This window comes from Oryzias latipes, chromosome 19 (assembly GCF_002234675.1).
Source record: "Oryzias latipes chromosome 19, ASM223467v1".
NCBI lineage: Eukaryota > Metazoa > Chordata > Actinopteri > Beloniformes > Adrianichthyidae > Oryzias > Oryzias latipes.
The window spans coordinates 7,980,487-8,102,818 of NC_019877.2; the positions used below are offsets into that span (position 1 = coordinate 7,980,487).

The window sequence follows — 122,332 nt, forward strand, 5'->3', positions numbered from 1 at the left end:
GTTGGTACCCCTCAGTTACAGCAAGAAAGTCCACTATGCTCACTGAAATTACATGAAACGTTCAAAAGTAATAATAAATTAAAATTTATTGAAAATTAAATAATCAAAATCAGCAATTGCTTTTGAGTTGTTGATTAACAGAATTTAAAAAAATGAAATAGGGCTGGACAAAAATTATGGTACCTCCATAAAAGACTGAGAACTGTCCAGGGGGGGTCATGATGAACTCAGGTTTGTCCTCTAATTGGCATCACAGCTGTTTCCAAACCCATAACTCTTTGAATGAGAAGGTGTGTCCAAATTTTTGGTCTGTACTGTAAGTATGTATGGACAGGCCCCGCCCCTTTTGACTAACATTCACACTAGACAGTAACGATGAGATCCACCAGCATCTTTTTGCTTAATGAATGTACGGCACCACCACCACCACCTCTGTAATCCTCCTCAAGATTTCCCCCCTTTCTTCTTTGCCCTTACCCCCCCCCCCCCCTCCTCCAAAATTGAGGAGAAAATGTCTTGGAGCTTGTCCTTTGACCTTCACAAATAGAATTGTAGATTGTAAATAGGGGCTTTTTTGTCATCATGATTGGAGTGTCATGGTGCCTCTGTAAGTTCTCCTCCCCCTCCCCTCTCTGCTCTGCTACCTGACTCTACCAGCTGTGACTACTCACCTCATCAAGCCTCAGCTCTTCATAAGGAGACACAGTTCCAGCATTCTTTGCCAGTTCGTTGCCCCTGATGGTGCCTAGTCTGGTCTTTAGACTCATGTCTGGTTCCTATGTTTTGGTTCCACACTAACTTTGTTCTCCTGCCTCAGAACTTCAAGCCAGGAGTGTCACCTGAGTCAGATGTTCCCACAAGCAGCCGCTACGTTCCTGAAACTCCTGAGAAAACGCCACGCAACGCATCCTGTAAACGCTGGAACTCCAGCCACGCCATGACTCCTTACCACGCCGCATCAAAATAAATCCTATTACTTACCCACTCACTTACCTGTGTCTTCCTTCCGGGTTCCAGCATCTGGGTGTGCCTCGTCCACTGGTCATGTGGAGATTTCCAACAGGTTTAGAATTATGGTTCACATTTTACACATAGTTAGGCAAAAAAAAAACACAATTCATGTTCGCAGAACTGACCGTCCTGGCGATATATAAACGGGTTTATAAATAAACATATTAGGATTCTGAAGTTTTAATTTTAAATATATAAGCAAATACTTTGTTTCCATTGTTTATAATAAAAAAAATGGAAATTGTCTCTACTTTGTTAAATTTGAAACCAATTTCACTAAAGAGAGGCAAATGTTTACATTAATTTTTAATTTTTGGTCATGTGAAGCCACTTTTTCACTTTTGATAAAAGTTTGTAGTTCTTATATGAAAGTTTAAAAAGTGGAAAAAACTTTTTCTTACTTTAAAAACTTGCAAGAAGCTGTTGGTCATCGACCATAAACTAATTTCCTGTAGGTGCAGTATCAACTCTGTTTGCTAAACGCATCCGTTGTGAAAACACTTTGAAATGCACACTTTTTTTAAAGAGTTGATACTTTCAACTTGAGTGGTTATCACTTGAGGCCGGACAGAGCTTCTGTTTTGAACCATGCACTCGTTTGTTACCCTGTGTCCTCTGAAAAACAAACTATTGAAAATGAAAATGTATCAATCCAATTGAAAAAAAAAAGTTTTTTGAGAAAAATGTATTGCAAATATTACATAAGACACTGTTAAAATCTAGAATAATCAAGTTGTTATTTTAGATGTAAAGTATTTTAACTGATATTATTTTAACAGTTGACACAAGAACAGCAGACGGCTGGATCCCACTGCAGCAGGTTTATTAGCTCAGCTAAAAGTCTACAAAGCTAAGGGTGGGTTGCTGGGAGATAAATGGACTTAGAATTCTGGCGACGGGTGATGACCAGAGGAGGAGACAGAGCTCTGACCTTTGACAGCAGTGGTTGGGATAGGCTCCAGCAACCCCAAGACCCGAAAGGGATTATTTAGAAATTAGATGATCAAATTTTAATTTTTAAATATTTTGATGAATTATTGTTAAGTTTAGTTAGATGACTACATAATTGTCCCTCAAAGTTTTTTTTTGTTGCTATAATTAGATTTTTATTTTTACATGTGTTAACTTCTTAATAAACTAAACTAACCCACTTATGCTTTTCTCTCTGTGGTGGATGAAAAAAAAATCTTGATGGTGTCAGTATTGTGACTCCACCTATACATTTAGTTTAAATATGTGCTGTCCTCTGACATTTCTGCATTCTGCTTTCAACATCACCTCCTTCATACTGTCTGAAATAGAAGCCAGATAACTTTGCAGCTTCAAAGCAAAGTTGACCCCAGAGGATTTGTCACACTTCACAGTTACTATCCATGACAGTAACACAATGGACTGGATACTTTTTGCAACTCCTATCTGGTTTGGTAAGACTTTTTCTTTTTTATATTCTACCTGAAAAACTTTAACTACAAGCTTGAAAATTACATTTTACTTTAGTTTTTATCTCCAACATTTGTTCCCGTTATTCAAGAGCATCAATTTTCAATGACAGTTAGTGGTCATTGTGTTATCACAGCTAGAAATTTCAGTTCTTCTTTTCCTAAGTAATCATCTGAGCATTAACCCCCCTGACTGTGTAAGATTCTGCCTTTTTCTTTCAAAATTTTAAAGTCCATTAAATTCAAAATCCCCCAAGGATTAAATGTTACGTCATTTTTTTTTTAAAAGCTGTGGACAATGTATATATTACCAACAGAAAAGGATTTTTATGCACAGCAAAGCACAGTTATGACCCTAAAATGCTAGTAACAATGAAAAATACTATTATTGACCCCTTTACTGGGCTTTTATTTAGTTTAGGCTGTTGAAAAGACGGCGAAAATTGTTTATTCAAAAAGAAAAATGAGGACGAGAGCAGTAATAAAATACGATGGTCTTCCACATGTCCCCATGAAAGTAGGGAGTTGTCATTTTTGCAATCCTTAAACTAAAAATGAACTGAAATTGAAAGAAATTGTAAGATTTTTTATTACTAAAGCTGACAAAATTTTCGTTATTGACAGAATAAGCATTGAGTAAATGAAAAAAAAAAAAAACGATTTGTTTTTCCTTCCTTTTTTTTTTACAATGTTTTTCACCGTGGAAACTCATCCAAGGCTGATAGTTGTTTCTGTCAAACTTTATTACCGAAAAAGACTAACAGAACAGCCATTAATCTAACTGCTGGGGAAATGATGCCGTGCAAAGAAGAAGGGAGAGGGGAAATGATGGGACGCTGAGAAGGAGATTGTGTCAGTCTCACTGACAAATATAGAGAGAATAAATAGCTGAAACCTTCTGAGACAAGAGCAGGAAGCATTTTCTCACACATACAGAAAATAAACAATTGAAGTAATAATAGAAATAAAAAAAACACTTTAATGCTTGAAGCTGTAGTGAGAAAATGAAAATAAATTTAAAGGCCCTCTGCTCCACACCTGCGAGGAATTTGTTCTCTGCATTTAACTGATTTGACCCCTTACTGCTTAATGTCCCAAATACCAGAATGATTTGGATTTGAACTCACAACCTCCTAGTCTCACGATGGACACTGTACCACAAGGCCAGTGAGCTGGTGCCCTGAGCTTTTAGGGATCTGTCCACACCAGTGACCCCCCAGTCAAGATCACAGAGGACATCACCACAGGGTCGACTGTCCCCGACTAAAGAAGGCAGCCAGACCTAAGACCCCCCTGCAAAGACCCTCATTCGCTGGTGTGGAGGAAAACACTGGACTTTAGAAACAAATATAAAACTAAAATTAATATGAATAAATCAAATCAATAATAGTAGACAAAAATTATCTCATAAAAACTATTATCCTGGATAAAACATACTATCATATTACAAAGTATACAAAAAATAGTTGAAATATCACATGAACATATGAATATTTCAACAGCAGGACAAAGAATTGGTTCTCTTTTTATAAACATGGACAAATGAACATGGATTAGTACACTCATATTTTTTAACATCCGATGACCTCAGGATACATCACTGAGGATGCGTCCCAGTGCATCCATGAGATGTTTCATGTATAAGTATATAAATAAGTTAAAGTATTTTATTTTGGCTTTTCAAAGTATTTTTTAAAAGTAAAAGAACAAGAGAAAAGCAAAGAAATGCTAAAAGTTTTACATCTAACAAATGAACAAATATGTATTGGTTACATTTATAGGTGAAATTCCTAATATCTAAAATTCTTCTTTCTTCATTAGTATTAGAAGCTGCACTTTGTTTCAATGTCGATCCTGTGGCTTGGAAGTCCCTGAGTTCAGGAGATGCGGGTTTTGGCCACCAGATGGTGCTAAGGCAATCAGAGTAAGTTCAAATCTTAACATTTATAAGATGTGCTAATTCTGCACTTACAGTCACTATTCCTTCAATTTTGATTCATCAAAAGTTATGATATTTTTTCCAAGTTTGAACTCTTCAGTTCAAAGACAGCAGGTGTATCTGTTGAAGTGGTTATTGCTGCGGTGACAAAGGTTTTGCATCAAGTCTAAGCACAATAAAATACGTTGTATGAGAAACCTTTGTTAAGAAAAAACCCCACATCATCCTAACACCTAAATACTTTCCCTGTTCCCGTAGTTTGCTTGTTGGTGCGCCTCTTCAACAAAACCAGAGAGATCGAAGAGGAAGTATATTGAAATGCTCACACAGTAGATGTGTAACTGAGAACATTTCAGGTACGTAAAAATGCTTTCATCAATAATAGGATAAAGTTTTTACCTTTGGATTTGATTAAAACAGATAAAGTGATCAAAACAAAAACTACAAAGGCAGACCAAAAAGACATAGTTCTAGACATATGTTTATTAAACTTTGGATGATTAATTGTGACTTGTTGGAAAATGAAAGTTTTAAAAATAACAGTATATACATCCACAGACACATGTAAGTAAAAAAAGCCATTATAATTGCTCTTAATTACGCCTTTTATGCTTGTATTATTGATTAATTGCTTGAAATAGAGTGGTAGGAAGCCGACTTATGTAATCTTTACTTTCTTTTAAAGTACATTTTATAATGATTATGTATGTTTTTAATCTTTGCACTGTTATGTATTTTGATTTCTAATGCATTTTTCCAGTTTTGTGAAGCACTCGCTTTGCCTTGCCTTATAACTATTTTTATTTAACAATCATAACCTGCTTTGTAGCTTCTAATTAGAGGTATTTATACTTTGCCAGTCCAAGTACAGATCATTTATGAAATTCATGAGTATAGATAATATGAAAGGTGAACATCTTACACATGAATGTATTTTCTCAAGCATTTGGGACACAATCATTAGCTTAAAGCATAAGAGCAGACATACTATAACCTTTATAGCATGTGCTTCTGCTGAATGGGAAGTTGGGTAAAACGTGCTTCAACTCTGGGAATTGTGGATTAAAATTAGCCAAATATGCTTAAAATTATTCAAAAACTTTTTTTTTTTTTTTTACAGATGGAATGTTGGTAGTTAACATGTCCCTCGGTTTGACAATGACAAGTGATCCGTCTACACAGAACACTTTGGTGATTCATTAAAAGCATTGATTTTTCAAAAAAATATATATTTATTTTTTAAATAACTAAAGAGAAGACTACAGTTAAATTTATTTGTGTGCGTTCTTCCCATTTCAGGTGTGTGGCCCAACCATTCCCACTGCATGCAAACATATTACCATGTATAATGGCGTGTGCATCGAGTTGGACAGATATAACCGAGTGACACGCCGTTTTCCATCTGTTCTTCCGCGTAAGTATTACTTGCAAAGCCAGACACATCACATTCATAATGACAACATCCCAAGTGTAAAACTAAATCAGTTATTCTTTTGATAAACCAAAAAATCAAAAACACACCCTTGACGTAAAGTACAATATAAATCATAAAAGTGTGGAGGACTGTCTAACCATTTTACTTTCTTTCCTTTTTCTCAATAGAATGTAAAAAAGCAAACATTGCATTTCTATTGGATGGCTCAGGCAGTGTTTCTGGAACAGACTTTTCTAAAATGAAGGAATTTGTGACAAAAATAATCAGTTCACTTCAACAAGAAGATGCAAAGGCAAGTCAGAGACACAAAATCTCAGCATTTCAGTTACCTTTATTAGTTTCTTTAATACCAGCATAGGTAATCCAATTTTAAACCTTCACAGAAACATGTCTTCTCAAAACCGTCCACATGCTGTACCCTAAAATACAAAGTTTTGTTAAATTTAAGGTCTCTGATTTTTTGTCTGGAGTAACACTACTTCAGCAGTATTTTGTTGTTCTTTTTGTAGTTTTTCTTTTAAATGCATCTCAGTTTCAGCTTTAAGTAATCTATAGTATTTTTTCTTTGCAGTTTGCAGTTGCCCAGTTTTCTAATTTATATACAATTTACTTTAACTTTACAACATATTCCCCCAAAGACTGGGAGATAAAAGTTGACAATATAAGGCAGCTGGGTGGCAGAACATATACAGCTGAGGCCATCAAGAAAATTGTGTAAGTACCTTTGTAATCTTATTGCAATGCATACCTTTTATTTGAATTGTAACAACAGAAATGGACTTAGCATGCTTGCTTGTATTCAAATTTAAAAGGTAAAAGTACTGTAAAGAGACATAACTGCAATACCAGGCCATTTTTCAGCAGTGAACAATTGAATACCTTTAAATATTTTGAGTAAATATGTTTTATTTTAAAATTATTTATATGATTTTAAAATCATATAAATAAAACAGATAATGTTTTATTGTAGAGTCACTGTTGGCACAGATTCTATGCTAAGGATCTTAGAATTTTTTTTCATTAAAATAAGCCAAAACTGCATTTTCCAAAGTAATCAAAGGAAAAAAAGGGTCACCTTTGGTACAGATGTACTTTTCTGGAAAATCAGATAAGCTCCAAACTGTAACATTTTTCATTTAAGCATCTTTGAAATAAATGTTGCACATTTATTAAGATTTTTCAGAAAACTATAAATGTGGTTTGGAATTGGTTTATTTCAGAATACACTATCACCAAAAGTATTCGCTCACCTTCCTTGACTCGCATATGCCCTGAGGTGCCATCCAATTCTTAAATTCAATGTGATGACAGGCCACCTTTTGCAGCTATTACACATTCAACTCTTGTGGGAAGGCTGTCCACAAGGTTGAGGGGTGTTTTTATGGAAATGTTTTCCAAAGTCGCATTGGTTAGGTCACATATGACGGTGGTGGAGAAGCATTCAGAGTCACTGGAATTAAGGGGCTAAGATCAAGTCCCTCAAGTTAAACTAATACATTGAAAATAAAAACGTAAACATTTTTTCTCTCCAAATGTTCCATTAAAAACGTTTTAACTCTCAAGATCTTTTTTTAACAGGAGGGAAGTTTTCTCTGGCGTGTCTGCATCCAATGTGGATAAAATTTTGATAGTTATTACAGATGGAAAATCGGATTACCCTGAAAATTTGCCATCAGCAATAGACGACGCTAAGACAAAAAATATTGTTCGTTATGCTATTGGGGTAAGTTAACTTCATTTGGTTGGTTTTATTCAAATTTAACAATTTTTTACGTCAAAATTAAATAGAGTTTATTATTATTTAGGCCACTTTTGCATAACAAAATTTGAGTATAGTGACATTTTGAGTATAGTGACATTTAAAAAAAAGTTGATGCCAATCCAAAGGGATTGGCATCAACTTTCTAAAGGGTCTCTACAGAAAAATGTTACACTCATGGATTTCTTTAAAGTTAATTTCAAACATTTTTTTATCTTTCTAGGTGGGCAGTGCATTCAAGTCCTCTACAGGAAAAGACGAGCTTTACTCGATTGCATCTGACCCAAAACAAAAGCATGTGTTTCAAGTAGAGAGCTTTCAGGCACTTGAGAACATAAGAGAAACTTTGCAATCACAGATTTTTCCCATTGAAGGTACTTTTAAGATTTAATATTACAAATCTAAATCTAACTTTATGTATTCTCAGTTTGCCATAGTTCTCACAACAAAACTTGAAATGTAGAATGTCTTAACTTTTCCTTGTACTTATGGAATTTCTCCATTATATTGTGTTGAGAAATCTAAAGTTATGTATTTTGGCTTAACAGGATCTCAGACTGGTGGAAACACACTGAAAATGGAAATGTCCCAGGAGGGCTTTAGTGCTGCTTACGGGCCTATGGTGATCATCGGAACTAGACATTTTAATAAAAGTATGACAGAAGAAATGTCACTAAACACATCTTCATCCACAGGGAATTCAGATGGGAATTGTTGGTGCCAACCAGTGGAAGGGAGGTTATAAGAGATACAACAACAGCGCGAGTGTGTCCTATGGGTCTGAGAAAATGGAGCCTGACAGTTATCTTGGTAAGTTGAACACAAAGTTTTATATCTGCAAAGTTGTTTAAGTTTTTTTTTTTCTTTTGACATTTTTTAAAGTTCCAATTATCTCAAATATTTTCAGTGGAAATGTGTGAGCAGAGAACAAAAAATTAAATGTCAGCAGTTTGTGACTGCAAAACTTTAATGTTTACTAAACTGTTGAATTTTAGGTTACTCCATGGCGGTTGCTACGACTACTAGAGGTGCACTGACAATTTTGGGGGGTCCAAGATATCAGCACAGAGGAGCTGTAGAGGTGGTTTCTGGGGACACATTTAAACAAGTAATCAACCCCAGCACACTACAGGTATGTGTTACAACCAATCCTAATCAAATGTGGACATATCAACCCCCACACACAAGCACATCTGGTCTTAACCTAGAATAGGGTTGGGATTACGTAAACATGATTAATTTGATAAAACTAGATATTTAGTTTACGAAGGAAAAACAAAACAAAACGTATTAAAATTCCTAAACCAAAACCTTTCCTTCTTGTGGTTTCAGGCTGGGGAATATTTTGGCGCAGTGCTTTGTGCCATGGATGTGGATAATGACAGCTTCTCTGATCTGATCCTCATATCTTCTCCGATGTATAAGGAGGCTGACAGAGAAGGACGAGTCTATGTCTGCACAATAGTTCTGTTGGTAAGCAACATTTAAAAATCACATGAATATGCTGATATGGTCATTTTTGTCTTGTCCTCCATGAATGGTTTTATCTGCTCCTACGACCAGAACATAGAGTGTTCCTTTGAAAGACCATCCTCACAAACCATATTAAGAGGACATCCAACAACCAAGGGACGGTTTGGATCTGCTCTCGCTGTTCTGCCTGATCTGAACATGGATACATTTAATGATCTAGCAGTTGGAGCACCTTTAGAGGATGATGGTCAAGGCAGTATTTACATATTCCACGGTTCACGGGACAAAAGTATCAATCCTTCCTATTCACAGGTGAGTCATATCCATGAACTGAAGGTTTCTGAAACTGCGTCCAGCTGACTTGTTCTTTTAACACAGAATCTCCATCTCACAGAGAATCGCTGCTTCTGAAGTGCAGTCAGGACTGAAGTTCTTTGGCGTCTCCTTCACTCAGTGGTCTTCTGATCAGAGTGGTGACAGACTGCCTGACTTAGTGGTGGGTTCTAAGGGCACAGTAGTTTTTCTCAGGTGAGTTCTTCTGTGAGGTGTTGCACCTTTGCTAAAGGTGCAGGCAGAGGAGAAAAAAAGTTGAGACAAGATTATCCACCATATGTCTCCAGTAGAAGCTCACTGTTTAATTTTAACATAAAGTAAAATGTTGATTTACCTCTATCACCTTTTATTCTGCTCAACTGTCATATAATTCCCAACTCTCTGCCTTTTTAGGTCCAGACCTATAGTGACTGTGGAACCTTCTGTTACCTTCAGCCCAGAGAAAATTTCAACACAGGAAGAAAACTGCTCAAAAGATCTGAAAACCACAGCCAGAGTCTGCTTCATCATGAAAACACGAACTGCTGTTGACACAGGTTGTTTTTCCTTCATCTTTTATCATTCATACCCCCCCCCCCCCCCCCCACACACACACACACATTTTGACAGTTGTGAGCGTGCATGGGTAACAGTCACATATTCCTAAGGTGATGAAGCCAACAAATATATTATTATTTAAAGCATAAAAAAAGCAACAACAAAAAAAATCGTTTTTTATTCAACATAATATACAAATATACAGGTCTTCTCATATCTTTTGTCACATAATAAATTAAAGAGGGACTTGAACCCATACAGTGAAATCTATTGCATGTATTAACTTTGTCTACTTACTTCACTTTTTGTGGTAATTTTGTCCACATCATATTTTCTTTATCTATTTAATCTACAAAAATTAGGGAGAGCAGTGAAAAAAACACATTTATTTTATTCTGATAAAGACACAGGCTGAACTAAAGACAAAACACATCACAACACTAAAGTAAACAATGCATTATCTGACACAAGGAAAGTAACTCAGGCACACAATATCATAAATAAAAAAGACATTATATGCATTAATAATGAAATATTTATGCATTTAACTAATTTGATTAATTTTTAGTTTGCCAAAGCTTAGCCTTGTTGTTTTTTTCTGTGACTAAAAAAACCCTATCTGGTTTTTTTTTTAGCTCAAGCAAAAATTACTTACACTTTAACACTGGATGCCACCCGAAAGTTCCCAAACAGCCGAGCTTACATTGCTGAGAAACAACGACATCAGACTAGCTCACTTGAAGTTGGCTTGAGAAAAGATGAGTGCCACATGATTCAATTTTTCATTCAGGTATAACTTTTTAGTATAAAAACAACATTCGGACATAAATAATGCAATGTGGCCAAACTGAATGTGTATTTATTTTCCTTTTTCTTCAGGCTTGTCCAGAAGATGCTCTGAATCCACTTAACAACGAGCTCAGTTTTAAATTTGAAGGTTTGCCTTCCAGCACAAATCTTAGACCAAGTCTTGGTCATCAATCTATGACAACCTTTCACCCGGTCAGTGACCTTAAAAACTCTCATTACATCCACCAAACTTAGTGCTTAGTTTTGATGATCTTCTTCAGATGGAGTTTGAGATCAACTGTGGCGCTGATCAGACATGTATGGATGACCTGAAAGTGGATTTCAACTTCAGCAGGTGAGGCCAAGATACGGAGGAAAAACCTTTATCTGTAGTTTAGGTTGGCAGGAGTTTGCCTTGAACGTTTTAGTTTTTAGTTATGGAAAAGTGCATTTACATGATTGACTGTATATGAGAACTGGACTGAGTGACCCCTCTCCACTCATGTTCCAATCAGGAAGTACCCGCTGGCTCCAAGGAGCCAAAGTCCCATAGACTTCTATTGAGAAATAAACAGCTATTACTCGGTCATTCTATTTTTCTTTATTACAAGTTGTCTACATAAGACCCAGACACTGGAACCCGGCCCACTTACCAGGTTGGTAAGCGGGCCCCAACCACCCTGTGATGATTAGCAATGCGGCATTTGTTCTCCGTGTGTGCAAGACAGCAGCCCTGGTCTGACGTCAAATGCATTGGCACCGTTGGAGATGGTGTTGGACCAAGGGCACTGCCAAATCGAATTCCTGGGACATAAACAGAGGTGGTGAGTGCCCGAAGGAGGTCTCGATTGGAAACATCAACATTTTGTGAAGCAAGGCATTGGAGTGCTGCCTCCAACTCCTTATTCGCCCGCTCCGCATGACCTTTGGACTGTGGATGGTATCCAGGGGTGAGACTGACTGTGGCTCCCAAGGCAGAGCAGAAAGCCTTCCAAACCTGGGATTTGAACCGAGGACCGCGGTCAGATACAATATCCGCAGGAATGCCATGGTGACTGAGGAAACGGAATGAAACGAGCTAATTTAGAAAACCAGTTGATGACAATGAGTACAACTGTGTTGCCTTGAGATGGAGGAAGCCAAGTAATGAAGTATACTGCTGTATGGGACCAAGGTCAACTTGGTATGGGCAGAGGATGAAGTATTCCAAAAGGAGGAGAGCTGGAAGATTTGGAACGGGCGCAGGTGGTGCGGGCACCAAGGTACTCCCTGACATCCTTTTCCATGGATGGCCAGAAGAAACCTTAGTTGCAGAAGACTAAAGGTTCTGTGAAATCCGGCGTGACAGGAGATGCGTGACGTGTGCCCCCAGGTAAGTACATCAGATCTAAGGGAAGATGGCACAAACAAAGGGCAAGGAGGATGATTAGGTTCCCCACCTTAAGCTTGCTGGACCCTGGTTTTGATGCACAGTGCAGGTGGGTGAAATGATGGTGGAAGTGGTAGGAGTCTCACTGGAACTGCCTCCTTGACGTAACTCTCCATAGCTGCTTTCTTGGGACCTGACAAATTAAATAGTCTGACCTTGGGCAGAGTAGCACCGTTGAGCAGTTCTATGGAGCAGTCGTAAGGTCTATGAGGTGGTAGCACCACAGCCTTAACTTCACTGAAATGCTGGAGATGGATCTTCTTAATAAGCCTGGCAGGTGAGGAGATGAATGTCCACAGCTGGGTCCAATCAGGAAGGCAGAGCAGAGAGGGGAAGGGGAGGAGAGACTGCCAGAGGCACCATGACACTGGCCAATCAGATGTCTCAATAAAAGTATGTGGTTCTTATGTTGAATGTTCTAAGTGTTGTACATATTATCTCTTATGCTGCTTTCAAGTGGTAAGGCTGTGGCCTTCCAATAACCTCACTTCTGATTGGTGAAAGTGGTTCCCATTGAAAGTCAGACCGAGTCAGACTAATCATTACTTTCTGGCAATTTCTGGTTCCAACAAAGCAGCGCTCATATTGGGAAAAAATGGCGACTTACTTTGACTTTTTTTTTGGAGCTGGCAGTAAGCAATCTCTAATGTCTGATTGCACGCTCACTCAGTCCAGCTCTCATATACAGACAATGATTCATTTGCAAAGGGTTATTCATGGTTTGCGCTTTTACTTGAGCTGAACTGTCATTTACAGCAAGGACATTGTAAAGTTTTCCTGCAGATTCAAAAGTTCATGAATAATAGTTGGAATTCATTTAGATACTTGATGTCCTTATCTTTACTTTAACTTTAAAGAAACTGAAGGTGAAAGACTTTGACATGTTCAGGTAGTAATGGGCTTTTCTCTACAAAACAAATATCAAAGTGCTTCATGACTGTAAAATATAGACAGATTTTCAAATGTTAATGTTGTGAAATTCATATGTAATTTGTAATGTGTTTAAACTACTTACATCTATTTTAATTAATTAATAAATAACAATTGATGAGTTTAGTGTGTCTTTTTATGATCCTTTGTAAATGATCCCTTTTGATCAGGTCTGTCTTAAAGATAATTGTTGTTGGAACTGAACATTGAAAATGAGAACACAAGCAGAAACTTTATTAATCAAATTAAACTGTGGCAAAACATTTGGAAAAATGCATATGTTTCAAAATAAATCATCCAGCGTTCATATTATGATTATGTTTTTAAAATAGAAATAGATAATTTTTACTTGTTAGATTAAAATCCATTTAAAGAGGATTTTATTTCTCTGCTTAGCAAAATCCACACATCTGCTAGTTAAGCATCCATCTTGCAGCCAGGATTTGAACAAAAATGTTTTCTTGCAATGGTTGAGGATGGCTGTATTGTTCATTTTGTTTTTTCTGTCAGCTCTGCGTTGGTTAAAGTGGGCATCGATGAACTTGTGAATGTAACGGTATCACTGGAGAACAGGGAGGAAAACTCATACAACAGCCATGTTACTCTCACATACCCAGCTGGAATCTCCTACAGGAAGTTCACCATCATTAAGGTAAGACATCAAGATCGCTTTAAGTTTTTCATTTTCCGCTCGATTTAGCTTTGATTGAAGTCTTTTTTTAAACAGGGGAGAATTGAATGCAACTCTTCAGACAGTGAGGATGGTCAAAGTCGGGGAAAAACGCTCTGCACGGTTGATAAACCAATTTTCAGAAGCAAATCTAAGGTTAAGACCATTTCTTTCAATGCAAAGCATGAATTCAAAGGAAGATTCCACCTGATGTTTTATTTGTTTTTGTTTTTTAAGGCAATTTTTATAGTTTCTTATGGGATTGAAACCAACAGTCAAGTTGGCAGACAGATCTCCATCACTGCTAATGCCTCCAGGTATTTATCCTATCATATATTATTAATGTATCCAACATATGTGCTGACATGCTGTTCAATTTCCCAGTGGGAATCAGCAGCAATCCTCTTTGAGTGAACTCTACAAGAAAAAGGAGATTGATGTGAAGTACAGCATTCTGGTTACAATCGAGGGGTTCGTCTTGTCACAGCTCAACTTCACTAGTTTACTGAAAAACTAAAAATTAATCCACAGTTGTAGCAAAAAAAATAAAAACATAACTGTGTAATGTTTGTTAGGTCCCACATCTACAGGAACTTCTCTTTTGGAAAAGACCTGAAGAAACCATTCCAACAATCAGCAGAGGTAAATGGCTTATGTACGGTATTAGGATACGTTCAACTTTGAAGTTAATTTACTGTTAGATATATTTGGTGATCATAGACTAAAGCCTTTAAAATTATTTTTTTCAGGTTACAAACAATTTCAGGGCATTAAATCTGACTGTTGTGATCGAGGTTCCAATAAAACTCGGAGACAAAGACATTTGGGGAGATGGGGAAACTCTGCAGGTGAGCTATTAAAGCCAAAAATGGTAACTATAATAGATTCAAGAGTTCAAGAGTATTTACCCTGATCTTAGGAATAAGTCTTAGACTCCCGTCATGACTTTAGATGAAGCGATTAATCCTGTCTTCCTTCAGATTCCAGATTGTGAAAGTGTCAAAGACGAAACACCGACCATCACTGACTTTATTGATCAAGTAAAGAAGACTAAAATAGTGGTAAGTGATGTACCTGTTATTGTTGTTATTAGACTAAAAATGGATTCCAGTTCAGCTTTCTTTGCCTTTATCACCTACAGGACTGCTCTGTAGCCACGTGCAGGACATTCAAGTGCAGAAGGTTCATGGAGAAGCAGGAGAAAATAACACATACCATCTCTGCTAATCTGACGTCTGGGTGGATAGAACAGGTAAGTAACATGCAAGGATGCCCTGTTATACCGTAAAATATTCTTTCTAAGGTGTAGTCCTGCAAGTATGTATGGTTTTACTTAAATTGAACTAAAAGGTTAACCTGGAATTCTTTTCTTTCTCTCAGATTGGACTTTCTTCCTCCAGATTCCTCCTGATCAGCACAGTCAGTCTTGAATACGACCAAGATCAGTACATCTTTTTCTCCACAACTTCCACCCACAAGCCTCCTGTTCGCAAGGTGACTGAATATTCTCTGTTCTTGATTTAAAAGACACTTGTAAATGATTTTAACATTTTGTTGCTTCCCCTTTCAGCTTGAAGCAGAAGTGGAGATTTACTCTGAGCCAGATTTCACTAAAGAGATTGTTGGAGGATCTCTGGGAGGGTTGGCATTTGTGGCCTTGGTTACTGCTGGCCTTTATAAGGTGAGAGACATTTTAGATAAGGAAAGCTAACAGCAAAACATGATCATTGATATCTTTTCTAGGTGTATTAAGTGCAAAAAGTCTTTTTAGGACATACAGAAATCCTTTTTTTTTCAGGCTGGATTCTTTAAGAGCAAATACAGTCAAATGATTAATGAAAATGCAAATGCAGCGGATCCAGATGCAGATCCAGATACAGGAGCCCCCCCAGAGCCATAAATCCCATTCGTCTCATCTGCTGTGGATGTCAACACCCATTGAACTTTGTATTAATGCTTAGCTTTTATTTATTTTTGAGCAAACTATGCTAAATCACGTATTTTCCTTCTTCAAAGGATGTATCTTTGCTGCAAGTTTTTTTTAATGAAATAAGTATTGTGTCCTTCTACCCACACCTTAAATGCATTATCTTAACTTTGCGAAATATGCAAGTGAATGTGCCTACATTGAGTAAATCAGTAAATAAAAAATATTAAAAATAAGGAAACAAGCACTTCATTTGAAGCCTAGCAGAATGGACATGATGCCAGATGATGCTTGTACGCACTTCATGTCTAGATACACAGACGATGTTTAACTAAAGAAATCAGGAGAGACAGGAAAGAGGGAAAAGCACATGAAAAACAGAACAAGAATAAACAAAACAAGACCAAACAAACCAAACCTCATAAGTAAAATGAAAAAATCCTGCCTTTCATATTACAAAGGTCCATTTCAGTGAGGTGAGGTTCACGGCTGGTGAGCCACTGATGTTATCAGTCAGATTTACAAACATGTGAACCCCCAAAGAGTTACCCATTCACCATTTGATTGGCACCAGTTAAAAGGTGTATTAAATTTGGTTTCAACATTTTTCTTCTGTGTACAAAATGTAGTACAGAAATAAAATCCCCAAATGTGTTATTTTTGACTTACATTTACTTATAAATGAAGTTTGTCCTTCTTAAGAAACACATGAAAAACCTGTTTGTAGAAGTGTTCCTGTTCCTTCTTCAGTTTTAAAAGTCTCTTTGTCTCAATGCAGATCACTGTCAGTGACGTGTCTCCACAAATTCCTTAGTTTAGACACGTAATCCTCCATTTAGAAACTGATGCTAAACAATTTTAAAGAACAATTGGGCAGCTTCACTTGACTTGCAACTACTAATTCTACTATTCTTTAGCCGCAGTGTCACATTCTGTGAGATTACCAGCGCCCTCTGCCTTGAGCAGGCGTACTTCATGACTCACATAGTGCATTTATTAGGAAGATTTTTAGCAAAAATAAATAAATACAAAGACTAAAGGAGTCACAAACTGGCACCTATGTAATAGACTGTGATTTAATGGAAGTACATTAAAAATAAAGTGTTGTTCATGATTTTCATGTCTTTAGGAGCTGGTGGTTTGTAGATCCACTGGTGCAGGGGTGTCAAACTCATTTTCACCGAGGGCCACATCGGCATAGTGGTTGTCCTCAAAGAGCCAAATATAACTTATACATGTAACTAAATGTAATAAAAAAATGTCACTACTCCTTAATGCTAAATAACTCTTTTACTTATTTATTATAAATTTTTAAAGTGACAATTACAGTTGCATAGAAAACATATGTTTGCCTGTTACTCTAACATAAATCCTTTTAAATTTGATTCTGTCAAGTTAGGTAATATGGACCGTGTTTAAAAACTAATGTACAATTGCTCAATCCGATATTTCAAATCAGATTCCCCCTAGATATGAATAAATACACACCCAATCTTTATTTTTTATTTTAAGAAATTAAAAACTTTTATGCTCTCTCGGGCCACATAAATGGCCGGCGTGCCACATTTGCCCCGCGGGCCTTGAGTTTGACACATGTGCACTAGTGCAACTTTCTTTTGACCAAAAAGTGAGGTTTATATAAATTACTGCTGCTCTGACTATGCCCAAAAAACCAAAAAAGATTTCTTTTTGAAAACGACCTAATCAAAAAAATAAAAAACAAGAACAGCCGAACTGCTTTAAAAAAACACCAAGAAGTTCTACAAGGAGCTTAAAAAAAACTAAATCTGAACAATTAAACATGCTACCACTTTTGTAGAGTAGAACAAGTAGCTATACTGAAACAAGTATTTGAACCCCCTGTGAATTTTGCAAGTTCTCCCACTTAGAAATCATGGAGGGGGTCTGACATTTTCATCTTTGGTGCAGATCCACTGTGATTTAAAACTGATTTAAAACTATCTCTGGAAATCATATTGTATGATTTTGTAAAATAATTAATTTGTATGGTACTGCTGCAAATAAGTATTTGATCACCTGAGAAAATCAATGTTAACATTTAGAACAGTAGCCTTTCTTCCTTATTACTCAGACTCTAACTGAGGGAAGGATGTTGTTCCCCAAAATCTAGCAATACATAACCCTGGTTATCCTCTCCTGAAGACAGGACAGTCGTTCTATCCCATGTGCGAAAAAAAAAAAAACATGACATCATGCTACCAGCCTTAAGGCCTGTTCACACCGGGACGAATTTCGCCGGCGATTTTCGCCGACGTTTAACGCCTCGTGACTAAACAAAGGGCACCAACGAGAGTGTGCACACCGACGCGAAAAAACGCCAGGCGTTAAAGCGTCAAAAAAAAAAAACGCCTCGGGTTCGTTTTTTTTTTTCGACGCGTCGCGTCGAAATCTACTCGACCAATGAGAATGGCGCTTTTGCTCACGTGTCTGGAGCTTCTGAAGTTACAGTAAAACACAACTTGGGGGTGCTCAAACACAAAACTGCCTTGCTGAGCACACATACCAGCGAAGAAGATAGACGCCAAGTAGCGTCTACACACAGCCGCGAAGCAATAATGACGGACATTCTAAAATATCCCCGAACCAAGCACCAGTTGGAACTACTGGTGCTTGAAATATTCATGTTTTCTTTGTTTGATTCTGACAAGCGTGTAAATACTTGCTCTCTTCTTCTGAGTGAAAAGCGACTTTCAGAAGCGTAAAGTTGCGCAGCGCCACCTTGTGTACAGGAGTATTTCTGTTTTACATTAAGCGCCATCTAATGTCAGGGAATGAAATTGCATGTTCACTCCACTCATCGTCAGCGAAAATCGCCTGGGTGTGAACACAAAAAACGTGGCGAAAAACGCTGGCGAATAACGCCTGGCGAATATTCGTCCCGGTGTGTACGGGCCTTTAAGGCCTGTTCACACCGGGACGAATTTCGCCGGCGATTTTCGCCGACGTTTAACGCCTCGTGACTAAACAAAGGGCACCAACGAGAGTGTGCACACCGACGCGAAAAAACGCCACGCGTTAAAGCGTCAAAAAAAAAAACGCCTCGGGTTCGTTTTTTTTTTTCGACGCGTCGCGTCGAAATCTACTCGACCAATGAGAATGGCGCTTTTGCACACATGTCTGGAGCTTCTGAAGTTAGAGTAAAACACAACTTGGGGGCGCTCAAACACAAAACTGCCTTGCTGAGCACACATACCAGCGAAGAAGATAGACGCCAAGTAGCGTCTACACAGCCGCGAAGCAATAATGACGGACATTCTAAAACATCCCCGAACCAAACACCAGTTGGAGCTACTGGTGCTTGAAATATTCATGTTTTCTTTGTTTGATTCTGACAAGCGTGTAAGTACTTGCTCTCTTCTTCTGAGTGAAAAGCGACTTTCAGAAGCGTAAAGTTGCGCAGCGCCACCTTGTGTACAGGAGTATTTCTGTTTTACATTAAGCGCCATCTAATGTCAGGGAATGAAATTGCATGTTCACTCCACTCATCGTCAGCGAAAATCGCCTGGGTGTGAACACAAAAAAGGTGGCGAAAAACGCTGGCGAATAACGCCTGGCGAATATTCGTCCCGGTGTGTACGGGCCTTTATACTTCACAGTAGGGATGGTATTCTTGGGATGGTACTTCACGTTCTTCTTCATCCAAACACGGCAAGTGGAATTCAGACTAAAAAGTTTTATTTTGGTCTCATCTGAGCGCATGACTTTCTCCCATGACTCCTCTGGATCATCCAAATGTTCACTGGCAGACTTTAGACGGGCCTGGACATGTGCTGGTTTAAGCAGGGCAACCTTCTGTGCCATCCAAGGTTTTAAACTATGACGTCTTAGAGTATTACCAAAGAAACCAGTGGTCCCAGTTCTTGGATGGAGCCCCAGTCCAAGAGAAATAAACAGTCATGTTTAGCTTCATCCATTTTCTGATTCAATTTAATTCAATGCAATTCAATTTTATTTATATAGCCCAATATCACAACATAATCATCTCAACGGCTTCATACCGGTAAATGTACAAAAACATCAAATCATTCACAAAATACAATAGCTGATTGCTAAACTAAACCCTACAGACTAAGATAACTGGGCATCTTTGACCTTAGACCCTCTTTCTCAGTGATAATAATAATTGCTCCAACATCTTTTTTCATTCATAATTAAAAGATTATTACATAGTAAATTTTGTTGGAATCTTCTGCGAGGACTTCTCCCATAATTCCACATCAATGGACTGTCTTTACCCCTCCTGTTGATGTAAAACATGTTAGATAGATGACAGTGAAGCAGCTCAAACACTTGATCCTAAAGGGTCTATATCATGAAAAATAACAATGTCTTTGGAAGATAACACAATATTTCTAGAAATAATTGTCCCTGCCCAAGTGGGGTTTTTGTGCACACCAGATGGGCAGGTTTTTATCAATCAGTGAACAAGTGGATGCATAGATGAATTGGTTTTGTAATTACCAAGGTTTGACCTGCTTGTAGGACTGGTAACAGGCAAAGCTGTGGCAGTTGGCAGGCCAGGACAGGTGTAATTGCTGTCTGGATCCGGTTCCATGGAGGGGAACTGGACAAAGCCTGGCTCATGAGAGCTTATGTGAGATTTGATCCAAGTCTGGTAACGGGAAACTCTAGAATACACTCCTGGCAGATTGGGCCGAGCACAGCCAATACCAAAACTGACGATTCCAGATTGGATCCAAACAGAACCCAGCTTAGTCAACATGGGACCACCCGAGTCTCCCTGAGGCAAAATAAATAAATATATAAATAATTTAACCCTTATCTTTAAAGAGACTTTTAAAATGAGCAGCATACCTGACACGAGTCTTTGCCCCCATCCAAACGTCCAGCACAGATCATGTTGCTGGTGATGTTGATGACTCCATAGAGACAGTTACACTGTCGGCTTCCAATAACTGGCACAGCCACTTCTTGAATAGTTTGAGGAAACGGCAACAGCTCTAGAAGGAAACACACTTTAGACCATCTCGTGCAAGTATGGAGTATATAGTAAGAGTGAGCTTGCCTCCTTCTTTAATGTGACCCCAGCCGGTGACCCAGCTGCCAGTGCCATTGTTGAACACACTTGCACTCGCTGCTAAACACACAGGCCTGATGTAGTGACTGAAAGGTACAGGTGAAGAGAGTCTGACCAGGGCGATGTCGTTGTTCATAGTTCCTCTGTCAAAGTCCGGGTGAACTATTATAGCGGCTACGCGCCTGGACACCTCATTTGGGTTCTTTCCTTCCAAATTCTGACGGCCAAGAGAAACCAACAATTTCTTTGTGCTTGTTCTGCAATCAGAAAATAAATCATTAACCTGAACATATATTTGCATTTTGCAATATTTCTTATCTAAAATTTTGTTGACTGTTTAAGGAGTTTAAGGAATGTCAGAGATTTCCTTCTTACGTCAAATCAGATATTTGCTTTCTTTCACAAATCAGGGTGAAATCCGAGTCCTGACTATTCACTACAATGAGCAGCTTTTCATTTTCTCACCCAGCAACACAGTGAGCCGCAGTCAGCACCCATTCCTTGTTGATCAGGGAGCCACCACAAAAATGCTTGCCGAAATACTGCAGACTGGCCTGCCAAGGCCAACTTCCTGGCACAGCATCTGCCCCCCCAACAATTTTTGAATTGAGTGGAGCAATGCCGCACACTGAAACACAAAAATATGAGGCAATCCATGAGAAAAGTAGTTTACAAAATAAAATAAAATAGTTTAATTTAGTAAATGTTCTTACCATCGAGCTGGGCAAGGGACCCTAGAAAAGAGATGACAAATGAAAAAAAAGTTTTAAGAAAAACATCAAAAGCAACTGTACAAAACTTACTAATAAAACCAACTAATGTTGGTTTTATTAAAAGCTGATGTTTTAGTGGCAAAAAACAATTTAAAGTTGTAACCTCTAGATGCGTTTTGGCATGAATCAGCGTTTATATTCTTTAAAATTAAGTTGACCAAAGAGAAAAATAAAAACAAATGTACTTTGGTTTTGTACCAGTTATTTATGGGACACTGATGTAGTAACTAGTTTAAAAGAACATTTATCCCATAATAATCCACAATAAACAGGGACATTTATGGTTACTGTTTTTAAAATTGGCAATGACCAGGACTAGTAACAGTACTCTGTACCCATGTGCATTTCCATGAACATTCATCAACATAAAGCCAATTAAAGTTGTTATTCAAAGTTTTTCCAAAACCGCCTAATCTCATTTGGGGTCACTGGGTTGCTGGAGCCTATCCCAGCCACTGCTGGAGGAAGGTGGGGTACATCTTGCACAGGTTTCTGGTCTGTTGTAGGGCAACACAATCATACTCACATCTAGAGGCAATTTAGAGTAATCTTTTAATCTATAAAGCCTTCTCTCTGTGGGAGAAAGATGGAGAAAACCCACACATTCACAGGGAGAACATGCAAACTCAACAGCCCTGGCTGGGATTTGAACCAGAGCCTTTTAGCTGTGATTTATGAGTGCTAACCACTACCCCACAGTGCAGCCGTCTGAAGAATGCCACTAAACAATTTTCAGCAAACAAATAGTTTTAGTTTCTTATCCTGAATAATGTTAAAGAGAAACTAAAAAATAGACGTACCTGTAGGGAGAAGACCAACAAGAACCAGAAAGGAAACCAGCTTCCACAAAGCCATTGTGCTACTGTAGAGACCTTCTCTGAGTGTTAGCACTGATTGTTCTACAGTTTATATACTCCACTTGTACGGTCAACTGTCCCTCCCATCAAAATATTTGCATGAAAGTCATTTTACCTTTTCCATTCCAAAAAGCTTGAATGAGATCCGGAGTTTCAGGGAGTACAGCTTAGAATGATAAAGAATTGCTATCTTAAAACCACAGTCTCACAAGTTTTATTTTTAGGATGAAATACAATGCTATTATCATATGAAAAGATAACAGTCAGCTGATTTTTGTGGAGTGTGTGAATAAATAAAGATAGGGGCGTCAAACATGCTAAGAATTGTGCTGAGTCATTGATAGTTTTTATACTTAAAGTTATAAGTATTGTTTCACTTCCCAATGTAAATTTAAAAAAATGAATTTAAATTTTGATTAAGAATAACATAAGACAAGGTTTCTTTTTTCCAAGAAAATGTTTTATTTAAAAACAGCTGCCGATGAATCCACTTGGATGAGCAGCGAAACGTTTCAAGGAAGAAGATTTTAAGTCCAGTTGCCATGACTCGACTTCAAGGAAACATCATGAATGAATGAGAACCTTTAACTGCTTTTTATTTGAAAAAAAAAAAACCTCATGCATTCCAACCATGAAGAAACCTCACACAACCGAAACCCCACAGATCTCCATCTTCACATGGCCTTCAGACAGTGAGGGAGATACATAGAGGAGCTGCATCCAAGCCTCACATAACACAGTGAAACACAAAGTGCCAGATTAAACGATGACTAGCAGTGAAAACCCGGGAGGATGAATCCCATTTTACCATCTACGGTGCTATGATTCCAGAGCTACTTGACTGACAAATTGGAAGTTTGGTGGAGGGAGGATTATGGTATGGGGTTGTGTTTCAGGAGCTGTCTCCCTTATCTCAATAGAAAAAAGAACTCTAAATCATTCTGCATGGAGCAGGGAGGTTTTGGACGATTTCATGTTCTTAACTTTAACTTTGTGAGACAAGCCATAGTTAGAGCAGTGGTATACAACCTACAACACTTTAAGAGCCATTCAGGTCAATTTTTCACTGACCACAACCCAGTAGGATCTACAAAGTCTTACTTCACCCTTTACAATAAAGAGAAACTGATTTGTATTATATTATTGTTACTCATGTGATAAATATAATTGAACTATAGTTTTCCTCGGCATAAATAAAACCAAAACATAAAGAGAAAAAAGCCCTTTTACAAAATGTGAAATTGTTTATAACTTTTGACAGAGGTTCAAATGACTTCCTTTCAAAATAAAAGACACTCTGTTTTACATAGGATTATCTCTATGCAACATATGTAGTAGTGCATGCCAGCAGTGATTAAAAAAAAAAAGTTTTTATTTACCTTTTGTGGTTCATCTTAGCCAGTCATTAGTAAATCTAAGTAACCAAAATGAAATCAGAGCTAATAGTGAGACGGCTCATAAAAATCTATCAAAAATGCTTTGTTTTGACTTGTGATAGAAACTATCCTTGAACTGTTTGTGAATGAGAAAAGTCTGAGTTGGTTTCATTTACTACTCAATTATTTGACAGTAACTTTTAAAAATTAAAACCATTTTCTTTTTCTTTAACCAGAGAGCCAGACTGAAGGGTAAATGACCCACATGTGGCTCTGGAGCTGCAGGTTGCAGACCCCTGGTTTAGAGGCTCATACGCATGTGAAGTTAGATGAGTGACTTGTTTGCTTTCTGTTTTTGTCTATTGGTAAAGCAAAATATTTTACAGTTTAGCTCCAATAAGTTGAGTTTATCTGACTCTGTCCTTTTTGCCAAATTACAATTTTAATTTCTGAACTCATCGTAGCATGATAGTACTTAGATTTTACAATACTGATAGTCTTTTCTGTGTACATTTTGGTTATTTTTATGACGCAGCCATTGCTTCCTCCTCACTGTCAAACGTTAAAGTCAACATTGTTATATAGGTTAAGTTATGAGAAACCAGTGGCGCTACATTTCTTTTCAAATCTGTTTGTGGACTGTGTTGTTGTGTTACCGCAGCATTTGGATGTGTCTTTGACCTGTTTCCACAGAGTTACCTAAAGTCATTAGTTGATGCTTGTGTATGTCAATTTTCAGAGAATGAAGAGAAAGTTTACATATATTCTTATTTTAATTTATTTTAAGAAGGAAAGTACAGCAGAAGGAGCAAAAGAGATGGTGCAACAGAGGAGTAATGAGGAGGAGGAAGATGAGACTGAGCAGCATGATCCACAGCCAGCATGAATGACAGAAGATAATGAGGAAGACAAACATGAGACAGCATCAGACGAGGGACAGTCAGCATCATTGGTCAGAGAACTCAGCAAAAGGGGCTCTACCTGTTCCTGGACCAACAGGTGAAGTTATTAATGAAACTGTTTCATGTTTCCTCACTGTCAAACGTTAAAGTCAACATTGTTATATAGGGTTCGTAAGAGACATTAGTTTTATTTTCTGACCTGAGACTTAGCAGCATGACTAAAAAACAAACAGTCACATTCAGTTCAAACTATAATTGTGCTAAAACCTTGTTTTCTTACAGTATGGAATGGTTTAGAAAATTTTCTATAAACTTTTGCACTAAAGTTAGTTTACTTTTCTTTCATGGATGCTTCAGACTCTATGGCTTAGTACGCTCTTAAAACAACCCCAACCCCACCCCACACTCTGACCCCCTCCAAACCTGGCAAAAAGAAACAAACTTATAATAAACAAAAATGAGCAAAAGTATCATAACCCCCCCCCCCCCCCCCCTCCGCGGTTTTACCCCCAAAAAGTTATATTTTTAACTCCATTCTTGAGTTTTTCATGTTGAGATATATTTTTGGGTTACTTTTTGGAGCACCTTTTGGGGGTTGTAATAGTTTCATTTTAACACAATTTACGTTTTTTTTTTTTTTACCCTGATTTTTTTTGTTGTTTTTTTAAGTAATCCAAAAAGAAGTTGGTCCCTTTTTAACCTTGGAGTTCAGTTAAGTTATTTTGACCAATGGAGTTTTTAGTGTGTAAGATTCAAACATTCAAATGATTGCAACACTTTACATTTTTAGTCTCAAGATATCCATCTGTGTGACCATGCTATTTATCAGGTGTTACTCAGACTGAATCGCCGGTGACTGACTTAACTCAGCAAAGGAGTCATAACTGCGGAAAAAAGATATTGTAGATTCTATAGAGTCCTATTTGTGCTCTGTAAGTCACTTCCTCCCTGAGACAAACAAGGGTCTGTCAAGTATTCAAACCACATGTCTGTCTGTTTTTCATTTAAGCCTGAGAGTTGAAAAAGGCAGCAAAATCGAAACTATCAGACAGAAGTAAAAGGGTTAAAAGAAGGAAGTGACATGTTTTTTCCTTGTTACTTCATGTAAGTGAGGAAATTGTGAAATGCGCAAGTAAGATCTAACCATAAATCTAACTTTGTTCGACCTTATCGGCTATGTGCCATCGAGGCTCTTTTCTTTGTTTTAATGATCTTAGTCATTTGCTTTAAAAAACGAGCAATACAATTCATACATTTCAATTGGTTGTCTCTCAACGTTTTAAATGTTCCCTTTTTTTCTTTACCTGATGTTCTTTTCTTTATGGAAAATCTGGACCCGGGAATTTCTGATGTTATCAATGTTGTTATTATTTTATCCAAACATTTTATTCATTTATGTAAATGGAAAAATACATGCCCTTTGTTTAGTATTTTTTTAAATTATTTTTCTGATTATTATAAGTGTCTTAAATGGATTCCAAACAAAAACAAGAAAACTACAGTAATTTATCAAAATATATCAAAAATGTTGTTATTTTGTATTGTTTTTTGCTTTGCCTTTTCCCAATTTTTTAAATTTTGTTTTGTTTTTGCTATATGCGCATTTATAACGTTTGTTCACCCTAACTTGATTTGTACATGAGCACTAAAAAAACTTAATGTGAATTTCTGTAAATTGAAAAATGTGCAATAAAGTTTATTGGAAAAAAATTCATACATTTTACTTGATTGAAAGGGTTCTATGAATATTGAACAGGCAGTAAGTTATGAGAAACCAGTGGCGCTACATTTCTTTTCAAATCTGTTTGTGGACTGTGTTGTTGTGTTACCGCAGCATTTGGATGTGTCTTTGACCTGTTTCCACAGAGTTACCTAAAGTCATTAGTTGATGCTTGTGTATGTCAATTTTCAGAGAATGAAGAGAAAGTTTACATATATTCTTATTTTAATTTATTTTAAGAAGGAAAGTACAGCAGAAGGAGCAAAAGAGATGGTGCAACAGAGGAGTAATGAGGAGGAGGAAGATGAGACTGAGCAGCATGATCCACAGCCATCATGAATGACAGAAGATAATGAGGAAGACAAACATGAGACAGCATCAGATGAGGGACAGTCAGGATCATTGGTCAGAGAACTCAGCAAAAGGGGCTCTACCTGTTCCTGGACCAACAGGTGAAGTTATTAATGAAACTGTTTCATGTTTATTAGTCTGAATAGAAATGTCTACAGATATAATGAATTGTTGCCATGGAAGGGTATTATTATTTTTATTTTAGCACAACTGACTTTTTGTTCATTATAGATATCCCCTAGTCAAGAGCCAAACACCCCAAGCAGACACATGTAACCCTTGTGCTATCCTAGGCACTTTAACATTGGGAGTTGGGTCATCTAGACCCACTATACAGTGCTCGGAACCTTTTTTCTTCAATGATTTGTGAACCTCACTTGTGTCCATTGATTACATGAAATCTTTCCACCTTTATCCACCTTTGTCATGGTAGGGAGAACACGTCAATGTAAGGGTGGGGTCATCTAAGATAGCACAAGGGTCAGGCATTAAATATCAACAAAATAAATAAAAAATACATCAGTAGGCTGTTAGTTTTCTAAAAGCTGTTTTACTACGTTTAGTAGAATTAATTTTATAAATATAGCTCATGGTTTTTGTGTGCCAACCCAAGATTTAAAGTGGCCCCCTACCGGCCACCCCCAGGAAAAATTTCTGGAGGCACCACTGTGAGAAACTAGGAGCAACAGATGTTCGTGGTCATTTTGTAGAAGTCAGCAGTTCTCTTACTAAACCTTTTCTATTTCCAAATAACAAGGAAGTTCTGTTTGAAAAACTTAAGAGTTCATTTCTAGGAGATAGCGGCAGGAGTTCATCGGAAATTCGCCTCTGAGTTGTGGGCGGGACTGTTGGCAGGGAGTAAACCTGTGCTCATTCCACATCATCTCTTTGTTTACACACAGTTTTGAACCAGTTCAGATGAAGAAAACAAAGACGTTCATGGATCTAGTCATGGAACGGAGTAGCGAGCTTGTGGCATGCCAGTCGTAGTTTGTACTAACTACAAGCTTTTGACATTTTTCCACAATTTGACTAAAGAAAAACTCAGAAATGCAATTTTAAGCTTAATTTTCTTCATATCTGTCCTCCATAATGAGAATAAATACTACTAGAACATGTTTAAAAACAGGATTTTGAGTCTTTACTGATACGGATCACTAATTGGGAATCACTAATCCCTATTGGTCTAAAATAATTCAATTCAATTCAATTTTATTTGTATAGCCCAAAATCACAACAACCGTCGTCTTGATGGGCTTCGAAGTAAAACATGAACTCAAAAGGATCACGAATACAAAGAGTTCAATAGGAAAATACTAAAATGAACTAAGAAACTGACTAAGCTATACTGGCATCCCTGCCCTTAGACCCCCCTTCGCGGTAAGGAAAAACTCCCAAAAAAACCGGATTCCGGAAAAAACGAAGAAACCTCAGGGGTGCCCACATGAAGGAGGGATCCTCCCCCAGGACGGACAGGCGATACACATTTGGAATAATTTTAATTGAAATTGCTTTTCTATGACGCCTGTTTCTAAATTGTCACAAGTTTATATGGATTTAAAGGAGGGAAATAATATGAAAGTCACCAAAATAAATTCAGGACTTTTACGATGTGTTGGACCGAGAAGGAAATGGCTGAGATGAGGGTCAGCTCCACCACGTCTGAAGTCATGGTTCTGATTAAAGAGAGCGCTGGTTTAGAAAGCAAAGCTCTCAATTTACTAGTCGATCTTTGTTCCAATAGTCACCTATGGTCAGAAAAATCAATGAAAATGAGTTTCCTTCACAGGGTGAGGAGTTCGGTCACTCGAAGAGAGCTTGGAGTAGAGCTGCTACTCCTCCACATCAAGAGGAGCCAAGTAAGTTGGCTTGGTCATCTGGTCCAGATGCCTCTGTTGTGAGGTGTTCTGGGCATGTCCCACTGGGGAGAGACTCAGAGGAAGACCTGGGACATGCTAGAAGTACTCCGTCTCTCAGCTGACCTGGAAACGCCTCTGAATCCCCCAAGTAGAGCCGGAGGAGGTGGCCGGGTATTGGGAAGTCTGGGCTTGGACTGCTGCTCCCACAACCTAGTAACAAGGTTTTTTATTTTTCACATTCACTGTATCTTTTTAAATGTTTGAATTTTGTACAATTTCAAAATGATTTTTTGCACAACTCAAAATATTTGCAGTGAACTACCTCATATAACTGTGTTTTATAGCTTTTTTTTTTTTTTTACAAAACATTATGCTTTGTTCTTTACAAAATCAAAAGGGAGTCATGTCCTTATCTTTGTTTTTTGTTACATCTCATTTACTATTAGCAGTTTGTCAATTAATCAGATCGTTTCGACCTTATTTTGTGATGCATCTTTAAAAAAAAGAATTTATCTTTGTAATCAGAAGCTTTAAAAAAAGTCAATAATGTTGTAAATTTAGGACGGGTGGTTAACCCTTGTGCTATCCTATGACCCCATCCTTACATTGACGTGTTATTCCTACCATGACAAAGGTGGATAAAAGTGAAGATCACAAATCATTGAAGAAAAAAGGTTCAGCGCACTGTCTTGTGGGGTCTAGATGACCCAACTCCCAATGTTACAGTGCCTAGGATAGCACAAGGGTTAACATAAGCTTGGACACATAAGTTAGTAATGTCAGCCATGACCGTTTAAAAAAAAAATGATACCTCTTTTTGAGTTAATTTACAGATGTGACTTGCTGCTTTACAGCGATGGGCACTAAAACAAGAACGAAAAATGAACTAAGAATTAAATACCAACAAATGTCTAATTATTTATTAGAAAACATTGTCTCCAGACATTTCACTGTAAAATAATTCACATCTTGTACATACTATTTGCAGTAATGAAATAATGATTAAATTAAAATTAGGGCATCATTTCCTCTATATTTTACATCTATTTTTGATTGAAAAATGTAAGTGCAATACTACGGATCCATCTTTCTATCTCACTATGTTTGTATTTGGCGCCCCCTTGTGGTTGTTTTCTAGATTTCTTTGTAAAATTTGATGAGTTCAAGACATACTCATGACAGAAAAACAATAAAGGATTGACAATGGTAAAAAAAATTTTAATCACAAATGCAGTGTTGCTAAAAATATGTAACTGTATTGCCTTTTCTGAAAACAAAACAAAACAAATAATAAAATCATTCAGCAAAACCGATACTTCTCATTTTACGCTCACTGCAGATTGGCTTAATCAGGTTTTGAAATTTGATTTTTTCCCATTTTATCCAGCTTTTTTCTTGATTGCCTCCACCGCTCTCCTTCGTTTTAGGTTTGTGTAGAACAGTGCAAAATTGATAACATACGTTGACACACAAACCATGCAGAAATCTCCCAAAACAAAGGCCAAAATAGATGCAAGATAGAGTGAGCCAGCCAGAGACACCCAGGAGGAGAGGACCAAGGCCAGCGCTGCCTTTTTAGACAGAGATAGTCCTGCAAAAAAACAAAAATTTATTTGACTTATCTTAACTTAAACTGTGTTAAACTAAAAGATGTCCACTGTAATTTTACTATGGTTCACTTACCGAGACCCAGCTGCAGAGTGTAAAATATGATGCCAAGGATGCTGTTGGGCTGGTTTAACAGACTATCTGTGCCCACAAAGTACTGGACCAAACCAAAACCACGTCCCCATCTGCCAGGGAGAAATTAAAACATGGAATCCAATTCCGGAAAATGTTACAAAAATCGTAAAAGTTTTCTTTGCATGAAAAAAAATTAAAAATAGTTGTCAAAGTAAAGGGCACGTCATGTTGGAAATATGTGAAATAACTTTGTGAGACATGCTATGGAGTCCATGCCATGGAGTCAGGGACACAACAAAATATTTACTTAAAATAATAGTTTTATGACCACGAATTAATATTTGATGACCAAGACTAAGGATTTTATGGGCACAGATGACTCATTAGTACCCACAAATTACTAGTGTGGGCACAAAACTGGCTAATCTGTGCCCTTTAAAATATTCACGTCTAAACAAAATATTATTTTGTGTCCACAACATGCTAATAAAATACCAACTTTTGGCCACAAAAAACAATTTTTAGCCACAAAATGCTAATCTGTGCCCATACAATGATAATTAATGGACACAAAATGCAAATGAAATGCTAATTCGTGCACACAAAATACTAAATTGTGGCCACAAAATGCTTATATGTGTGCACAGATATATGCCCACAAACGGCTAATAAAATACAAATTTGTAACCACAAAATACAAATTTATGTGGACAAAAAAATTTATGTGTTTTAAACAAAACACTAATTTGTACCACAAACTACTAATTTGTGTCCAAAAATACTAAACTGTTTTTTGCAAAATGCTAATTTGTGCACACAAAAAGTGTGAATCAATTTACTTTTTATTTTATTGTATGTCACATCCAGGCTTCCATACCCTCAATGGGAATTTCTAACACGTGGCAATGCTGGGGGGTGGAGAGAATCCACTGAAGTTAATGCAGGTTTTCAGCTTGTTAGGGGAAAAAGTTTGGAGTTGGCGCAGTTACTGCCGCTACCAGAAGGAAGAATGAAGTCATACCTAGAGGTGAAAACTTTGGAGCAGCTGACAGCCTCCCCCAGGTCGCACATCGCCCTGTAATCTGGGTCTCTCTCACGGGACAGCTCGACGTGGAGGGCATACACGGATAAAACCAAGCCGAAGAAACACAGAAAAACGCGCGCCTTCCTCTCCCATGCCGGCATAGCCTGATTTGCAGCCATGTGGACAAGTCTGGACAAATATGGATCACTATGAAAGTTTAGGAAATAAATGCCAAGATCAGCTTTAACAGTCTTTCCTCTCTTGTCCTTTGCATGGAGGCTCTGTTAGGAAACAGTCTCTTCTGATTGGACTCGGGAACTTTTTAAGGTTTCCTGTCATTGGATGTTTGGGTCCAGATGTTGAACCTCACATATGGTCGTTAAAGTTTGTTTACTACGGCCTTCAGCCTGTGCAGCTTTCTGGAAAAAAAGAAAGAGAAAAAAAGTTGCTGTGCGCATGCAAGCTGTACAGCTTTATAGAGAGATGTATAATAATAATTACAAATGAATAAAATAAATCTTTTTTTTAAAATAAAACTTCGTTCCATGATTTGCGTAAGTCTGTATATATGCATTTATATTTACTTTAATATTGTTTTTTTCCTTTTAGTAAATAATACTTAAAAAATCAAAAAAACAGCTAATTGCTGCTTTGTGAACGTGTTATAAAAACACAACATTTTAGCATGTTTTTTTCTTTGTAAATGACTAAACGAATAAAAATACAGTAAATACGTCATGTTTCGTTTTCTAAACTCAGTTCGTGGAAATAATAAAGATATAAACAAAGACAATCTTTGTCTTCTTAAACCCCGCCCTAAATTTTCTACGCAATTTCATTGGACAATTTCTTCAACGTTCTCTCATCTCATTGGTTCTTCGCTTTGCACTCAAAAGGAATAAGGAAGCGATTGAGGAAGCTCCACACAAGGTATTTTGAGGCTTCTCCGACTTTAAACATAATTATTATTGTAAAAACGTCTTAGAATATACAAATATGACATGCATTTTAGAAACGCTCGCGTGTAGTTTACATTCAAGCTTCATTACAACAAGAAAAAAGACCGTTTCGAGGCATTAATCAAAAGAAAAGACAGGTTCAGGTAGCAGTTAGGTTACGCCCCTGCGTCACAAAAAGTGGGTAAGGCTACGGTCATATATCTTTGTTTGTTGTTGGCAACACAGAATGTCAATTGCTGTGTTTTGAAGCTACCGTTAGGCCGATTTGATCGCTAACTAATCTGTCTCAGGACCTTTCACTAAAGGTAGGGGGTTCGTCCAGTTTACTGCTGGGCCTCACGGTCTGTTAGCACTGTTTGGATTCTTTATGTTCATGACATTCGTTTGCTTTGTGTCAAACAATATTGTTCTATTTACGCAGAAAACAAGGCTTCTTTCTGTAATTGGTCAGGGACAGGATATTACATACATTGTGGCTTGATTACTATTGTTGTTTTAACAGTCCGATTTCTCTTTTTAATTGTTCTATTTCAGACTGGGTTACTCTCAGAAAAAATACTTTTGGTGTTTCTTCAAAGTTCTTTTGATTCCATTTATTGATCATTTTGATCAAAACCTGTTTCATTTGCACATAACTATTTATTTAAGATATTTACAACATTTTGATCAAAACATGTTATTTCAAAATAAAGCTTAAATATTACGGTAGAGAATTTTTTGAAGATGTATGATAAAGTTGAATTTTTTTGTGTCTATACTCATTTAGGCCACCCAGTAATCCAAGCTGACATTGTTTTAACAGGTTTCTGGTGTGACATTTCAGCCCTGGGATTTCATGTGGGAAGTATAGATGTCAGTTCTTTGTTAATTCTTGGAAACTAACTTCATGAAAAGCAGTAAAGTGACAGAGAGAAAAACTCACAGTAATGTAGATGAAAGTCTTTTAAAAAGGGCTGCACGATTTAGAAAAAAAAACATGCAATGTGTGATATTAGTGATCAATATTGAAGTGATGATTGAACTTGCGATACATGAACAAAAACAAAACAAAAAATATTTCATTTCTATTGGAATAGTTTCAATAGAAGTCTACATTAAGTGTAAACCAAAGGACCCACATCAACAAAAAAGGGGTCCATCCGATTGGTCAAATGCGTAAAGGTTAAAACCGTCAAGCTGCCATAGGATGGTTTTTGCATGTGTGTTAACATTTAAGGTAACCATAAATTGCATAATTGCTGATATTGTGATGCAGAAAAATATGGGATTTATTGTGCAGGCCCACTTTTAACAGTTTTTTTTCTTTTTCTTCTAATCTTTCCAGAAAATGGCTACAAAAAATGCTGTGGCTGGAAAAATTGAGTCCAACATGGCTTCACCTGAAAGAATGGCCACGGAAAAGGGCAGAGAAGCCCAGAACCAACAAGGAGTGGAAGACGCCGACACCAGCACGACGGCAAAGAACCTGGCGTTGCTGAAAGCACACTCTCTCGATGTGAAGTTTGACGTTGGGGAGGAATATGATATCATAGAAACCATTGGTACCGGGGCATATGGAGTCGTTTCATCTGCCAGAAGACGGGACAATGGTAGTTACTGTCTGCCACACATTCTGAATACATGAAGAAATTGAATACGAGCTGCTCCTCACTCTCACTGCTCATCCCTCCGTGTCTTTCACATACACAGGCCAGCAGGTGGCAATAAAGAAAATCTCCAACGCTTTTGAGGTGGTGACAAATGCCAAACGCACCTTAAGAGAGCTTAAGATTCTCAAACATTTCAAACATGACAACATTATCGCCATCAAAGACATCCTCCAGCCAAATCTTCCTCACTCAGCCTTCAAGTCTGTGTATGTATACGTGTCCTTTTGGCTCATAAAAAACAATTTTCCATTTTAAAATGTTTTCTATGGATGAAATTGCACATAAAATGGGAATCTTTTAAAAACTTACATTTATTGTATGTGTGTGCCTTTAAGTTTTGCTCTAGACAGATTTAACCACTTTTATCTCTATTAGTTAAGTTAGTTAAGAGTATTTCAGTATTTTTAGAGGTCACTTCAAATGCTTTGAGGAGAATCTGTTGTCTTACCTCTTTACTTGCTGTGTGTCCAGGTATGTGGTGCTGGACCTCATGGAGAGTGACCTTCATCAGATCATCCACTCCACCCAAACACTAACCCCCGAGCACACGCGCTACTTTCTCTACCAGCTCCTCCGTGGCCTCAAGTACGTGCACTCTGCCAACGTCATCCACCGCGACCTCAAACCCTCCAACCTGCTGGTGAATGAAAACTGTGAGCTGAAAATCGGGGACTTTGGCATGGCCAGGGGGCTAAGTTCCCACCCCGAGGAGTCGTACTCCTTCATGACCGAGTATGTGGCAACTCGATGGTACCGCGCTCCTGAGCTGCTCCTCTCTCTGAACCATTACAGTCTGGCTATTGACCTGTGGTCTGTGGGCTGCATCTTTGCGGAAATGTTGGGCCGAAAGCAGCTTTTTCCTGGGAAACACTACGTCCACCAGCTTCAGCTCATTTTAAGTGTGTTGGGCACACCTCCTGAGGGTTTAATAAGCGCTATAAGGGCTGAAAGAGTGCGCTCCTATGTTCAGAGCCTTCCATCACGAACTGCTGTGCCTTTGTCCAAACTGTACCCACAAGCTGAACCAGATGCCCTGGACTTGCTGGGGGCCATGTTGCGCTTCGATCCCCGCCAACGAATCGGTGTGACGGAGGCACTCGAGCACCCATACTTGGCGAAATACCACGACCCGGATGACGAGCCTATATGCGTTCCAGCTTTTGACTTTGAATTTGATAAGATTGCAATGAGCAAGGAACAAATCAAAGATGCCATTTTAATGGAAATCCAGGACTTTCATAAAAAGAAACAAAGCTGCCGTCAGAAGCTGCAATTCAAGCCATTGCCGAGAGGGAACAAGGGAGCCGCTGCGCAAAGTAATAACCAGAGTAATGCTCCAACTGCTGACAATCTGACCGAATCCTCACTGCTTCCAATGGTACCAAGAGCACAACAGATACAGCAGCAGCAAAACCATCCAGCAGAAGCAAACCAAGCATTTGCTGATCAGATCAAAGCCTTTGACAAGTCTGCAGCCCTTTTAGATGTCACCAGGACATGCGTGACCCACAATTTATCGCTTCTCAGTAAAACTGAAAGTGGCCCAGTTGACGTGGATATGCCCAGTGCCAACTCTGACAGCGGCCAGCCGGAGACGATAGATTTAACGACCCCAGTGTCTAGTCAGGGTGCTTCATCGGAAGCGATGAGAGACCGTGAAGTTCATGAGTATTTAATGAACACTCAGGCTCAGTCAGCGGCCCAGGCTCCCACCACTGCACCGCCACGGAGGACGGCACCCATACCCGCCTCTGCCCACTCCCTGTCTCTGTCTGTGGCACAGGCCCACTCACTCTCTCAGTCCCTTTCACAGTCACTTGGCAAGAACTCGAGGAGTTCTCAACCTGCAGCAGAGGGAACCAGGAAAGAGGGCGCCATTTCAGAGGACACCAAAAATGCCCTTAAGGCAGTTTTATTAAAGTCTGCCATCAGACAAAAAGCCAGGAGTGGTAAGCTCAATATTTATCATTCCTTGTTTTTTTTGGCTTGCATTTCTGTGCATTCTCTGATCTGTTCTTTGCAGATGGAGGAGCCTCGGCCATCGGTATTGACTGCGGTGCAGGAGGAGGCGCCTCATCCTCCCTGTCCTCTGTTCTAGAGTCCCGTCGGTCTGTCACAGCCCAGGAGCGTCAGCGGGAAAGAGAGGAGAAAAGAAAGAAGAGGCAGGAACGAGCAAGAGAGAGGGAGAAAAAAATGAAAGAAAAGGAAAGACGGGAGGGAAAACAGGGGGACTCTTTGGGTGGGGTGTTGCTGAGTGACAACGACAAGAGCTTGTTGCAGCGCTGGACGAGGATGATGGACAGCCGCTGCGACAAATCTCAAACTCCTAACAACGATGGATGCAAGAACAAGGATTGTAACGAGAGTTCTCACACGGGTGCAGTTACAGAGATCACCGCGGAAACGATGAACAATAAAACCGACGAGGCGAGAACGTTTCAGGCACACAACCAGCTAATCTCTCAAGTAAACCCGAACCAGCATGGCTTGTTTCAGTCGCCCAGCGCTCAACCACCATCATTGCCTTTCTCCATGAACCAGCAGACCCCCTCAGCTGATCTAGTTACTGTGAATGCAGGGATCGACTTAATGGCCATGGCTGGTGGGTTCGTTAAAAACGCCCTGAAGCCTCACCCTGAAAGTGGCGTCCAAAGCAGGTTTGGCTGTTTAGGGAATTGGAGTGGCCAGCAACTGGCGACGAGGCCGCCACACCAACCAAACAGAACGACACAGCCGGCGCCATCCAGCTTCCTGCAGCCCCAAACCAAGGCTGACCCGCAGCCACAGCTGCTCCCTTTAGAGAGTTTTTTGTCAAGAGCGGCAACCCTCAACGCCCAAGAGACCAACGGGAACATGGGCATCGGAGGTCAGAATAACCTCAATACGATGACAGGAAATTCAGGGCAAATAGAGAAGCTATGTTCTACATTAGGAGGGAAACCAACATCAGAGACCAGAAATCCCCTCTGTGGGACAGTAGGGGTCTCCTCTCAGCCTCATCCCAGCCTGGTGTTCACCGATACAGGACAGCAGGGAGCCCCTACTGCTCCTGACATCCACACAGTCACCCTGCAGCTGTCCAAGTCCCAGGTTTGGACTGGGATTCATTTACAGACAAGTCTTAGTTTACCTTTAATGGAAACAAAAGTTTGTGTGTTTTCCTCTGTCAGGTGGAGGACATTTTACCGCCGGTGTTCTCAGTCACCCCTAAAGGCAGCGGTGCTGGGTATGGCGTGGGCTTTGATCTGGATGACCTTCTGAACCAATCTCTGACGGACCTGCAAAACTGTGACCGGGACAGGTGAGATCTGATACTAAAACTTAAGAGTTCAACAGAAACATCAATACTCAACTGGGAATCTACATCATCATCATAATGCAAAATCTTTCACACTTGAGGTCTTTTAGTTCCCTTATATCAAACCAAGTGTCCCTTCTATATGCAATCCAAAATACAAAGAGAGCTGGGTTAAAGTCAAACAGGTTTGACCTTCTAGTCAAAATGTAAAATTCCGGTAGTTACCGACATGCACGCCATGACATGCATTAACCCACGTGCTGCACTTTTACTGAGAGCACACCGTCTTTTTCATTTTCTTTTGTCTTTCAGCTATGACTCAGCCCCCCTCTCCGCCTCCCTCTTATCCGACTGGAGCGAGGTGCACCGCATGACTCCAGCTGACCTGGAGTCGCTGCAGCAGGAGCTACAGCTCGGCTCTCCCATGATCCTCTCTGATGGCATAGCTCCCGACTCCTAAGTTACATTTTAAACATTTGGAAAACGAAATTGCTTTTTTTAGAGAGAGAGAACACAAGACTGATTTCTCTGTAATAAAAGACAAATCTTGGAAATAAATGCATGAATGCTACGTCACTTTAAATAAAAAAAAGGTAAAAGATACCTAAATAAAAGTGTGCACTAAATGCAATTTCCCCTTGATCTCTTACAAAAAAGCCAAAGATATTGTGTATAGTATGATAGAATATACATATACAGGATGGAGTATAAATGATAAAGCTGACTTTTAGGTTAAACAACATTTAATTGAAATGCAAAATGATCACAATTTATGATTTAGTACAAAACTATGAAATCTACTTTTAATCAAAGCTCATCATACAAAGCTGTCATTTAAAAAAACAAAACAAAATCATGATCTCATTTTGTTATGGCTTCTGGTGCACGTCAGATACAAGTAACATAATGTGACTATTAAAGGCCACCGAGGCAGAGATTTAGAGTTACCCTCAGGAATTAAGTTTTGATGGCAAATCATCTTTGAAGTAGAACCTGCAGTGTTAGCACAAAGCTAACCAGCAAAATAATGCTCCCACTCTGGATGTGATGGGCTCCTCCGTAGAGTTGAACCTCTGGTACGTTTTTCTTGATGAAGCTTGAGAAGGTGGTAAGCCTGGCGTACACGCCTGGCTTGTTTTGCTGAGCACAGCCGATCCCAAAGCTCACCACTCCGGCCTGCACCCAGGTCCCATTTGTCATCGGGCAGACCAAAGGCCCCCCTGAGTCACCCTGAGGAGATTACACAAACATTTAGATGCTAAAAAGGGTGCATTTTGGGACAAAATGCTCACAAAAAAAAGAAGAATCTATACAAAACTAAAGAAATTCCAGTTCTGTGATGTAAATAAACATGCAAACAGCTGATCAAATAATACCTGGCAGGAGTCCTTTCCGCCCGTCTGGTATCCAGCACAGATCATGTCACTCAGAATGTCCACCTGCTCTGTTGGATCTGAGAGGTACATCGCCTGACATGAACTCTGGGAGATGATTGGCACCTTCACTTCCTGTAGAGTCCCAGGTCTTGACAGAGGGACTGTGAAAGACACAAAAAATGTGTTTTTCCACCATTACTTGCTCTTAAGACAAAAAAAATTTTTTTTGACAAGATCCTCATAATGTTTGGACTATAAATGGAGACATTAACTTAGAGTTTAATTCTTTTTACTTTTTTTGTTTAAAACACAAAGAATAATAAACATTTGTTTTTAAATAAAGTTATATTTTCACACAAAAAAAAACACACTTTCATTTACTGACTAACAAAACAGACCTTATTAAATATTTGACATAATTTAATGAAAGTTTTACCATCTTCTTTGGTGTTGCCCCAGCCGGTTACGTAGCACTGCATGTCGGTAGAAAACTGGGTGTCAGACGAGGGCAAACACACAGGACTAGCATAATCCGACCAGGTTATGGGGGTGGACAGCTGCACCAGGGCCACATCTTGCCCCTTGTAAGACTCAACGTAGCTGGATGGGATCTCCACCCGGCTCACAGAATGAGACGACTCGTGCGGGTTATTACTTTGGGTCTGGTGCCGGCCAACGTAGACAATGTAGTTGCCCACGTCATATGTTCTTAAACGAAAGAAGAATGGGTTTAGTTCAAAAATGTCAAATCTTTACATGTTTTTGTGATAAAGGTCCCACTCCAATCATCCAATCATTTGATCTATTTTAAAAGTGTTTTCCAGTGCTCTTTTAATTTAAATCAGGCTAAATCCAAAAACCTGTGTCATTTTCTAGGACATAGTTTCTCTAGAGCGGCAGGAGTTCATCAGAATTTCATTCGAGTTGTGACTGTCGGTGCAGAATAAGCCCAACCTCTTCCCATCATCCATCTGTTTACATGCTCTCCTGCAAGCTTACAGCCTCTCCCACCCCCAACCAAACAGAAGTGGTTCAACAAAAATGGCGAGCAATATTGGAGCCATCCAGCCAGATGCCAGCTCGGACGAGCTATTTGTCCACGAGCACCAACAACACAGCTACAATGATATTCCAATGACATTTTTTCCATCTGCAGCTGATTTGCAACAATTTCAATTAGGACAAACTCAGAAATATAGTTTTAATCGGATTTTTATTTTTATAGATGTCCTCTATCATGAGAAAAATGCCACAAAAGCACAGTATTCATTTGGAGTGAGTCATTAAATTACATGACAGCTTAAATATCGATTTAAAAAAGAATATATTTGTCAAGATATCCGTCATAAAACTTGAAATTTGACAAAAGTATGTTCTGAGTAAAGGTATATTTAAGAGTTCTTTGGATAAATGTCTTACTTGGGGAAACAATGTGCTGCTGATAAGACCCAGTTCTGTGTGATGATGGAGCCTCCACAGATATGACCCTCAGTCTTTGTCTGGAGGCCCAAGGGGAGGAAAAAAAAAAACAATGAGTCACCTTATAATAATCACAGACAAACCTCACCTCAGCAGGTCAGCTATATCAACTGAAACCAGGCTTAAAGGGTGGACTATTATGTTAAAAGTGCGTGTTTGTTACCTGTATATCAACCTGCCATGGCCAAGCCCCTTCTTTGGCGTCCATCCCTCCCACAATCCTGTTCTCCATTAATGGAGGTCGACCACATTCTTGCGCGTGAGTAGTAGTCCAAAGTGCTTTAAAGACAACATTTCAAGTCAATCAAGAACCCTCCTTCAAAAGCAATATTTTAATAATATTTTAAAAAAAAAAAAGGTGCATTAAGGTACACAATGTACGGTGTTCAGGTCGAGTAACAAGAGGACAAGCAGGAGGAGACTAACGGTCGACTCGAAACTCACCTGTGACGCAGCAAAAAACCGAGCAAAAAAGGTTCCTCCACATTTTCTGTTACTTAATCTGCCAAAACGATTCCCAATCCCGATTCAAGACATTCGCCAACGAATTTAAATGTCAATTAAAAAAAGCTATAGTTACTCCTCGTTCAACTATTAAAAAAACTCCAGGTAAAGATTTTAGGTTGAAAAAAAATCCGGGTTCTCGCTTGTTTCCGACCTCACTCCAGATTGAAGACCGTCCCCTTCACCCCAAACTTTCAGCCCAAATCAGTTTCGATCAGAGAACTGCTTACCTGTGTGCTTCAGCCAATCAAAATGCACGCCCCGCCTCTTTTTTTTTTGTTTCATCAGCGCGAGCCAATCGAATTCTAGGACTGTACCAAGGACGATCAAATCACTTCTTTTTTTTTTTTTTTTTTTTTTTTTTTTAAATTTTTTTTTTTTTTTTTTTTTTTTTTTTTATTGAACTTTTCAAATACAAAACATACAAACTCCAGCAGAGGATGAATACACCACAAAATACAAATCAAATCACTTCTGCGACGTTAGGGAAATAAAATTATTGCAAATTACCTGACAAAACAGTCTTTGACATTTAAGTTAAAACGATACATAATACATAAGCTAATTTTTGTAAACATTAGATCTGTGTCATGTTTTTTAAACCTTACACTTCAAAAATGTGACTTTGGTCATTTTGCACACAAAGTACTTCTTCTGTAATCTATGTATAAATCTTGCACCTATAATATGCTTTCAAAACAAAACGAAAAATGTTAAATCTGATACAAAATTACATTCTAAAGTAAAATACATTCTTTTTTTTAAACTGTACAGAATTGTATATTTAAATTTTAGTTATTTCTATAATTTTCCAATACATATTTCAAACAAATCCAGCTTGAAAATACATGGCATTCCCTCCAAAGCCTTTCATAGAAGCTGAAGTGACATGTTTGATTTAGAACTATTTAAATCAATGAACAAAATCCATTTTTATTCCCAAGGAAAATAAAGTTTTGAAGTAATACATTTCAAGTATATTCAGCACAGAATTTCAAGCAAAGGTGTCAAGAAGATAAAAGCTAAAAAAAAAAGATGGAAACAGCTCTTACTTTGAAATTCTCTTTTCAAGTCTGTAATGATTTTTGACAAACAGGTGAGGAGTAAGCAATCTCTGCCTGGATTTGAGGGTAAAAGGACGCATACGTTTTTAGATAAAGTCTTAATTAAAGTCATCACAAGGGTAAAAACTGCTACTTTCAGTGTCAACCAACATTTAAATATAAGCAAAAACAAATAGTTATACTGTAATGATGTTTGTTGCTGAAAGTTTCCAGTGTAACCTGAAACTGACCTATTCAGCTGAAGCAAGGAAAAAATACAGGGTTCAAATGTCTTCCAGGAAATGTTAGTTAACTTACTGTAAAGGTCCCACACGGTAGCTCTGTAGCTATCACCATTTCAGTTTGCATTTATGCTAAATAGTATCATAATGATTAATTTTAACAAGACTGGATTCATGTCGTAAAAATTCAGTGTTTCCACACATTGGACTGGAATGTTGGACTAATCATTCTTTGCTGCCATCACATGTGTTGTCTGCTGTGATGTCACTAGGATGTTTTTACGTTTTAGTAATATAAACCTCTATCAGGTCTTTTTCATTGTCGATAAAATCAATTTATTTAATCTTGAAACAATTTTATAATTATTATAGATGGATTTGATTAATAAATGGCCTCAGATAGATTAATCTGGTTGGATTGAAGGAATATGAACCGAGTCGTCGATTAAGTCGATCAATTGCTACACCCCTACTAAAAAGCAAAACTGTATTGCAACAGAAATATACAGGAGAGCAAATGGCTTTCCATTGCCACATTTGCAGACACACAACCAGGTCAAGGGGTCAAAAACAACCCATTTCTGTAGTTGTGGGCACTGTGAGTGGATTTGTTATTAGTGTAAAGGCGGATCGATTATCAGTGTGTGCACACATCCCATTTCTTCTTTCTGTCCACGAATATGTCTGTCCCTCTTTTCCTCTCCTCCTTCCTTTCCTTGCTCTCTGTCTCTACCTCCCCCCCCCCCCCCCCATCCCTCTCTGCCCCAGGCAGTGTGTCTAGTTTCACAGAGCAATTGAAGGTGACAGGGACAGAGAGAGCGGGAGAGGGAGGGAGGGACAGAGGGAGGACACATCACAGTATCGCCCGGGGCTACACAACAGTACAGGAAGAGCAGGAGATGGGGGGGACAAAGAGAAAAGAGAGGAAAGACTCACAAAAGTAGTCATTGGAAAATCCATAAGCAGGTAATGTGACAAAGTTGCACAAAAAGAGTGGAAATGTGTGCTGGAGTGTGTCATTCGTGTGTCTGCTGGTCAGCAGATTATCACTTTTTTTTTGTCACTGGTAGCACTCCTGTGTGCGTGATGCCCCCCCCCCCCCCCCCCTCCATTCTACTCCTCTTCACTCATAATATATGAACACATTATTGGATCCAGTCAGGAGGAGCAATTATAATGCACTCCCGTTTGTTTTTATTTTAACAAGTTGATGAATATTTGCACTGGCATTGTAACCATGGTGACTGCCTCCACCGCCACTGCCTCCTCTCCACCCCTCGTCCACCTCCCCGTCCACATCCCCCCTTCAGCGCTGAAAAAGCAAGGGATGGTGGGAGGGAGAGGCAGAGAGAGGTGACAGGAATGAACTAACAAGATGCACTAAAAAAATGCATGTCCTGGAGCTACATGAATCTTTGCAGTGAAGCACGCGCCTCCTCACACACACTACTGCACTCAGCACGTCGGGATCACATAGGTTGAAGCGCATTCCTACAACTGGAACACAATAAGATGCAACTGCGATTTCTGAAAAACAAAAGTGTTAGCAGCTTGAGAACACAAGAGTGAAGAAGAGGGCGAAGGGATGTAGTAAAACCACCTCTCAAAGTCATGTCTGCAGTTTTATTACTCTAAAAAAGGAATAAAAACTTTCTCTCAGTTACTCTTACAACTCTTCACTAATAGACTTGAAGAAATTCAACAACTTAGATTCATTTCTTTGTTAAATCCTTACAACTAATTAAGAAATAAGAAGCTTAATGGGACAATGCACGGACAATCGTGACTTTATAACGTTGTTTTGGTACCTTGATGCTTTTTTTATTTTTAAAAATTCTTTTGTGCTATTATGTGAATAATTATTATGAATTTAAAATGGAAAGTTTATGCATAAAATGAAGTAAGATTCTACCCATTCCTTTTTTGAAAACCTTAACACTTTCTTACTATCAGGTATATTTAGCATCTATTTGATGCAAATATGCATCAAGTCACTTTGACTCCAAAATTACCTTAATTTAGCTTCTACTTGAAAGCAAAAACAGAGGTGTCATATTTTTTATAGCTGGAAATAAATTCAGGCGTCAATCAAGGAGTTAACTATTTAATTTTGAATTTGAAAATAAAAGGAAACCGATGAAGCCAATAAAAGTTTAAAATCACACTAACCTGTAAAATATGCTACAACATACGGTTTTGGTCCAACAGTAGGGAAAGTAAAAAAACAAGTGACATTCAAGAAGCCATTGTCTGTTAACAGATTCCGATTTAGCCTCTGTAATGCGTAATTTCTCTGGTTTCTCTAATTTGATGCTCTATGAGCTGATGATGTGCATTTTTGGATACCATCTTTTACTTGGAGACGTTTAAAGACCCACTCCTATAAAATTTTTGGTTTTGGCGTTTTTCACCTTATCTCTTGGTATTTTTCTTATGATGGAGGACAAATATAAAAGAATTAAGCTTAAAACTGCATTTGTGAATATTTCTTTATTAAAATTGTTGTGAATCAGGAGCAGATGAAAAAAGGCAGTTGAAAAAGGCCTGTCTGAGCCGGCATCTGGATCCAAACTGTACGGCTGGATAGCTCCAATGTTACTCGCCATTTTTGTTGCACCTGTAATCTTAGGTTGGGGGTGAGGGGGGCCTGTAAGCCAGCTGGAGAGAGTGTAAACAAAAGGGATAATGGGAAATGAAGGAAGGCTTGCTCTGCGCCAAAAATCCCGCCCACAACTCAGAGGTGAATTTTTAAGGAACGCCTGCCGCTCTGCAGAAACTATGTCCTGGAAAATGACAACTTTTTTGATTTTGCCTAAAAACAACTTAAATATATGTATAAAAAAGACCACTGGGAACACTTTGAAAACAGATCAAGAGATGATTGGAATGGAACTAATTTTTACAACTAGTATTTCTGTGATATTCTTTGTCAAATGTTGCAATATTTCATGCAAACATCTGATAATTTAAAGTTGGAACTGAAAGTTTTGGATGTGTTAAATATAAAATCACACAGATTTTAGAGTTTATTTGAATGTATGCTTCCCTTTGAAATCCCACATTCAAATGCCAGACTAAGTAATTATTATACTTAAGTCGGGTGTCTAAATGCATCTTCCGCCCCTGTTCTTTATACTATTTACCTTTGAACTTGTCAAGTCCTTTCCGTTCTCAGAGGCGCATCTCGAAGGAAAGTAACAGAGAAAGGGGGGGTTGGGTGCGGTGGGGGCAGCAGAGAAAGAATAGCAGAGTATGAAAGAGAGAGGGAACGACAGAGAGAAAGGGAGCGCAAAGTCTTGTCAACCGGAAATAAAACAAGCTGGCACCCTCCCCATCCCCAAGCCCCTACACCCACCCCAAAGTCACATACTTCCTCCTAACGCTTTCCTTCTCTCCTGTCTGCCTCCCTGCTTCCATCTTTCATCTCTCTTTTGCTGTAAAGATATATTTAAACTGTGGTTCTACTCCGCTTTTCCCTCTACCAAACATGCTGTCATACCTGCGTCATGGCTTACACCTCACATCAGACCTTTGGTGTAAGCTTTACTGAGATGCTTCAGGCCCAGAGAACGCTTTTGTTCGGTGATGCATCACTTTCAGCAAAAGAAGGAAAATGACACCTGTGTGGAACAATACCTAAAGCTGCTTTAATAAACACACGTTTAAGAACAGCACCGGCTTTGTGAATATGGTGTCAGATTGCTGCTTGTTGTCGTGGGTAAGCTGATTCCCAGCATAAAATGCTAGCTAAGACCCTTCTGTGGGGATTTGTTTGGGTGTAATTTACATTTTGGTAAGTGAAGGGTTTAAATCTTTCATCATCATCATCATCATCATCATCATCGTGAAAAAATTTAAATTCTCAACTGTATAAAACAACAAAAATGGCTTTCTTGAAATTTTTTAATCAGAAAGAACTCCAACTCCATTCAGGGGCCCCAGCTTATCTCTGAAAAAAAAAAGACACACAAAAGGTAAAAAATAAAAATAAAAAAAACACTGCATTTAGTTTCATTATTGTTTTCCAAGTATTTAGTCATAGAATTCACAACAATATATTCATAACCTGCAATTATAGATAACAATTAACTTAAATACAGGAAGGAAAGATGAACTGGAGCTAACATTTTGTAAATTAACAAATTCTTTAGAACAAAGTTTGCTTCATATAAAAAGAAGTAGTCTTAAAATAGGAAAAGAAAAAAAAAACACTGAAAAACACAAATCTTAACAAGAAAATCAGTTGAAAGTAGTAAAATTATCTGTTAATGTAGCAAGTACTTTTTACTTAACAAGAAATCTGGTAATAATATATCAAATCTAGAGACAAGGAGTTCCACACAAGCATTTAAAAGAGAAAAATGAGCTAAAAAAGAATCCCCGCTACTAAAAATTGAATGTTATAAATCCCAATAATAAGAATATTTGCTCATTCTAAGCAAGTGGTTTGCAATTTTTTCAATTTTATGTACTTAATTGTTGCTAATTTTGATTACAGTGAAGAAAACTAGTACAATAAGTGGAAATTAATAATAATAAAAAAGAGAATATGATCTTACTGCAAGTTGGCCTATCTTAATTAATCCTCTTACAATTTAAAACCACCACTTATTCTTAGATCATAAATCTAAATTTTTGTTTTACAAAATAATGACAATAAATGACAGTCAAAGCCTTAAAATAACATACTTAAAATTCAACCCAAAATTATAGAGAAATGTGAGTTTTTTTTAATTCATAAATCAAATTGTCTATTGATGGATCAAAAGGATTTCGACTCATCTTAATAATAATTTCCTTTTTTCTAGATCCCAGCTCTTAACGACACAAAACACTCTCAACTGTGCTGATTTTGAAAAAAGTTTGGAAAGTTGTAGAGCAAACATAATTGATAATAAAAAATCTTTTCATTTTGTACTGAAACTTTTTTGTTTTAAAGAAGTAGCTCCTGGGTAAAAACAGGTCCTTCTCAAGAATCCTGCTATGAAGATTGATTTGTGCTTCTGGTCAATGTCGTTCTAAACAACATGGGATTCATGCCCTTAAACAAGTTTTAGCACTCTATAAAGCAGACTTTTCTCTTTATTGTCTGTGATTTTCTGGTTTCTTCAGCCTCTAACACAGAATGGCAGTGGCCTAATATTTGCAAACATTAGTTTTGCCAATTCACGCCTGAAGCTCTTCACAAGACTTATGTGCTGGTTTGTTTTTCTCAAACATTCACCATTCTCCATTGACTTCTGGTATTTAGCTTTTTGATGATGCCGCATCTGAGAGTTGGCATGGAAACTTTGATTATTCAACTTTTATTTATTATGTGATTTCTGAGAAACATTTTGCATGTCAGCCAATCTAATCGAACAAACGGGAATTTTAGGGACATTTTTTAATTTTTAAAGCAACATAAAATTAAAGTTAGCTTCTTTCCACTTTCTTTCAAGCAATTAATCAAACTCTTTTTTACAATCATTGCATTTAATGGAGTCAATGTGTGAAGTGTGTGTTCTATAAGTGCAAATATATCTATTTATGATTAATAATGTCAAAAAGGTATCATCATTTTATTTATTTCTTTTATAATGAATTTATGAATTAAGAGCTTAAATAAATTTGATATATCGATGTACTTTTTTCACCTCTTTTGTCTCTTTCCTATATTTTATTGCTAAATTTAAACCAATCAGTCAAAATGGAAACAAATCTATACTTTAGAAAAGAATATTTATCATCAATATTTGCCTGGAATATTTAGTTTGAGTGAAAGAAAATAGATTTTTACTGTTCAGGTCATTATACATCAGAGTTGGAGCTCTATAATCTATAATATATAATTATTAATATATAATTAGGTTGAAGGTAGGGGGCAATTAACCACACTTACTTCCAGGGTCAATCTAAAATGATCAACATGCAAGGTTAACAGACAGACAGGAAGCTGAAAAATATTACATTAAAGGATTGAATATCCTTTACTATAATTAGTATGAAAATCTGACATTTAACAAATTCAATAAAAAAAAAAAACTTTGTTAAAAACAAAACTTTTTTTTAATTAGAACAAAGCTGTTTTCAAAAAGTTTAAAAAATTATATTTTAGATAAAAATAAACATAAAAAAATTAGAAATTAATCGGGTTGTAACAATCAATCGACTGAATTGATGCATTGACCATACAGTGTGGTAGAATGTTGTGTAGAAACAGCAGTGGGCTTAACTTCTGGAAATTAAAATGTGAATAGATTTGACATTAATTCTTGTCTACTTGTTTGCTTGTACACATGTTTAAATTACACTTGATTATCTTGCAAGAAAAACAAGAAATCTGGAAAACGTCACCTGCACTGTTCAGTTTCCTGGTGTTTATCTCTGTGTCTCACTGGTTGAATTTTATGTTGAAGATGTCCTGAATCTATTGTAGGTCAGTGAATCGGATCGTTCAAAATGAACCAATATCGACCATTCAAATTATGATATGAATCGAATAGTTGTCAAAATGACTCGTCACACCCTTAATCTGTAATTTATGAATAAAATCAAACTCCATCATCTATTTATCATCCACTTTCTTTCCATTATCTGTGTTTTCTGCTCCACTCTCTCGGCCTTCCCTCCTACTCTCGCTGGCATTAAGTTCAAACTTGACACTGATGTTGACTCACTTTGTCACCCCTCGGTGGCTCCCTCTTCCTTTCTCTCTTTCTCTTTCTCTTTCTCCCTCCCCATCGCTCGGAGGACACGAGCGCCCGCAGACGCATTTCTCTCCAGAGCCACCCCCGACCCCCCCCACCCCCACCCCCCTCTTTCACTCTATCTCACCCTGTCCAACTCTCTTCATCTCTCTCCTACTCTCTCCTTTACACACACAGTATTGTCAACAAAGCTCCAGAACAAGGGACGTTGGGGGAATTAAGGTCCACAGAGGAGGAGAGTAACAAGCGGGGACCCCTGCATCCTTCCACCAGGACTCTCGTAAGTTTTCAAAAATCAGTGTTTTGAGGGTGGTTTTTTTTTGATGATTTTACTCTGAAGGACGGCTGTTTGAGTTCCTATTTTGTGACGTTAAATGTTCTGAATTTAGTCAAAAGTGTTTGTGCCCTATTTAAAACACACAGTTTGACCTTTGACATTGTGCGGCAGCTCTTAGAAATTCAGCTGCCGTCACCTTCCTCGGTAAAGTGTGCCCTTATATGTAGATTTTGATGCCTACATGGAATCCATCAATGCACATTTTCACCTGTATAAGTTTATATTTCTTGGGAAAAAAACACCCAAAGACACTGCATTAAAATGTGTGATCCCGTCTGCAGCAGCAGAGAGGTTCAGTCTAATTTGGGTGCGCGTGCATGCATGCGTGGGTTTAGCGGTAAAAACAAAGCTAAAAAGCGAATAAAATGCTTTTCGAAGTGGCTTCTAATGTTTCTTCACTCCCGGTGGTATACTAGCATGGCAATGTATAACACACACACGTTAGGACAGCGAGCATGTAACTAACTCCATTTATGTCTGTCATCGTGAGGCTAATTCACCACAATGCCAACCATGTGTGAACTCATGCGATATGAACCCCTCCTTCTTTTTCCATTTGCTCCCCTCTTCGAAATGGATTGGAGGATCCAAGGAGGCAGACGGGAGTGGAGGTGACAGTAAACAGGGGGCAAGAACACACGAGACGGGACTCCTTTATCGCTCTTCATGGTGGTTGGGATACCCGTAGTATGTATGAGAAGTTAACCATGCTGAACCTGCAGAGTGGCTCGAACTGGAGTGGGCCTAACAACTGGTACCATGACCCCACCGGCGTTCAAACGCAACATAGCTCAGGTGAGATCATGCCTGCAGCATAATGAGCTGATGAAGATCACACAATTTAAAGGAACAGATTCTGAAGTATCAGTTCTCAAAAGTTGCAGAAATTGTTGTCTCTTTCCTGCTGACAGTGTCTCAAGGCTGTCTGCTGGACACAGAGGGCAGCATGGGAGGTGAAACAGGGGGAGGAGGATCGGGCAGAGGAGGAGGAGGAGTCCCTGTGGAGAGGGACGAGGGCGAGGAGTCTCAGCTGAGGCTGCAGCTCAAGAGGAAGCTGCAGAGGAACAGGACCAGCTTTACACAGGAACAGATCGAGGCTCTGGAGAAAGGTCAGTCCACTCAAGCACGCACACGGCTCTCTCCATCGCTGTTTCAGCCAATCGCTGCCCTCCAAACCAGACAGCGGCGTGTCATGACGCAGCTTGTCCTGCTCCCCCCACTGTGACAACACCTTTATTAACAGGTTAAAGTCTTTACACCTTGTTTGCAGCTTTCTGTCAGACGGCAAACAGACAATTAAGCAGCAAGCAGATTTAGGCTGTTTATATTTCATGAAGCTCGGATGTGTATCAATCCCTTTGGGGTAGATTAAGCACAACTACGATCGCTTCCAGAATATTATTCAATTATCCGCAATCTTGAGTCCGAAAACATTCCCGATCTGCTCCAAAAAAGCCCCGGGCAGCTTGCACAGCAGAGTTTTGATAATGCATCATTATTGTGGCAGCATTATGCAGTAAAGATCTGGCTCTTGTAGTCCTGCATCCACACAGAGGGATCAGAGAGTTACCCTTGACTGGATGTGGCTGCAGAAGGGCCTTGAGCTAAATAAGAACGCAATGTCCACTGTGCAGCCAAGTGGAAACGTATCACTGTGGTCACTCCGTGCAAATGACATTAATGAGGTACACTGACCTCAGTGCACAGCCAAAGCACAATAACAATCATGTGTTGACACACACGCCAATTATAACCAAGCCAATTAGAACAATTTGTCAGACAGATTTATTATAGAAAGCTGTCCTTATTTTTTCATCAACCGCATGTTAGCAGAAGTTTAGAGTCTGGTCAGCAATAAATGCAAATTTATGGACACTTCTGAGGAAATCATGCGCTAGAAATTTGTAGTTTGTTAAAGTGATCGTACAGCTGTGGTGAGTTCTTTTCATTAACATGACTGACTACGATTCGGTGGCTAAGCATGTTCAACTCGACAACAACAGAAATGTCAGCACCATGTCAATTTTAAATGAGCTCCCGATTCTCAGAAAGTACAGGTCTTCCTGGTATGAAGTGACTGCACCTCCACCCGGCATTGTTCCGGCTGTGATGGAGCGGGCGAGGGGCTAACAGTGATAATACCCCCCAACAAAGCTGTAACAAAAGATGAGAAGATTCAAAGCTGAGGAGTTCTCCGCTGTGTGGAAGTTAACCAGCACTCTGGAATAAAGTGCTTAGGCAGCTTTTCAACTCCAATCCTTTCATTTGAACTTTCTGCGTGTTCCCTAACGGTAAATAATTTATACAAAGTGCAACAGATAAATATTTCAAAAAGGGTTGTAAGGATACAGTTCAGCTTTGTGGATTTATGTGCTTCCCAGAGTGATAATTAGTAACTCTGGTATCAAAGGGTAATTACACAAAGGGAAAAATCAGAACATTTGATTAAAAAAATATGTGATATTTGTCAGCTTTTTGTGTTGGTTTGTTCATTGTCAATGTTTGGTTCCTCAGAGTTTGAACGGACACATTACCCAGATGTTTTTGCGAGGGAGAGATTAGCAAACAAGATAGATTTACCTGAGGCCAGGATACAGGTAAAAAAAAAAAACTTTGATCACACATGTTCTCCACACTGTAGATCGGGAAACAATGACCAGGCCTCTGATTGACAGGTGTGGTTTTCCAACCGGAGAGCCAAGTGGAGGAGGGAGGAGAAGCTGCGCAACCAAAGGCGATCAGGTGGTGTAACTTCCTGTTCACAGAGCCAAGCCCCTCTGAGCACCTCCTTCAGCACATCAGTTTATCATCAGCAGCACGGCAGCAGTTCAGGTATCTGTTTACTGAGATTCATCAGCCTTCATTTGCTGAACATTCAGCTCATGTTAATCCAAGCGGCTTCCGTTTGCATAATTTACACATAGAGTGACAAGAATATTTTAGTAGGTTAGAACTATAAATTTGGGAAGTTGAAGGCATCAGAGCATCTCCACTAAAGTGCATCCATATCACAAATCTCTCCTCACATGCGAGGAGACGCATGTGTTTGTGCTCCCTGTCTGACTGCGAGCTGTGTGTCTCTCTCTCTCCAGGGTCCATGTTGAGTCAGGCTGAGTCGCCCCTGCCTAGCTACAGCTCGCTGTCTGTTTTCTCATCCGGAGTCCAGGTTGGACTTTCATTATTCATCATTCATCATCACCTACATAAACTATTTCAAACAAATAACCCCCACAGAGCAAAATCGGAGTGAGATCATCAAGGCTTCTAACATTTACAACAGCAATGAATGGCTTAATATCACTTCTGTTGCACCTTATTGCCATATATTAAACACAACAGTTTTTAGTATTTATATTTTTTATTGCAGCAAAGAGAACAAACAGCATTTTAAGCTTAAATAATGCAGCACCGGTTGTTTCTAGCAAGTTTGCATCAGTAAAAGGTAGATGTCACAGATTGCGGCCTTTGCACACTCATCATCATGTAGAGCTCAAGTCCCATCTTTCAAATTCTAAATAAAAAAATACAGAAATTTCTGAATATTAGCTACGTGCTTTAACTAAAAAAACTATCAGTGAATTTTTTTAAATTGGAGAAATTGGAATAACGTAGGGTTTAGTTGTAAAGAAATATAGAAAAAGTGATCTGTAAATGTAAAATGAGTTGTTTTTAATGATTGACTGAAATGTTTAAAAGTCTGTTTATTTCAACAATATTGTTTATTATTTTAAACTTCTATATATTTTCAAACATTTACAATCTAGTGTTTCTTTTCTATTTAAAATGCAATTTAAAAAAATTATTTAGAACGATGATGTGCAGTTTTCTACACATCACTTAAACAAGTGCAAAAATAAGCATTGAATTAATATTTTTTAAAGTAACTTTAAAATTATGAGACAGAAATCCTATTTCTTGCATTTTGGATTGACACCGTTTCTCATTTTTTTTAACCAAAAGTTATTACTTAATTTGGGATTTTAATTATTTGTCAGATTTAATTTGAAAAGCTGGACTTGTTTGACAATAAATATTTGAAACCAAATTTTTTTTTATATAAAAATGTTTCTGATTGTTTTCTTTTTTGCGGTTTTTCAGTTAAATTGGAAGAGTAAACCAGAGAATCTGCTCTCCAGCAATGTTTTAGCGCCCCCATGTGGTTTGAATTGAAAATCTTCAAAATGCCTTTAGCAGAACACATCTATGTAATCTATGTTAATTTACAAATGGTAATGCAATCATGTTTTGTGATAGTTTAACTTTCATCTTTCTTCTCCTTCCTTTCTACATCTATCAGTCAATTCCTCCTCAGTCGGCCTCCTCTTACTCCTGCATGTTGCCTCCATCCCCCTCTGCACCTCGCAGCTTTGACTCATCGCCGTACTCCTCTCCTCATCTGCAGACTCCGCCCTCAGCCAATCCCAACACAGGTGGGTTCACTAGTAAAAGAGGTGAGAGTTTATCATCCTTGGAAGGTGGAGGATCTCACTGATTCCTTCCTTTTCTCTCTCAGGACTCATATCTCCTGGCGTGTCAGTGCCAGTGCAGGTCCCAGGAACCGAGCCGCAGAGCATGAGTCAGAACCTGGGTCAGTACTGGGCCAGATTACAGTGAGCACTAGACTAAGAAAAGAGGATAGGGAGAGAAGGGGGCGTGTAAAAATCTGTGTCATTAAAACAAACAAAAAATGGACACAAGTGTTCAGACTGAGCTGTGAAAGAGCCTTGATGGGTTGCTCACCAGGAAATGAAATTAATGTTTACAAATTCAATCAAAAGCAGCTTTGGTTGCATTTAGCACCTCTCTGGTCATGCTGGTTCTCCTTCTGAGATGTGTGCAAAGAAAGAGGTTTGGGACAGAAAGAGGGTCAATCTTGAATCAAGCTGTGAGGATGCACAAATACTGTTTTTTTTAGGCTTTAATAATTAAAATGTTTTTAGACTTAATCTTTCTTTAAATTTCCTTGGAAAAGATTCGAGAAAGTTTGAATTCTAAAAGAGATTACATTTGTAATCTAAGATTACATTTGTAATGATGGTGGGGACCAGCAGGTGGCAGGAGTGTTCCTGTTACTTGACCAGCTCTGTGGCATTGAGAAAGCTCGCTTGTTCCCCTTAACAGAAGTGCAAAGGATACTGTGAAGATTTTGGACTTGCTTATGGCAATCACTTGTACAAAAACTAAAAAAAATAAAATAAAATAAAAAAACAACATAAATAGTGGACATCCTGCCAAAAAAAAAAATACACAGACGGCATATTTTTGTACAGACATCTGTGTATGAAGATTACTGTTCTAATAAGAGGGAAGAATGTAGCAATGTTATTGGCTCCACCCTCCAAAACTGTGAATCAAGAAACATTAACCTCTCAAGACCCTAGCTAACCCGCTACACACAAAGTCACAAGACCCCAGTCAAGCAGAATGAACTACTGTGGTAATATAACCCAAAATGTGAAGTACACATGAGGATGCCAGGTCTTTAGAGGTTTATTTAGATCAAATGTTACAAATTTACAGATTTTTTTGTCAAAATCGGGAATAAAATCCATTTATTAACTCTTTTATGACAGGTAATACTCACCAAGATAGGCACAGATTTTCTTTTTTTTTTAACTCTTCTACATTTACATCAATGACAAACAGCAAACAGCACTTTTCCACCTGCCAGTGACAATCAAGAAGCCTTGCACACTGAGAAACAGCCACCGATTGCACTCTTGAGACCGACAATCAAACCGGAGGAGGAGGAAATCAATGTCAGTTAAAACTGTGAAACCACTGTGACACTGTCTTTAAAACAGCAATGATTTTACTAGCGTTGCATGACCAAATGGAAGCCGCTCGCGACAATCAGCTCAACGCAGAAAGATATCAAATATTGTACAGAGGTCTTTATTGTACTTTGCAGCATTTGACGCTTTGCTCACTTTCCTCTAAAATGCAGGTTCTGTTCATGCATCTCCCGCCTGGTGTCTTTCAGCTCTTATTTATTTGTCTTTTAACTCATACACGAGTCATTTGTGTTGTTTCTGTTGTCACGTGTTGTGTTAGTACTGTATAGCTACCAAGAGTCAACCCTTTTTGTGAAGGCCTTGGATCCCTTTAATGAAAATAAAACTCTGTGTAACAAACTCAAATCTGTTTTTGTTGTTGTTCTATACCAGCAGTATTATCCGGCATATGAAAGATAATTATGATGCAAAACCAAAATGCAGTTCATGTAATGTAACTCCCAGTAATATGCTTTTTATTAATTTCAACCTTTTTTGGAGATTCCTCAGCAGGGGCACTGCTAAGAAGTTCAGGGTCTCTAGGCAAACATTCCCAAAAGGCCCCCTACGACAAGGGTATCCTCTTATATAATTAATTAAACAGCAACAGAAAAAATAATTCAAATTAAAAACTTTAATCCTATAGAGAAACCATGGACTATTTATTTTAGGTGGTTAAAATCGGCTGGGAAAAAATGTTGTCATCATAATTTGTATTAATCAAATTTATTTCAAACATGTAAATGATTATAAAACAATCTATATGATGCAAACCGATAGATGATAATAATAATAATAAAACCTACAACAATAATAGCGTAGCAGTAATACAAAACATGTTTGAAAGGAGCAGGCAGAAGCTTGACTTATTGAAGCCTGCCCCTAAAACAAAAAAGAAACAAAATACAAATAATAATAATAGAAAAACGAAAAGAAAAGAAAAGAAAGAAAAATAGATAGTAATGAGGATAAAATACACGAATACATGAAAATAATTAATAATTAATAACCTCTTGGGACTTCAAGGGTTAGAAAACAATAGAAACTTGGAAAAGCATGAAAAATGTGCCAGTTGGAAGCTTGGTAAAGCACACAATTTAAATTTAATGTTGATTGGCCCCCAGGGGCCCAGTTCTGACCAAAGGCCCTCCAAGCACTTGCTTCTTTCACCTTTTGGCAAGCAAAACCTCTAAGAACCTTGAAGCACAATAAGAAAACGTAATAAACAAGTAACATTTTTTGAGTTGATATGATCAATATTTGCTGTGCATTCCTGTGTGGCTCTATACTCTGTTTTCACCCAGCTGTGGCTGGGACAGGCTCCAGCAGCCCAGTGACACCAAGAGGCAATTGGCGAGTTAAGAAAATGAATAGATGGACATTAAATAATAGAAAAGTGTTCATTTTTGCATCAGACTTTTGCTGATCATGTCAGCTTTGTTTAAATTTGTTTTCATTCATCTACAGCTGCTGTTAGAGTCAAAACCATCTATGTTTTTGGGACTTTGAGCATCTGCTGCTGGATCTTGAAAAATGAATGGTGAGAAATAGAGTTTGTGACGTTGAATGCATGTTTATTTTATTTACTTTATTTGCAGAACGTCAAACATTGCATAAAGAAGAATTAGAAAAGGTACAAGAACAACAAACAAAGGAGACATAACACAGAAGGGGATTGTACTCACAGTTACAGAAAGATACAAAGGCGTCGTCAGAAAGCTTAGCTTTAGGGTGAGAGCTTCTGGAAAAAGTCAAAACACGCTTCAATTTACTCAAACAGGGAAATAAGGTTTTGCTGTGCATTAATTTATACCAATAAAGATGATATTTTGTAAGGAGAATGACAATATTTATTACATAAAATGTATTACTCTCTACTTTAGCCATTGACTGCAAGTGTAGACAGCACCATGCTGAAACCAGAGGTCCTCAGGAAGCAGTGTTTGGTCCAAGTCGGCCTGATTCATCATTTTTAATGACAACCACTCTCGCCAATCAGGAGTGAGCTTGTTGGAAATCCCCTCCCCTACCACTAAATCTGTCAAGAAAATGCTTTGAGCGTTCGACGTGGGACCTATATGTGTGCTTTGTTGTACTGCTATCATGGCATGCTGTATGTTATACTGTTTGCACTCTTTGTTTTTCTTATCTGAGATGCACCACCTGCCAACACTAAGTCAAATTCTTCGTTCTGTAAAGTGCGCTCTGCAGAACCTGGCAATAAAGCTTTTCTGATTCTGATTCTAGTTTTACTGAGGCCATCTGATTGGTCAGTTTATAACTTGAATAACTTCTGAAAAACAATATTCCAAAAATTATTAGGACTAGCAAGAACATGTTAAAAAGGTATTGGAGCAAAAATAGTTGTTTTGATGAATGAAAATTCTGAGTAAAAGCTGGTTATTTCTCTATAGAAGTCTAGGGGATTTTGGCTTCTTGGAACCAGTGGACGTACCTCCTATTTGGAACGCGAGGGGGGAGTCTGTTCAGTCCAGTCCTTATATAACGTCACAGTTTTATACCTATTAGTGTATGTCAGAGTAGAGGAGTGTGGTGTTACCTTTTAAGGAGACACTTTTGCCCCCTATAACTAAATTTCACACTTCATCCTCGTGTCAATGACATAGCCTACATTTCCTTTGATAAAACCACAAAGATGCTTTAATTACACCTGGATTGCAGCTTTTTAAAATTTCCCCACCCATGGTCCACTATAAATGCTCAGTAGCGGATGTTTCCAAAAGGTCGCAATGTCTAGCGTACGTGACTGAAACCGGCCAGCCATTAGCGGAGCTGCATTTTGCGCTAATGGCATGACTCACATGGGCCCTAGAGGATGGGTAGAAATTAAAGACCACAGAAGTGGAAGAGGGGGATGGGGCCAGGCAGAAAGATAACACCAGTTATGCTTTGCAGCCTAAATAAAAATGGCGTCCCACCAATATAATGGCTCTCTGAGATGAGATGGAAGATGTCAGAGCGCTCCAGCTTAATGCAGCGTCAACAGGCCTCCTTACATGCTTGATTTGAACATCTTGTTGAAGATTATAACTGCTTTGCATATAAATGATAAATAGCTCCAAGCTGACGTTGCTGTAAAGTTCACTTTGTAAATTTATTTGGCAAAAAAATGGTTCTGATGCTGCAAGCTTCAAACCTGACCCTGCTTTTTAGATGAAAAGCTAAAAAGTGATATACAGCTGTAGAGCTATGACAGAAATAAACAAAAGCCTCTTTATTTAGAGCATTACATCACTGGGACAATGGCGTTTGATTTGCAGGAAAAAGCTCTCACTTCATTTAGACATTTTTTCACATACTGTTCAACGGTTTTTGTGTGTGTGGTTCTTTTTTCCAGAAGACCTTTGACTTTTGACCACAAGATCTAATCAGTTTCTACTAAAGTTCAAATGGAAGTTTATGCCAAACCCCTCAAAGCATTCCTGGACCATTATTTCATTCTGTTCCAGTTTAAAAGACAATTAGGTTAAATAACATTTAAAATGTAAAATCTACATATTTTTTATTTATTTCACAATAAAGGAAAACAGCTAATTATGATGGTTCTACATTTAACGGAAGACTTATTGTCTGACCGATACAGCAGAGCCGTGGTGAGGAGAACTACTTTGTGTTAATATGCTAGGACTCAAAATAAAACTAACTTTTTTTTTCTTTTTTATCTTGGCACCAATTAAAAACGACAGTTAGGTTAAGTAACACCCCTTGTGCTATCTTAGATGACCCCACCCTTACATTGACGTGTTCTTCCTACCATGACAAAGGTGGATAAAGGTGGAACGATTTAATGTAATCCATGGACACCAGTGAGGATCACAAATCATCGAAGAAAAAAGGTTCAGCGCACTGTTTAGTGGGTCTAGATGACCCAACTCCCAATGTTAAAGTGCCTAGGATAGCACAAGGGTTAAATTGTAAAAAGTATAAATTTTTTCATTTATTTCACAATAAAAGACTTCTTCTGTACTAGCTAAAACAGCTAAATATAGGGGTGTAACAATTATTCAACTAAAATAATGAACTGATTTATATTTCAATGATCCAACCAGATCAATCTGTCGGAGGCAAGTTGCTTATCAAATCGATCTACACCATTATAAAATTGTTTCAAAATAAAATAAATCAATTATTTCCATATAAGGAAATGCTACTTGGATTAAGGCACGGTAGATTTTCTTTTTTTTTTTTTACTATGTTCCTTTTGTATTATTTTGATGTGGAAAAACAACTGTGGGCTGAACTTGATGAAACTGAAATGTGAATGGATTTGACGTAATTCTTGGTTACGATGTTTGTTTGTTTGAACACATATTTAATTTACACTTGATTATCAGAAAAACAAGGAATCTGGAAAACTTCACCTGCACTGTTCAGTATCTAGATATTTATCTCTGGGTCACAGTGGTTGAAGTTTTGGCCAAAGATGTCCTGGATTAATTGTAGGTCAGTGAATCTGATCATTCAAAATGAACCAATATTGACTGAATTGTACTTGAAACCACAAGTTATGATATGAATCGAATCATCGTTAAAATGAACCATTACACCTCTAGCTACATAGAAAACCTAAAGATTAAGATATATATATAACAATAATTTCAGTCTTTACAGATTTATGTATATGATAGATTGTTTTAATTTAGCATATTTGCATAAAAACACAGCTTGAGTAATAACAACAGAAAACTTCCTCACATTTTAAGGAATGGCAACTCTTTTTTTAAAGTGTCATGCCTCCGACACTGTTCTCCTTAAACATGAATGAATGTACTTCATGTTAGGTCCTCCTCCTTTTCATGTGGTGGAGGAAGTTTCCTAACACCCCCCTACACACGCACGCACACAAACACACGCACAGCATTGCACGTTAAGCTTCAAAAGTGAAAAGAAGCCGCACAGCTTTCTGGAAGTAGAGACTGCAGCATCGATCAGCCCAGCCTACTCCCGAGAGGCAGAGGAGAGACACTGGTGAGCTTTGTGTGAGTCATCCGAGTTGATCAGAGATGCTGGTGTTGGTAATGAGACTCAAATGGGTTTCCTGTCAGTAACGGAGCGCTTCACCTGCAGTAACGCTGATGGAGATGGTTCTTTTCATCGTGATGGTTCTACATCTAACAGGAGGCATGTCTGCACTGCCTGACCAATACAGCAGAGCCGTGGTGAGTAGAACTATATAGTGTTATTGTGCTATGACTCAAAACAAAACTACTTTATTTTAAGCTTGTTTACCAGTTTAAAAGACAATTAGGTTTAATATCATTTAAAATGTAAAAACTACTTTTTTTAAGTTATACATAACGCAGAAAAAGTATTAAATTACTTCAATCTGGGTGATTTTGTGCAAATACATTTTAATCAACGATACAAAGCTACTTTAATGGTGCATCAATCAAAAAACAAAGTATTGAATACATTTGGCTGCAAAGTGACTCTGATTTGCCTTGAGAAGTGAAGATTCATTCTAAATTCTTGCCAAATGTGGTTTTGAATGCCGCAAGAAAGACGGTTGGTGCACGGGCCAACACCTTTTCCTCCCAGCTGCAGCATGAAAGGTTGAAACAGGGTGGAGGCGGCACATGAGCAGCTTTAAGAATTGGAAGATTACACTTAGAAATTGCAATATGTGCATGGCTGTGGGGCAGAGGTATAGCGATTGACGTCTGATTCCCATGTGTCGAAGTGTCCTTGGGTAACACACTGAATCCCAAATCCACATCCTGGTGGGTATAAATTGGCGCAAGTAAAGCGCTTTGTGCCGTCCAAGAGTAAAGTGGGATAAAAGTACAAGTCATTTACCATCCTCTACTGTTTACTATGACGCTGCTTTTACATACGCTATGAATAAATATAGATTCTTAAGCTCATAAAGGCAACAAAAAAAATAATGTTTAATAATTCAATGCCTTATGGCCAAAACTACTTAGTGCTCAGGTCCTAAAATCATTAGTGAAGCATTTCTTGAGGATGCTGAGTGGGTAGGCAGTTAGCAGCGCTGCTTCACAATGAAAATATTTTATGAATTTATGGTTTGAACCCCAGCTTAGTTCCATCAATCCATCATTGTCGGATTTTTTAGTCATCCCCTCTTCCTCTAACTTGAATAGTGATGTTATCTGGATGGGGGTGTCACTGTGGGTAGTAGTTTGACCCTTGGTGACCTCTTTAGAGGGCAGTAGGTCATCATGAAACGGTAGCGTGAAAAAGTTCTCACTGATCCTGAATTGAAGAAATACAGCAAAGCATAGAATAAATGTCAAAATTGAATAAATACAGGGCTGGCTAACTCTGGCCCTCAAGGGCCTCTCCCTGGACTGCTTGATTCTGACTACCTAAACCAGGTGTGTTCAGTCAGTCAGGATGTGAAATCAGCAGAAAGATGGTGAACGAGAGCTGGAAACCAGGCAGTCTTGAAGACCAGGGTTGGCATACCCTCCATAAATAACATTAAAAGCTTAAGATTCTATTTTTTGCTTTGAAGAAACACATATGGGTTTGTATTTTCACATTCACACACATTCAGTCTGTGAATGTGTGTGTGCATGGGTGAAGGGGATTGTGACTGTAAAGTGCTTTGGGCCTTCGAAAGAAGGTAGAAAGTGCTATATAAGTATACGCCATTTACCATTTATTTTAGGAAATCACTGAAAAATGTGGGATTTCACCATAAAACAAACAGTAACAGCTACAAATACTATTTATTACTATTTCAAACTGATCAAATAAAAAATATATGACAATATGTGAAGTTCCAAATGAGCTTTGGAAGAAGATTTCAAGAAGTTGGAAGAAGTCCAAGCCTTTTTTTTCAATTCAGTCCAAACTTAAATGTATACGAACAGTATTTTTACAGAATTAGAAGAAATAAAGACATAAACAGAAAACAATCACGTAAAAATCACATCAATGAATATTGTTGACTCCCTTATATCACCCTTTATAATTGCTTTGAATTTTTTTAGGGATTGACAATTTTAAATGTCTTCCCTGCAGCTATTTCATCACTGAACCCCTCTAGTGGAGACACAGTGACATTTAGCATTTGATTCATAAACATTTCAAAATCTTGTACTGTTTTTATTATCTCTTAAATGGAAACAGCCAACTGTCAGTAAGAAACCCATTCAATATCTATATCTATAAAGCACTTTTCACAAAGCAGGTAAAACCCAATAAAACATACTCAGACATTTTAAAAAACAGGTAAAAGATAGCCTAAAAAATGAAAAACTAAAGTTAAAATCTTCAAATCTGTTCTAAATTTAACAGGAAGCCAGTGTAGCAATAAAGGCAGAGGGGTGACATGAGTTTGCTTATTGGTTCCAGTTTAATGCCTTGCTGCAGAATTTTGGACAGATTGACAATTAACTGTTTGTTAAAACAAGTAAATGAGAAGAGATAAAAGCATGTATAATCAGCTCAAGGTCAGATTGAGAAAATCAGTTTTAGTATAGCCATGTTCCTCAGGCGATAAAAACGTAAAAAACTTTTTTTACAATAAGCTTGGAATGGGATTCAAGAGATGTAGATTTTTATCGAACCAGACATTACGTTTTGTGAGTCTAGATTGGACGGAGGAACTGAGGTGAACTGAGGTGTTTTTTGATGGAGAGTATTTTACCATCAGGGTTAAAGATTAATGTCTTTTGAGGGTTGCCATGTAACCACACTTTGATGCTGGCCTATATTAGTCTAAAATAGATTTTTGTAATAGTTTTCACCACAGGAGCCATAAAGCTAAATGTCATCAGCATATAAATAATACGAAATCTGACTAAATTTGCTGATGAGTCTCCCAAGAGGTTTCAAATAGAGGATAAGTAAGATGGGGCCCAGAACAGAACCTTGGGGAACACCACTAGACATAATTTTTGTTTCTGAGAATAAGAAGTCAACGGTGACATTATAGGTTCTGCCACTAAAGTATCATTGCATTCTTTAAAAAGTATAGTCAGAAAATTGAGTTATTAAGTAGTATTTGCTGAATGTGAAAGAACGTTTTCATTAAGAACTACTTTTTATTTTAACTTAAAAGCAACCATGCAAACTGTGCTGCCAGAAGAGGGATAGTGTCTTCGCTATCTGATTTTACCCAACAAATGTGCTTTTTCAAACCTCCTTTAAGCCCATTTGCGAGTAGTCTTTCTTATTGTTTTCTTTCTAGGATTGGCTTAGCAGGTATGGTTACCTCCCTCCTCCCGACCCTCGTACCAGCAGGCTGCAGACCAAAGACGGGATTGAAAACGCCATCCGTGTCATGCAGAGATTTGGAGGTCTCCCGGAAACGGGATTGCTGGGTATCATCCGCATAGCTTACATCACTCATGTTGTCATGTCATGTGTGCATTTCATCTGTGGTTGCGATACTTCTGTAAATTGAAATTTCAACATACAAGTGAGTGACCAGCTTCTCCTTCAGACAGGAAAACTCTGAAACTCATGTCTACACCGCGATGCTCCCTTCCTGACATTGTTGAAGGAGAAGATATGAGGAGGAGGAGGAGGCGCAGGAAAAGATACGCCCTGTCAGGCCTTAAGTGGCATAAGACAGACCTCACATGGAGGTGTGTTTCCTGTCATGTTGCATTGTGACTTCCATGTTGTAAGGTTTTTCTAAAATTTCTTCACTTGGAAAAAATGGAAAGGACAATTTCAAAATAACTCATGAGCTAATGTTTTTTTTTTTCTTTTCTCATATCTGACTTAAACAAGTATTTGTTTCTGTAACTGCCCCCAGCGTCCACAGCTACCCCAAACCCTCACAAGGTCTCAGCAACAGTTTGGTGGAAAACCTGCTCTTTCATGCCCTCAAAGCCTGGAGCGATGCCGCCCCACTCAATTTCCAACAGCTACAGGGTGACAGCAGGGGCGCCACAGCCGAGGGGGACATCAAAGTTTCTTTTTCTCGCTTGCTCCACGATGATGGATACCCTTTTGATGGCCTGGGGGGCACGCTGGCCCACGCTTTCTATCCTGGGGTGGCCCAAGTGTCCGGTGACACTCACTTTGATGATGATGAGAGCTGGAGCTTCGGAGGTATTTCTAAAGTTGCAGATTGTGGCTTGTGTTGCTATAGATGCACAGTTTTAGTGAGAGTCCAAAAACACCTCAATGTACAGTGACGTCTACATTTCCAGTGGTACTTTGTTTGACCCGCTAACACTTTTGCTTCACACTTCCACAGGTGACAGCAGCACCACAGACTTGTTCACAGTCGCCGTGCACGAGTTTGGCCACGCGCTTGGCCTGTCGCATTCGTCCTCTGATCCGTCTATCATGAGGCCATACTACCAGGGCTCTGTGGGGGACGTTTCCACCTTCAAACTGGCCCTGGATGACAGACTGGCTATCCAGCAGCTGTATGGTCAGTCTTTGTCACTTGTGTATTTGCTGATACAACAACCCCTTCTGGAATTACACCATTTTTTTTATGATTAAATAAAACTACTGCCGATAAATAAATGAGTTCAAAGACAACAAAGAAGCATGCAGATTTAAAGAGTTTGGGGATTTTCAGTCAAGAGGATTTAAAATAAGGAACCGGAAACTCTGTGACAGCGCAGTGGGAAATGAAACATTGAAAACCAAAAAAAGAAATGTTAGTAAAAACTGTTTCTTCTGATTAAAAAAAAGGTTATTGCTGTGCTCTCACACCATAAAAGATCACAGACAGTGTGAGAATGTAATGACACGCAGTCTATAGAAAAAACAGGATGAGAACAGGAAGAAAGAAAATATATTACACAAACTAAACATAGAAACATAGAGAGACCCTACACATCTCACAAAAAACAATCAATTTAATCAAATATCCATGACATTTCTCAAAAATTAGTTGGATGGGCTTATCTAGTTTCATACGTAAATGCAGTAAATTAATCAAAATTAGCTGCTTCAATCAAATATGTTGAGTTTGTGGAAAAGCAGTTTTAGGACCCCCCCCCCCCACCCTCCTGAAATGATAAGTTCCCTTATTTTTCCAGTGTGTCTATTTGTTTGATTTGCACAAAATGTTAGAAAACATAATAATTATTCATAAAAATTTCATAATGCTTAAATATGATGTTTAATGTAGATTTAAGTGCTTTGCTGGACAAAAATCAGGTACAATATAAACCTTTGGATGATATTTAGATTCTTCACTAAAGGCCCTAAAGAGCACAGGTATTTTAAAATAGATATTTACTGTATCCATAAATATTAGGTCATTTGAACTGTTGTAATTAATAAATCTCATAGAAATGCACAAATAAATATATCAAATCAAAAATCGGAAGTGCTCGCTTCATTCAGACTAAAGCAGGCCCCTTTAAATTCTTCTTTTTCTGTTGTCATCAGCTTTCGTTTCCTCTTCGTTTTTTCTTAATTGCGTTTTCAGGCGCAAGAGACGGCGGGCAGCAGGATGGCAAAGATCCCCACCTCCCCCATCTGCCCACCCTGCCTCCCCCAAGACCAACACAGCAGTGAGTTTGCTGATGACTATAAATACTTCCTTTTGTGTTTACATGTCTGCACTCATGGAAATATGAACTAATTAAAAGCAGTAAAAATACTTTGGTCTTTTGGCGCCCTCGTGTGTTTACTAAAATAACTACAACTCACATTATTCACACCTGCTTTTTTTTTTTTTTTGGATTAAAAGAAAATAGAAGCTGACGGGTTTTTTTTCACTGTAATGCATCATATCATTTCCTTCTGGAAGACGGTTGTTTCATTTTAAAGGAACTCACAGTTAGAAGGCTCTGGTTCAAATCCCAGCTGGGACCTTTCTGTGTGGAGTTTGCATCAGTGACGTGCTGTGAGGTTCACGGCTGGTGAGACACTGACGTCATCAGTCAGATTTACAAACAAATAAATCCTAAAGAGTAATTTATTCACCATTTGATTGGCAACAGGCACATTTCAATTCAACCTTTTTCTTTTGTTTACAAACTGTAGTACAGAAAAAAAAAATCAATAAACGTGTTATTTTTGACTTACTTTTACTTATTACTGAAGACCGCTGTGGGTACCGGATGTTCTCGGGTTGCCGTATGTTCTCGGGGTCCTTCGGGGTCCTTCGACCAATGATGACGTCACACTATTTGATTGGCTGTAAGTTGCCACGACCAATGAGTTAACGTCGCTAAGTTTTTTTAAAACTTTATTCACAATTGCGGTATCATACATTAACAATGACATTAACGTTAACAACGAACAATAACAATGTAATCAATATTGCCTCGAAGATCAGTCACCATTGCCAAACAAAATATTAACATAGAAAATAAAGAATAGAGGGGAAAAAAAAGAAACAATGAACATAACACACAAATAAATAAAAACATAAGTAAAATAAAATAAAGGAACATAGAAAAAATCTAAATAGTCTAATACTAGTTAAGTTAGGGGTACTCGTGAAGTTTGTACTTCTGAACAAAACTAAGCAATTTCAAGCCATTCTTCTTTTTCATATAATGAACTGATTGAAAGTAAAAACAGAGCTCTTTATTAAATGTTATAAAAAGTGGTTTGGTCTTCAAAACTTGACCTCACCAAGATGGCGGTGCTCTCCTCGTGATGTCTCCTCTAGTGATATAACTCATTGGAAGGACCCCCGAAGGACCCGAGAACATCCGGCAACCCGAGAACATCCGGTACCCACACCGCCCCTTCTAGAGAAACACACGGATAACCTGTTTGTAGAAGTGTTTCTGGTCTTTTTCAGTTTTAAAAGTCTCTCTGTCTCCATGCAGATCACTGTCAGTGACGTGTCTCCACAAATTCCTGAGTTTAGACACGTAATCCTCCATTTAGAAAACTATGCTAAACAATATTAAAGAACAATTAGACAGCTTCACTTGACTTGCTACCACTAATTCTATTATTTTTTAGCCAGGGTGTCACATTCTCTAGGTCTAGGATCACCAGCGCCCTCTGCCTTGAGGCTTGTGTACTGCGAGCCTCTCCTAGTGTATTTCTACAGCGCATTTTAAGCAAATAGAAAAGACTAAAAGAGTCACAAACTGACACCGATGTAATCAGACAGTTGGTGAGAATTAGAAAAAATAAGTAACTAAAAAAGAAAAGTCTTTCATGATGACAGAAAGACAGAAACAGTAAAGCACATGCGTCAACTGCAGCTCAGTTAGCGCGTGCAGCGCTTTATATCTTTCACTGAAACAAAACCAAGATAGGGATTTGAAGTAAGGATATCAAATTGGGACATACTTGAGCGCAACATAATATGTCTCATTTTTCTCTTAATTGAGATCTGGAGAAGAGACAGTTGTGAGAAAATTTTGAGAATTCACACAGTGAATTCACTCACTCTGAGACTTACTCCTCAGGAGAGATATTTGAAAAGAATGAGAAATAGTTCTCATTTATGTCTAGGAGAGGTACATTTAATTTATGTATTTTTAAGTTATGTTTTGCCTCCCCTGACTGCACATCACTGCTTTGCATATTCTTCCTATGCAAGCAAACACTCCGGCTTCCTCCCACAGTCCAAAAACATGCTTTATAGGTTGCTTTATTACTCTAAATTGAGTGAATGTGAGTGATTAGGTGACCCTGCGACAGATTGGCGTCCTGTCCACTGTAAACTGCTTTTGCCCAACAGTAACTAGGACAAGCTTTGGCAACTCTGTGACCCCAAAATGGATAAAGAAGGTTAAGAAAATGAATGGATGGACTGTGCATTCAGTAAAATTTGATAAACCCCTTTTTCTATTTCAGTTCTGATCCTTCCCTTCAGGAGCGGTGTCAGGGAGGCTTTGATGCAATCGCAAACATCAGGGGGGAGGTTTTCTTTTTCAAAGGTACAAAAAAAAAATGCTATGTTCACAATGGCCATATAACGTGCATTCTGAATGCAAGTTCTTGAAAGGGCATTAAGCATATGATGTTCACCCTGGACTGTCGCTACCCAATACTAGCGCATGGTATCCAGTTGGTGCGAGATGTCGAAGCAGTGTAGATCTTGTGTTTCTTGCCCAAGGCTTTTTCTTTCACGGCTTTATTCTCATATACTAAAGACTTGGTCTTATATAATTCCAGCAGAGCATAAACGCAATTATTAATTTCTATTCTGTGATCAGTTTTCAAACGGTTCTGTAAATGAAAAAGGACACCATTTACTGGTTTCAACTGGTTTAACTTTCAATGCGTGTTCAATTGCTGTGCTTTTTGTACGGAAACTGACTTAAAAACTTGTATAGCTTAAGAAACTCATGTGTAGCTTAAGAGTTTTGAACACAGAAGCCGGAAATACAAATTTATGCACGTTAAGGTAGACTTGTCATTGGAATTTTTCTTCTGAATGCACTATGCCAAAGGCGGTGTGAATGTACTGTGAGACATTTAGATTAAAAGAAAACAATGTAGAACATACTTCAAACCTTCTGTTTGCAGATAGAACTTACATTTTACATTTGCGGATTGTACTATTTGTTTAAAACTGATGCTGTATTTTCTTGAAAAAAAAAGGTCCTCAGTTCTGGAGAATTCAGAGAGACGGGTCTTTAGTGTCTCTAAAGCCGGGGCAGATCAAAAACTTCTGGATCGGCCTTCCTCCAGAGATAAAGAAGATCGATGCAGTTTATGAAAGACGTGGTGACGGCAGAATCATCTTCTTCATCGGTAAAGATCAGTGATTACAAGATGTGATGCAATTAGTGACCTTATTTATGACAGACAGACGGACAGACAGACAGGACAAGACGCAAATGACATTGAAGATGATGGGAATTAGGCTGTAGTGAGCTTTAAAAGCAGTGAAATATGGATTCCAGTATGTTTTTATCACTTTAAATTAGGAGGTTTGTGTCAATTTGCAGTTATGAAGTTTGAAACCATATTCATTTTTATGCCTACTGTCATATATTTGAAGAATTTGTCTTCTTAGCTTGACTCAGACTTTTAGTTTGTACATCCATTTCTTGAATTCTGATTGAACTACATGAAAAAGTACCAACATATAAATCATCACATACAGAGATTTAACTTTTAATTATTGAAAGTTTTTCTCATAAATAAAGGTTTAAAAAGATTAAAACCTGATAATGCTAAGCAACTTTATTATTCATTCTAATCCAGGTTCTCAGTACTGGGTCTTCAAAGACACAGAGGCCATGAGCGGGTACCCTCGACCGCTTTCCGACTGGGGCATGAGGACAGAAAGTGGGGCCCCGGTGGATCGTGTGGATGCAGGCTTTGTTTGGGCCCACAATGGCAAAACCTACCTGTTCAGTGGAGGAATGTTCTGGAGGTTCGACGAGAGCCGCAAAGATGATCAGGCCGCCTCGCTTCCAGAGCCGGGTTACCCGCGTGACAATGGCCTCTGGGAAGGAATGCCCAATCACATGGACGATGTAATCAGCTGGGGAGAAGGTAACACTGCTTTTAGACACATCATGTGCCACAGACGTCTGATAAAATCCACAGATAAATACACAAAAGCAAAGAGGAGACGAGTCAGACTGATAACATTGATGTCATTCAGAAGCAAATACAATCGCTGATCTAAGTTGACTTACAAGTTGCAATGTTTTTTCTGTAAAACAAAAAACTTTATAAATTTTATCATAAGCTGTTGATATAAGAGTTAAATAATCATAAAGTGCCGAATGCGATCAATGAAATGATCAGAAAGATCTATAAAAACCTAATGACAGAAAATACTTAAAAATTACAAATAAAAACAGTCTAAGTTTTCTATTTTTTACAACCCAAATTTTTGCTTAAATAGAAAAAAGTGAATAGTTGAGCAATAACATGAAGATACTGTCCAAACAGCCTGTTCCTGCTTGACTGCAAAACATGTTAGTAATGTGAAGCTGTCAGTTTTGGTGTGTCTTGATTAATGGTGACAGCTCCTTTCATTCTTTAGGAGATGCCTATTTCTTTAAAGACAACATGTACTGGGTGCTAACCAATGGAGGATTGGCCCAAGACGTCGTCACGCCTAAATCCACGGCTGTGGACTTCCTGAAGTGTCCGGCTCCTCCCTCAAAGCCAAGCCCCCCAAGTCCTCGAAACCCCAAGAAATGTCATTGTGACTTCAACAGATCTCAGTCCTCAAGATGCAGCTGGATTTTACTGATTCTTGCTGTGTTGGTGGGAAACCTGGTTTTTTGAATGTTTACCAGCTGATTTTTTGGGTGTGTTACTTCGCCAAAGGGTTAATAGAAACTCGTTACTTCATAGAAGTGTTTGATTTCCCTCAGTGGTTTAAAATTACATGAAACCGCCTGTGCAAAAGACTGTAAAGCCAGGATTCTGTAGGTTCTCTGTCTTATCAGAAGAAAAATCCTCAACTCAGTAGTTAATAACGCTTCTCTGCACACTGGAAGTGGTTCTCTGGTCCAAAAATAAAACTGTACATAATTTTATTTCACTAGGCAGAACACTGGATAGTTCCTCCACACAGGAAGCTCGTAGGTAACCACATTCTGAAGGAAGCAGAGATCCATCAGACTATTTTTGTTCCATAATAAGAAAAGTGGCACCTATGCAATTATTAAAAATAAACGGTGAATGCAGACTATGATATGATTGACATTGAGAGGTTTACTTGTTTGCTGTTGCCTCATATTCAGGTGCAATAATCAGATTTTATTTACAACGTACACGTGATGTAAAGTTGGGTTGTTTTAACTTTCCTGTTAATTATCATCAAAAGTGTCAAGGTCTTGTATCATAATTATGTGTTTTACTTTGATTTAAACCAAGTGTTTATTTTAAAGAGTTACAAAAAAAATAGTATTTCTTGGGACAAAAAAGCAAAAATAAAGATATTTTATATCTCAGTATGTAGTTTAATTTTTGGTTTTGCATTCAAGGAGTCAGATTTTTGTTTTGTTTTAATCTCATGGCAGTTTTCTTAATTTATTCTCCATCCACAACCATTTTGCTTTATGAACCACCAAATATTCTTAAAGTTAGTGCTTTTATCCTTCATAGGCACATGGTAAGTGATTGAGCAAGCCTCAACTATAGAACATATAAAAAAAATATTTTCCAGGAGAGGAGGTTGAAAGAAGAAGACTAAAAGTGAACAAAAAATCATTTAAAACGGAAATATTGTACTTTTCGTAATTTCTGGAACTTCAGATTTTTTTGGAAGCAATTTAGGGGTTACAGAAGAAAAATGCCACCTATTACTGAAGCAATCAGTGTACTATAAATAACTAAAGTCATCTTCTTTCTACTCTGTCATTAAAAGAACAGTAATTGATCTTGACTAAGTGATTTTGTTTCATTTGTCATTCTTTTCAAAGGGTTTATCTTTAAATCTCTCAGCCCCCAAGGCTTTGCATGCAGGTTTTTCAAGTCTCTTTTTTTACGACATGAATGCTAATCATTCCTCACTGACAGCACCGTGAATCTCTGCCCAGATTCCATCAGTGATAAGTCTACAAGGCACCTTCCACTTGCAGGACATCTACAGCACAAAAATTGTTTAAGTTTTAAATGTGTTTGTTGTATAAAAGTGTTGATCTCAAACAAAAAGTCCATATTTTTTTTCTGATTTTTTTTTCCGGACTCAAGGACTAACAAAATAAAAGTTTATCAGAGCGCAACAAGAATTTCCGACTTGTTTTAAGGAGTAACTCTCCAGGTAAAGCTATGCAATATTATTACTTGTCTTTCGGTAGTTAGTCAGTGAGGTTTTCTTAAAGGCTCTCTTTATGCCTGAGCTTTAAATAGAACCGTTTATTTGGAAGGACAAAGGCAACTTCACAGGTAGAAAGGCTTTTTTATTTGACTTGGAAGCAAGCCGACTGTGAGTGAAACTCACAAAGTTTATGTGCAAGCAGTTTTGGTGCATTTTATAGATTTGAAAAGATCCTTTGTCCCCACATTCGCTTGAGACTTCTGCAGTCTCTGAATCCCCCCCCCCCCCCCCCCCCCCCCATGCAAGAGAGACCAAATTTCTGACTCAAATGATAACCTTTATTGAGCTTATGATATCAAACGTTGCAACACTTGTGTACAGTCCGGACAAAGTGCCTGTTCAATGATAAATAACATGTTCATCTGAATTAAGAAAAATTCAAATCCTTCATTACACCAACAGCTCAGAGCATTAGTAACAGCAGATACATCTGCTCAAATGAAAATAAGAAAATAACTGAACAAAAAACGATGCATTTGTGCATAAGAGTATAAACATAAACTTGATAAATGGTGCATGCTTCAATTAGTGCATATCAGCTCTGTAACACTGCAGAAATGACACAGAAGCATAAACTTTGACATCCTTTTAGAAGCACCAGGATGTCTGAATTGGCTTAACAAATATTAGATTTGCACGTTAGTCCCTGTCCTGTGTGTTTAAAATGAATGACTACAGGCACTGGAAAAAGGCGTGGGAGGGGGGGGGGGCAAAACGCCACCAAACTTCATCTTTAAAGATTTGTTAGAGTTAAGAGGAAAACATGATAAATAATATGGCTTGGTTGTTTTTGGGGAAAATTTGGGGAAAAATAAATTACAATTCCTTTTATCCCCAAAATGTTCCTAGTAGCAGGGTGAGAGACATCAGACTCAAAGTGTGCCGTGTGGCGGATGAGGTGGGCTGTGTCCTCACAGGCTGACTGTTTTGGATGCTGCGGTAGACGTTGGTCATGAAAGAGGATGTGCTGTTGGAGAAGCGAACTGTTGACCCAAAGAGGTCAATCTGCAGAACAGAAGGTTATTGAGTCATTATACATGGAAAAAGACAAAGATGCTTTATTTAGGCTTGAGAATTAAAAAAAAAACCTACCAGATCTTTGCTGACCATGATGGGATCCTTGAACACGGTCCAAACTACAGCCTCGTTGCAGGCAGGGGTTGTCAAGGATCCGAGGTAGCGATAATACTTTGTGCGATCCACCCCAAACAGAAGATCGTCCAAAGAAATTCCAGCAGCCATCGAAACAGAAGTATCTGAAGACAAAGAAAAAACACATTGACAAGACCATCCTCAACCAACAGTCAGAGACCCACTCCAGAAAAAGCCCTCATCTTACTCTTCTCTGTGATGTTTTTCAAATAGGAAGTCAGTGTATTCCAGCCTGGAGGCTGAGCGGTGTTTGTACCAGACATCACCTGGGGAAAAAAGTGCATTTAGTTTAGTTTACTGTCTGATGATTTAGAGGGAATGAAAAAAATTCAAGTTTTCTCACATCAATGAAGAATCCAAGAGCGGCAAGACCTGTAGAGTCGCCAACAGCCAGTGTTGTGTTCTTTTTATAGGATGCCTTACTGTTCACAATGTGTAGCTAGACAAAGAAAAAAAAGTGTTTTAGTACAAAACAACCAATTTAATTTGAGATACGGAAAAAATCCTTAATGTTTTTGGACGTAGTTGGACCAACCTGTTTGATTTCAAATAAATTCAACTATTTTTTTTCATGGTTTATTATTTTGATGCCATCTTTTTTGCATAAATGAAAGTAAAATTCACGTAAACTAAGCTAATTACCTCCATGGGGTAACGTTTGCCATCCACGGTGTGTTCTGAGCCGGGGGTAGTGCTGCCATTGCCCCAGTGCAGGTGGAACTGCAGGCTGTCATAGTCCTCAGACAGGTCTCCTCCTGAAATCTTGACTCCATCAGCAAGTGTGACTTTGACTGAGTCAAAAAAAACAAAACCAAAGTTAGAACACTAAAATGGAAAATGATCCATCCAGGTATTCTGAATTTGATTTAGCAGGAAAATGTGTTGCTCCTCGTCAAGTTTTGGCGAGACATGGATGAGGCGGGCTTTAACATGCATTGACCTTTTGGAAATGTTTCTGATCCTAAAGCATCACTAAGCACCTGTGTCTCCTGTGTTTTCAATCTTTGTCAGTGCCGAGGTGTTGCTGTAGTTTGTGAAGGTGAAGGCCGTCAGGTTGGCGTCCGCTGTGGCATTTGCTGAGACGATGTTGATGGGTGACTGACGGGTCCCGTTACAGAAGGGAGCAGCTATCGTCGCCCAGGTGGTTTCATCTAAAAAAACAAAGAGGCTTTAGTGACTGGAAAGGAGAGAAAAAACTGATCACGGTGACTTTGATTAAAGGATTACTCACTGCAAGATGGTAAATTAAAGCACCAGGCTGTAAAGAGAGGAATATTTGTCACAATCAGACCCATAAAGTGACACAAAAAACACTTTAAGGAGGAACATGAATCTGAATACAAACCAATTGTTTCTGAAGCACAACGTGCACCGGGCACAAGGACGCACACGGCAACTGCAACTACGACCAATGAGTTCATCTAAAATAACGGAAAACAATTTTTTAAAAATAATAATTTCTTCAAGCTAGTGAAATCAAAGTGATCAAAATCTCAATAACAGAATACTATTCAGAAGATAAAGTTCATACAGCAGTAACTGATCTGTGGAAGGCAGGTGAATCCACCTGACTCACCTTGAGAGCACTAGTGCCACCTCTCTGTCTGTTCAGGAACCTTATCCTCCCCTTTTATACCAGTTCAGCCCATCCTGTTAGAGGATGGGCTATTCAAGTGGCCATAGATAAAACCGACAAAACCGACTGATTTAACAGGGGGAGTTAAAAGTTCACCTTAACATATAAGATAAAATTATTATTTTTTACAGACGTATATTTTTGTAACTTTAAAATAGCTTGAAACATCTTATTTGTGAAGAGGTTATTTAAAACATTTTTATTATATATTTTTCCCAACAAGGAAAACCTTTTCACATAAACAAGTGCAGAGAAAATTTTTGGTGACCTTCTGTGTAATTTTTGGATGCTGCTCTGGATTATGTGGGGGCTATAGGTTTCATATTCAATTCTTTTATTTGAATAGGTGCTTAAAAACAGAACATAAAGCTTCTACATTCCTAAAAGTGTGAGATAAAGCAGTCACATGTTTTTGTGATGGTAAAGGCATGCCACCATGGATCTACTTGTTTTTCTTGTCGCGTGTCTCATCACCTTTGTCTCTTTTAGTGCTTCTCGTGAAATTCTCCCACAGTTGTGTCGTTTATGTCTGAGAGGCCCACATGTTTTTTTAAGAGGCTTTGTAAGACAGTCAACCAAATGTGAAAGCATTTCATGCACTTTAAGAACTAAACTGTTTCCGTGCCAAATTAAAAACAGTGACACAAATGTCTGCACTCATTTGTTTTTTCCATTGGAAATGTCTTCCTGTTGGCGGGACTTCTGCACACTTCCTCTTAACAGTTCCTACCGGTTAAAGCCTTTATTACTTTCTTGAGATAATACTTTCCAAGAAATCACACCCATTGAATGAAACTTTCACTTAACACATTTAAAGAGTTTAATGAGTCACTAAGTTTACGAGACAAACAGCACTAAAAGCTTTTTGAGACAAAGATGACTTTTACAGAGGGCGTGTCTGCCTGTTGTTTGAACTCTGAAGGAGGCAGCTAGAGAAGGAACAGCAGACTCTGAAAAAGATTTCTTATTGACTGAAACCTTTTGTCTTCAGGATTCTTTATTGTCATTTCACCACAGGGATGAAACAAAATTCATGTCTCTGGTCCCAGGCCAGCCATTTACAGAGCGATTATGACATGAAGTAAGAGACATCCATATGATATATTACCATTCCTATGGAGTATTTCACAGTTCCCTTGGTTATTGCACAGGTTCATGCTTTCAATATAAAAATCGTCTATCTCCCTCCTTCTCTGAAGGCTTTTCTTGTGTGTCCAAACTTGAATCTGATCCCATTAAGGTCATTTTAAGGTGTTTCGGTGCCATGTTTGGCAGTTTTTTGGACACCTGTTCTCCAATATTCCCTTCTATAATGGAAAATAAGGTTGTTGTTTTTTTAACCCTAGAGAACCCACCAACAGTTTTCTTCTGGGATTTTAAAGTTAATTTGTCAGAGCAATTAATGGCAGCCAAAAAATATACTATAATTGTGATCTTTTTTTTTTTAAATGGGAAAGAAAAAAAAACAGTGGCCAAATTTGCCTTCATGAGTTCTTGTGGGTTGATGCACCAGGGACAGAAAAAAGGAGCGGGTGAGTGGAGCATCGGGCTGAAAGCTTTAGGCGTGTTCGAGTTTCAATCCAAGCTAAAGGAAATGATAGCATAATAAGGAAAAACTGGTTCCATTAAGCCTACACTTAGAGAAGGGGAGGTTTTGTGAGAGTAATGAGGAAAGCTCTCCTGACGAAGGCTAATCTGCATGTAGGTGGTTTTTTAAAACATTTTTTAAATTATTGAAGTCTATTAGGCTGCTTGGAAAATTCCAAAGTTTTCTCAAGGTGAAGAAGGAGTTATACGCCTTCTTGTATTGGTGAATGATTCATTGATGACATTTAAATGTAGGTTTCTTATTGAAAATAAAGGCATTTTGTAATTTTATCAGAGGGGTGGGGTCCGTTCACCTCTCTCAGTTTTTTTGTTATCAAAGAGGTTTGGTTTCTTTTCTTCTCTCAAACTTTGATCTGATATAACAGTAGCAGAACAAACTATTGGTTCTGGCCAGTTATTCCAGTTGACCTTCAAAATCTTGTCTGCTGCATTCAACAAAATTAATTTGTAACTTTAGACCTGAATGGTCAAAGTTATTTTCAGCGACAGTTTTTCATTGAGATTTTGACAAAAGAGACACAAAAGACTGGAATGAGACTGAAACCAGGGCAATGCCAAGTACAATGTGAACCTGTAAACCCAGCAACCCATGGGAGACCCTTTCATTAACAGGTTTCTCAAATATAATCCAACAAAAAGAAATGTTTCCCCATACGTTTTTTTCCAAAGTTTTGCATCAAGTATTTCTAATGACTCATTAAGATTTGTAAAAAAAATGTAAAGAGTTTACTTAAGAGGAATAAGCTAATCCAATTTGCATTCTGAAGTCAAACCAGCAGCTGGAAAAGACAGTATTTTTTATTTTCTTTTAAAAAACAACATGATTCTTTTGTGGAAAAAGAATAAAATATATGTTAAAGAAACACATTAAAATTGCTATTATCGCATAAAAGCATAGGTAAACTTTAATGACTATAACTATCTGTCTGTTCAGAAGGGAAATGATTTATTAGTCACCTGAAAAAAAACTTGTTTGATCTTGAGACTTCATAACTAGACGAGTATTTTCTTCCAGAATGAGTCATCAAAGGTCAGCTGGGACTTCTCTCGCATGGCTCGAATAAAAGATCCTTTCAGAATAAGCCGTGATTTCGTCATTCAAGACAATTTCAGAAGCTTTTGGTCTTTTTTTTTTCATTTTTATTTATATATCTCAGTTAATTCTAAAATACTGACAGAAAAAAAGAGTTTGGGATTTTTTAAAATTGTTTTTTCACTGTTGATTCTGTTTTTATAGGATGAAGCGCTAAAGTGATTTGTTAAACTTTTTTAAAATATTTAAACTGAAGGTTTGTCTTGGATTACGACACGAACGGAAATACTTCCCTCTATTGTAAAAGTCTGAGTAATTTAACGCACACAAAATGAACAATGAATGAAAAACAATTACACAATTCTGGAAAGTAAATCTATCCACAAAAAAGACAGTTGTTGACAGCTGGAATTTAGATTTAATCTAAGGTACTTTCCAACAGTGTATTGCAAATAAAGCTTAAATATTGGTCAACAATTCCAGTAAAGCTTTTTGTCCACCTTAAATAAATAGTTCTGTGCTTAGAAATGCTGCTAACGTCTTATTTGTACTACATACACAAACTATGTGAAGCATTTAGAAAATTTCAACAATTGTTTGTCGACTTTGTAAATAGTTTGGTGTTTTTTTCAAACCATGGTAATGACGCATTTTAACATATATTAGTTTCACCTCTGATTCCATACATTTACTATCTACATTAAATAAAGACATTGATTCAAAACTAACAAAAAATCCAAAGTTTAGCAGACATCAGTCTATTTAGATTGTTTTCTTTAAACATCTCATTTGTGAAACGACCACAAGAATGGTCACACATACTTTTATTAACGCTTTTGCAAAAGTCCAGTTGTGTAACCTTCCAGATGATTCTTCGTTTTTCTCATTTTCAGTTTCCTCCCTGAGTAATCCACCCTCCTTCTTAAGCCCACAATGGTGTCATTGTTCTGTGGTTCTGTGCCATCAATGAAACTGTACACTAAAGCGATGCTGTAATCAGGAACCGCTGAAACCCGATGTGTGTCTGTTGCTATTTGTTGCTTTTGTAATCATAATGGATGTTAAGTGTGACCCACAACAGCTGACATCCAGTGAGAAGAAACTCTAGTCGGAGGCAAATTACCCAATTAGCATTTTACTCTAAAACAAAATATGCCAGAGATGACATCAAAATAAACAACAAACTGCTGAGACAAAAGAGAAAAACTTACTGTATATACACACCAAAAAGACCAGTAAATATTCAAATACATTTTCCAAAATCAATTGCATAAAATGGAATGAATGTATAACTAATGATGCCATTTAAAAGCAAATATTTGCCATGTTCTGTATTTGCAAAGCATTTATATTGTGTCATGGATTGTGCAAAACAAAAAAAAGCAAACACACAATGTGTTAAATCATTCGCTTTGGATCATTCGACAAATCTTACAAACACACACACACACACAAAATTACTACAGGCTAAAAACTATTTCATGGTTATGTTGTAACAATCAAATGAATGGTTATTGGTCCAGGAAATATTAGTTTGTTATTGCCTTTATATACAACAGTGTGAATGACTTTTGTTACGGCGGTTCCATTCAGTTCAAATCAATAAAGTAGAGCCCAGACAAACACCAGGAGAGGATAGAAAAGTCTGGCAGTCTTGACTTGAGGGCTCGATCCAGCCGACACCTTTGTGGAGAGGATTGTTCTGGAATGCTGCTCCTGCTGTGGTCGATAGATGTTTTCATACCCGGTAGATTCTGGAAACCTAGTCATCTAGGAAACAAAGCAAATTTAGGACCAAAGCGTTATCTAAACACCACATTTTTCAGAGTGTTTCAGAGTTTACGTTTTTCTTCCATTGTTGGGGTGCAACTTATAGTCAGGAGTGACTTCTATCTGGATGTATTTTCAAACATAAACAGGCTCATAGACTTGTTGGATCTGGATCGGCGCGCCACCCAGTTCTCATCCTGGGAGACTCCATTGTCCGGCATCAGTTAAGGACATCCACAATCATCTCACCAGTAAACCCCCCTCTACCTCAACCCTCATAATCCACGCAGGTACCAATGACATCAAGTTCCAGCAGTCTGAGACTTTGAAAACGAATTTCATCCACCTCATTCATTACACCCAGCAGTTAAACTTACAATGCATCATATCTGGACCACTACCTGCACCCCATTACAGAGACACAAAATTTTCCCAAATTTGTCAGCTCCATATCTGATTAAAAGGATACTGTCGCTCCCTACATATCCACTACGTTGACAATGTCCCCCCATTTTACAATAGAATAAATCTTTTCAAACCAGACGGCTTACATCCAAATCATAAAGGCTCCCATCTTGTCGGAAAGAATATAGAACTCCCCCTCCTCTCTTGCACTGCTCCTTCCAGCCGACGGTTCGACCAAAGCAACATTCCCTCTATAGCAATATCCTTGATTCCAGTACACATCACTAGCAGAAATCGCAAACCGTCCACATTCAAAGTCAACCATTCGTTCTCTTAGATGTCTCCATCCTATACACATACCACCAAATACAGAATCAAAATTAACTGCAAAATCATTGGATTCACCTGCTACAATGAACATGGCTGTTTTTAACATCAGATCTATTTCTAATCTGTAGTCTTTTATAATTAATGATCTGATTATTGACCGTGATTTGAACTGTTTGTTTTTAACTGAAACCTGGCTTGGAACGATGCTCCAGCTATTCTCACTGAGGCCTCTCCACCTAATTTTATTTTTTTATTTTCTGTAAGGGAAGGTAAGAGAGGTTGTGGAACAGCATCAATTGCTCAACAAGGCATAAAAACTGAAAACATTACATTAAAGTTGAGCATCATTCCTTCCTGTTCATCATTCCTTTCTACAGACCACCAAGTCCTCCCTCCGGATTTTCCGAGTTTTTATCTGTCATTCTTCTTAGGCACAATAGGATGTTAATAACTGGAGATTTGAATATTCATGCTGAATACATGAATGATCCTTTTGCCTCTGAGTTTTTAAATATTTTAAATAGTATGGATTTTACCCAGCATGTGGCACAGCCGACTCACAACAGAGGACACACCCTGGACTTGGTCATTACATCCGGCCCTGTCTGCTGGTGTGTCCTCTGTTGTTCAGACCATTATTGTGTGTTTCTTAAGGTGACTGGTTTCAACCAGCAACAGGCCTCAGTGAGAACTGTGACGAAACAATATATAAATCCTGAAGTGGCAGAAAATTTGATTGACATTTTAAAACAAACTCCTGCTCAAACTTTACCTATGTCCTGCAATTCTCTGACTGATGATTTTAATGACAGACTTAAGCTTGCCATTGATTCAGCAGCTCCATTGAAAACAAAAATTCTGAAACAGAATCCAAAGACGCCTTGGAGAAACGGTGCTGTTTTAAACTTGAAGAGAATTTGTAGGAGAGCGGAGAGAAAATTTAGAAAAACTAATTTAACAGTCGACTTTTTAAAGGATCAGCTAAAAACGTACAACCAAGCTGTCAAACAGGCAAGGACACTTTATTTTTCAAATCTCATTACAGACAATAAACACAACCCCCCAGTTTCTTTTTAAGACTATTGATTTTTTATTAAACAAAGATTTTAATAAATCCATCATGCCTCACGCACAAACTGCATGTGAGGACTTTGCTGACCACTTCAGGAGTAAAGTCAATGCTATTAGATAACCTTTAACCGGTACAAAGCACTAATCCTAGCAGGTCAGTGGCATTGTCTTTACCCGAGGAAACACTGGAGAGTTTCGTCCTGGTTGATGAGTTTTTTCCCAAGCAATCACTACAACCTGCCTTTTAGATCCCATTCCCACTTCACTTTTTAAAACATTTTCTGGATTCTTTGAGTCAGAGCTTTTAAACATAGTAAACTGCTCCCTTCAGACAGGAGTCTTTCCCTCTGCCTGTAAGACGGCGGTTGTGAGGCCCCTCATAACGAAGAGTAACTTGGATCCAAATATTATGGACAATTACAGACCTGTATCCAACTTACAATTTTTAGGCAGAATTATTGAAAAACTTGTTTTTATTCAATTACATGATTTTTTAAATGAACATAATGTTCTTGAAAAATGTCAGTCTGGTTTTAGGACAAATCACAGTACTAAGACGGCCCTTATAAAATTTTTATATGATCTCAAACATAATTACGATTCGGAGAAACCTTTTGTTCTGGCACTGCTAGATCTCAATGCCACCTTTGATACGGTAGATCACCAGATTTTATTAGACATACAGGAGTTGGGTTGCCTCTCAGGAACTGCTCTTAACTGGTTTTATTCCTATCTCACAGATCGACATTTTTTTGTAAGTATGGATACTCAGTCCTCAGGAGTATATGAAATAAGTTGTGTAAATTAGATGTGCAGTCAATGCTTCCATGTATCGATGAGGCTAAAAACGTGACAGTAGCTCCTTCCACCCGCATCAAAGGTTTCTATTATATAGATTCGTTTTTAGACAGGCAATGAGCATCCAATTGGAGGCGTGTCCAAAAAGGAGGTGGCGGATGCTAATTTGACAAGAGAATCGTGTTTGATTTGAATGCAGCATTGCACTTTTTTCCCTAAAGTGCAACTTATTTTCCAGAGTAGCTTATTTATGTTTATTATTATTTTTATTATGCAATTTTTGACTCATACAAATTATCTTTCAGTGTAATCTATACTCCAGGAAATACAGTAAATCACATGTTTGCTTATACATAGATACCTAGCAAAGAATCTTAAATGTCAACAAGACCACACAACTCTTTTGTTTGCAGATTATCTCAGATTACGTTGCATTTTTCTCAGTCAATTGTTTTCCTGTTGCCCTGCTTTGCACTGACATCTCTGGCCAGGTATGCTTTCAGAAATGACTGCACTCTGAATCTTTGCAGGAAACCCTAGAAGGAAACAAAGCAGCTCAACCTGTGATAAGATTCCCAAACTTCTTGTGGTGACACACCACCCAGTGATTCCAGATTCCAAGTGACTTCTTTCACGTCATTCACATCCTGCTGCCGTTAACAAATCCCTTGACTGTGCATCATTAGAGATATGAATCAGCAAAAGCCTAAAGCCAACAGTCAAACCGTCTGAGCTAACTCGTGAAATCTGTGCTTTGACGCATACATGCACGCACAGTGTTCTTCCAGCAGACACTGAAGGTAAATGAAGGGAAAAAAACATATCTACATTTTGTTTTCTGTAAATTGACATTCTTTTATTCATATGCTTTCCTCTTTTCCTATATCTTTTAAGCGTCATTTTACCATCTCTTTTTTAATTCAAGTTTACTACATGCACTTTTCAAATATGTTTTAATCTTTTTATTACCCAGACAATTATTTATCTATCTTTAGCCCTATTTAAGATATATTTTGAAACCCATGCAGAGTTTCTTTATTTTTTTTCTTGATAGTTTCTCTGTTTTGTAGGTGTTCATGTAAGAATTTAAAAATATTTGTCATTTCAAGTTAAATGACAAATTAACATTTATGAATTTTTTTGTCATTTAAATTTGGCATTTGAAAACAATTGTCTACTCTGTCTTAGTTACATAAGCTAGTATTCACTTTTAACACATATTATGAAACTACCACTGTCGTGTTTCATTACAGACCCAATTTAACACTGTGAAAGCACGTGATTAATTTTTTCCAGACAGTTTTTTAAACATCCCTCCTCAAATAAGTCTATTTGACTTGGATGATGTGATCTTATTGTTGTATTCTTATGCCTTTAATAAAGCAGATTGAAAAACTTCACATTGGTTTTGTGCAAACTGGCACTACTTTTTTTTTTTTTTAGAGGCAAGGGTACCTGCAAAAAAAGTAGTTTTAATATTAAAGTCCCACTCCGATCTTCTTTGATCTATTTTAAAAGTGTTCCCAGTTGTCTTTTATTAATGATTATGCCGTTTTTAGCCAAAATCAAAAAACCTGAGTCATTGTAGAGGCAGTAGCCAATTGGAAATTTGCCTCTAAGTTGTTGGGGGGACTGTTAGCAAGGAGTAAACCCGCCTTTTTCTTCCCGACATCCATCTTTTTACACTCTCTCCTGCAACAGCTTAAAGCCCCTCACAACCCCAACCTAACATTACCAATGCAACAAAAATGGCGAGCAATATTGGAGCCCTCCAGCTGTATAAAGTTTTGATCCTGATGCCAGTTAGGATGAGAAAAACTAATATGTAGACGGTTCTATTTGTCTGAATAGCACCTACGTCATAGCTACAATTAATAAAACTGTCATTTTTATTTGCTCCAGTTTCACAGCAATTTGAATAAATAAATACTTAAAAAAAAATTTAGGCCTAATTTTTTTTAAATATATGTCCTTCATTAAGAGAAAAATGCCACAAGAACATGTTAAAAACACCAAAAACACAATTTTCATTAGAGTGGTTAATAACAATAAGAAAACTATTTGAAATTCATAGTCTTGGTCTTTTCATTTGTGATGGCTTTCCGCTCTGCTGTTGTCATTTACCACCCTTCTAAAGTCTTCTGCCCCCCTCCCGCCCCCTCATATAGAATGCTCTAGCTCCACCATGCAGAGACGAAGAGTGACACATACCAGGTTTTGGTTAACCTTAATAGACTCTTTGAAGACCGTCCAAACCACAGCTTCATTGCACTGGGGGGTGGTCAGGGAGCCATTGTAGCGGAAGTATGAGTGACGGTCAACGTTGCCGAGCAGATCATCTATAGATATTTCATCAGAGAATGGAACCTGGGAGTCTAGGGTAAGAAAACACACAAGCAAACAGGATTTCATTACACATCGGCTCCTTCTTGCATGGTCACTTTTACAAACTACTGAACAAACAGGCACTTACTGACTGTTTGAATCTGATCTAAGTAGTTGGTTAACTTTGTCCAGGCTTCCATGTCAGATGTTGAACTTGTTGGGGGGGTTGTCTACACAAACAAACATAGTAAATAAGACAGTCTGACAAATGTAAGGGGGAGTTACACAATTTACAAATGTACTTACCGTTCCACTAGAATCTGAGGTGCTGCTTGAATGGGAGCCGCTTTTGCTGGTCTGTGGAGCCTAGAGGACAAAAAAACAATTTCATTTAATAAGGTATCCTTATAACACAAGTCTGAACACAAACAATTATTTTTAAATGTGAACAAGGACAAGACAGGAGAGAGACATTTATTTTAAGCTGGGGTAAGAAAGCTTATGTTTTTGCAGTCATTTCTGGTCACACAATCTGTTTAGGCAGTTTCACTTGATTTACTGTATTTACAGTAAATCATATGCTCTTGATTTTACCTCTATAAAAAATCCCAGCACTGCCAGGCCATCAGAGTGAGCTAGTGCCTCAGACATATTTAGGTCCTTCCTGATGCAGACGATGTGCATCTAAAACAGACAGGAATGGTAAGGAAACAGCAAATATGATTTCAAAAGCAGTATTTTAAAGCACGACAGAAGTACCTCCATTGGGAAACTCTTGGAATCCAGCAGGTGCTCTGAACCGTGAGAGGCCACACTTCCCCAGTGGAAGTGGAACTGAAGGACGGTGTAGACATGTGGCAAACCTCCACCTGACACTTCCACAGAACCATTTATATTGCACTGCACTGGGGTTCCCCAAAAAATAGAACAAAGCATGGGAAAGTTTACATTTTTTTAATGTATTCCTCTAACAAAAACTTCTAAAGAAAACAAAAAACACCCTCCAATCTTTCATTGCACTCTAAGGACAAAAAATCCAAACCTGAGTGGCCAGTGTTAGTGATACTCTCGATCACATGCTTGTCATCAAAGTTGAGGAAAGTGAAGGCGCCAAGACTTTCATCCTCAGTAGTACTTTGCGTGTCAATGTTGATGGGTGACTGCTGTTCACCACCACATTTAGCCTCAGGTAGAAAGCTCCAATTAGACGGGGCATAATCTGAAACCAAACTACAGTACATTACAATAATGTTTTAGACCTCTCAAACTGCGAGTTTGAAATGTAAACAAACTAGTTGATATTTACCACACAGGTGTCCTTCATAGCACCATGAATGACCTAAAAGTGAGAAGAAAAGGCTCAGGTCAGCAAATAAAAAACAGTTTAATATAAACTTAATGTTTCTGCATTTGTTACGATGCAAAGAGTTCTGGGTTTTAAAGGAACTTTTTTTTTTCCTTGAACACATTTACATTTGTAGAACAGGAGTTTTATATCCAACAACTAAAACTTCCTTTTAAAGTCCCACACCAATAGTCTTGATCTTTTGTAGTTCATTTAAATTTGGCCCCCGTCGATGTGGGCGGGACTGTTGGTGCGGGGTTGCTTCGTTTCCCATCATCCTTTTGACATACACCGATCTATTTGTCTACAAGTGGATGCATCTTAACGGCGCGGAGGTGGAAGCTTGTGGTCTGAAAAATTCTCGCTTCTATGTAACTACAAGCTTTTTAAAATTGCATTTTTTATCTGCTCCTGACTCACAACGATTTAAATAAAGAAATATTCACAAATGCAGTTTAATTTTAACTTTCTTCATGTATGTCCTACATCATGAGAAAAACGCTACAAGAAAATGTTAAAAACACCAAAAACGAGATTTTCGTCAGAGTGGGTCTTCTTATGTTGTGGTAGAAATCAATATTGTTTGATGGATTCAATCAGACTTTCAATACAAGCTTTACATCGTTTATTAATTATTATCATGATGAAGAACAGATTTATCTAAGAGAGAGAGAATCATGAGTCTTCTTCATCCATTTCTGAACAGGTGAGTTCCTGTTTGGCGCGTTTTAACAAAACACTTTGTCCTCATGTGATTATCTGATCATAGATTTTATCTGTGATCAGCTGAAAACTGGATTTTATCTGAATTATGATTAGAAACCCCCATGACTATGGAAACACAGCAAACCGGTCCAAGGATTTCGTCCAAGTTTAAAACAACCACTCCAGAACTGATCGTACATAACAGTTGTCCCAATACTTTATGTGGATGTGTGAGTATGTTTGCGTGAACATAGGTTTCCAACTCACTCGGCACAGAAGAAGCGGAGGTGTACACTTGGCGACCGTTCAAGTCTTGTGTGGGTCGATAGATGTCAACAAAGCTGGTCATTAGGGGAAACATTTGAATCTAAAAATAAGAACAAAACATTTCTTTGACCAGAGCAACTATATAAACATTAGAGAAAGATTCATTACAAAAGAAAAACCAAAAACATAACAACCATTGGTGGGAGGTTATCAACATATCTAATCAGATCAGCACTGAACCCAGACAGCTTTTTCATGTGGCCATAAACTAAGGAACAATTTCTAAAATGCTTGTAGTGATTAATTAAGAAAGTTAATCTGGTTCTAAAAAGAAAGTATATATGGAAGACCAGCCTTTCAGGGAGCACAAACTAGTTTAGCTAGAATATCAAAACGCTGCTAAAGTTTTGTTTCTAAGCTGTTCCTGCATTCACTCACTTATAAGAAATGTTATTATTGTACAAAAAATGTGAATGTGGATTAATGCTATATATTTGTTTTCCTTCATATTTTTATATGGTTTGAAATAAATAGCTTTCCAAAATATTTAGATGTAACAGACATTCCAAGATGGTTATAAAGCAACTAATAATTAGAAGGAAACTTTATTCCAGAGGTGAGGAAAGTTTGACATCACTGTCTTCGAAGACTGTAATGGAGGAGATTAAAATTAAGCTGCTACATGTTTTTATTTTTATGAAACTATTTGTATTTGTCATGGTCAGTGTGAAGTAACCTTCCTATTAATTTATTAAAATAACAAAAATAATTAATAATAGAACAAGTAGACGAACATTTGTTTATTTAATGTTTAAAGCTTTAGTCTGATAAAGTCTTAGTGCTGGAAAAAACTTCTGAAGCCAAAGAACAACAGCCCGAAGCTCCGAATGGATGGAGGTTACATAACAGCTCGATTTCAAGTATGTCAACCCAGTTAGTCTTTGCTAACCAAACAAAGCACAGTACTTTACTCTGAATTAAGCAAATAATGTTATTTCTGATATTATATCTGACTCCATCTCTATTTTCCTTACTGTTTATCAGAGCACTTATTAAAAACTTTCATATTTTTTTCATTCATTTCTTTTTTCCCCAAGTACTCATCAATTTCTCATAATTCTTAATTTAAGTTAATCGTTTTGGAGATTCAGTTAAGTACAACTCAAAACCACTAAAATGTCCAGTTCATCAATCAACGCTCTGGCTGACAGGTAGATAAGATGGAGTAAAAGATCCAGACACGCTCTTGGTTATTTTGTCTTTGTGATAATATGAGGCACGAGCTACATTTTTGTTTGTTGACAGTGTTAACAGAAAATAAATCGACAGGCATCAGCAGGTACCAGTATCTTGGTGTCTGGTGACGCGGACCTGCATAGATCACTGGCTGTTTGTCTGAGAGGTTTAAAAGAATTCCACTCACCTCAAACCACTCACATGTTCAACCACTTGACTCACATGGACACATTCAGATTAAAATGACATAATACGAGAGCTTTGTTGAAGCTTTTTGTGACTCAACAAAGGTTATAAACATAATAGAGAAAGTGTTCCAGTGAAAGTTGACCAAGACGCTGCAATCACCTTTTGGATGTTGACCAAACACTACACTTGTGCCATTTTGTCTACACAGAAAAACTCACCAGTGTGGAATTGACAGGAATTGGCTCGTGAAAGAGCGTCCACACGACGGCTTCACTGCATTGGGGAGTAGTCAAGGAGCCCATGTAGCGATAGTACTTTGAGAGGTCCACATTTCCGATCAAACCATTGATTGAGATGTTCTGGTCAGCATTAACCATTTGATCGACTTCTGTGAAAGAAATCCAGCATCAACGGATTCCAGTTTCCAAAGAAAACTACTTTTGTGCTGAAAAATGAATGCATTGAGTGCAACCTTCATGCTTTTAATGGTAAAGCAGTTAATTATATTATTTATTTACAACTAATTTTAACGTTGAAGTGATGAAAAACTAACCTTTGATGTTTGGAAGGAACGATGTCAACGTGGTCCACGCCTCTGATGTGTCTTGGTCATCTTTTGCCTTTTGAGTAGACGATCAAATCAATACAATGTGCAGATAACATTGTTTTCTTTTCTTTTTACATGAAACATTTGGTGATTTGCAAAGTGAAAAAGTGAAAAAAAATGTCATTAAGTCAACTGTGACAGAAACTTCAAAGAACAGAAAAACAACTAATCAAAAACATCAAAGTATTTGTAGTCAATCATTTTTCTGCAAGTCAGGCTAAATTTTATTTTTGGTGATAGATCCTTCTGCTTTTCTTGGACCAAATAATATTAACCTCTCCAGATGTTCATAAAGTTATAGAATTCAAAAATTCAACTAATTAAGTGCTTAAGCAAAGGCCTGTCATACAGCTACTACATACATTTTGTGCATATTTCATGGATGAAAATTGTTTGTATGTGAATATAAGTGAATGAAGTGAGAAAAGTTGTGGTCTTAATGTGAAATGGTCATAGATCTATCACAATTGAACCGAGTTAATAAAGTATTAATAAACTACGCAACGAACACGTAAATCAACAAAGAACTTAATCCGTGCGTGATTATAGCGCTGTTTATATGCAATTTATTAGTGATTTGTGCATCAGTTATGTTATGTAATTTTAACACAATGTGTGCGCCATATAAATGATATAAAAGTTATACATTTGTGGTACATGCGTGAAAAGTCTGTTAGACATGTGTGGAACGGTTGTGGAAAGCCACAAAATTGCACACAACTGCGTAAGATTTACGTAATAGTTGGGTATGAACTACACAAAATCTGCGTAAGGTGCCCAATTCTCAACCGACCCAAAAATTTGAACAGCTCAAAACCAAGTTCACATAAAGACCCGTCGGTGGAAACCCTCGATGGACATCTGTGCAGATAAACAAATGACTAACGCAAGAAACACTTCGGAATTATGAATATCCCACATGTATCATGAACAACCGAAATTTCAGATGTGGAAAACGTACATAGTGGCTGTGCGCCACGGCCTAAAGGAACGTACATTTATGAAAAACCCGAGCACCGCATATCCGTCTTCTTGTTTTGCTGCACTATCAGGAGACAGGCCGTCCTTCATGCAGACAATGTGCATCTGTAACAGATCCCAACAAAGTGATGAGGTGTGGCCAAGCTTGCATAAAGATAAATAAAGCCATAATCTGTGCAGCAGTTCTTTACCTCCATTGGATATCTGTTCCCGTCAACTGTGTGCTCCGATCCTGGATGATTAATGAAGTCTGCCTTTCCCCAATGAAAGTGAAACTGAAGAACATTGTACATCCCATTGAGTCCACCTCCACTCACATTAACTAGTTTGTCTCCTAATTCACATGTAACTGGACACAAAAATAAATGTTTTCAGTAAAATAAACAACTCTTTAGACTTTATTTCACCTCTCACACAGTCACAGTAAAGTACCTGTATGTCCATTGTTAGCAATTGACTTGATGACCTGAGTAGAGTCAAAGCCTTGGAAGATAAAGCTATCCAGGTTGGGGTCACTTTTAACTCTGCTTGTTTGGATATCAATTGGAGACTGACGACTGTCTCCACATGACGATCCTTCCATGTCTTTCCAGTGGGATGGGGAATGATCTAAGGGATGTATAAAAAATGATCAATAAATAATGCCTCTATATATGAGACAAATATGTAAGACACCTCCTTACTCAGGCATGTGTTGTAGCACCAGTCGCTTGCTGAAACAGAGTAAACGGGAAATGTGAAGGCTGTTTAATCACTGCTAACATTTAAAATCTAGGCGTTTCCATCCTCATGTCTTCAAATAAGGTTGTAGAAGTAAAAGATGATGATTTAATGTGCAATAAATAAAAGGTAGAAATTGAAAATACTCACATCCAACTAAAGTTCCTGCACACAGAGAGAGCAAGAAGACAGACAGATGCATCTAAAGGGACAGAAAAAAAACAATCACATTCTAAGCGACGTTTGAAAAAATGAAAAGTTGCAAAAAATATATACTTTTTTTTTTATAAAGATCTGAAAAGACATACCTTTAAAAGAAGAAAGCAAGCCCCCTTTAATACAGTCAAAAGGATATTCTATTGAAAAAATGGCACCAAAAATATTTAAAATATGTCCTTTTTTGAAGAGGGTTCGTCATCTGAAGATGTGAGATGATGTGTTGGAGCATCAATATATAGACAGAAGGTAAATATCCTGGGAGGAGCCCCCAGTTTGTATACAAAACTAAATCCAGTTGAAGGAGGCACTTTAACATTATGTCTGAAGTAGCACATGTCACTTTCAGCGATGTGCCAAAATGGTCCTTTTGCATTAACAAAATCAAATCCTCGAATTGTTGCACACTTTAGTAATGGGCCTTCTTTTTTTATTTAATGAAAACTGACTGACAAAAAAAGTGGATGTCACTGTTTTTCTCTATCCATATCAGTAGGGATACAGAGCTGTGGAGGACCCTGCCAGTGTTCCACAGCTATTGTTGGGTTTCACTCCCAGTCCTCACTGACAGGTTGTTCTTTCCTGGAGCAAGACATTTTCCCCCCACATTACCCCCATTTGTGATTGGTTTTTAAGTTGTTTGGATAAAATTGCCCACTATGGGCTGTGTATAGGGGTGTCCCAATTAATCGAATTAATTGAATCAATTTTTATTCCTTCAATACCTATCTTCTTTCAAAAACCCAATCGATCCTCCAGAGGAATAAAAGCAGTGGGCTGAACTTTATGAAACCAAAAATGTGAATAAATTTGCCATGAATTCTTGTTTATTTGTTTGTTTTTACACATATATAATTTACACTTTATTATCTTGCAAGAAATACAAGAAATCTGGAAAACGTCACCTGCACTGTTCAGTACCCAGATATTTAATGCATCTCTGAGTCACACTGGTTGAATTTTTGGCCAAAGATGCCTTGAATTGATTTTAGGTCAGTGAATTGGATTGCTAAGAAATGAACAAATATCGACTATAAATTGGAGGCACAAATTATGATATGAATCAAATCGTTGTTAAAATGAAATTTTACACCCCCATCTGTGTTATGTGTATATTTGACTAAATGCAAATGAATGGACAAAAGATTTTGGGGAAAATTGCAGTAGCCAAAAAACTTGGCTACTGTCAAGAGGAAGTGGAAGTATTATGATTTGGACTACAGGAGCTGAGGATCTTGTGCTTTAAGCCAATACGTTTCTTTAGAATTGCTTTGGCTTCATTTTCGTGAAGTATTGTTTTTTGAAAGATGGTCTTTTATGATGATACTTGGCCAAAGGCCAACCAACGTATCCCTTAATTCCACCCACACACTTTTAAAGCATCCGCATAGTTTTCCATCATTAACAACGTCAGCCGTCCAGAAACTCGATTGTTCTCAAACTTTCATTTTTCCTGAGGGTGAGGGACAAAACAACTTGCAATGTAGAAAGACACAGTGACTCACTGTGACCCTGATTCAGCAGACATACTGTATTTACCCGTTACATAAAGTCAGTGATCTACGACGGAAAGAGTCATCCAAAGGTGTTTGAGGTGTTACAAGTGTTTCAACTTTACTGCATAAATCAACAGATTGGCACATAAAATGTGGACCAAAGGACACAAAACTCAAAGCATTTGAGCGCGTGAGTCATGGGATGTTTCTTTTTATTATTGTCTCTGGGAACAAAAAAAAGGGGATGACAAAGGCACAGTTTAAAAAAAGGCAAACATACATCAGTTTCTGTTTCTAAAGTAATATGTCAAGCAGGTCACTTTCATCCTTTTAAACTATGGGTGGTGTAGCAAACTGATACCTGAAAAGTATAAAGGGTGTTGTGAAGGGATAGGCTTACTGCTGTAACAGAAGGCGGGCGTTTTTTCCATTCATGTCATTGAAGTTTTTTATTAACTTGTACATTTTTGATTAGCAGCGAAGAAGCTCGTATTTAGTTTAATGGAGCATGTGCTTTTATTTTTTTTAATTCCACCTTTCAATCATCATTTGTACAGTTTGTAACACAGTTATTCCTGCTTTCTAATCAATACAAGTAGGAGGAGTAAGTAATTCACCATCTTAATCCAGAAAAAAAATAATTAAATGAACAAATAATAAGAAATATGGCAAATTTTTTGATCACTTTCTCTTGACATAAGGTTACGTGCCACGGATCCTGACTCTGTTAATGTGTTTTTTATTTGTTTGTGTCCTTCTGCCTAATGAACCGGTTTCTGTCCTTCACCTCTTGCGATCTGATAAAGCCCCTCCTTGGTTTTTTTAATCGAATTTCCCCTAACAGAAGCAGATAAAAGGTGGTCACAATTTACAGCTTTTAAAGTAATATTCCTGCATTAATATTTAGCACACCTTGTCAAAAGTTTCTTATAGAAAAAGTTAGTTTTCCTGGCACAAACCTCTGGCTCTGTTTGTGTTGTTGGGACACGCACTAAAGATTCTGTCCTGTTTTTGCTTCCCGTACCTATTTAACAAAGAGGGGCTTTGTTTTTACTTAAAACAAAACTTTGCTGGTTACCAAACCCTCTGCTGATGGAGGTTTTATCCTAAACTGGCTTTTGTCCTTTGCTGTTTTTGTCATTTATCTCTTTCCAGTGCTTGACTGGAAATAATTGTTGCAGGTTGTTTAACGCTATGGTGTAAAAGTTGCTTAAAATTACACATGCTCTTACTTAATGCTAAAATATGGAATCAAAACTTTAAAAAAAAAGATGTTGTAAAATACTTCTCAAAAAAGTCTCCGTTATGAATTTCATCGTTTTTAATGAGAGCTGACATTATTGGAGAAATTACAGAAAATCACACCACACAACTGGTTTACTGTCTGCAAGACCTCAGGTTAACACCTGAGGAAAATGCTCCTCAGCCTCATTTTGTGTAGTAGCAAATTTCCTCCAAAGAGGGTCGATATAATTATTGGAATATATTTTTAAAGCTTGCCTAAGAGGCGTACGAAAATTCCTTTTTGGTGTTGAAACAGGTAGCAGTTCACCCCTAAACTGCAGCTTCCTCCCAAGGACAGACCTCGTCTGTGTAAAACATAGAATCTCAACAAAACTGTGCGTCCATAAAAGCTCCATAAAAAGGCACTACCTTTTATTTTTATTGTTCTGTAAAAGTTATTGTCCAAAAATAAGCCATGGTGACATCAGTGTAACAGAACCGTTTCTGAACTGCATTCTCTGGTCCACTTGGTCTGTGTTGTATTACACATTAATTTATTTTTAAGTAAAATTGGGTCTGGGTTGTTATGGGTTCAGCTGAAGGTTGATTTGTCCATTTTGGTGAGCTGTATGAATACAGCTGATGACCAGAGCATTGTCCAAATCCATCAGCTACAGAACATGTTTTCATAAGAGCACAATATAAAGGAAAAACGTTAAATTCTCTAAGCTACAGTAAAACATCAGATAATTTATTTGAATGTTAAATGAGTGAAGAGTTCACGCTGGACATTGCTGCTGAGGTGAGGGCAGCCTGGCAGCAGCTCAAAGTAGAGAGGAAAGAGTCCTGCAACGACAACAATGAAATGAATGTTGAACATTAACACGTGGGCACACTTTTAAATGTTACAGCTTTTCTTACTGAAAGATGGATCCAGTAAGTTCATCAACAAGGCCACCTATTAAAAAAACAGTGACAGGAATTAGGTGAACTTGAGGAGAAACCAGTTGGGTTCAAAGCAATGATTGAATATGAAAACTGGACTGAGTGACCCCTCCCCACCCTGGCATTCCAAAGAGGAAGCACCCATAGGATTAAAGAAGCCAAAAAGACAGTCATTTTATTTGTCTGAAAAGCTATTATTTCTCTGCTACCTTTTTTTAAACATGTTCTTGCTAACCCTAATTTTTTTCATGATTTTCTGTAATGCAAAGTTATTTAAATGTTTTAAACTGACCAATCCAATTAAAGCATTGTTTGGGCAACATAAACAATTTCTATGGGTGACGTAACCCTCAGTCCAGTTCTCAGACACAGTCAATGGTTCAAAGACATACCTGGAGTGCAAACTGTGTCACACAGAATGGGGCAAACGTAGCACGATGAGCAGCTCTGAAAAATCAAGGGAAACGGATAAGGAAGGAATTAAATCAAAGAAAATGTGATTGAGAAACATTAGATGTTCACCTCGCAGTGTTGACAATGGTCGGAGTCATCACCATCTTCACACGGACACTTATCACAGCTGGAGCAGTGCTAAGAGCAAACAGAAAACACAAATATAAGGCCTAAAGAGGGCGGAAAAAGTATAATCCTCTTTAAATAATATAAAACTCTGACTAAAGTTTTGTTTTACCTCACATATGGAGCAAACACTACACAAAGAGCTGGAGTGGAACTGCTTGCTGTCAGTCTTTGACTCCTCTTCATTTGTGTCGCCATGGTTCTCCGCTGTGTTCTCTTCCTGAGGCTCTTCTGAAACATATAAAAGCTCCAGACCTCATTCTCACCATATAAAGTCCTCCTTACAACCGCTTTAGAACAATCCCCACTCCCTCTTTCTCTTCCTCTCTGTTTTTTTACCCGTCTTCAGGTAAAGAAAACAGTTCAAAGAAAATAATGTGCAGTCATGATGAAAAGCCTTGTAGGCCCTTTTCAGAGTTGAACAAATATTGACATGTACATGTTTTTTCAACATGTCAAACACTTAGAGTACTGAAATAATATTTTAATCTAAAAATGGATGGTATCTAATTGGCTTTCAGATCCATTATTTGATAATAATTTCTGAAATTTACATTTTTAATTTTCAAAGAAATTAGTAATAGCACGACAAAAGTTATGTTCAATTATACTTTTATTGCATTTTTTTCATCCAATTAATGTTTTAAAAGATTTCTGAATTTGTGTCTATTTGTTGTATTGTAACTAAAGCGAGTAGGACGGGGGTCTGCAGCCTGAGGCTCCGGAGCCACGTGTGGCTCTTTTACCCCTCCACTGTGGCTGTCTGGTTAAAGAAAAAAAAGGTTTGACTTTAAAAAATTTATTGTAAAGTACAAAAAAAGGGTAGATTAACTCAAACCTTACTAAATTCACTCACAAACAGTTTAGGGGCAGAATGTATCACTCTGCTCAACTCCTGACTGCAGTATCTTACCCACAATGCTCTAATAATCCATCAGGCGATTGTTTAATTAAGTTGGAGTAAAATATTTTGACAGATATCTGTCTGCTGTGTACCACAGAAAATTACTTTAAAGTCTGGACAACCAGAATTATTATTTAAGGTGCACCAAAGTAAAAGATGAATTTTCTCTTTTTAAACAAATTCAAGGATCTTAAGTGTGCCATATGGTTTGAAAATACGATAAGGGTCACTTAATTAGCTCTGGTTTATTTTTAATATGACAGATTTACATATTTATGGCTGCAATTCACCACAAATTGTAAAAAAAACTGTATGCAGTTACTGCTGACATTACACTAGCTACATTTGCTGCATTAAGATGTGGCAGAAGGTGTCTTTTATTTGCAAACCTATGTCAAAAAGTTAACTATTTCATATTTTTTTAAGAATATGAAATATTTTTCTCTTTGTTTTATTTATGGCGGCCAAAAAAAAACGCAATAGTTAATTTATATTTATCATAATAGTATTAATTACTTAAACACAAATCAGTGTCTTATTTTTCTAAAGGGTAAAGTAAAACGTTGTGGCTCCTACTGGATTGTTATCAGTAAGAAATCGACCCCGACTGGCTCTTCAAATGTAAAAGGTTGCAGACCCCTGGTACAGCCACAAGCATGTTTTATCAGAGCCAACAGTTTATAATGGGAATGTTCCAAAGTCCTTTTTGCTTCTGTACCAGAACCTGTACTAAAACCATGTCAGATAAGAAATCCCACAACCTGCATCTGAAGCAGCTACAGTTTTATGAAATGTAATCAAAGATAAGTCTATAACGCAGAGTGTGTATGTGCCGTGACAACACATACACACTCAGAGGCTACATAAATACTCAGTTATTTTACGTAAAAATCTTTGCAACGACTTCTAGATATAATCAGATGACCTCAAACACTGAGACATTAGCATGTGTCTTGGTGCGTCATGGACCCGCATCCTTCACAAATAGTTTACATACTGCTTGGTGTCAGTTGAAACAATAAGCCTGTCTATTTCTAGACCAACATGCATGATGGTGTGGCTAAAGCAGCTGCAGAAAGCTGAGCCCGGTCAGGAGGCTGAGGAAGATTACATTGGAAATATAAAGTCGATGAGTTTTTGTGAAACCGTCTGATTACTTTGTGGCAATGACATACCTGCATCTTCTTCAGAATTGTCCTCATTGGAATCGTCTTCTGCTTCTTCATCTTCAGCTGCGCCACCCTCCTCTTCATCAGCTATCTGTTGCTCTTTTTCGTCATCCTCTTCTTCTTCATTTTCAGTTTCCTCATCATCTTCTGCTACATCGTCGTCAGAATCTGCTTCATTTTCCTCCACGGCATCCTCACTAGCTTCTGCTTCATCGTCATCTTCGTTTTCGGAAGCCTCTTCCTCAGCTGCTTCCTCATTTTGCTCAACAGCCTCCTCATCCTCCTCTTCTTCTACATCTTCCTCCTCATCCTCCCCTGCTTCCTCTTCCTCATCAGAGGTTTCCTCTTCTTCTGAATTGTCCTCATTGGCCTCCTCCTCCTCTTCCTGGTCATCATCAGCAGTGTCTTCTTCCTCTTCTGCTAAATTTTCCTCCTCGTCCTGCTCTTCTGCTTCTAACTCCTCTTCATCAGTCCCAGCTTCATCCTCCTTCTCTTCTGTTAACTCTTCATCTGTTTCGGTGGCATCTTCAGACTCAGTTTCATCGTCTTCATCGTACTTGTCATGAATATCTTCCTCCTCTTCAGCCACATCCTGAGCACTCACAGCAGCAAGAAGTGGGAGTTGGGGTGAGCACAGTAGGACCAGCAGGAGTCCAACTGACCAGGCTCTCACAGGTGCCATTTTGAAAGATTTTAAAGTCTCTGGACCTGGAAAGACACGTTTTCTTAATCTTTTAAGCAGTTCAAACTCAATCCGATGATAAGTTTGAAATCTCCAGCCAGGTCAAGGATAGTGTTCAGGTCCAGACGAGGAAGAGGAGGGCCGTGAGGAGCAGCCCTGTCCTGGGAACAGAAGACACAGTGGAAAATCAGCGTATGTGTGCTGTAACTGTGCAGCTGAGTGACAGAGCCACATGTCTGAGAGGAATGGAGCTGATGCCCTTAACACGGTGTATTAGTGGTGGAGAGGGTCTGAACTGGAGGAGGGGGGATAAAGAAAATGTAAACAGAAAGTGGGTAAAGATGATTTGATCTCAAAAATTACCTGAAAACTACACTCATGTGGCCTCAAAGTACATTGCTCAACGGCAGTCAAACGGGATTGATCATTACCTTGAAAAATGCAATTCATTAGCAAAAGGTTATACAAATTAAGTTTATTTTATTGAGTTTACCCGAGTCTAGCAGTTATACCAGAGCACTTGCACAGTGTAGGAAGTATACCAACTAAATACTTCAGACAAAATGTAAAAATGTAAAGTGTATAATATATAGACAGTATTAAAAGTGTGTTATAGACTAGGTAAATGTGTAGTACACTAAAATAGACCACCTTTTTGCTAAGATTACTGTACTACTTTGAATCAAAAGGCCAGTATATGTGGAGAAAACAAAAGCAATTGAATTCCCAACAAATTATAATGTTTCTATTAAAAAGCTGTTTTATTTTAGGATACAAAACTGAATCCAATCCATATTGTCAAATGGGCTTTTATTGTAGTAAAACAATTTCCAGTTATACTACTATAACACTATTAACATTCAAGTTAAGAACTAAAAGACAAGTTGATTTTTAAATTTTGTCTTGAAAAAGATTGCCAGCTCATATTTCAGTGACATCCAGAACCAAATGTCAGAATGACAGATGAAGCCAATGCAAGTAGAAGGAAATGGAGAACACAATACAGAGTGCATGAGCACATTACACATTATTTTAAAAGTTTTCTTTTTCATCTAAATCTATGTATTCAGATTAAATTCACAGCTACTTAATGAATGTGCATGCAGTCATTATGCAGGAAGTTAAGGGAGGTCAGTACAGCAAAAAGTGATGACTCTGCTCCCTCAGTGAAAGGTGCTGCTGCCTGCAATTGACAGGTGGTTCGGCAAACTATTTAGAGTAAAGGCTCCTTCAATAGCTTGCCCCACTATGCGACCTTCAGAGGATCCCAGTGCACTCTGTAACTCAGCACCACCATCGATAGCATGCCTCTCCCTGTTATGTGTCCAACTTTCTGCTCATTTGTTTTTTCTTTGCAACTAATTCTGAAGGTCTGCCATTCCTAAAGAAACAGTCTTAAAACAACTCATTTATTCTCTTGATTTATTGAAGGGATTACAAATGTAACAGAAATGACGTGGTGTCAAGGATAGCACCTCTTGAAGACCAAAAGTCCAGTTAAAACCTTTAATGGCTCCATTAAAAAAAATTTAGAAACACACAAATAAAGAGATCGAGCTGAAATGAAAACTGTACAATAATATTTATGTAAACAGCTAACTCTTTACAATCTTAAAATTTAAAAACAAAGAAAAAAACCTCAAAGTTCATATTTTGACATTAATATAATAGAAAATAGTCACTTGTCTTTAAAGAACATGTATTTTGTAAAATCTCTTCCATAAATGTAGAGAAAGGCCGCATCACTACATACATTTTGTGCATATTACACGGATGAAAATTGGTCATACGTGGAAAAAGAAAAGTTGTGGTCTTTACGTGAAATTTTCGCTCATGTATCACGAATGAACCACGCTAAAAATCACAGAGATAAATCCACGCAAAGAACACGTAAGCCGACGTAGAACATGAACCGTGTGTGATTATTGCGCCATTTGTACATGTGTGAACAGTCAGTCAGACATACGTGAAACGGTCGTGGAAAGCCACAAATTTGCGTATGCATCTTGCAAAAATCACGCACAACTACGTACGATTTACATTATAATTGCCTATAAACTTTGTAAAATACGCATAAACTGCGTAATTCTCAATTGAACAAAAATTGGATGGACATGTGTGCCCCTCGACAAATGACCAACGCAAGAGACACTTATGAATTATGTTTATCACGCACGCATCACGAAAGACTGACATTTCATACGTGGAAAATACGCAAAACGTACATAGTGGTTGTGTGACACGGCCTGAAAACAAACTTTCATGTGAGTTGTAACTTTTCGCTCCCTCTTGCCGCAATGCCTTTGAAGACAGACAATGTGCAGTGTAGATGTAAACTATAGTTAATCACAATTAAAAGTCACAGTTGTCCTAAAACACATTGCAAATTTTTATTGAATCGTTCTAAAAGCTGTTTCTGAACTTGAAGCCCTTTAGCGTCTTTGGTGTTATGATGCACATCCGTGCTGGCAGCCTCCATTACAGGTTCATGATGTTCTATAAAAGCTGCATTCATAATCATTTCTCCTTTTGGTGTATTTTCTGCCATCGCCTTGGTTGAATCATGTTCAGCTGGATGTTGAGGAGGTAGAATCTGTAGCGAGGGGGAAAAAAAAGAAAAATTTGGTTGTCAAAAATTTAAATTTCCCTTTACAGACATTTATCTCCATACTCAATCAGATCAACGAGATGGCTCTCAAAATCTTCACTTTGTATTTGAATAAGTCATTGAAAATGTGCTTTAGTGATCTGATCAGACTAGGTTCAGATCCTTTCCCTGGTAAGGGAGTGAGGTTAAGCTCATGAACTGACAAAGGGGCAATATTCCTCAGGATTCAGGGTTCCATTGATCCAATGATCCTCCTAAAGCTGCAGAGATCATCCCACCTTCACTATGTAATCCTGTGCTAGTTTTAAACAAGATGTAATGATTAAAAAAGTAATTGTTTTTGTTACATTCAATGAGTGAAAGCGTCACTAATAACCAAATATTTAAAATATATTTTAAAGAAAAGCGAGGAATATGGTTTTCTCATGGTGTCGGGCAAGTCTCGACATGTGTGAGGATTTAAAAAATCTTTTAAAAATTTTATTTTTGTTTTTACAAATGTTATTATTGTTTAAAATCAAATAAATAATTTTTCAAAAGAGCTGTAAATAACTTAAGTAAAAAAAATGTTTAAAAAACTGGATTAAAATTTTTTTGACATGGCACTTCTTTTTAACTTGGAGCAATACCTCTAAAAGAAGGTGGAGGTCGTGGATGTTTGAAAGTGCTGCTTTGTGCTAAAGTGTCCACAATCCAGCTGAGAGCCTTTGAACAATATTCCATCTGAAAACAAGAAGAGCAAGATATAGTTTATGAAAAACCTTTGAGTCCCTTTACCTGGAATTTAAAGAATCTCAAACCTGTTATGTAATTTTGTTCATTATGTGATCACTACACCCCTTTATGGTAAAATATAGCATTGCAGCTGGTTGGGTTAAGGCCATTTTTACTACCTTCATGCTGACAAAGTAATGACCAATGCAGAAAGTGAGCATTCTACATGTTTTTGTTAAAAATCGGAGCTCAGAATGATAATATTTCCTGATACGTTTTTTCAATCTTTCCGGTTGTGACCCCTATTTTAACCATTTGTACCATATTTGTTATGTTATTATTGTGATCAAAACTGTCCTTAAAAAGCCACTGTATATAAAACTTGTATCCTTTCTGCACTGTAGTTCATTATCATACCACTAGAGGCACTAGAAGAGTTTTTCCTGGTCATTTCAAAACGGCTGTCTCCGTGAAATCTTAGGCTCTGTCCAAATTACCACCCTATTCCCTAACTACTATAAAAACTATATAGTGCAGAACTATGTAGTGCCCTGGATTTTAAAAGCAATTCAGAAACCACACTCAATTCTTTTTTTTTTTTAAACGACGAATATGATGTCATCAATTTCACGAACTTAAAATCTAATTGGTATGAGCGTTTTGTGACTATCATTTATGAATACACTGTCTTCTGAAGATAAAAACGTTGATGGTTTATTAAAAAATGCATTTAAATACATTTTTCTTTTGCAAATATTGTTCAGACGCAGTGCATTGTGGTCTATATTCACCAATCTAGTGCGTATCCATGCACACTGGTTTTTCGCAGAGACTTCTGGGAAATTTCTAGGGCTCTTGATTTTGGAATTGTAGATTCGGACAGCTCTACAAAATGGCGAACGCACTACATCGTGCACGATATAGTGAGTAGGGAAGGAATTCAGACGCAACCTCAGAAAACACTTTTGGCAGGAAAAGTTTCGCTAACTTTCAAAACTTTCAAGTGAGAATAACTCATTTGTTGTTGTGTAACTTTGCAAAAAATGACTACTTGCTGTATAGAAAAAATGCAACATTTATTTATATTTACATCTTCCTAATTCAGTTGCAACATATTTTAAAAAATGCGTGTATCGAGTTTGAGACAGTGGGTAAATAAAGGGCCTATTTTCCAGAACATTCATGTCAACATTATTGCAACTTATATTTCAATTGTTGTGAGTAAAAACCTACCAAATCACCAAATGTGTCATAATTGCAATTGATTTATTGCAATTTTTTAATTTATTTCAAAGTGTTTTAAAATATCCTAATTCCAAAAACATTGAATTTTCTGTCGATTCTTTTATATAGTTGGCTTAAAAGGTTTGAGATTTTCTTGCTGCTTGGAGACTTCTACCGCACATCAATCTTCCTAACTGGCCTTAAGGGGTCTTTTGAGCCCCTGCTGGAATTTGCCAAGTCACTTGTGACCCTCACCAGAACGCCTATTAGAAATGTTGTTCAGGTCAATGTTTATGGTGTCCAAAATGTGGGTTGTTTTGGTCACATGAAGCTGTGACCAAAACATTAGGCATAGCAAAAGCAGCATGACAAAGCAGCTGGTTCTTGGTATTGCCAATAGAAGGACAACGTTTTGAGAAAAGTCTGAACAGAGGCTGCCAAAATGGGCAGGCATTTTACTCAAATTTGATGACTAAGTAGAGTGAAAATTTATTTTCAGAGGGATGGAAGCAGGAAAAAAAAAACTTTGTGTTTACGTCATTCTCCAGAGATCTTAGTCTGTGTTCATAGTCTTTGGTTTCAGCCACATTTTTCTGAATCCCATCCATTCTAAAGGAAAAAAGAAGAAGAAACAATTGTAGCTTCAAATCAAACATTATAATAAATATGATTATATTATAAGGCAGTGTCCTCACTTGGCAGAGATCAGCTTGAATCTCTCGGAATCACTGTCTTTCTGAGTCTGGCTCCGAGCCGTCAGGAAGTCCTCTTTCTGAATGGTTTCCCAGGTTGTTAGCCTGTTCGCTGCTTTCCCGTCCAGCTCCAATACTATAAAAACACATAAGCTTTCAAACAGTTGAGGTTAAAAACATGCATACAAAACAATAGTTTAAAATTATGCTTATTCTATGGTGGCCGAGACTTTTTTTGTTTCCAGCATTTTTTTTAATATAAAGCTGCATTTCTTACTATTTGCAGAGTTTCTCGTTTTGTTTGCACGGTCACTTTATTTTGCTGCAGTGGTGGGTCTCGGCCACCATGTTATTCCTTTGAAAAGTTGCTAAGTTTGAAAAGAAAGCTCCTTGAACGCATTTGAATATGACTTAAAAGCAGAGCTTTTTTTTTTTACCAAAGTGGCGAACTTTGATCGATGGCATTCTGCGAATAACCCTCTTGATGAAGAGGTTGATGTGAGAAATGATGATGAAGGGGGGTGCCAGAGACGGTCGAAAATGGTAAGTGACAATCAGGTTGTAGCGCTGAAACTTCCAGTAGATGTCGCTGTTTGCCTGCACTTCAGAGAAGGTGTGGCTGTGGTGACAGAGAGGAGAGGCAATTGGGACATCACCAACATTTAGCATGGAACTGAAGGACCTTGTTCGTTTACCTAAAAATGGCGATAAGCAGGTTAATGAGCACGATGTTGGTGACAAGCAGATAAATGATCAGCAGGACCACAACCACCCAGTTGCTGTGCTCAACTCTGCAAGGTTCTGAACCACTGTCAATCATTGTCATGTTGTTGGTACATTCCAAGTCCCAATTTTTTCCAGCTGGGAGAAGAGAAAAAAAAAATCACATGATAAAAATATATTTTTCTCTGAAATTGTATAAATAACAAATTAAAAATAGAAAATGCTCACAATCAATCTCCTCCACTGGAATCTGTCCAAAGATGTGCAGGTAAGGTCTGTAGAAAACTCTGCGAAAGATCCGATCAGGATTGGAATCGTAGGAATAAATCAAAGCCTGATTGGCTACTCCATATGCAATGAGCCACACGCCCAGGAAGAAGAGGAAGAAGAAGACGTCCTTCATCTAAACCAAAAAGGTGGTTATTAAAATCTTTATGCCATTACATAGACCTAAAATACAACAGTGTTATTCAAAGCAATTGTAATTCAAATGGAGTTTGAAATTTAAAACTAAATGATTGTTTTTTAATAAATATATTTATTTCCATGACCTATATTTTTCTAGTTTATAACATTTCACTAAAGAATCATGTTTTTCTCTAAATACAGTTTTTAGGTAGCTTCCGCCATCTGTCGTATGATGGAGGTATAGAGCCACCAAGAAAATAAATAACTATAAGAAAATAAATTTAAAAAATATGAAAATAAATTATGAGAAAATGTTTATGAGAATAAACTTATAAAGTTGTAATTTTATAGGTTAATGAGTGGATTTCCAGCGGGCTTGTTATTTACACCGTTGGCATTATAGTTGCAGAGGTCCAAATGTTCTATGGCCCATGGATTCTAATGATGAACTGAAGCTTTTTGGTTGTGCCATAAATAGCTTCATCAATGGATCTAGCTGTAATTTGAAATGATAAACTGTGAAATTTAAAATTATGACTTTGTTCTAATAATTGTACAACTTTATTCTTTTAGTTTATTGACTTTTTTCTTATAGTTTTAATACTTGTACACAAATACTCTGATAAACTGTTGTTAAAGCAAAAAATAATGATTTGGATAACATGCACATTTTAATAATAATCCTGATATTTTGACAGCTGGTGTTTTTACTTTCACCTAAAAGTTTTGGTTGAAGTCTTACCAATTTGTTTCATTTCATTAGTTTTGCCATGTTTTAGGTTCAGACAGTGTTGATGTCCCTTAGCTTAGATTTTATTTTTTCTTTAATTAAAAAAACACATTATATTATTAAACTAAGCACAAGAAAATCATTCAAGTTAATTTCTTTAATGGTTGCAAGTGTTCTGGAATCTGTTAAAATCAATCTTAATGATACATGAATGCAAACACAAATTTGAATGAACCACAAATTTCCTTTTTACAGCCATAAAACCCAATTTATTTTCCTTGCTTTGCCTATATTTAATGTTAACTGCTATTAATCATCCATTGTGGGCGACAGTGGCTCAGGCGGTTGAGCGGGTCGTCCAATGATCGAAGGGTCGGCGGTTCGATCCCCGCTCCCACCAGCCAAAATGTCGTTGTGTCCTTGGGCAAGACACTTCACCCTCCTTGCCTCCAGTGTGGCTCCACTGGTGTGTGAATGTACATGAATGATCCCGGTGATGGTCAGAGGGACCGTAGGCGCGAACTGGCAGCCACGCCTCTGTCAGTCTGTCAGCTGTGGCTACAACCATAGTTTACCATCACCAAGTATGAATGAGGAGTGAATGAATAATGGACACACTGTAAGCACTTTGAGCGTCTGGAAAAGCGCAGAAAAATCCAATCCATTATTATTATTATTATTATTATTATTATTCAAATCTATGTAGCTTGAAACTATTTTTATGTGTTTTTGTGTAAATTAACAGTAAAATACATTTTTATACATGTAAATGCGTCTTACCATCTTCCCAACGATGATGATTTTTGGTCCCAGTTGCTTGTGAATGGCAAAGATATGAATGAGGCGAAGAGTGAAGACCATGTAATCCACACACAGGACTTCTCGGCCAAACTCGTATGACCTTTCATACATCCTAAATCGAAAGCAAAAAAAAAAAATGAAAGGTCATGCAAATTATCCTATAAATATGTAAAAACAAAAAAAAGGGAAAGAAAGAAAAAAATAGTGTTTTAATTTCTTTCAAAAAAGAAAAAATTAAGAGTAAAAGAAAACATTTTGCATTTGGGCGGCCGTGGTGCAGCAGTAGAGCGGTCGACCCATGAATGTAAGATTTCAGGTTCAATTCCTGCCTTGCACGCCTATGTGTAAAAGAGTCATTGGGCTGAACCCCACCTTGCCTCTGGTGGAAGGTTGGCGCCAGTGTTTGGCAGCGGAGCCGCCACCAGTGCGTGAATGTGTGTGTGGATGAGGGGAATGGGTCTGTAACTGTAAAGCGCTTTGGGCCTTAGAAGAAGGTAGAAAGAGCTATATGAGTGTACGCCATTGTGAAAGGTCTTTGTGTCAATCTGCTGTAAAAAAATTTGTACGATGAGATGCTAAGGCTTTTATTTTGATAAATTGTTGGGAATGTTGCCGCTGAAATGCTAAGGCTTTTATTTTGATAAATTGTTAAGAATGTTGCCGCCACAATAAAGTGAAAAAAGGACGCATACAGTGAAAATTCCAAAGTCTGGAGAGAAAGGACGGGTTACATGCGTTTATGAAAATCTTTCTCCACTTTTGTAAACAACATTCTCACATTTTGCATTTATTTCTTCATTTGTGTTAAACACATTTTTTGGGAGAGACACAAACGACACAGACTGAGTCTCTAATCTCTTTTGAAACAATGACAAAACAAATGTGTGTACCAGACCCTGCTGTTTAACAAAATTACACATAAAAAATGCTTTGAGTTACATTATAATGTAGGTACCATTGCAGCAGCAAGCAGCACTAGCTGTGGCTCAAAACTGATAGAAAGTGACTATTGGCACGTAATTTTCCAAACATGTGCAGCCAGTGCTGAACTTTTTCTTGGCCGCACGGACCCAGATGAAGGGTTAGGTTTAGGATTACGGGTTAAGGTTAAGCTGCGAAAGTGGAGCAGAGGCGGCCAGTTTCAGTGTTAAGTTGATGGTACATCTGCATAATGTAGGACAGCAAGCCTTCAAACTTGGTCAAAGAGAGAACACTGTAACTTTATGTTTGATTTTAAATATGTGCGGCCAACAACAAAATCCAGCCTTGGACTTTAAATGCGTGCGGCGAAAGCAGCAATATGCCATCTTGTCTTACTTATCTCGCACCTGAGCTGATGTGCATGCTGGACGGGCAGATGCGTAATACGGGTGCGCTCGAGTGTCAGTGCGACAGTTTGATTGACAGCAATTCAAAAGGAGAAATACTCAAAAGTACAAAAATGAAATGATTTCTTATTACTTTTGTTTTCTTTCATAAGGAAAATGCCTCAGGTACATGTCAAAAACTGAAAAAAACATGGTTTTCATCGGAGAGGCGGTATCTGATTGTCACACCTGCAGATCAGACCTACGATGAACAGAGTTATGGCAACGATGTCGATTTTATTCCACACATCTTGAATGTAGCTTCTGAGCCTTTGGCGCCAATTCCTCGTCCCCAAAAAGGCCGTCTGTCACGGACGGGGAGAAGACAAAAAACCCATCAAAGCTTTTCTGATGTGCAGCTTATTCCTTTAGACCTATGCGCAGCTTCTTAGATGCATCTACGCTTTCTCTAGTCTAAGAAAACCAATGTGTTAGCACACTCACCTCCCTAATCTCCTCACACACAATGGTGAACACCCAGAAGTACAACACGTACTCTGAGACTGCCGGCCCCCAAGGAGGCTGCGGCTTGAAGTCCACCAGCAGCACATAGGCAAAGAGCACCAGGAAGAGGAAGTACATCAGGACGTTTCCCAAAAATGAGGTGACAGGTGCAAACCAAAACTGACGCCACCGTGATACAATGAAGGGACGCCGTGGCGGTCTGAAAGGTGGGTCTTTGTCTGGATATGGATACAGGTCGTTTTAAAATTGAGTCTAAACACTAAAGTGGTTTATGAAACACTCACCATTAATCATGGGTGTCGAAGGAGTGGTTGGACCCTGACCGTCAGCTTCACTGAGGCAAAAAAAGACTTTATTTGCCACAGTCAACAAAAATCTTTTGACTGTATGGTCAAAATGTGCCATTATAAAATGATGTACTTCTGTTTCAGGTCAGGGTAAGAGTACACAGTGGTTCCATAGTCATAGTTGCTATCCAGCAGCTCCTCGTTCGGCTTCCCCTCTTCTTCTTCTGGCTTATCTTGTTCCTCTTGCCCTCTATGTGAAAGAGAAAATCCAAAACATTTAAAAGACAAACAGAAACATTTGAATTCTGCAGATTTTACCTGAAGGAAATGAGGCTGGTGTAGCAGAGGATAGGGCAAAAGAAAGTCAGCAACAGCTTCCACACCTCTGTGTTCCTTTTCATGTCTCCCCACCAGATCTGGGAAAGGAGAGACTGAGGAAAAAAAACACAAAGATCGTAAACCAGATGTTCCTTTAGGTGTATTCAAATAAAAAGGTTTCTGCTCTTAATGACATAACATTAGGGTCAAATAAGAAAAGTGGAATCATTTCACACTGGAGCCAATTTTAGATTCAGTTCGCTAAAATAAGCAAATGTTAGTTGTAGTTTCCCTTTCGGCTTTTCCCACAGCGAACGAGTCGCATGGTAAGCTTGGCAATTTTTTACGCCGGATGCCCTTCCTGACGCAACCCTCTCAAAGCAACCGGGCTTGGGGCACAAAAGTAGAGAAGGGAACAGGGAGCAGCCCGGAGTCGAACCCTGGTTTCACGGACGGAAAGCGCCGCAAACCAGCATGAGCTAAACCGGCTCCCTTCTCTAAAATAAGCAAATAAACCAAAAAACATTTGTGTGCTAGTTTGTTCCCAATATTTGTTGATTTCCATCAGAGCTTGTGTTGGTCATATATCAAGATGGCGTGTGACCTTACTCACTAGCCACTTTTAAATGTATGCTAAAATATGGCTTCTTTCTGCAGTAAAATGGTGGTCCGACTGATAATTGGAAGCACTTTTCATCCATCTTCTTCGGCTCGTTCGGGACTGAGTTTTGGGGGCAGCAGTCTAAGCAAAGATGCCCAGACTGGTATAGCGACCACATAAAGGGGGACGCTGCTCCAATCGGCCTGTCGATCTCACGCTCCCATCTTCCCTCACTCATGAGCAAAACCCCAAGATATTTATACTCCTCCACCTGAGGCAGGCGCACTCCACCCACCAAGAGAGGGCAAACTACTTCCAGATCCACCCTCTCTGGGGGGAATTTGAAGTATTGGAAGTACTAAAGAAATCAAATTGAGTTTTTTTAGTAGTAGAGTTCTAATAGTTCTAGGGGTTAAAGTTCAGTATTTTACCAAAGAAAACAAAGAAATGTACCCTTCCATAGCCATGATTAGTCAGCTTAAATTTGCCTGACCTTAAGCAATGATGAATCTTCAAATATATGTAAAAAAGCAATAAAGACGCATGGAAAACTCCCCTGAAGCGTTTAAAATATTTAAAAAAACACAACTTTTGTGAACATCAGATCCAGTGATCTTAATGTGAGAGATTGAATATTAAAAAAATAATGGTGCACAACAAACCTGCACGCCATCATGGCTGAAGAAAAGTCTCGTATCGCCGCCCATGCCCATCTGTAAGCAGGTAGTGCCGCCCCATACAGGAGATTTCTTAATCAGAAGGGTAAAGGCACGATTCTCATCGCTGTGGTAACAAGAGCTGAAGATATCTGATAGACAAAGAGGTGCATCATGGGAAGATCAATTACAATTTTTTATTTTTGGGAACACTTACTTAGACTGATTTGTGGTCCACTCACCATGAGCCAGATTCTCAAAGCTCTGAGCCATCTCTTTCAGGGAGAGTTTGCCTTCAGTCTCAGTCTCCAGCTTGGACATCTCTCTCAACATTTTACAACCACTGAGAGCGCACAGCACTGACTCACCTGCCTGAGAGAGGCACGATAAAGATGAGGGCTGACACGCCACATGAGGGAAGGTGCTTTTAACCTGCAGTCATTACCATCTCCCAGAAGAAGGTGGCCATCTCATTCCGCCTCTGGAGGATAGCCCAGATGAAGAGTGAAGCCCAGGGGTAGACGCAGCGCTCCTCCCTGTACTTGCTCTCCCCAACCAGAAGCTTGGCAGCTTGCTGGGACACATTAAAAATAGTATTTTGCTGAGTAAATTAAGTTTCACTGTCGTAGAAGGAAATATTAACATATAAACTACCTTGAGGGCTCTTCTTCTGGACGAAAAATGTCCCAATTCCAAAACATCATAGTAGAACGGTTGGCAGACATCATCAAGTAGCATATCCAGAACACCAGACACCTAAACAACATTTAAAGAGTTTTTATTTTTTATTTTTACTTAAACAAATGAACGGGACAAAATATGAAAAACAAACTCACCTCAAAAAGAGTTACTTTCATCACTGGTTGGCACTGATTAGACTCTTTAGGCTGGTTTGGTGAATCCGGCTGGCTGTCGTGAGCAGGCGAGAGGGCTGTAATTCCATGGCGTATCAATAGGCGGCGCTCAAGTAGCTGGTATAAGAGAGTTCCACTGGGCACAGACTGATAGAGCTTTTCTAGTTTTTTATAAGTCAGGTAACTCCGGATGTTGAAGCCATTTTCCGTAAAAAGCCGTACAAACTGAGGCTTATCGTTGATCAGGGCGTTCGTCATGGAGTCTTTCAAATCTTTATCCTGTGGGACCAGATTTTGTTTTTTTTTTAAAGGGATCATTTCTCTGGGCAAAAACCAAATTACATCAGTTTCCTAGCAGTGATAAAATGTAAAAGGTCAAATGAGCTAACAGTTATTCATTTCTTTTCCAATTATCACACTGATGGTTTTTTCTTACTTTCCAGAGGATGTCTCCATTGAAAAGTTCACTCCTGGCGATGTCAACTCTGTTCCATGTGACCGCTAACCTGAGCTCCTCGATGTAAGGACTGTCGTCAACGGACACACGCTGCTTACTTGCTGCAACAAAACCCATTCAAAGTTAATTAAATGAAGTCAGGCAAAGACAGTGTAAATAACTTGTGAATAAGATAGTTCATATAATGTGCTGTACAGGTGTTTTCTCGTACCTCTCACCAACGCTTTGAGCAGCACTTTGTCAAAGTCATTCAGCCTCTCTTGTGTTCCATTATAAACTGTAATTAGGTCTTTGTTTTGGTAGATGCTCAGAGTCTGGACTCAAAACAAGATGGACAAAATAAGAAAAACTTAATTAAGACAATAATTCCAAAAATACATAAAGAACTTTAAAATAGGGAATCTATCAAATACCATTTGTTTTTGAAAAAGCCTTATTACAAAGATTTTGACACAAAGATGAAAATCATGTTTTTAACAAGTTCTCTTGACATTTAATGTCTGATGGAGGACATATGGAAAAAAAATGTTTCTTTATTCAACTGAAAGTTTCTGATGAACTCCTGCCGCTCTGCAGAAACTATGTCCTAGACATCGACACAGGTTTTTTTTTTTTAATATAAACAGAGAACAGCAAATCACAACTAAAAGACCACTGAGAACGCTTTCAAAATAAATCAAGAGATGATTACCGTAGTGTGGGACTTTAAATAGCATTTAAACTATAGAAAAACTTTCCTCAACTGAATCCATTGAGTTAATAACACTTCAGGTTACTTTATTTAACTTTTCCACTTTGCAACCTATTTCTATGACGCTTTACTAATAGAGAAGCTTTTTTTTTGGAAAGTGTTGACTTACTTTAGTTTAGCACTACATAGTTGTAGTGCAGTCCGAATCTACAATTCCAGAATCAAGTGCCCTAGAAATTTCCCAGAAGTCTCTGCGAAAAACCAGTGTGAACCGATGCCCTCTAGATTGGCGAATATAAACCACAATGCATTGCAATTGAATTTTTTTTTTAAAATAAGTGTTTAAATATATTTTTGTAATAAAACATCAATGTTTTCCTTTTCAGAATACAGTGGATCCATAAAATAGTCAATCGTAAAATACTCGTATGGATTAATTTCCACTTGGTGAAATCGGTGACGTCATATTTGCAGTTAACAAAAAAAGTAGCGGGCGTGGTGTCCAAATTGTTGTTAAAACCAGGGCACTAGAAAGTTCTGCAATATATAGTTTTTTTTTTTAGAAGGGAAGGAATTCAGACATGACCCAAGTTCAACAACAAGAAACCCACCAGTTCTACGACTTTGTCAGTTTCTTTTTCGTTGGGGAAGTACTTCTTAACCCGATCTGCCACCCTCTCTTTCAGGTCCACGATGGGGCTGAGGTCGCCGTCGGCCTCAGATGGAGTCTGCACCACTGGAGATGAGGACAAATTCTCCACCACGTCGCTGAGGAACTCTGCCAGGCCTCCAGAACCAGCCAGAACCAGCCAGGGCAAGGATTTCTTCAGCGAGATTTCTACTCTCTAACAGCGTAAAACATTTTATTAAAAAGGGAATCAGATTTTCTACCTGAAAAAAATCTGAACCAAAATACCACTTCTACAACTCTACCTTCAGCATACTTGTATCTCCTGATATCAGCATACAAAGAACAGGAACATTGATTCCACTTTCTGGGGGGGGGAAAAAAAGGTGTGTTTGAAATGAGGCAAAACAGACAGACATGCTAGAAAACATGTGCATGCCTTCACATGAAATAGCCGTGTCTGGCATTCCTGTCGACATGCCTCGCCTCCTACCCTGCATTCCCTTAGATTTACGAAAACCTTGAACCTTTATGAAGAAATCCCTGGTCTTTAAATCACTCCTATGAATCCTCCCCAGAAATCGATAGTTTATAGCAAGCCCCCACTTTCCATTTATGAAGTTTTTGACTAACAAAAAAACGGATGCAGTTCCATAAAAAACCACCAGAGGCATGATGCAAAAGGAAACCATTCTCCCATGACTTCCATGTTGAACCAGTGCTTTTCAACCTTTATTGATGGAATTTGTTTACATCGACAAAACCCTGGGAACTCCAAAATAACACATAAAAGCCTAACACAGAAAAAAACATATAAAAATAATTATTAATACTAAGTCAGAGTGAAACAGATGAACACAAAGTTATACTTGAAAAGCTAAGCTCATATATATGTCATGGAAATTGGGGCAATGTCAAAATGACTTTGTAGGTCAGAATAAGGAACTCCGCAGCAAGTTCCCCAAAAAACATCGGCAAACCACAATTTGTTTTTGCAAAGTCCTGTTTCTTCCAGTGACTGAAATCTACTTTTTTCATTGAGAGTTTTTAAATGTGTGCCTCAAACTTCAGTATTGACTGTTGTTTTCTCAACATGAAGAAACGCTTCAAGACTGCTGGAAAAAAAAACCTTAGGTGTATTTGGTAAGCTAAATTTAGAAATCAGCAAAATTCTTCTTGAGTAGAATTTTTTAAATGTTTTTTTTAGTCTACAGTAAACACCACATCAAATTATAGTTAGGAGTAAAAATCCTTTAAATAAAATTAAAGGCTTTTTGCAAATGTGCAGAAAAACAAAACTAATTAAATAAATAAAATCCTCGTAAATCTACTAATTTCACTATTTCTTCATATTACACTATTTGGCCTACATCTTAATTTAAGAAAAATGGGCAATATAAAAACTGCGTACAAGTTAGTAATAGTAAAATGTACATTTCAAAGAGTTTTGTTTGCTTAATCAAAGATTTAAAAAATAGAAATCATTTTTTAATTGTACTCAGAAATTCAAGTAGATGAGCTTTTTATATTTTTAAAATAAGATGTAATCATATTACATTTTAACAATCAAATTATAGTGAAATGAATCTGAATTAATTTAAAATTAATCTCATTATAGTCAAGGTAATTGCATAAAGAACTGTTTACATTAGATGTAGTCTGATTACATTTTATATAAATCAGAAAACATTGAGTGTAGTCAGAATACATTTTTGATATCAGATTATGACCATAGTAGAGTGATTAGACCCAAAATGACTTGATTACTTTTGAAAAGACATTTAAGCGTAGTTACATTTAAAGAAGGGTTGGATTAATCCACTGTAATCAGAGTACAGTGAGTACTTTATTTTCACACTAGCTTTAAGAAAAGCTTGCTTTTTATTTTAAACCATTCTTTATTTTTTAGTTTTTCCATTTCCATACATTCAGGGATGTGTTTTTTTTAATTGGCATGTGAAACCAACAAAGCTTTAAAGTTGATTTTGTTCCACCCAATTGCTGTTTTTGGAACGCTGTCAACTCTGCACAAAGTGCCATGCAGGATAGATTGCCCCTTACCCTGAATTCCAGTGGGCTGGTGGGAAATGTGGTCCTCTAGTTTGGCTCTAAAGCTTATTTCTCCTCCTTTGCGGCCAACACTGCCATCATCCACCAGCAGAAACGCCTGGTAGTTGTTGTCCAGGCAGCATGAATCTTTAGGAGAGTTCCTGATATCATACTTGGCAGGGTAGCTGCCCTAAAAAAAATATCGTCGAATTATTTCAGGTTTATCAAACAAAGCAATTGCTGTCCACTCCACTGAATGGGGAAAAATACTTTAGTTTAAAAAAATGTTAATGAGTCAATTCCTGCACAACCTCAGGGTTGATCAGCTGCTCTTTATTGTAGACTAAGCCCCATGATGCGATGCCAACCGCCACCACCTTGTTGAAGGAACCTGAAGATGCAGCAGTGGCGTGATCCCTCACTGCCTCACCCACACACTTGCCAACTCCTTCCCGAAAGCCCTCTGTTATTATCCACGCTCCTGTGGGGGACAAAATAAATAAATAAATAAATCACATTCGTTGACTTTATGGCAGGACCCAGAAAAACTAAAAGTGCAACAGTACAAATTTGAAGTTCTACAAAGAGTTTTTTTTTAATAAAAAAGAGGAACGTAAGGAACGTAAAAATCTAATGTGGTTTTTCAAGGTTGTGCAATCCACCAAAATAAAACTCACAGAAGTAGTTGGGACTAAAATATTTTTTTAAAGCGTCAATATAATTTTATAAAAATCATTTTATACTATAAATACTAAAAAAAATGAAAAAAAAGTAATAATGAAAAAAAAGAAAGTGGGAATACTTCATAAATAAATTATTATGCCCATCCACACTTCCCAGCCCTCCTCAGGAATGTGCATGTTGTAAGATACTTCTACAGCAGGGTTGGGCGGCAGCCCGAAAACACAAATCCTTTTCTTTTTTGGATGATTCCAAGAATATTATATTACAAAAAAAGTCAGTATGATGTGAAAATGTACTTTTGATCAAAGAGGTAAAAAGATCAAGAAGTACTTAAAGGACAAGTAGCAATATGGGGTGGAGTCTGCAGATTCAAGAAAGGATGCAGAAAAGCTGTAAAACAGTGAAAAGTCCTATTTTTCCACATTTTATATTTTGCACTTAGGTATTTTTATAGGACATTGATGCAGTTTTTGTGTGTCAGCCAGCTTGGTCACTTCATGAGCAACATGCGTGCTCCATTTCATAGGTCGGCTCTTCTGAACAAACAGGTTTCTACAAGCCCAGATCTTGAAACATGTGCTGTAGTGTGTACCTGTTTGTTTTCAGGGCGTGTTGTTGCAGAGGTTTTTGTACTGAGAGAACAGTCTGTGACCTCACCTAACCGGAGATCACTATCGTGGAGTGCCACCTGTGCATGGTGCAGTAGTGAGGAGGAAATGGCTATTGTGGTGTTAAATTAGCGTGGGGCCCCAGAGGGCTCGTATAGTGCAGAGGGGCTGCATTTCGTAACAGCTGGACTCTCCCTATTCCAACCGACAGCACCCTTTTTTCCCATTATTTGTGCATTTGGAAACCTCCTTGATAATAATTATCTTAGAAGGTCTTCAACTTTATATGTGCTGCTTTTGTAAAAGCTGAAAATAAATGACCAAAGCTAACAGGAAACAGCAGTTACACAACATGCAAGTCTAATCCCAACTACATAGTTATACATTAAGGCTGAGACAAAAGGTTCTAGCATCTGTCACTTTGAAGAACAGATGTTGGAATGTTATTTTTTTAATGATCACCTTCTATTATAAAGAGTTCTACAGCACCAATGTCTATGTAAGTGTAGCACAAGTATACTAAGTCTATAATAAAGGTGAGGCAGAATACTTGAAGTTTAAAATAAACTTAAAATGTTCCAATTTAGTCTGAACTTCTTACACTACATGCTCTTTAGTATTTCTGCTAAGAGTATAAATGTTAGTATTGCCTTATTTCTGTCCCGTAATACAACACTTTTTGATAAATCTTAACTTCTAAGAAATAAAACAAACTTGGGGTCCACACCTGATTTCAGTCTACCGGCAACCCACTTTTGTTTTGCAGATGTGAAAGCTCGCCTGAACTTTGAGGCAAAGCCAAACAGGAAATACCGGAGTTTTGAAAAAAGGATGAGCGTCTGGGATCACTTGCAGGGGATCAAGTGGAATTAACCTAAATAATGTAAGGGACATGTATCTTGAGTGAGTAAAAGATAAACAAACTAAATCAAAGTTGCTCAAAGATTATTTGAAAGAAGCACTAGACACTAATGGATTGGAAAAGTAAGGCAAATTAAGGCAGTATAGTAAGAAAACTAGCAGCACAAGCGATTTGTGATTACATTCTCCAACATAGATGCAGCTTTTTACTAAATTCTTAAATTCAGCTGTATTTACAAGCGTAATCGAAACAAGAGATTAAGCAAAGGACGCTCTTACAACAGTTTGCCACATTCTCATAAGCTTGAAAGAATAAAATATTGGGGGGAAAGTCAATAAGTAACAGCAATATACTGCAAACCATCCAAATGGAGTTACGTAGTAAAACTTAATGAAAATGTATAAAATTCAGTTGCTTTTTTAAAAATTAGGGACAACTTTTTCAGGAAGATGGAACATACTGTATAAGGCTTATTTCGTTTCAATAAATAATAATTAGTATTTAAGCAAAAGTGATAGGCTGCAAACAATGAAGCTGTTTTACAGTTTTCGTTTACTTCTGTTGACCCCTCCCCCCTTTCCAAATGTTTTCTCTTTATTAAAATTGTCTTTAATTTGACAGATTTATACCAAACATCCTCCAAATTTATCCTTGGCTCTTCATTTAATTATAACTGCTTATAAGCTTTATTTGGGTTACTGAATTTTTTTGTTGATGTTGTGTTTTACAATTGCATTTATTACTTCATTCACGTTTATTAATTTCACACAATACCTTTTTTATAAAATCTTTCGAAAACTTTCATACGAGAAAAATTGAAAGTGAATCTATAAAAATAAATGTGCTGCAGAATAAAACGGATTCAAAGGTGACACTGACACAATGAAAGATATGTTTACATGCATTTTTCTTCTCATTCTGTCATAGGATGAGCAATTTCCACAATTATTATCGTTCTCCTAGATCAAAAAATTAAACAATTTATTTATTTTTCTTGCAATAACCAAAATTCTAGTTTTTCTGCGCTATTTTACATGTTGTGACAAAGCTCCACTTTAGCGAGATAAAAGCAAAACAGCAAAGGACCTAAAGTCTGTTGGGTTTGCAATTCCTGTGGTGCGTGATGACGCGCTCACCTGCTCTTTGTGAGGATTTCACCAGCCCCTTTCTAATGACCTCCCGCACCCAGTTCTTCACCGACGCCTGGCTCTCTCCACCCACAACAGAAACCACAAGGTTAGGTGAAGGGAGGCTCCATTGAACCGTCATTAGGTTGTAGATGGTAGATGGATTAGTGCCCCATGATAGACGCAAGAACTGAAAGAAATATGGTTAAAATGCAATGAAAATCCACTCACCCGTCCATATTTAGAAGCTGCTGGACCCCTTTCAGGGTAACAGGGCTGCTGGAGCCAGCCCAGCAGCTGTTGAGTGAAGGAGGGGTGCACCCTTAACAGGTAACCTGTCTGTTTTAGAGGCACATATACTCATATGCACACCTAATTTAGGGGCAACCTAGAGGCAATTTAGATACATCAATCAACCCATGAAGTGTGTTTTTGGACTGTGGGAAGAAACTGGAGAGCCCCCATGCATGCATGGGGGTAACAGAAACGCCACACAGAAAGGTTCCAGTCAGGATTTGAACCTTACTAAAAGGCAAGAGGGCCGACCACTGCGCCATTGTGCAATCCACAATGCAAATCAAAAGTAAAAGTTTTAGAAACTAAAATTCTTAGTGCGTGGATTAATTAGCTACTCAGAATTCTTCTTACAGGCTTTTTACCATCTGGAAAGCTTGAAAAATACTCTTAATATATTTTGTGCAGGTCATTCTTGCTTTCTTTGTATTTAGAGAAATAATTATCTATACTGAGCCACAAAAAAAAACAACAAGAAAAAAAAGTCCAACTCCCATCATCCTCTGATCTATTTTCAAAGCGTTCCCAATGGTCTCTTTATTATAATTTTGCGATTTTTATCCAAAAAAGAAAAAAATCTGCGTCGTTTTCTAGGACATAGTTTCTGCAAAGCGGCAGTAGTTCATCGGAAATTCGCCTGAGTTGTGGGAGCACCAGTAAAGTGAAGAAACCTCGCCCCCCTTCTCCCTACTCTGACAGTGCAGAGTAGGGAGCTTGTGGCTTGCACATATTTTCTGCATAACAAATACAATCTCTTTGCAAACTGTATTTTTTTGTCTGCTCCGGATTCACCACAACTTGAAGAAAAAATTGAAAAAAAGATTAAAAAAGGCTTACATAGCTATGTCTTTTGCTGGCTCCTGCAAACTGCAGCTCTCCATAAGCATCGGTTGGTAATTCTGATGAGTGTCGGACGCTGTCCCAATAGTTCACAATGGCGGCACTGAAATAGTCTCCGATGGCCTGAGGGGGATGCTCTACTTTTGGTTTTCCACACTGACACATTTTGCCATCACTGATGGAGGATAAGAGGATAACGTACCGTTAGAGTCAGAAAATGTTACGTCGACTGCAATACTTTACCTCAAAACAATGAAGCAGAGCTCTCTGTACCTCACAGAATCTTCCACAAAGGTGGTGCATACTCTTTTCTTAATGATACTGGGGATCCAACTCTGAAAATAAATATATATTTCTGTTATATTATGTTTGTATATTGATTGTACTTTGATAAGTTAAACAATGTGTCAACAAGATGAACATTTATTTTTGTATCGGAGACCCAAAAAGGAATAGGTTTTTATTTTTTACAAATGCAGAATTAAAATCTTCAAATTACTGAGAAATGAAAAAAACGCGAACCCACAAAAAAAAAAGTGTGACGTCAAACTCTAAAATAATTCGAAATAAAATGGGGAAAACTTTTACTGTAAATGGTCACTAGGTTTTTGCTTTTCTTAAAACAAATGATTTATTTATTTTAAAAATAATGCATATTTTTCTACATTTGCCAAAGCACTACTTTTGCAACAATTCTATTTATGTATCTTTTTTTGTTGTTATTAATTGACGGCTGGGGTTCGACCAAAGCCAAACATCTTTATACTTAGTATATTAAGCTACTTCTTGTACAACACAATTAAATAAATAAAAATAATTGTTTATATTATTTTCATTTCAATACATCTTTATTACCGGTAGTTGTTTTTTTATACAACCAATGACTTTGTGGAAAGTGCTGCTAAAGATTATAATTAATTTCATAATCGACCTCTATAAGCTGCAGCAACTTTTTCTGTTTACAAAAGTTGGTAATAAAATCCGTGTCACGCTATTAATTCACCAGACATTGTGAAATGCCTTCAGATGAGAATTTGAATAAATAGTAACAGGACAGTTCCATTTGTCTCTGCCAAGGAGGACGGCTGCAATCACTTTACGAGCTAGTGAGACCCGAAACTGGTACAAATTACACTAATGGAACGCGGCCATCAGTCGCTTAGTCTGCAGTTATAAATTCGACATTCGTCCGCTGGTGAAGATTGAAGATCGTTTCTTTTTTCTTTTCTTTTCATCTTTATTTTTTAAAGTGCGGAAGCACATTTCCTTTCAACTTGAACGCTATCACAACTTCCTCCTTTTGTTAGCAAAAAAGAATTAGCTGTTAGCTACATCTATAACTTCATTTCCTAATGCTTTTATTCTGAAAACAGCGTCATCTGGCATAGATGGCACAGCGCGAGTCTTCTTAAAGTTTAAAGACATGCGAAGCACAGCTGGCAGCACTACCTCCACCACAGAGGGAACTGGTAACAACACACAAAACCCACCTTTGTTACTTTAGATTTACAGATCATTTCTGTTTCTTCTTCTCCCACCGACTCTGCCATGTTTCTCCTGCCTTTTTGCCGATTTAATCAGATGTCAAACGCAAACGCATGGGCTCACTGACCGCAAAACACAAGGGAACACTGGAAAGCTTGTCTTTTCCTCGCCATAAGTGGGCGTGGTCTGATTTTGCAGGTGAGGGCGTGCGTTTGTCCAAACCTGTAAAGAGGGATGGGCTAGTAGTCAAAAGCAGACATGCTGCACGCATGCGCTGCAGCCTGAAAACATGCAGATTCCTGCAGAACAAAGAACACGTCAAACTCTTTGTTTAAATATAAAGTTAGGTTTTAATATATAGTTGCAAGGATGTTTATTAGGACATACATCCACAGATTTCATCGTGTAAAATATTTTATTTGCTCAACAAATTTAAATATATATAAATTTATTTAAGAATAAAATACAAAAATGATCACGCACAATCCATGTGCTCGACAGTCATTAATCTAAAAGTACCAGTTACTTTGAACATGTTTGGAGATGTTTGGTTGTAAATAAATGGAGATATGTCCTCAGTCCTCTGGGGACATATGTCCTTTCTTTTTTTCTTTTTCTTTTTTTTGCTATCTTCCATATCCCTGGGGGTCATGGGCCTTCGTAGACTCCTCTTTTCCATTTGTTTTGTTGATGTGGTACAAAGTGTTGGCGAGGTTGTGTAGTTGGCATGTCCCGAGCTGGCATCCACGCTGAAGAGCCCGTCTGAGGCGCAGAATCAATGCACTGCTTATGGGGAGGAGAAAAAAAAGGAAAATTTGCCATGAACTTTATGATTAAAGTACAATTTTTGCTCAAAAATCTTTACAATTTTCCATAATTTGCTTTTTAATTGTTCAATTTTAGATTTTTTGAATTGTGCACCTTTGTTTCAGAGGTTCCAGCCCAAAACGTTTGCCCTCCGAATGGAAAGGGACGACCTTCAAAGGTGGAGCATCCTTGTCTGCCCTTCCTGTGGCTCCAGTCTGGACAGGTGTTCCAAAAAATGTAACGCCCACCTCAGACCTGCAGGGACAGGAAAATTGACACAATAAGATCAATAAGTAGGATTTTTGTGAACATTTTTTAAATATTTTGTTGTTGTTGTTGTTCTTACTCTCTTTTTGGAGTTAGTTTGAGTGGGCCGGCGGTAGTCAAGGACACAGTCAGCAGCAGCAGAAAAGCTATCTCCATACCGGGGTCTCCTACAGTTCTTAAAGAGGATAAAGCACACATTTGAACTCTTATTATTTTATTGTTTTTTTTACAACAAAGCATCTCTAAAGTCAAAAAATGCAATCTGAATTTGAAGTAGCTCAAAGCCAAAAAAAAAACAACCTACCTCTGAAAACTTTCAAATAGCAGCTGTGATGCTGTGATAAAACCATTAGCGGCGTCCTCGCTGAGCGTCTGTCATGCCCTCCCTGCTCAACCTTCTTTATAACATGATGGCAGGATGAGGGGGTGTGTCTTCAGTGTTGGTCCAAGTGTGGGAGCAGGTTAGGTTCTTCCCAGCGGCAATTAATCAATTACATTCGGCAGTTTGAATCTGTTTACTGTGAGGGGAACATAAACAACCTACAGGTATTCTAGAACATAACTATATTTTAGGTGACCTTTTGTGATGTTTACATTGAGTCCCATGCTTGCTCTTCGCTCTAGTTGTGCCCCCCCCCCCCCCCAACATACACATCCTCCTCTATCCCTCGCCTCCCTCGCCTCCTCACTTGTTGCTGAGCAATTGTTCTAGAAATCTTTCATTTCCATCACCTGCAGGAAGCCCGCTCAGCCCAAAATAGCCCCGATTCTGCTCCGAGTTTTTCTTTATCACCTCATTTTTCCTGTGCCTTTCTCCCTTGACTCACTTTTGCCGTGTTTACTCTTGATACGTCCTTCACTCATATCCACATGGCCCCCCCTACCCCAGCCTCTTGATCTTGCAGCTGTCCTACAAGCAAATGAGGAAACTATAGCAAAAAGAAAGTCTATTCTATTTGAAGGTATAACATTGACAAAACACTTTTTAAATTGGGACTTTCATCTAAATTTACCATTTTCAGGCTAGTGCAATTGACATTCAAAAAAAAAACATGGGCACTCAAAAGATTAATATTTCACCTTTCATTACGCATGGATTATGCTCCATTCTGACGAATAACATACGCAGAGATTGTTTGCCAGAGGAAGCTGCTATGGGGAAATCAGGGAAAAGTGGTACAAAAGCAAACATAGATATGAAATAAAAATCTGCTCTGATATTTTAGAATGACAACCAAGTTTAAAAGCCATTTAAACAAGACGTCACTAGTTGGAGAAGCTTAAAATGACAAAAATGTATTAAAGTGAATGCTTAAATGCCAGTAAAATGTAATGTGTGAACTCACTCATCAGCTGTTTAAAATGACATAAGAATAACACATTAATATAGTTATCATTCAAAATTCAATGGGGAAGTTACAAAAGGTTTTTAGCTTTGAAAGTTTTAATTTAAATCAAACATTACTAGAGTTATAACGCATTATTGTAATACCGCTTGGAATAAATCCAAGTGAAGCTTCGCCTCGGCTTCTACACTATATTTTCTCCATTGTTTTGACCTTGTCCTTGCTTTATTTTTAATTGGTCTCAACAGGTTTTTTATTTGTTAAATAATATAAAAACTGTTTGATCTCGATTTTTGTAGTGAAAACATTTAACTCTCAGAATAGAGTTTTTGGACAGTTTCAGGTTCACTGTGGAATTTATGTGTAATATAATCAAAAATATATCTGTAAGAAAAGTTGCTGGGTTTATACTAAAAATATCAAACATTGCCACAAATAACTTTTTTAAAGATAAATGAACACAGCAAAATGTTACACAAAAACTCATAAAGACTCATATATATATAAACATATTCAGCTAAGTATTTGTTAATAATTGTTAATGTTAGTTTTTTTTTTTGTTTATCTTTTCAGAGGATTGCCAATCAATATTTGTTTTGAAAAACTAATTTAGATCATTGTCTTTCCAGCTTAATTTCTCACATTTTTGATGGTAACTAAAAGGATTTTTTTCTTCATTTAACCCAAAAATTATTAGAAAACATCAGGAGATAAAAAGGAGACAGTAAGACTGAGAAATCTCAATTATTTTTAAATTACTGAAGAGAGAAATCAAATGTCTAAAAAACTTAAACTACATTTTGTGTTTAAGTACAAAATGTCATTAAATTTCTATTCCTGATAACTATTAAAAAATCTCTATGACAAATGTTAATGCAAAAAATGTTTAACTTATTTTATGAAATTAGTCAAAACATATTATCGCTTCTTCAATGACTTAGTTATTAAAGTTTATTTAAAAATGTAAGTGATCATTTGAAAAGAATATTAAACACCAAAGGCCAACTTTTAGTCTCAGACAATCAATAGCCAGCCGTCAAGGT

The 122,332-nt window shown here is 37.9% G+C and overlaps 11 protein-coding genes and 1 pseudogene across 21 annotated transcripts; 4 read left to right on the forward strand and 8 right to left on the reverse strand.

Moving 5' to 3' along the window:
• Positions 1-2,282: 2,282 nt before the first annotated feature.
• On the forward strand, positions 2,283-16,304 carry LOC101157402 (annotated as a pseudogene).
• Positions 16,305-19,632: 3,328 nt separating this feature from the next.
• On the reverse strand, positions 19,633-24,706 carry LOC101175029 (serine protease 27-like). Its single transcript, XM_020712289.2, has 7 exons — positions 22,304-24,706; positions 21,444-21,464; positions 21,196-21,358; positions 20,719-20,987; positions 20,508-20,653; positions 20,154-20,433; positions 19,633-19,932 (listed from the first exon to the last, which is right to left on the reverse strand). The coding sequence occupies exons 1-7, from the start codon at positions 22,356-22,358 to the stop codon at positions 19,910-19,912; spliced, it is 957 nt and encodes a 318-aa protein (XP_020567948.1). The 5' UTR covers positions 22,359-24,706; the 3' UTR covers positions 19,633-19,909.
• Positions 24,707-29,935: 5,229 nt separating this feature from the next.
• On the reverse strand, positions 29,936-31,956 carry vkorc1 (vitamin K epoxide reductase complex subunit 1). The gene is made up of 3 exons (XM_004080314.4): positions 31,273-31,956; positions 30,252-30,361; positions 29,936-30,159 (listed from the first exon to the last, which is right to left on the reverse strand). Exons 1-3 carry the CDS (start codon positions 31,452-31,454, stop codon positions 29,948-29,950), a joined length of 504 nt encoding a protein of 167 aa, XP_004080362.1. The 5' UTR covers positions 31,455-31,956; the 3' UTR covers positions 29,936-29,947.
• Positions 31,957-32,121: 165 nt separating this feature from the next.
• LOC101157651 (mitogen-activated protein kinase 7) lies at positions 32,122-37,804 on the forward strand. Of its 5 annotated transcripts, XM_020711895.2 has the most exons (8): positions 32,155-32,205; positions 33,037-33,086; positions 33,559-33,823; positions 33,924-34,089; positions 34,355-35,832; positions 35,907-36,973; positions 37,054-37,184; positions 37,494-37,804. In XM_020711895.2, the coding sequence occupies exons 3-8, from the start codon at positions 33,562-33,564 to the stop codon at positions 37,639-37,641; spliced, it is 3,252 nt and encodes a 1,083-aa protein (XP_020567554.1). In that variant the 5' UTR covers positions 32,155-32,205; positions 33,037-33,086; positions 33,559-33,561; the 3' UTR covers positions 37,642-37,804. The 5 variants fall into 5 exon arrangements, with proteins under 5 accessions (XP_011486362.1, XP_020567554.1, XP_011486363.1 ...); XM_011488060.3 differs by lacking the exon at positions 33,037-33,086 and having other exon boundaries at positions 32,122-32,205; XM_011488061.3 differs by lacking the exons at positions 32,155-32,205; positions 33,037-33,086 and adding an exon at positions 32,229-32,415.
• A 102-nt stretch (positions 37,805-37,906) lies between these two features.
• On the reverse strand, positions 37,907-40,747 carry LOC101157892 (serine protease 27). Its single transcript, XM_004080497.3, has 6 exons — positions 40,481-40,747; positions 40,200-40,315; positions 39,977-40,056; positions 38,994-39,265; positions 38,558-38,718; positions 37,907-38,411 (listed from the first exon to the last, which is right to left on the reverse strand). Exons 1-6 carry the CDS (start codon positions 40,521-40,523, stop codon positions 38,157-38,159), a joined length of 927 nt encoding a protein of 308 aa, XP_004080545.3. The 5' UTR covers positions 40,524-40,747; the 3' UTR covers positions 37,907-38,156.
• A 7,882-nt stretch (positions 40,748-48,629) lies between these two features.
• On the forward strand, positions 48,630-54,991 carry LOC101158143 (paired box protein Pax-6). 2 transcript variants are annotated; one of them, XM_011488062.3, is made up of 8 exons: positions 48,630-48,794; positions 49,436-49,646; positions 49,763-49,960; positions 51,366-51,448; positions 51,527-51,683; positions 51,944-52,017; positions 53,149-53,281; positions 53,365-54,991. In XM_011488062.3, the coding sequence occupies exons 2-8, from the start codon at positions 49,541-49,543 to the stop codon at positions 53,463-53,465; spliced, it is 852 nt and encodes a 283-aa protein (XP_011486364.1). In that variant the 5' UTR covers positions 48,630-48,794; positions 49,436-49,540; the 3' UTR covers positions 53,466-54,991. The 2 variants fall into 2 exon arrangements, with proteins under 2 accessions (XP_011486364.1, XP_011486365.1); XM_011488063.3 differs by having other exon boundaries at positions 49,444-49,646.
• Positions 54,992-59,486: 4,495 nt separating this feature from the next.
• LOC101158393 (matrix metalloproteinase-25) lies at positions 59,487-70,868 on the forward strand. Of its 3 annotated transcripts, none has more exons than XM_020712014.2 (11): positions 59,487-59,614; positions 59,692-59,805; positions 62,808-62,940; positions 63,063-63,207; positions 63,381-63,679; positions 63,828-64,007; positions 65,022-65,106; positions 67,364-67,446; positions 68,114-68,266; positions 68,723-69,016; positions 69,516-70,868. In XM_020712014.2, exons 2-11 carry the CDS (start codon positions 59,722-59,724, stop codon positions 69,761-69,763), a joined length of 1,704 nt encoding a protein of 567 aa, XP_020567673.1. In that variant the 5' UTR covers positions 59,487-59,614; positions 59,692-59,721; the 3' UTR covers positions 69,764-70,868. The 3 variants fall into 3 exon arrangements, with proteins under 3 accessions (XP_020567673.1, XP_004080547.1, XP_020567672.1); XM_004080499.4 differs by having other exon boundaries at positions 59,488-59,625; positions 59,714-59,805; XM_020712013.2 differs by having other exon boundaries at positions 59,488-59,614; positions 59,714-59,805.
• Positions 70,869-71,559: 691 nt separating this feature from the next.
• On the reverse strand, positions 71,560-74,063 carry LOC101175513 (carbonic anhydrase 4). Its single transcript, XM_004080315.4, has 9 exons — positions 74,032-74,063; positions 73,801-73,876; positions 73,687-73,713; positions 73,436-73,606; positions 73,098-73,246; positions 72,799-72,894; positions 72,643-72,721; positions 72,396-72,559; positions 71,560-72,308 (listed from the first exon to the last, which is right to left on the reverse strand). Exons 2-9 carry the CDS (start codon positions 73,874-73,876, stop codon positions 72,132-72,134), a joined length of 939 nt encoding a protein of 312 aa, XP_004080363.1. The 5' UTR covers positions 74,032-74,063; the 3' UTR covers positions 71,560-72,131.
• A 3,788-nt stretch (positions 74,064-77,851) lies between these two features.
• LOC101154811 (carbonic anhydrase 4-like) lies at positions 77,852-89,902 on the reverse strand. The gene is made up of 17 exons (XM_011488065.1): positions 89,790-89,902; positions 89,632-89,683; positions 89,445-89,474; positions 89,194-89,370; positions 88,953-89,110; positions 88,777-88,866; positions 87,727-87,793; positions 87,392-87,561; positions 85,749-85,848; positions 84,738-84,770; positions 84,474-84,650; positions 84,191-84,336; positions 84,026-84,115; positions 83,738-83,797; positions 83,580-83,661; positions 83,318-83,481; positions 77,852-78,502 (listed from the first exon to the last, which is right to left on the reverse strand). Exons 2-17 carry the CDS (start codon positions 89,681-89,683, stop codon positions 78,332-78,334), a joined length of 1,767 nt encoding a protein of 588 aa, XP_011486367.1. The 5' UTR covers positions 89,790-89,902; the 3' UTR covers positions 77,852-78,331.
• A 1,792-nt stretch (positions 89,903-91,694) lies between these two features.
• LOC101155062 (cilia- and flagella-associated protein 251) lies at positions 91,695-96,938 on the reverse strand. Of its 2 annotated transcripts, none has more exons than XM_011488066.2 (6): positions 96,021-96,938; positions 94,054-94,169; positions 93,885-93,953; positions 93,755-93,809; positions 93,339-93,375; positions 91,695-93,263 (listed from the first exon to the last, which is right to left on the reverse strand). In XM_011488066.2, the coding sequence occupies exons 1-6, from the start codon at positions 96,694-96,696 to the stop codon at positions 93,242-93,244; spliced, it is 975 nt and encodes a 324-aa protein (XP_011486368.1). In that variant the 5' UTR covers positions 96,697-96,938; the 3' UTR covers positions 91,695-93,241. The 2 variants fall into 2 exon arrangements, with proteins under 2 accessions (XP_011486368.1, XP_004080364.1); XM_004080316.3 differs by having other exon boundaries at positions 94,054-94,172.
• A 1,166-nt stretch (positions 96,939-98,104) lies between these two features.
• On the reverse strand, positions 98,105-119,043 carry LOC101158642 (transient receptor potential cation channel subfamily M member 4). Its single transcript, XM_011488067.3, has 28 exons — positions 118,875-119,043; positions 117,658-117,719; positions 117,382-117,559; positions 116,260-116,440; positions 113,281-113,450; positions 112,982-113,159; positions 111,226-111,287; positions 110,904-111,137; positions 109,813-109,915; positions 109,581-109,702; positions 109,127-109,423; positions 108,945-109,046; positions 108,736-108,864; positions 108,533-108,662; positions 108,297-108,442; positions 107,034-107,146; positions 106,849-106,965; positions 106,713-106,762; positions 106,408-106,646; positions 106,153-106,268; positions 104,576-104,708; positions 102,886-103,060; positions 102,630-102,795; positions 102,372-102,553; positions 101,938-102,070; positions 101,779-101,851; positions 99,934-100,027; positions 98,105-99,289 (listed from the first exon to the last, which is right to left on the reverse strand). Exons 1-28 carry the CDS (start codon positions 118,932-118,934, stop codon positions 99,264-99,266), a joined length of 3,771 nt encoding a protein of 1,256 aa, XP_011486369.1. The 5' UTR covers positions 118,935-119,043; the 3' UTR covers positions 98,105-99,263.
• A 156-nt stretch (positions 119,044-119,199) lies between these two features.
• On the reverse strand, positions 119,200-120,957 carry am5 (adrenomedullin 5). 3 transcript variants are annotated; one of them, XM_011488015.3, is made up of 4 exons: positions 120,248-120,957; positions 120,023-120,118; positions 119,791-119,931; positions 119,200-119,655 (listed from the first exon to the last, which is right to left on the reverse strand). In XM_011488015.3, the coding sequence occupies exons 2-4, from the start codon at positions 120,097-120,099 to the stop codon at positions 119,496-119,498; spliced, it is 378 nt and encodes a 125-aa protein (XP_011486317.1). In that variant the 5' UTR covers positions 120,100-120,118; positions 120,248-120,957; the 3' UTR covers positions 119,200-119,495. The 3 variants fall into 3 exon arrangements, with proteins under 3 accessions (XP_011486317.1, XP_011486318.1, NP_001098363.1); XM_011488016.3 differs by having other exon boundaries at positions 119,200-119,652; positions 120,248-120,529; NM_001104893.1 differs by lacking the exon at positions 120,248-120,957 and having other exon boundaries at positions 119,496-119,652; positions 120,023-120,099.
• Positions 120,958-122,332: the final 1,375 nt, after the last annotated feature.

Bases quoted from the DNA above. Each gene is read 5' to 3' on its own strand.
- LOC101175029 (XM_020712289.2), bottom strand. From the start codon at position 22,358: ATGGCTTTGTGGAAGCTGGTTTCCTTTCTGGTTCTTGTTGGTCTTCTC. The intron at 21,465-22,303 runs GTACGTCTATTT...TCTCTTTTCTAG, and splicing joins TGTTGGTCTTCTCCCTACAG to GGTCCCTTGCCCAGCTCGAT. The intron at 20,654-20,718 runs GCAAGCTCACTC...GTTTCCTTCTAG, and splicing joins GGGTCACATTAAAGAAGGAG to AGCTGTTGCCGTTTCCTCAA.
- vkorc1 (XM_004080314.4), bottom strand. From the start codon at position 31,454: ATGGCTGCAAATCAGGCTATGCCGGCATGGGAGAGGAAGGCGCGCGTT. The intron at 30,362-31,272 runs GTATGACTTCAT...TCTCCCTGGCAG, and splicing joins TCCAAAGTTTTCACCTCTAG to ATGGGGACGTGGTTTTGGTT. The intron at 30,160-30,251 runs GTAAGTGAACCA...GTTTTTTTGCAG, and splicing joins CACTCTGCAGCTGGGTCTCG to GACTATCTCTGTCTAAAAAG.
- LOC101157651 (XM_011488060.3), top strand. From the start codon at position 33,562: ATGGCTACAAAAAATGCTGTGGCTGGAAAAATTGAGTCCAACATGGCT. The intron at 33,824-33,923 runs GTAGTTACTGTC...TCACATACACAG, and splicing joins TGCCAGAAGACGGGACAATG to GCCAGCAGGTGGCAATAAAG. The intron at 34,090-34,354 runs GTATGTATACGT...CTGTGTGTCCAG, and splicing joins CACTCAGCCTTCAAGTCTGT to GTATGTGGTGCTGGACCTCA.
- LOC101157892 (XM_004080497.3), bottom strand. From the start codon at position 40,523: ATGTGGAGGAACCTTTTTTGCTCGGTTTTTTGCTGCGTCACAG. The intron at 40,316-40,480 runs GTGAGTTTCGAG...TTGTCTTTAAAG, and splicing joins GGTTTTTTGCTGCGTCACAG to CACTTTGGACTACTACTCAC. The intron at 38,412-38,557 runs GTATTATTTGAT...TAATCTCCTCAG, and splicing joins GCGGAAAGGACTCCTGCCAG to GGTGACTCAGGGGGGCCTTT.
- LOC101158143 (XM_011488062.3), top strand. From the start codon at position 49,541: ATGTATGAGAAGTTAACCATGCTGAACCTGCAGAGTGGCTCGAACTGG. The intron at 49,961-51,365 runs GTCAGTCCACTC...TTGGTTCCTCAG, and splicing joins GATCGAGGCTCTGGAGAAAG to AGTTTGAACGGACACATTAC. The intron at 51,684-51,943 runs GTATCTGTTTAC...CTCTCTCTCCAG, and splicing joins GCAGCACGGCAGCAGTTCAG to GGTCCATGTTGAGTCAGGCT.
- LOC101158393 (XM_020712014.2), top strand. From the start codon at position 59,722: ATGGAGATGGTTCTTTTCATCGTGATGGTTCTACATCTAACAGGAGGC. The intron at 59,806-62,807 runs GTGAGTAGAACT...TTTTCTTTCTAG, and splicing joins ACCAATACAGCAGAGCCGTG to GATTGGCTTAGCAGGTATGG. The intron at 68,267-68,722 runs GTAAAGATCAGT...ATTCTAATCCAG, and splicing joins CAGAATCATCTTCTTCATCG to GTTCTCAGTACTGGGTCTTC.
- LOC101175513 (XM_004080315.4), bottom strand. From the start codon at position 73,876: ATGAACTCATTGGTCGTAGTTGCAGTTGCCGTGTGCGTCCTTGTGCCC. The intron at 73,714-73,800 runs GTTTGTATTCAG...CTCTCTTTACAG, and splicing joins TTGTGCTTCAGAAACAATTG to CCTGGTGCTTTAATTTACCA. The intron at 73,247-73,435 runs GTGCTTAGTGAT...TTTTTGACTCAG, and splicing joins TGAAAACACAGGAGACACAG to TCAAAGTCACACTTGCTGAT.
- LOC101154811 (XM_011488065.1), bottom strand. From the start codon at position 89,683: ATGCATCTGTCTGTCTTCTTGCTCTCTCTGTGTGCAGGAACTTTAGTT. The intron at 88,867-88,952 runs GTAAAGAACTGC...GATCTGTTACAG, and splicing joins GGAACAGATATCCAATGGAG to ATGCACATTGTCTGCATGAA. The intron at 84,116-84,190 runs GTACTTCTGTCG...TGTCTGTTTTAG, and splicing joins CCAAGAGTTTCCCAATGGAG to ATGCACATCGTCTGCATCAG.
- LOC101155062 (XM_004080316.3), bottom strand. From the start codon at position 96,696: ATGGCACCTGTGAGAGCCTGGTCAGTTGGACTCCTGCTGGTCCTACTG. The intron at 93,954-94,053 runs GTAAAACAAAAC...GTTTGCTCTTAG, and splicing joins GTGTTTGCTCCATATGTGAG to CACTGCTCCAGCTGTGATAA. The intron at 93,376-93,754 runs GTATGTCTTTGA...TTTTTTTAATAG, and splicing joins TGACACAGTTTGCACTCCAG to GTGGCCTTGTTGATGAACTT.
- LOC101158642 (XM_011488067.3), bottom strand. From the start codon at position 118,934: ATGGCAGAGTCGGTGGGAGAAGAAGAAACAGAAATGATCTGTAAATCT. The intron at 109,916-110,903 runs GTGGGTTTCTTG...TTTTGAGTCCAG, and splicing joins CTGACAAAGTCGTAGAACTG to ACTCTGAGCATCTACCAAAA. The intron at 103,061-104,575 runs GTAAGACGCATT...TTTTTGGTTTAG, and splicing joins TCATCATCGTTGGGAAGATG to ATGAAGGACGTCTTCTTCTT.
- am5 (XM_011488015.3), bottom strand. From the start codon at position 120,099: ATGGAGATAGCTTTTCTGCTGCTGCTGACTGTGTCCTTGACTACCGCC. The intron at 119,932-120,022 runs GTAAGAACAACA...CTGTCCCTGCAG, and splicing joins AAACTAACTCCAAAAAGAGA to GTCTGAGGTGGGCGTTACAT. The intron at 119,656-119,790 runs GTGCACAATTCA...CCTCCCCATAAG, and splicing joins CTGGAACCTCTGAAACAAAG to CAGTGCATTGATTCTGCGCC.